This window comes from Lepidochelys olivacea, assembly GCF_965140295.1.
Source record: "Lepidochelys olivacea isolate rLepOli2 genome assembly, chromosome: 24".
Taxonomy (NCBI): Eukaryota; Metazoa; Chordata; order Testudines; family Cheloniidae; genus Lepidochelys; species Lepidochelys olivacea.
The window spans coordinates 9,725,593-9,858,723 of NC_140434.1; the positions used below are offsets into that span (position 1 = coordinate 9,725,593).

General features: G+C 47.9%; 2 protein-coding genes and 2 pseudogenes across 4 annotated transcripts in view; all 4 read left to right on the top strand.

Annotated features, from left to right (window-relative positions):
• The window catches only part of TSTD1 (thiosulfate sulfurtransferase like domain containing 1), a 9,115-nt gene extending 8,048 nt beyond the window's left edge, over positions 1–1,067 (top strand). Inside the window, exons 3-4 of the mRNA XM_084613167.1 lie at positions 1–108; positions 753–1,067. The exon at positions 1–108 is cut by the window's left edge and continues 55 nt beyond it. Coding sequence (XP_084469293.1) covers positions 1–108; positions 753–807 — 163 coding nt within the window. The 3' untranslated portion in view covers positions 808–1,067. The remainder of the gene's footprint in view (positions 109–752) is intronic.
• Positions 1,068–35,249: 34,182 nt separating this feature from the next.
• On the top strand, positions 35,250–83,954 carry F11R (F11 receptor). The gene is made up of 9 exons (XM_084613986.1): positions 35,250–35,409; positions 61,494–61,553; positions 70,449–70,562; positions 73,758–73,913; positions 76,551–76,753; positions 76,839–76,941; positions 78,251–78,362; positions 80,385–80,433; positions 82,734–83,954. The coding sequence occupies exons 1-9, from the start codon at positions 35,352–35,354 to the stop codon at positions 82,767–82,769; spliced, it is 891 nt and encodes a 296-aa protein (XP_084470112.1). The 5' UTR covers positions 35,250–35,351; the 3' UTR covers positions 82,770–83,954.
• Positions 83,955–88,289: 4,335 nt separating this feature from the next.
• LOC311512148 (interferon-inducible GTPase 5 pseudogene) lies at positions 88,290–90,024 on the top strand (annotated as a pseudogene). Its single transcript has one exon. The product of its transcript is annotated as an interferon-inducible GTPase 5 pseudogene (transcript).
• Positions 90,025–98,590: 8,566 nt separating this feature from the next.
• On the top strand, positions 98,591–117,274 carry LOC311512408 (intelectin-like protein; annotated as a pseudogene). Its single transcript, XR_014714634.1, has 8 exons — positions 98,591–98,728; positions 105,578–105,639; positions 106,405–106,563; positions 109,265–109,512; positions 109,914–110,072; positions 110,843–110,963; positions 114,927–115,030; positions 117,042–117,274. The product of XR_014714634.1 is annotated as an intelectin-like protein (transcript).
• The last annotated feature ends 15,857 nt before the right edge of the window (positions 117,275–133,131 follow it).

Below are 133,131 nucleotides of genomic sequence, written 5' to 3' on the forward strand. Positions count from 1 at the left end.
TGGTGTGGACAAGCCACGGATGGATGACGAGAACTTGATCTTCCACTGCCAGATGGGCAGGAGAGGGGCTCAGGCCACAGAGATTGCCATGACCCTCGGCTACGCCAAGTGAGCCTGCCCCTCCCCCCGGGCTCTTCTATCATGGGTCACCAGACCCTCCGGGACATTGTGAGCGTACCACGGACTCTGTGGGTTTGGAGGCAAGGGCTGTAGGGTGCTTAAAATGCCCTGGGTCCTATCGACTCCAGCCCTTCTGAGTGACCCCCTAAACTCTCACGTATAGCATTATTAATGGAGAAATCGTTGGGTCTGGTGGAGAAGGAGAGGGCTCAGATATCCCTCGGCACCGATCTTGCTTATACGGGTGTATTCCAGAGTAAACCCCCTGGAGGGGATGGTGATACTCCAGATTCTCACCGGGGCCAGAGAGACAAAGTTTTGGTTAGCTACCGAGAGAGAGGACAGAATAATTCCTAGCTAACCCCATAGGGGATGTTCCCACAGCTACCTTGGTTCCTCAGGGACCCTTCAAATTCATCCATATGACCCTGTGCTGGGGGCAGGTTATTTCTCAAAGTTCTGGGCACAGCTCCCGCTCTGATGTTCTGGTCCCACTTGGGTTTCTGGCCCCTGGGCAGTCACAGCTGGGCTGGGTCTGACTCTTCCACTCCAGAGGCAGTGGGTCCGTCTAGCTGTGGATAGTCCCTCCCATCTCCTATTCTGAAGCCACATGTCACCTCCTGTCTCTGCAGGGCTCGTAACTATGCAGGCGGCTACAAGGAATGGTCTGAGAAGGAAGGGAAGTGAAGTGGGAACGACTCCCCGAGGGCTGGTGTCTGTCCCTCCACGCCTAGCAGCTGCTTTGCCCTGAGGACTCTTCCTTCACTTCCTTGCTGCAACGTCGTCCCATTGCTGCTGACACCTGATGCTGGGATGGGAACACTCTGGGTCCTGGTGGGCTCTTGGCTAAGGCATCTGTCTGAGAAGCTGCCACTCTGCTTTCTGTCTCACTTTCCAGATCACTTGTTATGTTGGAGCATATTAAAGTTCTGTATTAAAATCACAAATGAGTTTGATTCCCCATAGTTTAAATTCCAGGGTATTACTAAGTAAGAGGTCTCTTGGGTTTTGGTCTTTTATTTTTACTGTTTCTCTCCCTCTCTGTGTGAAACTTGCAAGCTGCTAATTGTGTTAGTACATCCTAAGACAGTCTGTTCTCAAAGCAATACTTCGTAACAACAACTACTCACACAGAGAGACTCAAAGCGATAATTTGTAACAACTAACAACTAACAACAGAAACAGCACACAGAGACTCCCCGCCCTTTTGTTGTTTTCATTTAGCTTTTTTAACAATTGTGATTAAAATAGAGATAGAGGATGTATGTGGATGGATGCTTGGTGTGGATAATAAATGAATGATCAGGGAGGTGTCAGCCTAAGAATCCAGTTTCGATGGTCCGAAGAAGGTGTCAAGTGGAAATAACCAGAGGACCCCCGGAGGGCAGACTGGAATCCACCCAACAGCTTCAAGGATGGGAGAACTCAAGAACAAGATAACATCTGGCAGCATGGAGCTGTCAGGAATGTGCCATCTGCTGATTGACAAAGGCTTGACAAAGCCCTGGCTGGGATGATTTAATTGGGGATCGGTCCTGCTTTGAGCAGGGAGTTGGACTAGATGACCTCCTGAGGTCCCTTCCAACCTTGATATTCTATGATGAAGCAATACCCATAGGAATGAATAGGAATAAATAAATTCCTATAAAAATGGACTCTAGAAACTGAGAACTTTGGGATCTGATTCTGCAAACCAACTTCCAGGAGCATCAGATGAGCATCTGACAAAGCCCTGCTCTCCCCTTGTGTCCAGACCACCTGGCCAGTGGCTTGGCATGAGCAACTCTAAGGCTGGTAACTATGATAAGAACCTTGCAGAACCTCTGTCTGTGTGTGTGTGTGTGTGTGTGTGTGTGTGAATGAATGTGTGAATAAATACGAAATTGAATGGAATGTTATAGCTGTAACTAACGGCTTACTGTGATTCTTTCTGCATTCACAATAAATGTGGCTTTTTGCCTTATTCCCTTTAATAAGATCCTGCTGGTTTTTATTTTATTGGTATAACAGTGACTCACCTGCTCCAAATGTAGTCACTCCCCTGCCCTTGATAGCAGCTGGGGGGTTCAGGCACTTTATTGGGGGTGGGGAGATATCTGAACCCCCCTATTCACTCCATCTTCCCCACCTCTCCTGGGAATCTGGGACCCCATCCATATGCTTCCCATGGGGTAAGTCCTCAGCTCTCAAGGATGTGATGGTCATTTTGCTACCCCACTTCATTCTCCACCTGCATCTGCCGCTTCCATCTGTAGCCTGCTATTTCTATAGCATGCTGGGTGCCCCTCAGCCACCTCTGCACAGGGGATTTTCTCTGCAGCCGCACCTGGAAAAGAGAGCTCCCTGGCTTTTCCTCCGCTGTAGTACCTGGCTCTGATAAGGGGTTGGGACATATGTGATGGCAGCAAGACAACAAAGGAAATTGTTCAGGGTTAGCCAGGTCTGATATTATATTAAACATGTTTAAAGTCTTTGTACGGAGCTGTGTTTCTCAGCCTCTTCACATTAAAAAAATCGCACAACCTCCCCAATAACAATAAAAAATGTCTCATTTCTGACCATGCTTAGGGCTGGCCTGCATACAGAACATGCATTGGCAAAACTAGGTCTCTTTGGCAGGGTGGGAGGGTTTCTCTCCACGCTAGAGATAATCCATACCCCTGAGAGATGTAGCTATGCCAGCCTAACCCCCAGTGCAGACAGAGCTAGATGGATGGAAGAATTCTTCTGTTGACCGAGCTACCACCTCTCGGGGAGGTGGATTATCCAGCGTGGAGAGAACCCCTTCCAGTGCTGTCATGAGTATTTACACTGAAGTGATACTGCTGTAGGGTTTTAAGCATAGACCTACCCTTAGCATATAGAACTGATGTGTGGGAGGGTGGAGAATACTTGATCTTGAAGGGCCAGGATGTGTGGGGATCAGGGGAGCAAGACTTTTCTTTGGTTTAGACTGTAGTAACATTTTCAATGCCTCACTGCTGGCCTTTCCTGACCTCCCAGGACAGTCGTGACACATCCATTGAAAAACCCTCGTCTAGAGCATGATAAGCATCCCCTGGAGTTGTTCTGAATAATCCACATGTGTTGTCACATCCTGGCAATCATGGGAAGTGGAATGCAACCAACGGGTGGCACCTGGCAGCTGATCACAGCAACTCGGAGGCTCTGCTCCAGAGGGCCGTGGGGAACAGTCAACTCCAGAGCACAGAGAAGTTGGTTCTTTTTAAGCTACAGTTTAAGGTCTTGTCTACAGAAGAAAACTGCAGTGGTTTAACTTAAGGCTTTGTCTGAAACTGATTGAGTTAAATCACTGCAAACCTCTCTGTGGATGCTTTTATTTCAGTTTAAGAGCAACTTATTTTGATTTAGCTTAAGTCAGGTTTAAGTTAAGTGCAAAAAGGCACAGTCCTCCAGCAGCTGTCTCACAATGTCCAACAGTGGCTGCTCTGGTCACAGTTGTGAATTCCATGGCCCAGCCCACAGAAACTGGAAGCAACTCCCCCTGTGCCCCGTCCCTTTAAAACACCCCACATATTTTTGAAATGCCTTTTCCTGATTGCCCAGCTGGGCGAGCATACCTAGCAGCTCACCCTTGTGTGCAATTGCCCATCTGAGCATGCTGGCTACGTTCTCCAAATACACTCTGGTCTAGAGCAGACTGGAGCTATTGGATCTCCTGGGCCTGTGGGGTGCAAGCAGAGCTATGGAACTGTGGATATCTATGGGCAGATTGCATGGGGGATGCAGACAGAGGAGTACAACAGGGACCGGTAGCAGTGCCAGATGAAAGCAAAGGAACTGCAGAGGGCAGACCCCGTGGTCAGGGAGGCCAACAATCGACCTGGTGGTGAGCCGCAGACCTGCAGCTTTTACAATGAGCTGCGTGCTCTATTTGCAACCCGCAGGCCACCATAAATACCTTGGAGGAGCCTGAGACAGAGACACCTGCTGTGGGAGGAAGAGGGGGAGACCCAGTGGGAAGGCAGCTTTGCTGTGAGCCAGCACCACTGTGAGACGCTGCCACAGTCTAGCGCAGGGGTTCTCAAACTGGGGGTCGGGACCCCTCAGGGGGTCACGAGGTTATTACATGGGGGGTCGTTAGCTGTCAGCCTCCAGACCAGATCCTGCTTTGCTTCCAGCATTTATAACGGTGTTAAATATACTTAAAAGTGTTTTTAATTTATAAGGTGGGGGGGTCACGCTCAGAGGCTTGCTATGTGAAAAGAGTCACCAGTACAAAAGTTTGAGAACCACTGGTCTAGTCAGTCCCATCAGGCAAGCATGAATGAGCTTGCTGAAGGGGAAGAAACCTTGTGTAAGTGTGTGCACGCATTTTCCCTAGCAATGTTTCAATGTAAAGATGGTGCCCAGCCCAGCTCCAAGTCACCAAGATACAGGTATCAACTTTTCATCATTTTACTTGTATGAGAAGAGGAAGAGGTACAACAAAAGAGAGTTGGCATCAGCTTTTCCTTCTGCTGGGTTAGGGGAGGCAGGGGAGGGGTTGTTTATGTACACAGGGATGTCCCATGCAGCCTCCTGACAGATCTTGATGAAACTTTCACTGAAGTAATCTGTGATCCTCTCCCACAGGTTTCTAGGGGTAGCGGCCTTATTTCTTCCTCTGCAGTAGGACACTTTCCCATGCCACTCGGCCATGAATTCAGCTGGCACCATTGCAGTGAACAGGCTAGTGACACACAAACCCAGGCAGTTTGGGGACACCAGCAGCAGCTGTGTGCTGCGCCTTTGTTACCTCAGGAGCGAGCTATCAGCTGAAATCACCACTGCCTGTGGAAAACCATGCCAAGTTTCAGTGCAGAAATAGGGACCAAAATGTTATTGTTTCATACAACCAAAAATCATACTGCCCTCTTCCTTTTCCCTGCAGCCTGGCCCCTGGAAGGCTGTACTCGCCATGGCAGGGACTGGAGAGAGGCGCTCCAAAGCTGATCATCACAATCAGCATCATGTCTGAGTACAACATTTTATGGGAATAAGGGAGGGGAGTTTTGAAACTTGCACTTTCTGCTGTGATTGTAACTTAACGTAGTAGAAAGAGAGCCTGAAGCATGGGCCTGGTACAAGAGTAGTATAATGGCCCTACCATCAATCAAACCCTAACCCCGCCCCTTGACCCCTTAGCCCCGCCCCTTGACCCCCTTAACCCCACCCACCGGAAGTCCCACCCTCGTGGGTTATTACTTCCGGGGTCAAGGCCGCCACATGACCGGAAGCAAGGTGTGTCATGTGACACCCACCCCACCCCTTAACCCCCTTAACTCCATCCCTTGACCTCTGCCCCACCCCCACCGGAAGTCCCGCCCCATGGGGTATTACTTCCAGGGTCAAGGCTGCCACGTGACTGGAAGCAAGGTATGTCATGTGACCCCTCTAACAACTCCTCCCACTGCCCTCTACCAATCAGGATGGGTTTCGCCCCTGTAGGACCGCCCAGAGAGGAGCTTTGACCAATCAGGGCGAGTTCCAGGGTGGGGGTGTCCTCTCTGGAAGTGGGTCTTGTGACCCCTCTAACAACTCCTCCCACTGCCCTCTACCAATCAGGATGGGTTTCGCCCCTGTAGGACCGCCCAGAGAGGAGCTTTGACCAATCAGGGTGAGTTCCGGGGTGGGGGTGTCCTCTCTGGAAGTGGGTCTTGTGACCCCTCTAACAACTCCTTCCCCATCCGCGCTACCAATCAGGAGGGGTTTTGTTCCGATAGGACCAAGAGGAGATTTGACCAATTAGGATGAGTTCCGGGGGCGGGGTGACCCGTCCGGAAATGATTCGTGTGACCCCTCTAACAACTCCCCCCACCAACCTCTACCAATCAGGCCGGCCCGAGAGCAGATTTGACCAAAATAGGGCAGGTTCTGGGATGGGGTGAACCGCCCAGAAGAGGGGCGTATGACCTCTCTGCCAATCAGAGCGCAGCACCATCACCCCATAAGGCCCAGCGTCGGGCAGAAGAGGCTGTCTTTTACCGAGAGCGCGTGTTTTAGAAATCGTGGAAACATGGACTCCTTCACCACCCCCGTGAGAACTTCGGACTTTGTTTTAGCCCCGAGGGCCTTCAACAAACCACGGAGAAAGCGCTACATCAGCGAGAGTTCCGAGGAGGAGGGGGCGATTGAGGGGAGCCCTTTGGCCCAGCCATTGATGGATACCCCAGAACCTGAAACCCAACCGCTTGTGGGGCCCCGCGATGAGCGTGATGGCCTCTTGTTGTCCACCCCCCTGGAGGAGGAAGGTGATCGCAGCTCGGGGAAGTCACTAGTGGACAAGATGAACGCTCAGGTAAATGAATGCTTAAGAAGTGACGGTCGGGGTGGGGGGTGTAACGGGGGCTAGGAACCAGGGATTGTGTAAATCAAAAACCAAGCAGTGGTGTGCTTACGCTGTTTCTTTTTTGAAAAAAAAATCTCTCAACAGCTCGATGATGCCTTTCTAGAGGACCCGGAGACTCTGGACAGCGTTGCACCAAGCAGCGAAGATGAACCGGGCCCACCTTGTTTTTGCTCAACGCCAATACAAAATGTTGAAGAGGACTCCGAGGATGACGGCTATGAGGAGTTTAGGAGGAGGCTTGGCATGGAACTGACTGAGCCAGTGCCACGTCGTGAGCGTAAAAAAGTCATGCGGACTATTGTACGCGTTGCTGTTTATTCTGTTCTTAATCACTGTCTTAGGCAAAAGCTTTTTGAAGATTGTGAGGGTTGTGTCATAGGTGCACCAGGCCAGCGGCACCATGACTGTGTGACTTGGACTTCAGTGGATATAAACTGCAAGCTCCGGGGCCTGTGTGCTGAGCTGTGTTTGGAAAGCTTATTAAACACTGTGATTGCCATAGGTTATGCTATGCAATGTCTGTGCCTAACCCAAGAACATTTAGCACAAGGGGTGACCTTGATAAATGCTGTGCAATTCAGTGGAGACCCTGACCATGTTTTAAAGAAAATGACCAAACCGGAAGATGCCTGCTTAGAGCGTTATATTGACCGTCTGGTCCGCACAAAAAGTTACAGAACTTTTTGTGCGGACCAGACGGTCAATATAACGCTCTAAGCAGGCATCTTCCGGTTTGGTCATTTTCTTTAAAACATGGTCAGGGTCTCCACTGAATTGCACAGCATTTATCAAGGTCACCCCTTGTGCTAAATGTTCTTGGGTTAGGCACAGACATTGCATAGCATAACCTATGGCAATCACAGTGTTTAATAAGCTTTCCAAACACAGCTCAGCACACAGGCCCCGGAGCTTGCAGTTTATATCCACTGAAGTCCAAGTCACACAGTCATGGTGCCGCTGGCCTGGTGCACCTATGACACAACCCTCACAATCTTCAAAAAGCTTTTGCCTAAGACAGTGATTAAGAACAGAATAAACAGCAACGCGTACAATAGTCCGCATGACTTTTTTACGCTCACGACGTGGCACTGGCTCAGTCAGTTCCATGCCAAGCCTCCTCCTAAACTCCTCATAGCCGTCATCCTCGGAGTCCTCTTCAACATTTTGTATTGGCGTTGAGCAAAAACAAGGTGGGCCCGGTTCATCTTCGCTGCTTGGTGCAACGCTGTCCAGAGTCTCCGGGTCCTCTAGAAAGGCATCATCGAGCTGTTGAGAGATTTTTTTTTCAAAAAAGAAACAGCGTAAGCACACCACTGCTTGGTTTTTGATTTACACAATCCCTGGTTCCTAGCCCCCGTTACACCCCCCACCCCGACCGTCACTTCTTAAGCATTCATTTACCTGAGCGTTCATCTTGTCCACTAGTGACTTCCCCGAGCTGCGATCACCTTCCTCCTCCAGGGGGGTGGACAACAAGAGGCCAACACGCTCATCGCGGGGCCCCACAAGCGGTTGGGTTTCAGGTTCTGGGGTATCCATCAATGGCTGGGCCAAAGGGCTCCCCTCAATCGCCCCCTCCTCCTCGGAACTCTCGCTGATGTAGCGCTTTCTCCGTGGTTTGTTGAAGGCCCTCGGGGCTAAAACAAAGTCCGAAGTTCTCACGGGGGTGGTGAAGGAGTCCATGTTTCCACGATTTCTAAAACACGCGCTCTCGGTAAAAGACAGCCTCTTCTGCCCGACGCTGGGCCTTATGGGGTGATGGTGCTGCGCTCTGATTGGCAGAGGGGTCATACGCCCCTCTTCTGGGCGGTTCACCCCATCCCAGAACCTGCCCTATTTTGGTCAAATCTGCTCTCGGGCCGGCCTGATTGGTAGAGGTTGGTGGGGGGAGTTGTTAGAGGGGTCACACGAATCATTTCCGGACGGGTCACCCCGCCCCCGGAACTCATCCTAATTGGTCAAATCTCCTCTTGGTCCTATCGGAACAAAACCCCTCCTGATTGGTAGCGGGGATGGGGAAGGAGTTGTTAGAGGGGTCACAAGACCCACTTCCAGAGAGGACACCCCCACCCCGGAACTCGCCCTGATTGGTCAAAGCTCCTCTCTGGGCGGTCCTACAGGGGCGAAACCCATCCTGATTGGTAGAGGGCAGTGGGAGGAGTTGTTAGAGGGGTCACAAGACCCACTTCCAGAGAGGACACCCCCACCCTGGAACTCGCCCTGATTGGTCAAAGCTCCTCTCTGGGCGGTCCTACAGGGGCGAAACCCATCCTGATTGGTAGAGGGCAGTGGGAGGAGTTGTTAGAGGGGTCACATGACATACCTTGCTTCCGGTCACGTGGCAGCCTTGACCCTGGAAGTAATACCCCATGGGGCGGGACTTCCGGGGGGGGGCAGAGGTCAAGGGGTGGAGTTAAGGGGGTCAAGGGGCGGGGCTAAGGGGTCAAGGGCGGGGGCTAGGGTTTGATTGATGGTGGGCCCCCTTGAGCTGGGGGCGGGGCTAAGGGGTCAAGGGGCGGGGCCAAGGGGTCAAGGGGCGGTGTTAGGGTTTGATTGATGGTAGGGCCATTATACTACTTACAAGACCTGAGGCCTGAACCAAAATCAGCAAAAATCAGGCCCTGACAAAAGCAGGCGCTTGCCTGCAAATCAGTGTCCAGTTCATGAAGTCGGCACTGGTATTTCTAGCATTGCCAAACCACACCGAGTAGGTAACCAGCTTCCAGCAGGCCAGCATGAGAACACCCCCGCCTGGCACATGATAAGCTGGAGAAGGGATGAAGAGGGATATTTTGTCTGAAACCTCAGGAATAAAGTACAAAGACAGGTGGTGAGTAGGGACGTTTTATCTGAAACCAGAGAAAGGTAAAAAGGGAGGTTACAAACGCGTCATGAAACACGTAAATTGTTTATCCCAGATTGCTGGTCTCAGTCTATAAATGTTGAGATGCCTCGCCTTAACCGTTTATCTGGACTAGGGGGCAGTGGAAAGTCCTGCCACTGACTAATCCGGTCCTTTGTCATGGGCATACATGTATTAGTGTCCCTGTAGAAGCTCGCCGAGTGCCTTCGCCACTAAACTGAATCTTTGGTCTTTCTGGGCAGTTCGACTGAGTTCGGCTAGGTCGGCTACCTGGCCAGAGCCGCGACAGCACAGAGAGAGGACACATGTGTAGCCAACAACCGACAATAACTACAACGGTACCTGGGTCTGTTTTATCTGTAGTTGCTGCTGTTGCAGCCTTGAGGGGTGTCACCTCCACACCTGCAGCATGCCGGAGCCTGATGCGGAGGAGAAAAAAAGAGGACTAGGGAGAACATGCGGAGCGGGATCCCACCAGCTCGTGATGCATCCGACCATGAACAAAGGGCCTGGTGGGAGCGGGATAGAAAGGACAGGAGAAAATGGAGAAAGAGGCATGAATCCCAGCAGGAGAGGCAGATGCCTTGATTTAATCCTAAATGGAGCACAGGATCTGGTCCAAGAGGTGAATATAGCTGGACCGCTTGGTAATAGTGACCATAATATAATTAAATTTAATATCCCTGTGGCAAGGAAAAACACCCTAGCAGCCCAACACCGTAGCATTTAATTTCAGAAAGGGGAACTACACAAAAATGAAGAGGTTAGTTAAACAGAAATTAAAGGGTACAGTGCCAAAAGAGAAATCCCTGCAAGCTGCGTGGAAACTTTTTAAAGTCACCATAATAGAGGCTCAACTTAAATGTATACCCCAAATTAAAAAACATAGTAAGAGAACCAAAAAAGAGCCACCGTGGCTAAACAACAAAGTAAAAGAAGCAGTGAGAGGTAAAAAGGCATCCTTTAAAAAGTAGAAATTAAATCCTAGTGAGGAAAATAGAAAGGAGCATAAACACTGGCAAATGAAGTGTAAAAATACAATTAGGAAGGCCAAAAAAAAATTTGTAGAACAGTTAGCCAAAGACTGAAAAAGTAATAGCAAAAAAATTTTTAAGTACATCAGAAGCAGGAAGTCTGCTAAACAACCAGTGGGGCCACTGGACGATCGAGGTGCTAAAGGAGTACTCGAGGACAATAAGGCCATTGCGGAGAAACTGAATGAATTCTTTGCATCAGTTTTCACAGCTGAGGATGTGAGGGAGATTCCCAAACCTGAGCCATTCTTTTTAGGTGACAGATCTGAGGAATTGTCCCAGATTGAGGTATCATTAGAGGAGGTTTAGGAACAAATTGATAAATTAAACAGCAATAAGTCACCAGGACTGGATGGTATTCACCCAAGAGTTCTGAAGGAACTCAAACATGAAATTGCAGAACTACTAACTGTAGTCTGTAACCTATCATTTAAATCAGCTTCTGTACCAGATGACTGGAGGATAGCTAATGTGATGTCAATTTTTAAAAAGGGCTCCAGAGGTGATCCCAGCGATTACAGGCCTGTAAGCCTGACTTCAGTACTGGGCAAACTGGTTGAAAGTATAATAAAGAACATAGATGAACATTATTTGTTGAGGAAGAGTCAACATGGTTTTAGTAAAAGGAAATCATGCCCCACCAATTTACTACAATTCTTTGAGGGGGGTAAACAAGCATGTGGACCAAGCGGATCCAGTGGATATAGTGTACTTAGATTTTCAGAAAGCCTTTGACAAGGTCCCTTACCAAAGGCTCTTATGCAAAGTAAGCTGCCACGGGATAAGAGGGAATGTGCTCTTATGGATGGGTAACTGGTTAAAAGATAGGAAACAAAGGGTAGGTATGAATGGTCAGTTTTCAGAGTGGAGAGAGGTAAATAGTGGTGTCCCCCAGGGGTCTGTTCTGGGACCAGTACTATTCAACATATTCATAAATGATCTGGAAAAAGGAGTAAACAGTGAAGTGGCAAAATTTTCAGATGATACAAAATTACTTAAGATAGTTAAGACCCAGGCAGACTGTGAAGAGCTACAAAAGGATCTCTCAGAATTGGGTGACTGGGCAACAAAATCGCAGATGAAATTTAATGTTGATAAATGCAAAGTAATGCACATTGGAAAGCATAATCCCAACTACAGATATAAAATGACGGGGTCTAAATGAGCTGTTACTACTCAAGAAAGAGATCTTGGAGTCCTTGTGGATAGTTCTCTGAAAACATCCACTCAATATGCAGCGGCAGTCCAAAAAGCTAACAGAATGCTGGGAATAATTAAGAAAGGGATAGATAATAGGACAGAAAATATCATGTTGTCTCTATATAAATCCATGGTACGCCCACATCTTGAATACTATGTGCAGATGTGGTCACCCTATCTCAAAAAATATATATTGGAATTGGAAAAGGTTCAGAAGAGGGCAACAAAAATGATGAGGGGTATGGAACGGTTTCCGTATGAGGCGAGATTAATAAGACTGGGACTTTTCAGCTTGGAAAAGAGACGGCTAAGGGGAGATATGATTGAGGTCTATAAAATCATGACTGGTATAAAGTAGATAAGGAAGTGTTGTTTACTACTTCTCATAATACAAGAACTAGGGGTCACCAAATGAAATTAATAGGCAGCAGGTTTAAAACAAAAGGAAGTATTTCTTCACACAATGCACAGTCAACCTGTGGAACTCCTTGCCGGAGGATATTGTGAAGGCCAAGACCATACCAAGGTTCAAAAAAGAACTAGATAAATTCATGGAGAATAGGTCCATCAATGGCTATTAGATCCATCAATGGCGCACAGGAAGGACAACCACAGCTTCACATATGCCAGCCATGCCTCTCATAGTTCATGTATGTTTAGCCAAAATGGACTGCAGTTGTGCCCTGAAATGGATGGAATTGTTTGCTGCCTTTCTAAATTTCAAGTTCCATTTGGTTAATTTATGTTAGGAGTTTGTATTGTACAGTAGAACCTCAGAGTTACAAACACCTCGAGAAGGGAGGTTGTTCGTAACTCTGAAATATTCGTATCTGAACAAAACATTATGGCGTTATAACCTGCATTATGATGTGATCCCCCCAGTCAGTGCTTGTTTCTCAAGCCCAAAAGCAGTGTTCCACCATTGCAGCTGTGCCATAAATGCCACCAACAACCTTGAAATGTTTTTCGGGATGTCCGTCAACAAACTGTCTTTGAAGAAACTGTTCGGTTCTTCCTGCAGCTCTGATAGTACCAGAGGATTGTATGTCCTGTATTTGCAACGTTCATGAGAATAGTACATAGCTGTGCAGACTCCACACTTCCCCCCAGAGATGGTGGACACAAAACAGTGCGGGCTGGGTTTGTGGGATTTTAAAAGAAAAAGCACAACAATTATGGCATAAGGATGGCTGAAGGTGCATGCTGGGAACTTGAACCCTAGCTCCCAGAGATCCCTGGGTGAGTTATTTCTATCCTACAACATGTAGTGAAATCTTCCCAGAAGACATTGCGCCAGATAGTGGTGCGTGGCATACTGGGATACCTCCCGGTGGTGCATCACACCGTGCACTGACACAAGCACTACTGGTGACTACGCTGAGCACCGATGCAAGCAGGCAAGTGTTAGGATACAGATATTCAGGCCTGTCTGTAAAGGCCTATACTCTAAGAATTTAGGTGTATTCTTATCACTTGGCTAGTGATAGAGGTATAAAAGAAAGAATCAAAACCACTGTCTGCCGGTGTAAGGGCCTTCTCTTACTGGGACAGTTTGTGGCCCTGTGCTTAGGCTCAGGCCTTTGGCTAAGCAGCAGAGGCAGCCATAAGCTGGGAAGCGAACGGTCACATCCTCACATTCCAAACTAGTCACATTGAAATAAGGTGCTATTGGGCTGTTAGGCACTATCAGGACAGGATTGTATTCCTATCACCTCCAGAGAAAGGGAAGTGCCTAGAAAATGTAAAAGGAAACTTAGTTTGATAGCATCCTGTCTGGCAAGAACTCACTTATCAATAGCTGGGATGTGAAATCCTCACTTCTGTATTGTTTTGTCATTATAGTTCCCACTTTGCTGTTGTTTGTCTGTATAATCTCTGTCTGGTTCTGTGATTGTTCCTGTCTGCTGTATAATTAATTTTGCTGGGTGTAAACTAATTGAGGTGGTGGGATATAATTGGTTACATAATCATGTTACAATATGTTAGGATTGGTTAGTTAAATTTCAGGAAAATGATTGGTTAAGGTATAGCTAAGCAGAACTCAAGTTTTACTATATAATCTGTAGTCAATGAGGAAGTGACTGGGTGGGGGTGGGCATGTGGGTGTGTGAGATGGGAACAGGGAATGGGGGTAAGAAAATTGGAATCATGTTTTGCTAAAGGGGGAGATGGGAACAGGGAATGGGGGTAAGAAAATTGGAATCATGTTTTGCTAAAGGGGGAAATGGGAACAGGGAATGGGAGTAAGGAAGTTGGAATCATGTTTGGCTAAGGGCAGGAATGGGAACAGGGACACAGGTGTAAGGCTTTGTGGTGTCAGAGCTGGGAAGGAGGATACTAAGGAAGGAAACTGGAATCATGCTTGCTGGAAGTTCACCCCAATAAACATCGAATTGTTTGCACCTTTTGGACTTCGGGTATTGTTGCTCTCTGTTCATGCGAGAAGGACCAGGGAAGTAAGTGGGTGAAGGAATAAGCCCCCTAACATCTTGGTGCCAGTGACTCGGATGCATCGCATTGGATAGGTGAGTGGCAGCCTGTAAGTCCCCCTCCCCAACAGTCCGCGCAGCTGCTTGGAGGGGGTATCGCGAACTCTCGTGATGGTATTTGCTGGTTCTGGCAAGCCAGGGTAAAGGATTTTTTGGATAAATGGATAAGGGAGGACCAGGGCCCATACCAGGTACAGGGGTCAACCTGGGATAAGATTAAAAAGGAAATGGAGGAAGTGTTAGGGGATCCAGAGGTATTGGGGGTGGCTGAGGAGCCCACCCTCCTTGGTATATGGGTAGGGGAAGAAGGTCCCTGCCCATGGGGACTGAATGCCTCCCAGGGAAAAGAGGCACTTCAGTCTGCTTGAGAGGTTTGAAGTAAGGGCAGCATTATGGGAAGCTGCCAGTAATCTTTCAAGTTTGGTGCTGCTTCAGCAAGGGCTGCTGAAGGGTTGTAAATTAGTTAGGGATAGTGAAAGATGATTTGGCACAAAAGGGTTTAAGGTCAAAAGCAGAGTTAACAGACCACCTTTAGAGACTGGATCTGAGACTTGGTCCTGGGGGAGTGGAGGAAAAAAATAATAAAAGTTTCAAAGTGCAACCTGCCTTTCCACACTCTTTTGTTTTTCTGAAGTTTTAATGGAGGGTACTTTGGATACTTATGTGAGATGTCAAGAAGGAAGTTTTTGTTTAATGATAAAACCCAGTTATATAAATGTAACTGTATGTGCAACTCTGTGCAGTCACATTGGATGGAAGCTTGGTAATTAAATTATCCAAGGGGGTCAGGTAGAGTGGCTACTATCACCACTACGCTTCTGTCCCCAGAAGCCTTTATAGCTATTCTGAGGGGAAATGGGCCCTTTTCCCACAGAAATGGTCTATAAGGGACTGCTGCAGGCAGAGAGAATCTGAGCAAAATTATTTGACTATTGGGTAATGTAATCAAAATCACTAAAGGATGGAAGAGGTTTCTTTTGGAACTTAACTTGGCTGCCCCTAGTTGTGTCTAGTTGTACAAGATGGAAGTGTAATCGGGGTACAGTTGTGTAAAAAAGAGTAATCACAGTGCAAGGGATGTTAGGCAAAACAGAATTTTGTGTGTGTGTGCACAGGTAAAAGAAAAGGAAAAGGGGAGGAATGATGGGAACACTGAGCCTTGGGATGGCTCTGGGGGATTAGATTGTTGCTTTGGTGGGTTCTGCATGAAAACTCTTTAGGCATGGGGGAGGCAGTTATACCTTGTGTAAAATTAATTTGGCTAATATGATGTTATGGAGGTTAAACTATATGGAAGGAATTTGCATTTTCCCAGGACATGTGCAGTGTATATTGGAAAAGGAGTAAAAGAAATGCAAATAAAACATGGTACTTCATTAAAATCCTAATAGGGCTCCAAAAGGAGCCACAATAGGTTGTGCTTTCTTTTTCAGATCGCTGTGTTTTGGAGCAGGAGATGAAAGTGGAAGGTAATCAGAACTCTGGTGGAAGTAAAATGCTTCCCTTTTAAGACAGTGTCTGAGCTGCTAACAGCTTTGGATCCAAAAGCAAGCTAGTAAGCCTCTGTGTGTAAATGCAAATTACCTAGCTGATGGGCACAAAGGAGCTGCAAATAACTGAATACATCTGGTCAGCAAACAAGCTACTAGAAGACTCAGATTATGGCCCTTCAGGAAAGGGAGGTGAAAAAAACAAGTCAAGCCTGAAAATAAGGGGGACAGGTTAACCTTAAGGGATGTGTGTGTGTGTGTGTGTGTGTGTACAGTGCTAAAATCTGAAGCTGTGTCTCAGCTATTACCTGAGAATAAACTTAAAGCTTGGTACAGCAGAGAAACTATTGCAAACTTGGTCTGTTGTACAAGAGGGGAAACTGAGGTATACCATCTCATGAATTTCATAAATGACCAGTGAGTGAGGTAATTCACTAGCCTGACTATAGAACAAAATAAGGACAGTCTGGAGGTAATTCTTCTGTTTTTCCTGCAAGTAGCAAGGACATTTGTAAAAGAAAGTGGTATTATTATTAAGCAATAATCTGTCCCCACCATGGGGAAGGAAATTGTTTCTTTTGTTTTTCAGACACTCTACAAGCAAGCTGGCGCCAGCGGGAAAAATAACCCAGAATACCATGGATCTATGTTTTGTGTTGTTTGTCTGTGGTGTTTGTCTTGTTGCTAGCATTGTTGTGTTTTAATGAACAGAAAACCTCATGATGTGGGTGGGGGATGGCTTCCAAAGGCTGGCCTTGGGGGGAAGATGTGTATGGGAATGCAAATTCTCAACTAGGAGGCCAGCACCTGTGTAATAGCTACCGTGGTACCTGGAAATGGAATGGCAACTAAGGTGGCCCCCACAAGCCCTATGGAAATAATGAAAAGGGGAGGAGCTCACTGGGAATTAATGGAGGGGTGTGTAAAATAGTGTAAATCAATAGAAGATGTTTGGATGTGCCCCTCTCCTATGACTATAGAGGAGCAGGATCAATGGCCTATGCAAGGGGTGGACAATTGGATGTACTGTGTATAAGGTGTTTTGCTGGGAATGTACATATTACTGGGGGCACAATTACACCAGCCCATAACCAGACTACACCCATCTACATGCTGCTATATGGACTTTGGTGCACAAATGGATCTGTGAATCTTATTGCTGTGAATGAGCCAGGGCTTACTGCTTGATTCCATACCAAGTGGTCAAGCTGGTTTGGACAATATCCCATTTCTCTGTGAACATTCAATGGACTTGTGATATGGACAAAAGCATACAAAACTTGCAGGAGCAGCTTGTTGCAACTGCCAGCAACTGGACACAAGATCGTGACCCCATCGAAGGAGGAGAGGCAGTATTTTGGGGGTGTCTCGGATGTTGGACCATACTGCAGTGGTCAGGACTCGGTGTTGCTGTGGATTTTGTATTGTTAACTGTACTTGTGTTACGTTGCATAGGGAGATAACCTATTAGGAATGTAATAAGCCCACCAAACCCTGCACTGTACTAGACAACCCGGACCCAACCTTCTCAGGCCCACTCTAATGGGAAGTCTGGAACACTAATTGGAATAGGTGTGGTATGCCCGTATGAGAGAAGGTGCAGGGCACAGTACTACACAAGGGGCAGTGGGACAAATGGAATATCGACACCTTCCACCTTGATGCCTGGCCCTATCAGGAAATGTGTCGCCATATGTCCTATGCTTTTCCAGGGATACCTGGGCAGGAGGATCCCAAAAGAAAAAGAAAAAAAAAAGGGGGTGGAGTGTTAGGATATAGATATTCAGGCCTGTCTGTAAAGGCCTGTACTCTAAGAATTTAGGTATATTCTTATCACTTGGCTAGTGATAGAGGTATAAAAGAAAGAATCAAAACCACTGTCTGCCGGTGTAAGGACCTTCTCTTATTGTGACAGTTTGTGGCCCTGTTCTTAGGCTCAGGCCTTAGGCTAAGCAGCAGAGGCAGCCATAAGCTGGGAAGCGAACGGTCACATCCTCACATTCCAAACTAGTCACATTGAAATAAGGTGCTATTGGGCTGTTAGGCACTATCAGGACAGGATTGTATTCCTATCACCTCCAGAGAAAGGGAAGTGCCTAGAAAATGTAAAAGGAAACTTAGTTTGATAGCATCCTGTCTGGCAAGAACTCACTTATCAATAGCTGGGATGTGAAATCCTCACTTCTGTATTGTTTTGTCATTATAGTTCCCACTTTGCTGTTGTTTGTCTGTATAATCTCTGTCTGGTTCTGTGATTGTTCCTGTCTGCTGTATAATTAATTTTGCTGGGTGTAAACTAATTGAGGTGGTGGGATATAATTGGTTACATAATCATGTTACAATATGTTAGGATTGGTTAGTTAAATTTCAGGAAAATGATTGGTTAAGGTATAGCTAAGCAGAACTCAAGTTTTACTATATAATCTGTAGTCAATGAGGAAGTGACTGGGTGGGGGTGGGCATGTGGGTGTGTGAGATGGGAACAGGGAATGGGGGTAAGAAAATTGGAATCATGTTTTGCTAAAGGGGGAGATGGGAACAGGGAATGGGGGTAAGAAAATTGGAATCATGTTTTGCTAAAGGGGGAAATGGGAACAGGGAATGGGAGTAAGGAAGTTGGAATCATGTTTGGCTAAGGGCAGGAATGGGAACAGGGACACAGGTGTAAGGCTTTGTGGTGTCAGAGCTGGGAAGGAGGATACTAAGGAAGGAAACTGGAATCATGCTTGCTGGAAGTTCACCCCAATAAACATCGAATTGTTTGCACCTTTTGGACTTCGGGTATTGTTGCTCTCTGTTCATGCGAGAAGGACCAGGGAAGTAAGTGGGTGAAGGAATAAGCCCCCTAACAGCAAGTATGCATATGCTATACAACAATGTAACTTGCACTGACCAAGGTTTGTAATGTAGACATGACCCTACAGAAAAAGCCCAGTGTAGGCTGTGTCTACGCTAGCAGACAATGCCGGTATAACTATGCTGGTATAGCCTCCGTAGTGTAGACATACTCTAAGGCCTTGTCTACACTACACAGTTTTGTCAACAAGAGTCAGCTTTTGTCAACAAAACAGTGGAAGTGTAGATATTGAAATGCTCCTCCTGCCGATGTAACTCCCCTGCTATGCCAACATAATAAACCCACCTCAACGAGAGACGTAGAGCTTATATCGGTATAGTCAGGGTGATGCCTAAGGCCTGGTCTACACTTAAAAATTAAAATTGACCTAGCTATGTTGCTCAGGGCTTGGAAAAATGTCACCCCCTGACCACCCTAGGTAGATGTGTAGATGTGGCTAGGTCGGTGAAACAATACTTGCCTCTTGAAGAGATGGACTAACTACGTTGATGGAAAACCCCTTCTGTTGACGGGGGAAGTGTCCTCACTGCCGAAGCACAGCTGTGGCGCTGTAGTGTGGACACAGCCTGCTACAGACCCTATGCCAGCATAGCCCCCGAGTGTAGACACAGCATATGGGGACAGAAGGAGGAGTTCTGTCAGTGTAAGGACACCCCCTCCCCAAATGACATTGGCCGGGCCGACAGAAGCACTGCTGTGGTTACCCTGGGGGTTTTGTGGACAGAACTAGGTTGCTAAAGTGTATGGTTTTCATAGCCCTGACCAACATAGCTATGCTAGTATAAGTTTTAAGAGTAGACTAAACCAAAGCTTTGCACACCAGATCGTGGCTTTAACATCTTTCATTTGTGGGGCAGAGAGGAGGCTCTGGTTTTGTCTATGCTAGAAAATTACGTCGGTTAGGGGTGTGAAAAATCCACCCCCCTGAGCGGCATTGATAAGCCGACCTAAGTCCCTTTGTAGACAGCACTAGGTTGACAGAAGAATTCTTCCCTGCCTCTCGGGGAGGTGGATTACCTATGCAGGGGCGGCCCTAGACTAGCTGCCAGCAACTGGTGCCCTACGCAAATCATGCAATCGGCTCCACCAAATACCAAGGGCAGATCTAGGCTGAGGTTTTGGGTAAACTGGGAAACATTTTGCCCCTTATTTCCTTTTAATGTTTTTTAAGCTTTTTTTTTAAACAGAGGCTTAATTATTCGGTTTGTCCGTCCATGGGGCATTTGAATATTGTTACGTACTGTGCTCCCGACTGCAAGCATTATAGCATTAAGGATGGCTGACATACCACATGGTTGGTGATTTAAACCACGTTGCAGCCATCCCAACATGTCTTTTCACTGCTTAAAGGGTCACCGATTAGTAACATACACTCACTTACCTATTAAACCAGTTAGTTACAGCGTTTACACGGAAACAAAATGACTTTTTTCGACGTTATAACGTGACACCGGTTGTTTGGAAAGTAATCCCCTTCCTCATGGTTACCCGCTTAGAGTGTGATGTCATCACTTTCTTAGCCTATTAAGCATTAACACTGTTACTTTCTTTTATGGACCTTATTTATTACATGTGAACCAGTTATGACAAAGGAAAGTTCATAATTATACAGCCTGATAATAACGCTAAGGTTTAATAATGCTTAAAGATACTCACATTTTGGATTTATAATGCTGAAAGACGTTATTCTTTATTCTTTGGCACCAAGAAACACAATTTTCTACAGTATTCGCTCGATTCTTGATCATCTACCTGCAACGTGTGTTAAAATGACTGTTTGACACGTATCAACTCGCGAGATCTCCGCTCTACATGAATTTCCAGCTGAGTTATTGCTTATCAAAATTGCGGAGTGGGTCATCTTGATCCTACGTCACAAATTGAAAAAAAAATTCGCTAAAATATTATTTATTTTTGCATTAAATACAAGATTTGACATATTAATAAATTCTCAGAAATGTAGAGAAATGAATTATCATCCCTATTCCCTCCGTACGTGCACTGGGATTGAAATGACATCATTATTTTATTTGTATTTTTTTTCCTTTTTCTTTTTTTTAAATTTGATTTTTTCCCTTGAATTTGGCGCCCCATTTAACTTGGCACCTTAGGCGACCGCCTAGTTTGCCTATGTGGACAGGCCGCCTCTGTACCTACGCTGACAGGAGAACCCCTCACGGCCCTGATCTTGACTGGAAACTTCAGATGCTAATGATATGTGTGGTTTTGCCACATACTTTGAGTGATCTTGGGTAAATTAACTAATCTGTCTGTGCCGCCTATAAAATGGGGGTGATAGTAGTAATTATCTACCCTGCAGGAGAGTTGTGAAGATCAGAGATCCATGGATACAAGACTCTACCGAAGGAGAAAGTATTCAGAATTTTTTTAACTTGTCTGTCTAGCAGTGACCATCAGAGGTCAGCATGCCCTCAAGGATCAATTTGCTGTTCATCCATAAGCCCCTTCGTTTTCAGTTGAAACCGATTTTTACTGAAAATTTCCCAGGTTTTACAAAAAGTATTATTCATTTTTTTTCTGATTTTCACCCTACTTTTGTATCATTCAAATACATATATATAAAAACTTGTTTTATTAGGAAAATACAATACATTGCATGAGATACACGCATGACGATAGTATATTGGTCAGTATGTATACGCAAAGCTGCCTGTTGAAGTAAGGCTATGTATTAGTCTGGAAGAGGGGTTCTTAAAGTGGGGGTTGGAACCCCTCAGGGGGTCACAAGGTTATTACATTGGGGGTCATGAGCTGTCAGCCTCCACCCCAAACCTTGCTTTGCCTCCAGCATTTATAATGGTGTTAAATATATAAAAAAGTATTTTTTATTTATATGGGGGGTTGCACTCAGAGGCTTGCTACGTGAAAGGGGTCACCAGTACAAAAGTTTGAGAACCACTGGTCTCGAAGATAGACACAATAAACGAACAGGCACTCAAGCAAGCTCTGAAGTGCATGAACATCTGAATGTACTGATGAATCTCATGCCCACCATGTATACATTTCAAGCTGTTAGTAGATAATGGTTTAAAGATTTGATGCACTAAAATGGGAAGAAAATGAAAATCTGTACCAGAATACATTTCAGAACACAAGGAAGTATTCAAAAGTTTTAACAAAACAAAAACAGGAGAAAAGGATGAAGTTGAGCGTATGCACTGCAAATTGTGTGGCCCAATTATTAAATGTACAATAAAAACTGTGTTATCCGGCACTGTACCCACTGGAAAGCTCTATAAACCAGCATTTCTAATTTTAATAGAAAGTCTGGTTTATACTCTGGTTGGTGCAGGGCCAGCAGGCTCCCTATCTGGCTCCGCATGGCTCCCCGGAAGCGGCCGCCTGTCTCTGCTGCTCCTAGGCGGAGGCGTGGCTAGGCGGCTCTCCGCTCTGCCTCTGCCCACAGGAGCTGCCCCTGCAACTCCCACTGGCTGGGAACCGTGGCCAATGGGAGCTGTGGAGCCAGTGCTCAAGATGGGGCAGGGGCAGCGGGCAGACCCGCTTGCTGCACGTCTGCCTCAGAGCAGCAGGGACAGGTCGCTGCATGCAGGGAGCCACCCAAGCTGATTGCCCCCAGATCTGGCACCCCAAAACCCCTCCCGCGCCCCTAACCCCCTACCGCACCCAAACTCCCTCCCAGAGCCCGCATCCCTCACTCCCTCCTGCACCCCACCCCCTGCCCTGCACCCCCTCCCGCACCCAAACTCCCTCCCTGTTACTTAACTGGAATTTTTCACTTACCGGCTGTGACGGGTTGGATAACAGAAACCCCCTTGGGAACTGCCAATTGATGTGCTGAGACTACCTCTAAGCCCATTTTCCCTGGCAGCTTGGGACTTCAGAACCCTGCCTGGTTGTGCCAGACACACCAGCCTGCTGCAAACCCAGACCCAGGTCTGAACCTCGTCGCCCAAACGCTGCAGGCTTAACTGAAAACAGCTTAAGAAGTGTTCCTGTCTCCAACACTCAGATACCCAACTCCCAATGGGGTCCAAACCCTAAATAAATCTGTTTTACCCTGTATAAAGCTTACAGGGTAAACTCTTAAATTGTTCGCCCTCTATAACACAAAAGGATATGCACGGCTGTTTGCCCCTCCCCCCAGGTATTAATACATACTGTGTATTAATTAATAAGTAAAAAGTGATTTTATTAAGTACAAAAAGTAGGATTTAAGTGGTTCCAAGTCCTAATAGACGGAACAAAGTGAATTACCAAGCAAAATAAAATAAAACATGCAAGTCTAAGCCTAAAAAGTAAGAAAACTGAATACAGATAAAATCTCACCCTCAGAGATGTTTCAATAAGCTTCTATCACAGACTGGACGCCTTCCTAGTCTGGGCACAATTCTTTCCACTGGTACAGCCTTTGTTCCAGCTCAGGTGGTAGCTAGGGGATTTCTCATGACTGCAGCCCCCTTTGTTCTGTTCCACCCCCTTATATATCTTTTGCACAAGGTGGAAATCCTTTGTCCCTCTCTGGGTTCCCACCCCTCCTTGTAAATGGAAAAGCACTAGGTTAAAGATGGACTCCAGTTCAGGTGACATGATCACATGTCATTTTAAGACTTCATTACCCACTTGCCAGCACACAGGTATACAGGAAGACTTACAAGTAAACAGAGCCATCTACAGTCAATTGTCCTGGTTAATGGGAACCATCAAGATTCCAAACCACCACTAATGGCCCACACTTTGCATAATTACAATAGGACCTCAGAGTTATATTTCATATTTCTAGTTTCAGATACAAGAGTGATACATAAATATAAATAGGATGACCACACTCAGTGGATTATAAGCTTTGTAATGATACCTTACAAGTCACCTTTTGCATGAAGCATATTCCAGTTACATTATATACACACTCTTTAGCATATTTTTATAAAATCATATAGGGTATGTCTACACTACGGAATAAGGTCGAATTTATAGAAGTCGGTTTTTTAGAAATCGGTTTTATATATTCAAGTGTGTGTGTCCCCACAGAAAATGCTCTAAGTGCATTAAGTGCATTAACTCGGCGGAGTGCTTCCACAGTACCGAGGCTAGAGTCGACTTCCGGAGCGTTGCACTGTGGGTAGCTATCCCACAGTTCCCGCAGTCTCCGCTGTCCATTGGAATTCTGGGTTGAGATCCCAATGCCTGATGGGGCTAAAACATTGTCATGGGTGGTTCTGGGTACATACTGTCAGGCCCCCGTTCCCTCCCTCCCTCCGTGAAAGCAAAGGCAGACAATCGTTTCGCGCCTTTTTTCCTGAGTTGCCTGTGCAGATGCCATACCACAGCAAGCATGGAGCCCGCTCAGGTAATCGTCACCGTATGTCTCCTGGGTGCTGGCAGACGTGGCACAGCATTGCTACACAGTAGCAGCAACCCATTGCCTTCTGGCAGCAGACGGTGCAGTACGACTGGTAGCCGTCCTCGTCGTGTCCGAGGTGCTCCTGGCCACGTTGGCTGGGAGCGCCTGGGCAGACATGGGCGCAGGGACTAAATTTGGAGTGACTTGACCAGGACATTCTCTTTAGTCCTGCAGTCAGTCCTATTGAACCGTCTTATGGTGAGCAGGCAGGCGATACGGATTGCTAGCAGTCGTACTGTACCATCTTCTGCTGGGCAGGCAAGAGATGAGGATGGCTAGCAGTCGTACTGTACCATCTTCTGCCGAGCAGCCATGAGATGTGGATGGCGTGCAGTCCTTCTGCACCGTCTGCTGCCAGCCAAAGATGTAAAAGATAGATGGAGTGGATCAAAACAAGAAATAGACCAGATTTGTTTTGTACTCATTTGCCTCCTCCCCTGTCTAGGGGACTCATTCCTCTAGGTCACACTGTAGTCACTCACAGAGAAGGTGCAGCGAGGTAAATCTAGCCATGTATCAATCAGAGGCCAGGCTAACCTCCTTGTTCCAATAAGAACAATAACTTAGGTGCACCATTTCTTATTGGAACCCTCCGTGAAGTCCTGCCTGAAATCTCCTTGATGTAAAGACACCCCCTTTGTTGATTTTAGCTCCCTGAAGCCAACCTTGTAAGCCGTGTCGTCAGTCGCCCCTCCCTCCGTCAGAGCAACGGCAGACAATCATTCCGCGCCTTTTTTCTGTGCGGACGCCATATCAAGGCAAGCATGGAGGCCGCTCAGCTCACTTCGGCAATTAGGAGCACATTAAACACCACATGCATTATCCAGCAGTATATGCAGCACCAGAACCTGGCAAAGCGATACCGGGCGAGGAGGCGACGTCAGCGCGGTCACGTGAGTGATCAGGACATGGACACAGATTTCTCTGAAAGCATGGGCCCTGCCAATGCATGCATCATGGTGCTAATGGGGCAGGTTCATGCTGTGGAACGCCGCTTCTGGGCTCGGGAAACAAGCACAGACTGGTGGGACCGCATAGTGTTGCAGGTCTGGGACGATTCCCAGTGGCTGCAAAACTTTCACATGCGTAAGGGCACTTTCATGGAACTTTGTGACTTGCTTTCCCCTGTCCTGAGGCGCATGAATACCAAGATGAGAGCAGCCCTCACAGTTGAGAAGCAAGTGGTGATAGCCCTGTGGAAGCTTGCAACGCCAGACAGCTACCGGTCAGTTGGGAATCAATTTGGAGTGGGCAAATCTACTGTTGGGGCTGCTGTGATGCAAGTAGCCCACGCAATCAAAGATCTGCTGATATCAAGGGTAGTGACCCTGGGAAATGTGCAGGTCATAGTGGATGGCTTTGCTGCAATGGGATTCCCTAACTGTGGTGGGACCATAGACGGAACCCATACCCCAATCGTGGCACCAGAGCACCAAGCCGCCGAGTACATAAACCGCAAGGGGTACTTTTCAATAGTGCTGCAAGCTCTGGTGGATCACAAGGGACGTTTCACCAACATCAACGTGGGATGGCTGGGAAAGGTACATGACACTCGCATCTTCAGAAACTCTGGTCTGTTTCAAAAGCTGCAGGAAGGGACTTTATTCTCAGACCAGAAAATAACTGTTGGGGATATTGAAATGCCTATATGTATCCTTGGGGACCCACCCTACCCCTTAATGCCATGGCTCATGAAGCCGTACACAGGCAGCCTGGACAGTAGTCAGGAGCTGTTCAACTACAGGCTGAGCAAGTGCAGAATGGTGGTAGAATGTGCATTTGGACGTTTAAAGGCACGCTGGCGCAGTTTACTGACAAGCTTAGACCTCAGTGAAACCAATATTCCCACTGTTAATACTGCTTGCTGTGTGCTCCACAATATCTGTGAGAGTAAGGGGGAGACGTTTATGGCGGGGTGGGAGGTTGAGGCAAATCGCCTGGCTGCTGGTTACGCACAGCCAGACACCAGGGCGTTTAGAAGAGCACAGGAGGGCGCGGTATGCATCAGAGAAGCTTTGAAAAGCAGTTTTAGGAATGGCCAGGCTACGGTGTGAAAGTTCTGTTTGTTTCTCTTTGATGAAACCCCCTGCCCCTTGGTTCACTCTACTTCCCTGTAAGCTAACCACCCGCCCCTCCTCCCTTCAATCACCGCTTGCAGAGGCAATAAAGTCATTGTTGTTTCACATTCATGCATTCTTTATTCATTCATCACACAAATAGGGGGATGACTACCAAGGTAGCCCAGGAGGGGTGGTGGAGGAGGGAAGGAAAATGCCACACAGCACTTTAAAAGTTTACAACTTTAAAATTTATTGAATGACAGCCTTCTTTTTTTTGGGCAATCCTCTGTGGTGGAGTGCCTGGTTGGCCAGAGGCCCCCCCACCGCATTCTTGGGCATCTGGGTGTGGAGGCTATGGAACTTGGGGAGGAGGGCGGTTGGTTACACAGGGGCTGTAGTGGCAGTCTGTGCTCCAGCTGCTTTTGCTGTAGCTCAACCATACATAATTCCCTGTAAGCCAACCCTGTAAGCCATGTTGTCAGTTGCCCCTCCCTCCGTCAGAGCAAAGGCAGACAATCGTTTCGCGCCTTATTTCAGCGCAGACACCAACACTGGGAACATGGAGCCTGCTCAGATCACTGCGGCAATTATGAGCAGTATAAACACCGCACACTTTATCCAGCAGGATATGCAGAACCATAACATGCAAGAAAAGCGAAACCAGGCAAGGAGGAGGCGACTGCAGCGTGGTAACGAGAGTGATGTGGACATGGACATAGACTTCTCACAAAGTACAGGCCCCTGCAATGTGCACATCATGGTGTCAATTGGGTAGGTTCATGGTGTGGAACGCCAATTCTGGGCCCAGGAAACAAGCACAGAGTGGTGGAATCACACAGTGTTGCAGCTCTGGGACAATTCCCAATGGCTGTGAAACTTTCGCATGTGTAAGGACACTTTCACGGAACTTTGTGACTTGCTTTTCCCTGCCCTGAAGTGCAAGAATACCAAGATGAGAGCAGCCCTCACAGTTGAGAAGTGAGTGGCAATAGCCCTGTGGAAGCTTGCAACGCCAGACAGCTACCCGTCAGTCGGGAATCAATTTGGAGTGGGCAAATCTTCTGTGGGGGCTGCTGTGATGCAAGTATCACTGAGCTGCTGATATCAAGGGTTGTGACTCTGGGAAATGTGCAGGTCATAGTGGATGGCTTTGCTGCAATGGGATTCCCTAACTGTGGTGGGGCGACAGACAGAACCCATATCCCTATCTTGGCACCGGAGCACGAAGGCAGCGAGTACATAAACCACAAGGGGTACTTTTCAATGGTGCTGCAAGCACTGGTGGATCACAAGGGACATTTCACCAACATCAACGTGGGATGGCCGGGAAAGGTACATGACGCTCGCATCTTCAGAAACTCTGGTCTGTTTCAACAGCTGCAGCAAGCGACTTACTTTCCAGACCAGAAAATAACCGTTAGGGATGTTGAAATGCCTATAGTTATCCTTGGAGACCCAGCCTATCCCTTAGTGCCATGGTTCATGAAGCCATACACAGGCAGCCTGGACAGTAGTCAGGAGCTGTTCAACTATAGGCTGAGCAAGTGCAGAATGGTGGTAGAATGTGCATTTGGGCATTTAAAAGCGCGCTGGTGCAGTTTACTGACTCGGTTAGACCTCAGCGAAACCAATATTCCCACTGTTATTACTGCTTGCTGTTCACCCCACAATATCTGTGAGAGTAAGGGGGAGATGTTTATGGCGGGGTGGGAGGTTGAGGCAAATCGCCTGGCCGCTGATTACGCACAGCCAGACACCAGGGCAGTTAGAAGAGTACAGGAGGGTGCGGTGCGCATCAGAGAAGCTTTGAAAAACAGTTTTAGGAATGGCCAGGCTACGGTGTGAAAGTTCTGTTTGTTTCTCCTTGATGGAACCCCACCCGCGGGTTCTCTCTACTTTCCTGTAAGCTAAGCACCCTCCCCTCCCCGCTTCGATCACCGCTTGCAGAGGCAATAAAGTCATTGTTGCTTCACATTCATACATTCTTTATTTATTCATCACACAAATAGGGAGATAACTGCCAAGGTAGCCCAGGCGGGGTGGTGGAGGAGGGAAGCACCGGGAGGGGTGGTGGAGGAGGGAAGGACAAGGCCACACAGCACTTTAAAACTTTAAAACTTATTGAATGCCAGCCTTCTGTTGCTTGGGCAATCCTCTGGGGTGGAGTGGCTGGAGGCCCCCCCACCACGTTCTTGGGTGTCTTGGTGAGGAGGCTATGGAACTTGGGGAGGAGGGCAGTTGGTTACACAGGGGCTGTAGCAGTGGTCTGTGCTCCTTTTGCCTTTTCTGCAGCTCAACCATATAATGGAGCATACGAGTTTGATCCTCCAGCATCTTGAGCATTGACTCCTGCCTTCCTTCAGCAAGCTGACGCCACCTACCATCTTCAGCCCTCCACCTCTCCTCGCGGTCATACTGTGTTTTCCTGCACTCTGAGATTGTCTGCCTCCACGTATTTTGCTGTGCTCTGTCAGTGTGGGAGGACAGCATGAGGTCAGAGAACATTTCATCACGAGTGTGTTTTTTTTGCCTTCTAATCTTCACTAGCCTCTGGGAAGGAGAAACATATACAGCTGGTGGAAGGAAAAAAAAAAGGGAGAGTGGTAGTTAAAACAACACATTTTATAGAACAATGGGTACACTCTTTCACAATAAATCTTGCTGTTAACATTACATAGCACATGTGCTTTCATTACAAGGTTGCATTTTGCCTCTTACTGAGGGTCTACTGGTTTGGTGTGAGAGATCACTCATGCAGGGCCGGGCAGCAGAATTCGGCTTGCAGGCAGCCATGGTAAGCCACAGTCTTTTGGCTTTTTTAACCTTCATAACATGTGGGAATGGCTTCAAACAGCTGCGCCCTTGTTTCCCATACAAAGTAGCTGTTGCGTTGGCCACTAAAAATGGGTTGGCAATTTAAAAGGAGGGGCTGCGGTTTCCAGGTTCACGTGCAGCAGAAACCCAACTAGCCCCCGCCCGCTCTCAATTCTCTGGAATGATGGCTTCACCCCTCCCCTTACCACGTGGCTAACCGCGGGGAAGATTTCTGTTCAGCCACAGGCAAACAGCACAGCAGGAACGGGCCCCTCTGAATGTCCACTTACTAAAACTACCCTATTTCAACGAGGTGACCATGAATGATATCACTCTCCTGAGGGTAACACGGAGAGATAAAGAACGGATGTTGTTTGAATACCAGCAAACATCGGGACCATACGCTACAATGCTTTGCTCTGCAATGATTCCCGACTACGTACTACTGGCCTGGCGTGATAAAGTGTCCTACCATGGAGGACGGAATAAGGCTGCCCTCCCCAGAAACCTTTTGCAAAGGCTTTGGGAGTACATCCAGGAGAGCTTTATGGAGATGTCCCTGGAGGATTTCCGCTCCATCCCCGGACACGTTAACAGACTTTCCAGTAGCTGTACTGGCCGCAAATGCCAGGGCAAATTAATCATTAAACATGCTTGCTTTTAAATCATGTATAATATTTACAAAGGTACACCCACCAGAGGTCCCTTCTCCGCCTTCAGGGTCCGGGATCCCACCTTACGTGGGTTCGGGGGGTACTGGGTCCAGGTCCAGGGTGATAAACAGATCCTGGCTGTTGGGGAAACTGGTTTCTCCGCTTCCTTGCTGTGAGCTATCTACAACCTCCTCCTCCTCATCATTTTCCTCACCCCCGAAACCTGCTTCCGTGTTGCCTCCCACTCCTTGGACGGAGTCAAAGCACAGGGTTGGGGTAGTGGTGGCTGCACCCCCTAGAATGGCATGCAGCTCATCATAGAAGCGGCATGTCTAGGGCTCTGAACTGGAGCGGCCATTTGCCTCTCTGTTTTTTTTGGTAGGCTTGCCTGAGCTCCTTAATTTTCATGCGGCACTGCTGCACTAGCCTCTGTCCTTCATGCCATTGGAGATTTTTTCAAATATTTTGGCATTTCATCTTTTTGAATGGAGTTCCACCAGCATGGATTCATCTCCCCATACAGCAATCAGATCCCGTAGCTCACGTTCGGTCTATGCTGGAGCTCTTCGGCGATTCTGGGACTGCATGGTCTCCTGTGATGGTGACCTGTGCAGGTGAGCTCACCACGCTGGCCAAACAGAAAATGAGATTCAAAAGTTCGCGGGCCTTTTCCTGTCTACCTGGCCAGTGCATCTGAGTTGAGAGCACTGTCCAGAGCGGTCACAACTGAGTACTCTGGGATAGCTCCCGGAGGCCAATACCGTCAAATTGTGTCCACAGTACCCCAAATTTGACCCGGCAAGGCCGATTTCAGTGCTAATCCCCTTGTCGGGAGTGGAGTAAAGAAATCGATTTTAAGAGCCCTTTAAGTCGAAAAAAAGGGCTTCATCATGTAGACGGGTGCAGGGTTAAATCGAGATAACGCTGCTAAATTTGACCAAAACTCGTAGTGTAGACCAGGCCTTAGACTGCATAGCTCTGCTGGTACAACTCTACCGTCCAGCAGAGCTTTTGTAGTGTAGCCTCCAGATTGCCTAGTGTATGCACCGCTCACCTAAGTGGAGAAGCTATACCGGTATAAGCACTTGTATACTGGTATAACTGCATCTATTCTAGGGGGCATTTGCCACTTTAACTATGCTGACCTAGATAAAGTCGCAAAGCTTTTAAGTGTAGACAAGGCTGGTGGCACTTAGGAGCCTATATCTCATTGAAAGCTACTTTTGAAAATGGGACTTAGGACTTCTCCAGCCAGGGAGGTATTCCAGAATAGCTATTCCTCTTTAAATTTACACTCTACCTCAGTCCAGAATAACTTGAATGTGCAGACAAGCCCTAAGTCACTTAGGAGGTTTTAAAAATGTTAGCCTTGGCTACGTACCATGTTGTACCAGTTTAACTAAACCTTATTATTAATTATGTTTATTGTGGTAGTGGCTAAGGACAACCAAGAATGGGGCCCAATTGTGGTAGGTGCTGTGCAACCAGAGAGAAGTAGACAATCCCCACCCCCAAAGAGCTTACAATCTAACTCAGTGGTTCTCAAACTTTTGTACTGGTGACCCCTTTCACATAGCCTGCCTCTGAGTGCAATCCTCCTTATAAATTAAAAATACTTTTTTATATATTTAACACCATTATAAATGCTGGAGGCAAAGCAAGGTTTGCAGTGAAGGCTGACAGCTCAAAACCCCCCATGTAATAATCTCGTGACCCCCTGAGGGGTCCTGACCCCCAGTTGGAGAACCCCTGATCTAACTAGACCAAACACAGAATAGGGGAAGGGGTAGAACACATCAGCAGTGTGTTTGCACAGCACCTAGCACCATGTGAAGTGATAATTCCCCTGTATGATGTTATTAGAACATGTTCCAAACCCACAGCTCTGCCCAGGTAGAAGTTGGCAAACAGGTTTGTCCTAAACAAAGGTGTGTTTGCCTTAATTTGCATTTAAGCTGTAAAGAGTTATCAAGCAGAAAGGGGCAAGAGAGGAAACAAAAGGAAACCTGCATGTCAAACACAGGTGACAAAACCCAGCAGGGAATATCCTTCGACACAGACTCTTTGTCTCCTCTTTCTTAGTTGGAAATGTTTTTCAAGAGGGGGACTGAAACTATTAAAAGGAGAGACAAACACCCCAAGGGACCCCTGTCTCTCCCGTCCATCTCACTCTTTGTGCCTAACAAAACAAGAGAAGCAGCCGTTAGACTTCAGGGGAGGGGTCCCGACTTGAAGAGTTTGATCAGTAATGCTGTTGGAAGCATGTCGTGAGAAACTTTGCTTTAGATCTATTATAGTTTGTTAAGCTAAGCACTAGAAAGCATTTGATTATTGTTTTTCTTGGAACCATTTCTGACTCTTATGCCTTATTGCTTGCATTCAAAATCTCTCTCTTTGTAGCTAATAAACTTGTTTTTAATGTTTTATCTAATCCAGTGTGTTTAAGTGAAAGTGTCTGGGGAGCTCCATTTAAAGTGTATATTATTCCCTTAAAGCAAGGGTGGGCAAACTACAGCCCGTGGGCCGCATCCAGCCCGCCAGACGTTTTAATCTGGCCGTCGAGCTCCTGCTGGGGAGCAGAGTCTAGGGCTTGCCCCTCTCTGGTGCTTCAGCCAGAGTGTAGGGTTGGGGGCTGCTCCACACGGCTCCCGGAAGCAGCGGCATGTCCTCCCTCCGGCTCCTACACAGAGGTGGGGCCAGGTGACTCTGCTGCAAGCTGCTCCGTCCATGGGTGCCACCCCTGCAGCTCGCATTGGTCGTGGTCCCTCTGAGGTAGAGCAGTGCTGTCATCCCCATTGTACAGATGGGGAACTGAGGCTCAGAGCGGCTAAGTGACTGGGCCAAGGTCACACAGGAAGCCTTTGGGGCAGCGAATTGAAATTGTGTCTTCCAAGTCCCGGGCTCGGATCCTAACCATCATTTTGACTGTCTTGTTTTGTTCTGAGAATGTTGAAATGTTTCATTTTGATAGGGTAAAAACATTTTGTTTTCATTTCATTTTGACTTTCATATTATAATATTAATTTGAATATAATATTGATAGGGTATGTCAATTGAAGTTTATATAGAACAACATAATAATAATAAACTAAACACAAACACTATAGCAGAAGTTACCCTACAGAGGATAACATGATCAAACATAGTAATTATTACACACAAAACAAAGTACAAATGACATTAAAGGCAATATTCAGTGTTGTTGTAGCTGTGTTCAGTCCAGACCTGAAGAAGAGCTCTGTGTTAGCTCAAAAACTTGTCTCTCTCAGCCACAGAAATTGGTCCAACAAAAGATATTACGTTTCCCACCTTGTCTCTGTCACAGGCAACAAAAACTGGGGCCTCATCTATATTACAAGGTTTTGCCAGCCTATGTTGGCTGGGAGTGTGAAAAAAATCACAAACCCTACTTGACAGCTATGCTGGCAGAACCCCCAGTATAGATGCAACGATATCGACAGAAGAGCGCTTCCATTGGAATAGTGACTGCGGTTTGGTGAGGTGGTGCAGCTATGGCCCAAGAAGAATTCGTTCTGTTGGCAAATGCTGCGTCTAGACTAAAAACCAGCCAAGGAGCTGTAGTGTAGACATGGCCAGAAAGGAGAGAAACAGAGGGAAAGAAACAACAAAGAAAGCAGAAGGGAGGGGGCAGGGCACACTCAGGAAGGAGTTACAACCCAACCTGCCAATTTATTCCCCCACGCCTATAAAGTCTGCCCATAAATCCATGACCTGATTGCAGTGGTCTATATAGCATCTGTGCATATGAGGTACTGTATTTCATTTTATTAGAGCATAAGCTTTCGTGAGCTACAGCTCACTTCCTCAGATGCATATCGTGGAAACTGCAGCAGGCTTTATATATACACAGAGAATATGAAACAATACCTCCTCCCACCCCACTGTCCTGCTGGTAATAGCTTATCTAAAGTGATCATCAGGTGGGCCATTTCCAGCACAAATCCAGGTTTTCTCACCCTCCACCCCCCCACACAAATTCACTCTCCTGCTGGTGATAGCCCATCCAAAGTGACAACTCTTTACACAATGTGCATGACAATCAAGTTGGGCTATTTCCTGCACAAATCCAGGTTTTCTCACATCCCCCCCCCACCCCCATACACACACAAACTCACTCTCCTGCTGGTAATAGCTCATCCAAACTGACCACTCTTCAAGTTTAAATCCAAGTTAAACCAGAACATCTGGGGGGGGGGGGGGTTAGGAAAAAACAAGAGGAAACAGGCTACCTTGCATAATGACTTAGCCACTCCCAGTCTCTATTTAAGCCTAAATTAATAGTATCCAATTTGCAAATGAATTCCAATTCAGCAGTTTCTCGCTGGAGTCTGGATTTGAAGTTTTTTTGTTTTAAGATAGCGACCTTCATGTCTGTGATTGCGTGACCAGAGAGATTGAAGTGTTCTCCGACTGGTTTATGAATGTTATAATTCTTGACATCTGATTTGTGTCCATTTATTCTTTTACGTAGAGACTGTCCAGTTTGACCAATGTACATGGCAGAGGGGCATTGCTGGCACATGATGGCATATATCACATTGGTGGATGTGCAGGTGAACGAGCCTCTGATAGTGTGGCTGATGTTATTAGGCCCTGTGATGGTGTCCCCTGAATAGATATGTGGGCACAATTGGCAACGGGCTTTGTTGCAAGGATAAGTTCCTGGGTTAGTGGTTCTGTTGTGTGGTATGTGGTTGTTGGTGAACCACAATATTGTTTCATATTCTCTGTGTATATATAAAGCCTGCTGCAGTTTCCACGATATGCATCTGAGGAAGTGAGCTGTAGCTCACGAAAGCTTATGCTCTAATAAATTGGTTAGTCTCTAAGGTGCCACAAGTCCTCCTTTTCTTTTTGCGAATACAGACTAACACGGCTGTTACTCTGAAACCTGTATTTCATTTGTTACATTACATGATGATGGTTCAGCAGGATCAAAAAGTTTCGAGGTCCCCGAATGGAATGTGTTCGGACTTTCTGTTCCGCGGAGAACATTTCCCAAATGTCTGGATTCCCCTGTGGGAGGGAAATGCTGTTTCTCCGGCTGGCTCAGACCCGCCCGCGGGGCCCCGAATGGAGACAGGGCCAGAGCCTGAGGGGGAGGAGCGTCTCCCCAGCACCCAGCCTCAGGCCGCCCTGTCACACTAAGACCAGGCGGCAGGGCGGGGCGCTGGGCCACCAGGCGGCAGGGCGGGGCGCTGGGCCACCAGGGGCAGGGAGAGGGGCTGGGCTTGGGTCCAGGGAACCACGGGGTGGGGAGTGGGCTGGGCCGCAGGGGCTGGGGAGGAGGGCTGGCTTGGGCGGGGCAGGAGGGAGAGATGACCTGGCCAGAGGGGCTCCTGGCCACGGGGCAGTGGGGAGGTTAAGCCTGGGCGCAGGGACGGGGGAAGGGGGGGACCTTGGGCCACAGGGAGGTGCAGGAGGGGGGTGAGCTGGGCCGGGCGCTAGGCCAGTGGGAGGAAGCTGCGTGCAGGACACGGGTGGGGGGGTGAGCTGGGCTGGGGCAGCGCGGGGGGGGCAGCTTTCTCCCAGCGGCCTCTCTGATTTGGGGGGGGGGGGCCCAGTCCCTGGGTGCAGCCCCGCCCCCATCAGCGCCGAGCGGGGGTCGCGTTCTTTGGAACAGTCCGGGCCCGTGGAACCGAGGAAGGCCTCCGTCACCATGACAACCTGAGCGGCCTGGCGGGGGGAGGGGAGGGCCTTGGGGCGGTAACTAAGTTCACGGGGGCGAGGTGAAGGGCCCCCACTGGTAACCAATCAGGGCGGAGCTGTAGGTGTGATAGCCAGTCAGGACACAGGGCTGACGCCATCGACGACACCGTACAGGAATCCAATCAACACCTGGAGGCGGGGTGCACGGGGCGGTGAGCGTTGGCCGGGATCCAATGGGGGCACAGAGGGCGGGGCCTCACCTGGCGGAAGGGCGGGGCCTCACCTGCGGGCGGTGAGCCGGGCCGGGTGGGGCTCAGTCAGGCAGCGGCGGGCGTCGCCTCTCGGAGTTCCGTGGGTCGCGGGGCGATGGCTGGGCCCGGGGCGTGGGGCCGGCTCCACTTCGTGCTCCTCAGCGTCAGCTCCTGTGAGTGCCGCGCCGGGGGCAGGAGTGAGGGGGCGTTGGGCCGGGAGGCAGGCAGGCGGGCGGGGGGGAGGGTAGAGGAGGGGGCAGGGGCAATGGGGCGGGCGGGCAAAGGAGGGGGCCTGGGGCCTTGGGGGCGGGCGGGGGGGAAGGGTAGAGGAGGGGGCAGGGGCAATGGGGCGGGCGGCCAAAGGAGGGGGCCTGGGGGCGGGCGGGTAGAGGAGGGGGCGGGGGCAATGGGGCGGGGGGGGAGGGTAGAGGAGGGGGCCTTGGGCCCGGGGGAGGGGGCAGGAAGGCAGTTCAGGAGCTTCACTTTTTATCACGTTGGGTGGTGATGTTACATGGGGCTGTGTCTGTCTCTCTCTCTTTGAAATGTTGAGACCCCTGCACCTTGGGGCTGCCTTTGCTCCCGGGTCTTGCTCCTTGCTTCACAGGTTGCTCGTTTTGTTGCTGAGCCTCCTTTTCTCAGCTGAGTCCCCACCCTGCATTGGCCCGTATTGCCTTTGGGGTTTGAGGATTGTGCTAAACATTTGGTGCTTTGAGTTTGAACCTCTGTAGAGCCCTCGCCAGGCCCCTTCTGGGCAGATAAAAGGCCTGGGAGGGTGGAGGTGGATTTTAGCGATGCTTCATTCTGAATTTTTGCTTGGTCTGAAATGGGAGAAGTTGTTTCTTTCCTTGTGAGTTAAACACTGTTTGTAAAATGCTGTTGATTCATTATCAGCGGCATGTAGAGGGGCCTGTGCAGACATACTGATTGCAGGAGGCTCTGTTTTCACAATGCTCACAGTTGGAGACCTGTTAAGGCACAAATCCTAGATGCTGCTAAACAAATACCCTTTCCTGTATTGACAAGAACACCTCAAATTCTGGAAACTGGAATCACTCTAGAAATCCAGTTCGGTCTTCACCATTGAGGCTATTCACTTCTTGCACTTAAACAATGAAAATTAGTTGTATTTTTTTGGGTAGTCTTTCTGCCATTGTTCCAGTGTTTTCATGCACTTGGCATGTTTGGATTGCAAATACTGCTGGGAAAGCTTTGTTTGTTTAAAGCTGTTGTTCCCTTTATGCTGCTTTTATGATGTATAAGAGCAGCCTGAATGTCGTAAAGTTTCATTTTCTTTCTGTAACTTTACATTTAGGAATATCAAGTCTTGTCTTCCCTGTCCTTGCTGGAGGATGAGAGAGCTGGAGTCTTTTCAACCAAAAGGGTGTCTGAATCTTCTAGAAAGAGCTATTAACTCAAATCTATCAGGATTTGCTTTAAATAGGTGTTTAATTTTGAAAGTTCTCAAGCTATTACTATTATCCGAGCATCTAGGAGCCTTAGTCACAGACCAGGATCTCTATTGTGGTAAGCCGTGTACAAACACAGAACCAAAAGACGGCTTGAGCCTGATACTGGCTAGACATCCACAAGGCAATATCAGAGAGAGAGGCTGAGATTTGGACAGAAGGCGACTGATCTGAAATAGACCTAGGTCTGAGCTGTCAGTGTAGAGATGGTAGTTGCCAACTTGTGTTTGCAAATAATACCGGTTATAAGGTTTCAGAGTAGCAGCCATGTTAGTCTGTATTCTCAAAAAGAAAAGGAGTACTTGTGGCACCTTAGAGACCAACAAATTTATTTGAACATTTGATGCATCCAATGAAGTGAGCTGTAGCTCACGGAAGCTTATGCTCAAATAAATTTGTTAGTCTCTAAGATGCCACAAGTACTCCTTTTCTTTTTGCCAGTTATAAGGTATAGAAGAAGAGAAGGGGACTGAGGACAGAGCCCTGTAGAACTCCCCAAAAAGCTTGGGGGGGGGAACCTACTGAAGGAGTGATTAGAGAGGTAGGAGGAGAACCAGGAGAGGACAGTCAGGGAAGCCTAGGAGGGACAAGATTCAAGAAGCGGAGTGTGGTCAGCTATGTCAAAGGTGGCTGATAGGTCAAGGAGAGGATGAGGATGGAGTACTGATTCTGAGCTTTGGCTAAGAGGAGGTTATTAGAGACTTTGGCGGGAGCAGTTTCAGTTGAGTGCAAGGGGTGGAAGCTGGATTGGATAGGGTCTAGGACAGGTGGTGCCAGCCTCTTTCGAGGCCTCGCCCCTGCTCACTCCATTCCCCCCTCCCTCTGTCGCTCGCTCTCCACTACCACCTTCTCTCACTGGTTCATTTTCACTGGGCTGGTGCAGAGGGTTGGGGTTTTGGCTCTGGGGTGGGGCCGGGGATGAGGGGTTTGGAGTGCAGAAGGGTGCTCTGGGCTGGGGCCAAGGTGTTCGGCGTGTTGGAGGAGGCTCCGGGCTGGCTTCGGAGTGTGGGAGAGAGGAGCTCTGGGCTGAGGCAGGGGGTTGGAGTGTGGGAAGGGGTATGGACTCTGGGTTGGGGCCAGAAATGAGAGGTTCAGGGTGCGGGAGGCAGGTGAAGTTTGAGGGCTGGGCTCTGGGGTGGGGCCAGGGATTAGGGGTTTGGCGTGTAGGAGGAGGTTCCGATCTGGGGCAGGGGGTTGGGGCACAGGAGGGGCTTCGGGAGGGAGTTTGGGTGTGGGACGGGGCTCAGGGTTGGGGCGTGGTGAGGTGTGTGGGCTCCAGGCAGCACTCACCTTGGGCAGCTCTCTGGAAGTGGTGACATGTCCCTTGGCTCCTAGGTGGAGGCGCAGCCAGGAGCTGCAGAGTCGGTGCTCAGGGCGGGGGCTGCACATAGAACCCCCCTTGGCCATTCTTCTGCCTAGGAGCCAAGGGACATGTTGCTGCTTCCGGTGAGCCACATGGAGCCAGGTAGTGAGCCTGCCAGCCCCGCACCAACTGGACTTTTAATGGTGCTGACCGGAGCTGCCAGGGTCTCTCTTCAACCAGCCTTTCTGGTCGAAAACTGGACACCTGGCAACCCTAGCCTCTTCCTGGTGGGGGGGGGGGAGGGGCTGAGGTGGGCCCCCGCTCGCCATGAGGCCCTACCTCCAGCCAGGTCTGAAGCTGGGCAATGTGGGGCACTGGCTGCTTGCAGCTGGCAGGAGCTGCCTGGGTGTGGGGACCTGGCTCCAGGGCCAGCAGAGCCCTCGGGGAGCAGTGATTGTGGGGGGTCAGAGTCCAGGAGCCTGGGCCAGAGTGGGTCAGTCCAGGCCGCTGTGGAGAGCTCCAGCCTTTCACCTGCCTTGGGCATCATGTCCCAGCGAGCGGGGACACAGCCGGGGGCTACTGTCAGGCTTGCACCCCCCTTCCCCCCGCTTGGCCTTACTTCTCCAATGCTGCTGGAGCTGCATGCCCAGCCAGCAGCCTCTGCTCTGCCTTCAGAGCTGGGTGGCTGGAGAATGGCAGCTGCTGGGGAGGGCTAAGACAAATTTTAGGATGGCTATAGGCCCTGCAAGCCCTTCTCCCCTCCCTGCCAGTACTGGCCCTGGTCTAGGATGGAATTGGAGGAGAGGAATTCCAGCCAGGGATTGTAGATCATGTATTCAATGAGATTAGAGACAAAAGGGAGAGAGGAGATGGGATGGTAATGGGTGTGTGGGATGGAGTCAATGAGGCAAGTGGAGGTGTTGGAGAAGGAAAGAAGATGAGAAACTTCTGTCTGTGATCAGGGAGAAGGAGGAGAGAGTTGTGAGGTGGAGGGGTAGGTGAAGAAAAGGGAAGCAGATGGGAGAGGGAAGGTCATGTCAGATCTTTGTTTTTTGTTTTCCTGGGAAGAAATTGATAAGATCCTGTGTCAAGAGAGAAGCAGAGATGCGGGAGGAGGGGAAGGTTTGAGAAGTGAGTCAAAGGGTAGGCTACACTACTGGAAAAAAAAATGTATTAATTCAGGTTCACTAATTTGGGTTAAAATAATTATGAAGACACTTGTCTTTTAGATTGGATTAGCAGTGCATCTGAGTCTGCCCTATAGACTTTAACTCAAGATGCTAACACGATGCCTAGTAGTAGTGTTTTCACTGCTTTGTTATCGTAAATTAGCTAACCTGAGTTAAGAATACACCTCTAGTTTGTAGTGTAGACATACCCGAAAGTGGTGAAAAGGCAGCTGGAATTAGAGGCATGGGATTCATTTAAGATGGAGTAGTAGAGTGGTTCATGTAGGAAGATGGTAGAACAGGAGAGAATTAATTTGTAGTGTGTGCAATTAGCCTGATCGTAGCCAGAGCCGGTTTAAGACCTTTAGAGGCCCTAAACATTGAAAAGATTATGGTGCCCCCTCATAAGTAATTCAAAATAAAAACAATACTATTCCGTAAAATATTTTATTTTTTGAAATGACACAACGTACATGTATGCTGGAATTAAAATAGCTTCTTTCTAGATTTTCTGGTTGCAAAATTCTGGATAGGTTCACTGAAGCTGACTCAGTGAAGCATGTCAACTTCCATACACAATAGGGAAAGTGAACCAAGTCTGTCCTGACACATTGTTGTTCTCTGAGGGTTTTTTATTCTTTTCAGCTGAGAAAGTGTTCTGCAGAGCAGTTAGTAATCATCCATGTTAGAAAAATACGTAGTGTGATCTGTACATTTGGAAATACACATCGTATTCAGTCTTTCAATATTGTGTCATGAAGATCAATGTGATTGAATTTCATTTTTCCTGTTTCATTAAACTTTGCGCGCATATAACAGTGGAACTGCCATACTTCTCCACAGAGATTCATGTTCAAGTCAACAGGGTATGAGTCAACTAGCTTTTGGGAACTTCGTGAATATTGTTCGTCAGATAAGTCCATGTCGTTTAGAAAAGAAAATCTACTTGATACTTCTTTGTACACTTCACCTCTCCTCTTCATATGAGCTTCAAGTGTATCGATTATAGTGTAGTAAGTAGATGCATGAAATTTGTCTCTAGGATTCAATGCCGTTTCTGTTGCACTGCTATCATTTGCTTGTTTTTTCCTGATTCGTTTGTGGGACTGGGCTTCTTTGTAGTTAGTATCAGGCAAGATATCTTTTGATAGGTCTTCAGATCTTCCAAATCATTCCTCAAAGTGTGTAAGTGGTCTGCTAATGATTGACAGAGGTCTGCACATGTTTTCAAATCCAATTCTTTTTCTTGGAGAGCTTGACTTGTGTGGTAAAAGGGTTGTAAAATTTCATTCCACATGGTCAACATGAATACAAACTCTATTTCTTGCATCTTGTTCGCAATGTTTGTATAGTTTCTCCCTTTTGTGATTGGTCTTCAGCTATAATTTCTAATGCATCCACAGCCTTTGAGTAGGACTCCAGAATTGCACTTGTTGCCACTGCATGTGCCTCCTAGTGAATATTAGAAAGAGATTTCAACACACGATCATTGCCCAAATGTTTTAAGAACTGCTTTTTTTGAAATATCAAATCAAATTTAAAAAAAAAATATTTTTTTTGGTGCCCCCTGCTTTGCTGGTGCCCTAAGCATGTGCTTAGTCTGCCTATTTGGGTAATCCAGCTCTGGTCATGGTGGTTTTGCCAGGAACGCACCACAATGCAAGAACAGGAGTGGAGGAAGCAGATGTTGGGGATGAGCATGGGTGCGGTGTGTGGGGGGGGAGGGGAGCAGCAATAAATTGGCAGGGAGGACTTTCAGATGGAAGGGGGTGAAAAAAGTCAAGGTGGATAAGTGAAGAATGGAGGGAATCAACAACCATTCTAGAGGAGAGGGATGAAAAGTCATGGAAAACAATCAGTTTCCTTTAAATAGCTCTGGTTAATGTCAAAATCCGGTTAATTCTCTAGTGAGTCAGTGAGTGTGTTAAGCTCTAATCTCTCATGTAACAAAAGCTATTATTAAAACACATCAATTTAGGCCTTTTTTGTGCATTGTTTCTTCTTTACAATCAAACACATATTTGACCCTTTTGTAGGTCACTTAAAAAACATTAAACCCTGTTCGTTTCCACTGAATTTCTAAAAATCAATGGAAATTTGTGATTTTAGTTTTTAAAACGTACTTTTTAAAGAAAAACAATTTGTGCTTGTTTAATTTCCTGGGTCAAAGCTGACCTGCCAGCCTCCTTTTTAAGGTAGCCTCTATTTCCATTAAAAAAACCCCCCTCTTTTCAGTCTTACGTAATGCATGTTGCATGTGTGTAAATTTAACTTTGAATTAAAACTTCAAATAATTCCAGAATGCATGTGTAGCTCCTGCAATCAGGTTTGGCTTTTGCCCCCCTTTTTCAACTTCTGGATGGTATTCTTGATGAAGTAAGACAAATTGACCACTTCTCTGTTCCAAAACCTCCCAGTTGCTTGTAACCATCCATTTTGATTAAATCATGGGGGCTTGCAGTCTCCTTTGCACATGATGCTGTTTTAATGACATTCTTATGATGTGTGAGCACTGGCTCTTTCTCTCCATTAATGACATGCTAGTGATAATGGGTTAATAAACCTGCATGTCTGCTTTTCCCATCATGCTTTCTCCCATGTTTGCCCTTTACTTGTGAGAACAAAGCCTCATTAAAATTTGAAAAGTCACCACCTTATTTCTTTTAAATCCATCCTTAATCTATCTTTGTGAAACTACCATGTGATGCTGGCTAGAAATAGTGATCGCTTGTGAGTACTAAGATTGCTGTTACCACTAACCTAACATCCCTTCATTCTCCCTCCTGTCTTGTTTACAAGTCAGATCTTTTGTCTTAGACTAAGCGTTATGGGAAAGGGACTGTCTGATTTATAAAAAGAAAAGGAGCACTTGTGGCACCTTAAAGACTAACACATGTATTTGAGCATAAGCTTTCGTGAGCTACAGCTCACTTCATCGGATGTCCGATTTGTTTGTACCTTGCCTAGGACAATGAATGGGGCTCTAATTCCTGATAGAGGTGCTTATAACAAATGCTGATTGCAGAAGGCTGCAGTCTGTCCACACAAAGAATCAATACTTTTGTAAAGTTGGCTCCAAATTAAAATTAAGAACTGCCATACTGGGTCAGACCAAAGGTCCATCAAGATCAGTATCCTGTCCTCTGACAGTGGCCAATGGCAGGTGCCCCAAAGGGAATGAACAGACAGGTTATCCTCAAGTGATCCATGCCCTGTCACCCAATCCTTCTTGCTCATCCTGTCTAATAGCCGTTGATGGACCCATCTTCCTTGATAAAGATGTTTCTTAAGTGCGTTAAAAAGCACTTAAAGTAATTTTTCCTGTTTTCCTATAAAATGTATTTACAGATTTAATCTCTTTAAAACATTAGTAATAAGGGCAAAATGCTTGACTGTTAATGGTAGCGGTATCAGCAGGGTTGTCTCAATAGTGCAGACAGAGGGCAGGAGTTTCTAAAGGATGTAAGAACCTCTGGAGAAACTGGTGGTCTAGGCTGAACAAGTATTGATGGGGTCCTGTTAGGACAGAGATCTTGCCTTTCGCTCCCTGAGCCTTTAAAATCCCCAGAGGGCGCATGCCTCTCTTTTATAAACCTGAACTTTTCATCTGTTGGGGACATAGTCACACAGAGATTGCTGATCCAGATGTTGGAGGGGAAATCTCCTTTGGAAGTGCAAAGATCTCAGTAGTTAGTCTCATGCAGGGTGGAAGGATAGCTTATTGGATAAGGCTCTGGACTGGGAATCAGGAGACTTGGGGTCAGTTTCTTACTCTGCCACAGGCTTCTGGTGTGACCTTGGCAAATCACTTAATCTACCCTGTGCCTCAGTTCGCCATCTGTAAAATGAGGATAATACAGCAGTGTGAGGTTAAAATCCATTGGTGGTTGTGAGGAGCTCAGATATAACTACCTAGATCTGCTTTTGCTCTATGGATGTTGGTGTTCCTGGGTGTGGATTTTGGAAAAAATCTTTTTATAGCCAATCTGGGTTCATCATACATAAAAGCAAACTTCTGTAGCTCAGACTGGAGAAATGAGCACCACACTGCTGCTTCCAGTGCCTGGGTGGAAACGGTGTGCCCGAGAGCCAATCCTAAATCCCAGTTTGCCTTTGGAAACTGTAAACTCAGTTATATCTCACTTATATTAACCTGGCGCAACCGTGCAGGTAAAAATCTATTAATGGATTTTAACCTGCTGCTGAACGCAGCCAGAAGTGTGGCGTAGACACAGGTTGGTGTTGGAAAAGAGGTGATCAGTCCCAGGGACTATTCCTGTGGGATTTGCCTTTTCCAGTGTAAGGGGAGTGAGGTATACTGATATGAAAAAGCAAACTGAGTCCCTTGTTGCTCTCAATTCCATAAACTAGTCTTTCCATACCCCCTCATCATCTGTGGCTCTTCTCTGAGCACCCTGCAATTTGAAAAGTGTAAGTTACTATGGAGAGGCCTCCTGTGTGAAAGGCTTCTTGCCCCAGCAGAGCAAAGAACAGCCTGTCTTGTTTACGCAGGTTCCCAAATGACTCAGTCTCATCTGCCAAACAAATTCAGAAACCATTCATGCTGCTTTGCAACTCCTGAGCTATTCTGAGCTCTGCCTATTGCTGTCCAGAAGAGGTATCATCACCCCGTGCTACTTTCCAGCCAGGTCTGGGTATTGTAATGATCACTGGAATCTCATTAGAATCCAGCAGAGTCAGGCACTCCATGGCCCTGCTTGACTTGTGCTCTAGCCAGTCCCCTTCCCACCATGCTCTGGCCCTGTGCTGTGGCTGTGCCCCACCCTTGCTTAGGAGTTCTCCATGTGTGTGGCCCACGCTAGTGGCTTCCCCCAGAGCAGTGAGTGTGGGGCTTAATAGCTGCTGCTCCTGCTGAAGGCTGTCTGCAGCCTCAGGTAGAAGTTGCAGCGTTGCTTACACTTGGGTCATATTTTCTGGGTCTTCTAGAGGGCTAGCACCATTAAATAGAAGCTGAGGCCCATGGCATGTAGCTGGGGGTCTGTGCCTCAATTCCTTCACACGTTCTTCTATGAATAGAAACCACAGGAAGTGTCTTGCAAGTGGAGCGCATCATGGGCTGTGACAGATTCAGCAAACATGGCACTGCTCTGAAGGGAGAGGTGGGGCAGAGGCGACCCCGACAAATCAGCCAGCCATAGCCAGATAAGATGTCCTGCTGGCGCTTGCAGAGCGGGTGGATGGGTTTTGGGTGGGTGCGGAAGGAGGCTCTAAACTTCTTGGAAGTGCCTGACGGGTCAGTTTTAAAGAGTTTCAGAGTTACTGCTCTGTCGCTATGGGTGGGAGGGGATCTGAGCTCCTCTTATTCCAGGCTCTGTTAGCTGTAGCAGGAAGGCAGCACAGTATCAGGGCTCTTTTTGGAAAGTTTAGTTTGCAGCTCTGAGGGATAGAAACCTAATTTTCTTAAGAACTAAAGAGTAGCTTCTGCAAACGTGACTGGACTGGCCCCTCCCATAGTAGGGATGCTTCCTACTCGTTGTAGGTGAGAGCATTTTTCTAAAATGGACACGGCACATGGGGAAGGACCAGTTCTGTTAGCTCGGGGCACATAGGAGAGGCTATAATCTGCTCTGCTTTGGCCAGGTCTATGCATAAAAGGCTTTGCCAGCGTAGCTATGTCGGTGTACTCTGCTGGCAAGCGCACCTTGTGTTCATACAGCTTATACTGGCACAACTGTGCTTTTGCTGGCATAGCTGCTTCTAGCCTCCCTGAGTGAAATAAGCTGTACCAATAAAGGGCACTTTTACCAGTATAGCTGCTTTTGCTAACCGACCTGTGTTGGTCACAAACCACACCTATTCACGCCCCTGCCTGACGGCTTGTTGTGTAACTCTGGCCAGGGTCTGGTACGTGGCTCCAGGCAGTGGCCAGGATATGACGCTGAAAAGGGAGGAAAAAGCTTCTTAATGCATCTCACTAGTTGTGCAATGCTATTCATGTACATGGGAGGGGAGAACAGGAGAGTTTGCTTCCATAAGCTTCAGGGGAGCAACCTGAGTCTGCTTGAACAGTTGAAGACCTTGATGAGTCACCCAGCAAAAGACCTGGTAGCTCCTGGGACAACTCCAGTGTTTGAGTGGCTCTGAATCGCTCTCAGCTCTGTTCATGTTCTTCTTGTACGCTGCTTTTATGGGTTTATTTTCAGCAGCATGCTACTTACTGTTTATGGTGCAGCTAGAGGTGGATCTCTCTCCACTGGCTACTAGAAACATTTCAGTGAGCCAAACACTTCCATGTTGCTCCCAGCCTCTGTCATATTTATATACAACTGGCAGGTATTAATGATTTACAAAACACCTGCTGGTGTAGCAACTAGGTACTAATTTATACTTTTGTAAATAAGCCAACCTATCAAGTGTATTGGCAGCTTTCTTCCTAGGAATGAAAGAGTGGCCCAAATGCCAAACCAAATAAATGCATCTTCACTTGTGCCCTGAAGGATGCTGCGCTCTGGCTGGTTGCCAGGGGCCATGTGTTTGGAAAGAGATCTCCCTCCTTTTCTGGGAAGAGCAGTCCCAGAAACTGACAGCAAAAGAGCTGAGGGAGGAGCATGATCTGAGTCCCAACATGTTCCACAGTCAGGTCATGGAGTGTGACCATCATCTTGGACATGAATAAAAAGCTGATGCAGAGATTTGAACAGAGAAGTTACACACTCAGAGCCATGCGTTGGTGTTGATGACTAGCCTTTGATTGCACTTCTGGAAAGGTTTTGAGAAGCTGGTGGCTATTCAATCCCAAATGCACAGAAACATCCCTGCCATGCTGGGCAGGAGTTGGCTCAATTACTTATACCCTTCCACTTAACCCTGGTGGGACAACTTAACTCATCTAGTTGAACCAGTGCAAACCCCACGGTAAATACTCAAACTAAAATTAGAGCGGCTTATGTCAATTTAGCTAAAGTCGATTCCTTCCTAACTTCAGCTAAACTGAGTTAAAGCAATAAGAAAAGGAGTACTTGTGGCACCTTAGAGACTAACCAATTTATTTGCGCATAAGCTTTCGTGAGCTACAGCTCACTTCATCGGATTCATCGGAGTTAAAGCAATTCTTAAATCCGAATAAGTGTGTCTACATGGGGTTTTGCACTGTTTTAATTACATCTGTTTGTAAACCAGTGTGGCTATCTCATACAGGCAAGCCCTTGGTCTGGAGCTGAGCTGAAACCCATAGCTGAAGCAACAGTGATACAGGATTTAAAATGCCTTTTTGCTAATACATGCCAGACATCTATTTCACTTGGGCAGGGTAAGCATGGATTAAGGGCTGTTTAGGGTACCTTAATGGGTAATTTCTGTGTTTAAAAACAAGTTCCTGGCTTTCAAATCTGTATCAGCAGTATCTTGCCCAGTTTTTCTTTCCTAGAGTTACTGCTGTTTTTATAGACTGAGGGCTCTGCACTTCACCATTCAACACAGTCCTTATGCAGAACACCTAAAAGGCAAAAAGACCGTCTACTTCAGGGATTCTCAAATTGGGGGTCGGGACCCCTCAAGGGGTTGCTAGGTTATTATGGGGTGGGGGTTGTGAGCTGGCAGCCTCCATCCCAAATCCCACTTTGCCTCCAGCATTTATAATGGTGTTTAATGCATAAAAGTGTTTTTAATTCATGGGGGGTGGGGGTTGCATTCAGAGACTTGCTATGTGAAAGGGGTCACCAGTACGAAAGTTTGAGAACCACTGGTCTTGTTGTGCCTTTCCCTCCCTCCACACACACTGTCCTTAGTGGGACTATCCTAGAGCTGCAGGGAGCAGTGACATTTAGTAAGCTGCTTATCTCAGCATCTCTGGTTAATATGTAGCTGCCCCTTACCTCACTAGGCCAAAGTTAAATTGTTCCTCTGAGGGCTTTAAACACTGCTTTATCATCAGGCTCCAGAGAATGAACTAGAGCAGCTGTTGTCAAACTGTGGGTCACAACCCAGTTTTAATGGGGTCACCAGGGCCCACGTTAGATGCCAAAACCCTGCCACCCAGGCCGAAGCCAAAACCCAAGGGTTTCAGCCCTGGGCGGTGGGGTTCAGACCACAGCCCTGCTGCCCAGGAATGAAGCCCTTGGGCTTTGGCTTCATCTCCCACACCCAGGGCAGCGGTGCTCAGGCCACTACTTCAGCCTTGTATGGGGGGGCCGTGTTTTTGTTGTTAGGAAGGGGTTGTGCTGCAGTGAAGTTGAGAACCACTGAGCTAAAGCAAAGGATGGATGGGCCCTGTCTACACTAATTAAAAACATTTTGAAACATTTTCCACTACTGGTAGTAGCACTGGGAGTTTTAGTGTAGACAGGTTGCTGAGGCTTTTAATACCATATCGGCTGGACTTGCTCTGAGTGGATTTGCAAAAACAAGATGTGCTGTACCAGTGTTAGCAATGAGAAGCAATCTGGTAAAACAAATCCCTAATGTAGAAAGGGCAAGCAGGGCAGCAGCTGCTGCTGAGCAGAGTGAAACTGAGGACTCTAGTGGGCAGAGGCAGCTTGGCTGTGTCTTGAAATCCTGGCTGTTGGCAGCAGGTAAGAGTGGGAATGGATAGTTACTTGATCAGTGACCCTTCCCCCAATACAGTGACACTACCCATAAATGTCCGGGGAGGGAATTTCCTGCTGAAGGGGAGGAGGGTTTATAAATTTGCTCGGGGTACTGATCAAGGGAGCCTAGGTTAAGTATTTTCGGGCTACTAAATTCCCTTAAACTCATGAAAGTCCCAGGCTATGGTTGAAAACTGAAGGCTGCCTTTGAAAGGGTTAATCATTCCAGGTGGGCCCCTCTCACTCTGGCCCCTTTCACTCACCTTCAGTAACAAAGGGATCTTCTGCTGAGTTTCACTTGTTTTATTGTGTTAGACAAAACCCGGCCAATGTTAGCTGGGGTAAGTAAAATCCACCTGGAGAAGCAATAAAGAGCAACCCGCGAAAACTCCCAGTGCTACTACCAGCACTGCCCCTCCCAGGCTGGCCAGCTGAACTGGATAGACGATGACGGCCTGGCTGAGTACACCAGATGCCCCAGGGTATTTTCCATCAGGCCCGTGGCATATTGGCACTGTCACCTTCTTCCCCTGCCCTCTGAGGCCTCCCTTTGAGCCTCACTGCAATCCACACCCAAGAGGGGTATGAGTTCCCTTTTCTGTCCCCCCTCTCCGCTGGCATATACTTCTGGGCCACACCAAAATGTTTCCCGGGGGGCCCCTCCCTTGTTTTGTTTCCCTCTCTTTGACAATCTGGCCACCCAGAGGAAGGCCTGCTAAAAGCATTGCCCATCTACTGTTCAGCAGGCATGTTTTAGGATTGTCTGCAGGCAGGGCAGCATGAGAGGCAGTTGCTAGAGTTCAGGTCTGTTGAAAATGGCTTGGTTTAAATGATTACCTCTCACACTGTGGACAAGGCTTAAACCTGTTCTGGAAACTGAGTGATGTTGCATATAGACCATTGCAAGGAGATCAGCTGGGAGGGAGTTGCTCACTGGTAGTAAAATATAGTCCTTGTGACTAACTCACCCCACCCTTGCATGTTAAACAATAATGTGCATCAGTTATGAAAAATCACGTTCTTCCTCCTTGTTGCTGCTCTGGAGGAGGTGGCTGGGAAATGAAAATGGCTTAGTATTTTGTGTGTGTGTGTGAGCGTGCAGAAGAAATGCATTGGTGTCTTCCAGGATGCAAAAATAATCCCAGAACGTGCTGCTTCTGTCTGCAAAGACACAACACAACCATGGTGCAACATGCTGTGGCCACAGTCACATTTAATCAGGGTTAGTGGTGAAAACTGAGCTTGAAGCGAATGCAGAGAGGCAGAGAATCCTGAGCCCAGGCACTGTGATAGGAAACCTCTTCCTGAGGGCTGTGACTATGTTGGCAAAAATGAGGGTCACCTCTGGTGCAACTCCAGTGGTGATAGCAGTAGCAGGAATTGTAGTGTAGGTATATTATCTACAATGCAGCTGCCATCACTTCTCCAATGTGTGAACTAGGAAGTCCCAGGGCTTGATTGTGCCTCTGACAATTTATTTTGTACACTCCTTTGCTAACATAGCATTTAACTGGGCCATCTGGCCATTCAGTTGAACACCTTACTGGGGGAGGGAAAGGTGGGTTCACACTTTGGTTGCTATTTGGCTGGAGGCAGGGCAGGGCTAGATATCAGTGTGCATTGTGCTGCTTTTCTGTTGCAAAGATGCAGCCTTTATGCTCCCTTTTGAATGTGAATGAAGTTAATTGCAGAGAAACCCTAAAATCACAGGATCTTGTTCCACTGGTGGGATGTTCTGGCCTTGCTTAGCTAAGGGTATATCTGGAAACTTCCTCCTCCTCCTCCCAAAATTCTTCGGTGGAGAGCGTGAGAGAGAATTCTCTTCTTGGTAGAAACGGCTCACCTCTTCTTCCTGCTGAGATCTTTCTCAAAGGAAAACCCACTGGTTTCCTTTTAGAAAACAGGAGGTAGGAAGAGGGGCTGGACAAAACTGCCTCCCTGAAGAAGAGCTCTGTGTAAGCTCTGAAGCCTGTCTCTCTCACCAACAGAAGTTGGTCCAGTAAAAGATACTGCCTCCCCCGCCTGTGTCTGGCTTCTAAAAGGAAGCATTTCTCCTGACAAACCCACTGTCGGGAGCAATTTGTTGCCCTTTGTCATGTGATTTGAACTGAGTTGCTAAGTTCCTTGGGGTTTTTCTCCTCACTGTTGTGATTTGACCAAGGCAAATCGAGTAGTGAGTCATTCACCCTCTGCTGGCTCCATGGCTTCAAGCTAGGAGTTATCAGCCAGTTGAATCTGTGCCATGCCCCATCCATCTCACCTGACTGGTAAATTCAATCAAACACTGAGTAAAGCATGTCAGGGCAGGATGAGTCATTACCAGAGACGAGCAAAACAGCCATGTGCCAGGCCGCTCTGTGACTAGGGTCACCAGATTAAACTGAGAAAGTATCGGGACACATGGGGGAAGCGCAAAAAAAAAAAAAATATCGGGACAAACGGCGTCCTGACCATGCATTGGTTGGGATGCGCGACACAGACCTAAAAATCGGGACAGTCCCGATTTTTATCGGTACCTCTGGTCACCCTATCTGTGACATATAAGCAGAAATACCTCCTCTCTGAATTAACCAGATGCGTATTCCTTCAGACTCTGCACGTTTGAATAGAGCCCCATCATCATGGGACAGATGAGGGGGTCCCTTGTCGGTGGATCCGCAAAGGGGAGCATGAAGAGCTGTAGCTCTTCAGCTGCTATTAGGGCACTGGACAAAGCTGTCTCCCTTATCTTCTCGACTGGAAGTCAACATTCCTGGGTTCTAATCCTGACTCTGCTACTGGTCCGCTGTGTAATCTTGGGCAAATCTTTTCCTGTGTCGGTAAATGGGGAAGATAATGACCTCCCCACCCCATCTTTATAAAGTGTCTTAATGTCTACAGATAAAGTGGTTTTAAGTGCTAAATTGCTGGTCCCCAGAGAAGGTAAGGAGTCCCTAATTCAGATCTGAATTGTACACCAATCCGCCAACACTCTTCAGAATCCTTTGGTTAGTGTCCTGAATGAAATATGGCTCTTGAATGACACATGTTGATGCTCTGATGTGTCAAATCCACACGCTCAAGCCCTGGGAATGTGCAGCCTGACAATTTTGGTGGGGAGGGTTTCCAGTTTGACTCTGTACTGGGAACAGAATGAGTGACAACTGCAGGAGGGTGTGGGAGTCTTTCCATGGTGTGCTGTTAATCCAGCCCAAGATGAGTGGAGACTATGCAGTCATGATGTCTTGTGGTCATGCAATATTGGACTATTCTAGCTGAGCTGTTCAGAGGCACCCACTGGAGCAATCATGATCCTCTAAACACTTTCAAGCAACGGTAACTAAGACCGTCCTCTGGCACTTGAGTTCTCAGCATTGCCAGCCCCAACCATTCAAAAGCCATGGACCAGGTCCCCCCAGACCACAAGATTGTTTTAAAATTAGTGAAATTTTAAATAATTTGAGTGATCTTTATTGGCCTTCTGGTTTTTTAGCCTTGAGCTCTTCTCAGTGACCATTGTTAAGAACTGAAAGTGGAGGTTCTCTTGTAACCACCTGGTTGCAGGAGTTGGGGCTTTAAGAAAAATACCAAATATCATGAGACTAGTAAAATTGCAAGAGTTAGAAGTACAGACCCCTTAATCCAAGGGCAGCTCCCACAGTTCAGTCCATGGGGAGTCTATTCTGTTTCAGACTGTTGCCCTTTGTGCAGGGAAACAAACTGAGCTGTGATATCACTGGCTGGTTCAGAGCATCCACAGGAACTTCTTGTGCCATGCAATCCGGGTATGGGTTTGGCAAGAGCCCCCTTTTCAAATCTCTAGAGGTTGTCCTACAGCCTTTAAGGCCCCATGTACAGTTTGCTCTTTCCTTCCAGGCAGGGGTATCTCTAGGATGTTGCGAGAGCAGCAGTGGTTGGCTGGAGTGTAAACATGTTGGATGCTGGCGTTTGTTATGCAGCAGTGATTGATGGGAAGGCTGGCACACTCAGTGGGGAGTTATCTACTATCCCTGGTACGCTAAATAGCACGTCAGTGCATAGGAGTGGTGGTGTGATGACATGCAGGTAACACAACGGCTGTTTAGGTAGCACTCTCCTTGCTGTCCTGAGTGCTGGCTGTACCTCTGCAGTGGTATACTCTCCCTCCTACCAGCCTAATAAATACTTTGAGGTGCTGTTATATTGAGCGAGATTAGGAGCTTAAATATATTTGGGTAGAATAAACATGCCATCTTTTGAATCAAATTTTATGTAAAGAGCTTTGGAGTCCTTGGATGGAAGGTACCTAAGGTACAGGTACGAAGTGCTGTATTGGTGGTTATCCAGCACCTCATCTGAAGGGAAATTTCACTCAATTTCTTTGTGCTCAGAGTCCTTCACAGTTTTTCTCCAGCATTTCATAAAGCAGAATGGCAATGGATCTGGTTCCCTGGATACCCACCTCTGCCTGCCTAGTAATGAATTGGACATGGGTCTGAAAAGGTCCCAGGAATGTCATTGACCTGCCCTTGCTGGGCAAGTGAAGCTGCATTATGCAGGTCTTTATCCTTGCTTCCGCTTAGCAACCGTTCGGGGTGAAAAATTAAAAGACTGGGTGACCTGAAACCATGGCTACTTTAATTTTTTCGGCATGCCTGTTCCATCATGTGCTGTTTGTAGTTTTAGAGCAGAATGACTCATTTGACCCTTCTTGGGTCAATTATGTGTGTCTGTCTGTCCCCACCCTGGTTCTACATCAGCTATTGGCACTGCCTGTGAACTAGTAAGTACTCTCCAACTCCCAGGAACCAGTTTGTAAGGATTGTCATTTACTATGTGTTCATACAGTCCCTATCACAGTGGGGCCTGTCCTGGTGGTGTCATTTAAATGTTACCATAATATAAATAGGTGGCTATGTGGGAAGGGGCAGCTGGCATCTTAATTTTTAAGTGTACTGTGGTAACACCCACAGATTCTAAGCTGGATTGGAGCCTCAATGTGCTGGGTGCTGCACAAACAGCATAAGAATGGCATCCCTACTAGTGAAAGAGCTTAGAAGTGTCTCTAGTGAGTTGAGATGGCACTGTGGTGCCAGATTTAAATGTACTGGATCAGGCTTAGGCAAGTGTGGGAGCAGCCAGGCATTTATCATACAGAGATTAAATGATGTCCTAATCACCGATTCAGAGTTGTAGCCATTGTGCTGTATTACAAACATGCCCAGCAGGCTTCAGAGGTTATTTCCCGGCAGCTATGTGTAAACCCTGGGGAATAGGCTCAATATTTGCCTTTCAGAAACCCTAAACCATCTTATCCTGTTGGGCTGAATGAAATTCAGGGCTGGCACATAACCTACTCTTACAGACTAGACTGTGACTGCCTGGTATTTAAAGGTCAATCGGCTCAAGGGAACTTCTGCTTTTCAGGAGCAGCTCTGACTTTCTAGTCCCGAGAAGTGGGACTGGGAACAGGGCAGTGGTTTATGATGCAGTACGAATGGATGGGTCTCTGGGAGCTGGCCACTAGGAGCCCTTTCAAGTTCAGTTGTATTGATTCTCTTGCCTGTAGAGTTGAACTCTTTATGGATCTAACATTGGAATGTGGTGAGGAAACTGCATGGAAAAACAAAAGGAGTACTTGTGGCACCTTAGAGACTAACCAATTTATTTGAGCATAAGCTTTCGTGAGCTACAGCTCACTTCATCTGATGCATAGCTCACGAAAGCTTGTGCTCAAATAAATTGGTTAGTCTCTAAGATGCCACAAGTACTCCTTTTCTTTTTGCAAATACAGACTAACACGGCTGTTACTCTGAAACATGGAAAAACAGTAACTTCTTTTTTTTTTGGTACTGCTGAAATGCCTAGAGGTCCCAACCAAAACTGGGCTCTTGTTGTGCTAGGCAGTGTATGTACACACAGTCTCTGCCCTGAAAAACTTAAAATCTAATAGGACAGAGGGGTGGGAAGGGAAGTAGAGGCACTGAAGAAAGGTGATTCTCTCGAGGTTAGAGCAGGTCAGCAACACAGCCTGGTATAACCCAGGAGTCCTGATTTCCAGTTTAGACCAATCTGCTAGTCCGCACTACCTCTCAGAACTAGTGCATCAACATATGCTGTTGTGTAGACATGCTGAAACCAAAACAGACTGGGTATCTTGAACCCCCTCCTTTCCAAACCTATTTATGTCACTGCTGATGATCTGTAAAAGCCATAGGGTTAGTTTGGCATTTCCTGGTTCAGCTAGCCTGTTTGTTTCAAAGAAAAAAAACAAAATCTCCCAGTTTGCTGAGCAGACAAACAATAAGACTTCCAGGCCTCCTTCCTTTACACTTCCAAACAGTGGCCTCTTGAATTGTGCTGTCTCAGCGGGAGGCCTCTTATAAACTGGGTTACCCTTGATTGCTGAGAGATGCCTATCATTTGTGTGATGGAGAGGTTTGGGTCTTCCTGGGAAGTGCCTGAGGGGAGACAGATTAATTACAAAACAGGGCTTTGCTCTCTACCTTTGTTATCAGCTGGAATCTGGATGCAGGAACTCTGAAAAATACCAAGTAAAATCTCAACTCCTTTGTCCTCCCTCTCCTCAGCTTGCAGCAGGATTCTCACTCTACTGATTAGTCAGTTCATGGTAACATCTTGCTTTTAATTAACAGCCTCTTGTTTTACATCCACAATCGATTCCTGGCACAGCTGAGATGGCAGCTGCCTGGGTGGAAATGTGTGCCTGCATATTGAGAGTGTTAATGGTCTCAATCCTGTTTCTTACGGGGCAGATTGGTTGAGGCCCCTTTGAAAGTTTGCCCCGCAAGATCTTCATACTTGAAGGGTTATAAAGCACAGGGGCAGACTTTCATTTTCTTCCTTGAGTGACTTTTTAGGTGCCTCTTAGTTCTCTTGTGCTGGAGGGGCTCCCTTAGTGGGCTAAGCCCTGGGGTTTAAAATACCTACTCCTTGGAACTCCAGGTTCAAATCCTCATGGGGGTCAATGCAGCCACTTGTCCTTCCAAGAATCTTAGATTTTCACTTGGACCTGGTATTTCTTCCCTCTTAGTGCAAGAGAAGGGACAGATGCTGCCTAGGCTATGGTCTGGTGTGCCATCACTATTCAGGTCTAGCAAAGCCCTTTAGCAGATCAAGGCTCAGGGAGACCTGAGGTCTTTGGTATTTCAATAATAAAAAAACCCCAACCCGCTATTCTGAAAAGCTGTAACCTCTTCTTGCAAGGAGCAAAAGCAAATTGCTTGTTCTGTTTCACAGCTCACTTTTAAAGATGAATTGTAGGTATACTGTGGTTGGGGGTAAAGCAGAAGCTGCAGGGAGCTGATGGAAGTAATTTGTCATGGTACCTTACTCAGTGAGGTCATTTCCTGTCCCCGAGAGAGAGAGTTGCTGCATCTCCTAGTTCACTAGGAGTTGCTCCACCAGCTGAGTCCACCAGCCTGTGCTACCAGGATATTCCCCCCCCCCCCCCCCCAGGAATGCTCAAATCGATGCTTGAATGCATCCAGCACTGTTGCGTTTGCTTTGATCAAGGCTAGCTGCCGTACACAGGGCTGTCCCTAGACATTTTGGTGTCCTACGCAGCCCCTCTGCAGGAGGCATCCCCAGGCCTCTGGGGGGGGTGAGGGGGCAGGAGCAGGCTTGGGGGGTAACTGCCCCCCAGCACGAGCCGGCCGAGTGGGTTGGGGCCGGGTCGCTCCACTTCCTGTCGCCTGGTGAGTGCGGGGCAGGTCCGTCACTGTACAGGAAGGTGCTCCCCCATCTGCCCAACTCCAGTGCATCTGGACCTCCCAGAACCCCCCAAGCCCTCCATACCCAAACCCCACTCCACTGAACCTCGATCCCTGCATCTGGAGCTCACCTGCTCCCAGACCACCCCCCACTGAGCTCCCTGCACTCAACCCCTCACCCTGACAAGCCCTCCCCCTCTGCACCACCTTGAGCCCCCACATCCAGACCCCTATGCCACTGATCCCCCCACTAGCTGCACCCAGACCCCCACATCCTCAGCACCCAGACCTTCCTGCTGAGACCATCGCACCCAGATCCCCAACCACTTTCACCTAGAAGCCCCTGCAGAGTCCCATTGCCCCTGTACCTGGGATCCCCCCGACTGAGCAGCCTGACCCCAGATTGTCCCACACAGAATCCTCTCATCGGACTACAGGATCACCCCACATTGAGCCCCTCCACACTTGGTTGAGCCTGCCTGCCCCACACCTGGCGCAGAGGGGCAGGGTCCTAGGGTGTTTCTGGGGTAGGCCCAGACCTTGTGCTGTGTCAGGGTCGGGTGCAGCCTCACCACTGAGTCTGTGCCCTGTGGGTGTGAGGTGGAGAGGCTGTACGATGATCTCCCACCTTCGTACAACCAGTGGCCTCTGCTCCCCAGTGCCATGCTGAAGCCTCTGCATTTATTTATTGATAGATAAAGCTTGCAGAATTTTAAAATATTGTGTGCAGAATTTTTAATTTTTTGGCACAGATTGCCCTCAGGAATAACAGGCAGATGCTCTTTAATGTAGCAGGCAAAGGCAGAATGCCAGATTTGAGGACTAGAAAGTGAAACTTGAAAAATTCAAACTGGAAACAAGGGGCACATTTTTAACAGTGAGAGGGCATATCGCCCACTGGGACAGTGAACCAAGAAGTTTGGTGGGTTCTCCGTCACTTGAAATCTTTAAATCATGATGATGGAGTGTCTTAAAATATATGCTAAAAGAAAAGGAGGACTTGTGGCACCTTAGACACTAACACATTTATTTGAGCATAAGCTTTCGTGAGCTACAGCTCACTTCATCAGATGCATATTGTGGAAACTCCTTTTCTTTTTGCGAATACAGACTAACACGGCTGTTACTCTGAAAATATATGCTGTAGCTCAGTTACAAGGTCTTGGACTTGAGACAGGAATTGCTGGGTGAAATTCTAAGGCCTGTGCTCTGCAGGAGGTCAGACTAGATGGCCACACTGGCCCTTCCAGCACTTAAAAATCTATGGTCCTGTGTCTTGTCTTCCAAAGAATAAAGAGTCCCTTATGCCACACAGGTTGCTATTAATGTAGTAAGATGTCTCCTTTTGTGTACACTGAAAAATGCCACTTCTGTGGTTCACATTCTGAAACATTGGTGCAGGACCAACCAGTGATGGATTTACTCCCACAAATGTTTCTCTTAGGGAACTGTGGGGCAAGGCCACTGGTACAGCAGTCCTTGGAGGGTGTGCTATGTGCTATAATTTGGACCTAGGCACCGTGGCATGTCTTTATGGGTTATATCTGTTTAATTGTGAAATGGTGTCTTCATGTTGTTGTGTAGACTCCAGACTACTGCTCAGGCTGAAACTCGCTGACTCAAAGAACCCCTACTTTGTGTGTGAATTCCGTTGATTGTCATCTAGCTGATTCAGTTTTCCATGTGATTAGTACTGCATATTACTGGTTTTCACTCTCTAGTTACTTAACTGACTTTAATCAATGACTAATTTGATTTGCCCCATTTCCAGCCTTTTGCTGCCACTTAGCCATTTTTTCAGACTGCCGCTTAGGTTTTTTTTTCTGCCTGGTTCAGTTTACAGCCATAATGTCCATTAACACTTCATTTTACACCTCTGTCATTTCTCTCCTGACTTGCTGCCCCCCCCTGCCCCCGCTCTTTGTCCCTGGTGGGCCGGCAATACTGGTACAGTTAAAATCATTTAACTTAAGGTATACCAAAGAGCCAAAATGTAGTGAAACCTGATCATGGGACTTTAAAACTGTCTTCTGCTTACCCTAATCGTCATTGTGTCACAGGCCTGAACACTGCAAGAACCATATTTAGAGGCAGCTGTGAAATGTATAGCTTAACTTTGTGGTCAGGAAAAATAACAGGATACAGCTGTTAGGGAACTGTTTCTATCCTGGTAGATACTAGGCTAAGTCATAGTTTCCTAGCATTGCGACATAGAAGGAAATGTCATAAACCCGGGTTTCAGAGTAACAGCCGTGTAAGTCTGTATTCGCAAAAAGAAAAGGAGTACTTGTGGCACCTTAGAGACTAACCAATTTATTTGAGCATAAGCTTTCCGATGCATTCGATGAAGTGAGCTGTAGCTCACGAACGCTTACGCTCAAATAGATTGGTTAGTCTCTAAGGTGCCAAAGTATTCCTTTTCTATAATCATGGGTGGCTCATGGGCAGGTTTTGTGACCATTTAAATTGGTTATAAGGCCCCATCTACAGAGCAGCCCTGTCACTGTTCCCGGTTACAACATAGCTTTTCCTCAGAATAATCAAAGCATGGTTTACATTTGGTGGCGTTGACTGGATCTTGGCTGTTCCCAATGGACTGTGTAAGAGCCTTCGCAGACAGGGCTGAATCCTCCCAAGACCTGTCTCTACTACAAAGCGGAGCCATGATTTAGCTGTCACCCTGGTATGGTTGTGGAATCAGTTGGGCTTTAGATTGCGAACTTCCTAGGGAGGAACCCTGTCTTGTAAACCACCCCCACACTTACGACACTGTAGAAAGCCACCCCTTGTGAGAAGGGATTTAAGTATAAGAATACTTACAGATGGGGAAACTGAGGAACTTGTGTGAGTTGCCCAAGGCAGAGCCAAGACTAGCACTTAGCAATCAGGCATCCAAGACGACTGCCACTGTAGAAGCAGCCCGTCCACTTGAGGCACACACTAAATGTGTCAAGCTTCAGAAGCACACGAGATCACTAGCAAGTCTTGAATACTCATGCTGGTGGGGGGTGGTAACTTGTCTGCAAGTTGTAGGCATCTGGAGGAAACAGCCCCACAAGGAAACGTAAAACAAGTGAGGAAGCAGGTACCATAAAAATCATTAAAAACCTGCCACACTGCTGGGGAGTGAGGACACCCATGCCAAAGCAGCATGAGTTCCCAGATATGGGGCCCTGTATAAAGTCCTGTCCTGTGTAATCTGTTCCGAACAGAGCTGGAAATGCAGAGCCTGATGACTAAAGACTGGGGATTGGTGGGGGGAGGTGTTTGAAAAATGCCAAGCTAAGTTTCATTTGACAGATATGGGCTAGGTTCCCTGTGAAACTCCTGAACAAAGTGGGGGCTGCGTGGGAGGAGAGGATACAGAACAGGAAATTCCACCAGGCAGCCTTTCTCTCCCTTGTTCCACTCCACCCCCTCCCTGTTTAATGTACAGCTATCTCTTGGCTGGTTTTGGTTCTGATACACTGTTATTGCCCTTTAGTTGGGGACACAGTATCTTTCACATCACTTTACTGGCCTACTCCTTTCCTCCATTTTGGTAACAGCTTTGCTTGATTATTTTCTTCTGACAGAGCAACTGTTGGGGAAATTTAAGATGTCAAACTTCGTTAGCCTGTCTCAATCTTCTACTGCAATTAATTCAGATTATCTTGTCTATGCCGCCTGTGCTATGGATTGAAAATTAGCAGGGTAATAAATGACAATGTGGTGGGATTGACTCCTGGGTAATAGTGACACAGCCAGATACCTAGATAACTGTCTAGTTGGGTGCCACAGGGTTGGGTCTTATCTCTAGAGAATTGCACAGGACTGGTGGCCTACGATTTGGGTTGTGTCCCTGGCTTTACACAACAAGATTGTGACAAGCCTAGGTAAGTCATGTATTGGTCTGGGGTATTGGGGATTTGTGTTTTGGTAGCATCTAGGAGCCCCAACGTGCTAAGCACTGTACAGACATGGAACAAAGACTATTCCTGCCCCAAACACCTGACAGTTCAAGTACCTCTGTGTGCTTCCATTGCTGCTTTATAAAACAGGGCCACTTGCTTACCCCATCCCATGGGGTTTGGAGAGACTTGGAGGCAGAGACTTGCCAAGCCATGTCGAGGGGATTTTGGATGCCCAGTACCCATTCCAGTTAGTCCCTTAGGCAGCTTTGAGCATCTTAGTCTAAACTCTCATGTTTGTAAAGCAGAAAATGCTGTAGATCTTACAAATTAAAGCTCTGCAATTGTCTTCTGTATGAGAGAAAAAGTATGTTAATGACATTCATATGATGCTAAATCAGGAGAAGTAGCAAACAGTAGCGAGGGCAGAGAAATAGCATAGGGGGACCCAAAGAGATTTAAAAACAAAAGGAGAATAATCTTATAAAACTGCAATCTAATCTGAGGTTAAACATATTCACTAGGAGCTAGAAACCTAGAGAGCAGTAATGCTGAGAGATCCAAAGTTCCTAGCAAACAGTGAAATAGGCATGCAGCTAAAAAGGCTAATGTTGTTTTAAGCTGTATGTGTGGAAGCATCTAGTCTCAGGCTATGTCTACACTACAAGCACTTCAGCGGCACAGCTGCAATGCTGAAGTTATGCTGTTGTAGCATAGACATTTACAACAGTGACAGTTTGCTGTAGTAAATCCATGCTTTCATGAGGCAGTAGCTGAGTCTACAGTGTCTATACCAGGGTTTAAGTTGGCTTAACTATGTCTTTCTGCAACATAACTTGGTCGAATTGAGGTTTTAGGTGTAGACCAGGCCTTAGAAGCTCTCACTTTTCTGCTCTCTCTAACTTGGTGGTGTTACGGTATCTGCAATACTGTTTTCACTTTGGAAGGTGTAACACTTCCTGTATCTCACTTCCTGGAAGGTGTAACACCTAGAGTTCTCGGAGATGAGTGAGAAATTATCAGTGGTCCAAAGGGATGAGCAGAGGAAAGATTAAGAGCTACTAGTTGACGCATTGCCAACTCTACATGGCTTTTGGCCTTTCTCACTTTATCCCTACATGTTCTGACCTCAATAAGGTAGCTTTCCTTGCTGATCCCTCCCATCTTCCACTCCTTGTAGGCTTTCTGCTTTTTCTTCATCACCTGTCTGAGATGCTTGGTCTACAACTCCTGCCTATGAATTTTTTCCCCTTTCTTGGGATGCAGGCTTCTGATAGTTTCTGCAACTTTGACTTGAAGTAATTCCAGGCCTTCTCCGCCTTTAGATCCACAAGTTCTTCAGTCCATACGACATATGAAGGAGGCCTGGAAAGACCTTTTTCCCACCCAAAAAACCCTGCTTTGTGCTTTTACCTTAACATCAGGGATGTCAAGTCAGGACTCCCCTGGTTTTGCTGCAGGCCTTCTAGGAGGTCTCAGGTGTTTGCTGTGAGCTTTGCATTAACTGCAGGAGTGAGTGTGGAACTTTTTAACAGAGGCTTCCTTTGTCCAAAATATTAGTCATAGATGCCTTGGGCTGTGTGGTTCGCCTGCCCCACCCTTTGGGAACTTGCCTCTCCCTCCCTGGGGAAGAGGAACCAGCCTGTGCACACTTCAGTCAGTTTTGGCTCTTTCTTGGTGGATCAGAGATAAGCTGAGTGGTTTTGTGTGGGGAGGAGGAGTGCTGCTGAGACTGGGGAGGCAATCGGCAGGGGGTGGGTGGGGTACGCGCAATTGTTTAAAGAGGAAGTGGGGAAGAAATTTGTATCTGTCTTGTCTTCAGATTGTAAGCGCTTTGGGGCAGGGACTGTCTTCTGTACACATGCAGTGTCTAGCCTAGTGGGGCCCTGATCCTTGTTCAGGGCTGTAAGGCTTTACCGAATACAAACATTTAACTTTGTCTTAACAAACACCAACCAGAAGCAAAGCTTGAAGCAGTCTGACTAAAAACCCCTTGGCAACTACTATAAGACTAAGAGTTCTCCAAGAAAATGAGGTAGAAAAGAATGTTCTTAAGGTGTTGATCCTTCATAAGAGAGCTGAATCTCTGTGGGGTTGAGCTTGGCAGCTGTTCTGCTGGCTCTGGGATCACTTGGGTTCTGTGGTTTGTAAACAAACATTTATCCTAATCGTATTTTTTCTCCTTCCCATAGGGTCCTTGATATCTGCCCAGGTGATGGACAAAAAAACCATTCAAGTGCCTGAGAACGACCGTAAGTGTGGAGTGCTAAATTAATAGATTCAAAGGCCGGAAGGGCCACTGTGATCTAGTCAGACTCCCTTGGTAACACAGGCCATAGGTCTTCCCTGAATTAATTGCTGTTTGAACTAGAGCAGATCTTCTGAAAAAACAATTGATTTAAAAATTGCCAGTGATGGAGAAGTTATATTGATTGCTGCCCTGTGCAGTCAAGGTGTAGTTCCACCCACTGGCCTTTCCCAGCTGGGGAATGATCTCTCAGGGCTGGTCTACACTGAAAACTTACATTGGCAGAGCAACATCTCTGAGAGGTATGAAAAATCCACCCCCCTGAGAGATAGCTATGCCAGCCTAAGCCCCGGTGTAGACAGCACTAGGTGAATGAAGAATTATTCTGTTGACCTAGCTACTGCCTTTTGGGAAGTTGGGTTAACTACAGTGACACGAGAATCCCTCCTGTCGCTGTCGTGTCTATGCTCAAGCTCTCAAACTGCTACTGTGGCCTTGCTTCCTTCGAGCAAAAGTCAGTGCAGTGATCTTTAGGAGCACTGATAGCTCTTAGCTCACAAACTGCAAAGATTATCCCTGGATTGGTTCCTGCCAGCTGGTTTAGTTCAGTTGTTTTCAGCTTTGTGAAACGGGCCCTTGTAAAGCACCAGCTAATATATATAAAAACTGGTTTAGATGTGATTCTGTTTGCACGTATTGAACGTGATCTAGTCATGACCACTTGTTCCTGAGATGCTGTAAGGTCAGTTCTTCAGCTTGGTGTCCATGTGGATTCCACTGCAGCTGCATGTGCATCTCGTTGGCATGAGTTCGGTTTCTTTTGAATAGCTGTGCTTGTTGGAACCGCTTATCTTCTCCCCGCTCTTTCCTGGCCCCTTCGTGCTCCTGTTTGAGGGCATAAAAGGCAGAGCAGACGCAATCCTCCCTCACTTCCCTTTGATGCCCATGGCAGCAAGATAGGACTGAGCGAGTGTCTGATCTAACTGTGAACACGGTTACTTTTTAATCAAATTTGTAAAAAAAATCTTCATCTTCACGCTCCTTTCATGTGGATATTTAAAAAAAAGTTACTGAGGAACCCCTCCCCCTGCCACATCTCATGGCAGACTTCAAAATCTGCCTATCAAGGATGGACACAGTCAAGGCAGCTTCTGCCTGTGGGAGAGCCACCTCCTGGATGGGTGCTCTGTGGTCAAGTCCTTTTCATCCAGGGTCATTCTGCTCAGGCTGCATATGCTGGAGCAGTTCACATGTGTCACTTAAGACACAAGTGATGGCCACTACCACTGTGAGGCTAGTTAAGCAGTTATCGGCCAGCGCTCTCTTGAGCATAGGGCATGCTCCAGGATCGAGCGCTGAGAAGAAAGCAAAGAGAATATTGGCAGAGCTGGCACAAGTGACTACGATGCCAATCACTTCCATATTGGCAAAGGCCTCTGCATTGAAAGCCGCGGTACTGACACTCTTGGCAAGGACAGCCCTGGTGTCCGCATCGGTCACTCTGGCGCTGGCCTTCCAGGCAGTAAAGCTGGCATGCGTGCCCGTACATAAAGATGAGACGCACTCGTGGGACTGGACAGAGCCCATATATAGCACCAAACTTGAAGGAAGGTCCCAGAAGGAGGAAACAAAACCTCTATTCAAAGGCCAGAGCATCTGAATCCTTGACACAGGCTATGAGGGACCCAGCACCAATCTTGGCACAGTTCTCTGCTCTGGGGTAATCTGGATCCCCTCCAGACATGTTCCCTGTGCGGCCCCAATGGCACATTGCCTGATGACACTGCTGTTGGAAGAGATACTCCTCCTCACCTAAACCATGTACTCCTCTTTGCTCAAATTGAGTAAAGAGCCCCCTCTTCCTTAGGAGAGAGAACCTGTAACCGGAGTCGCAGGGGGGCCACCTGAGGTCACTCAGTTAGGGTGAACCCCAGAGAATGGGGCAGGCAGCCCCAAAGCTGGTGGATATTACAATACCTACATTTACCAAACTAGCACAAAACAGCTTCTATAACACCTCACTGGTTACCCAGAAGCCAACAACACAGTTCCCGTAAAGCAACCCAGCCTTAGGCCTCCACCCAGACACGCAAGTCAAATATAATGAGGATTACTGAAAATCTTATTCATCATATAAATTTCTACTGAAAGCTTATGCTCAAAAAAATTTGTTAGTCTCTAAGGTGCCACAAGTCCTCCTTTTCTTTTTGCAGATACAGACTAACACGGCTGCTACTCTGACACCTACCTCCCAAGAGTTTTCAGAATTTGTGCACAGGTTATAGTCCAATGTTTACATTCAGGGTGGTCCAGTCAGGACTAGGATCTCAATCTTGGGTTTAAGCTTCCCCTGCATGAAGCATCAATCAGATCTGAGATAAAAAGGATTAGGACCCAAGGCATCTTTTTGCAGTTAGGAGTCCTTAGGTGAACAATAGGCAATCACGGATACTTTGAAGTGGACCTATTTCCTAAGCATTACTGGTAACGCTTTGATTTAGTTGGTGTTGGTCCTGCTTTGAGCAGGGGGTTGGACTAGATGACCTCCTGAGGTCCCTTCCAACCCTGATATTCTATGATTCTAATTAACTACACAGTTTTACATAAGGCAGTTATCCGTTAGGCAGTCTATCACAAACTTTAAAGTGACATATAGCCAGTGACATTATTTCACCCAAGACCCATCTAAATGTTAATATTCCCTTTTGATCTCTGAATCAACAGCTGTAGTGACAGACAGGAACTGACTGTTTACATGACTAACATTAAACAAGATACAAGTAAACATACAATTTGTATTGCCTTTAATTTCTAACAACATAGGCTAGAACTTTGAAATGCAAACCTATCTACCATGGAATGGCCCTAATTACCATTCAAATCTTCTAACATGTCCCTAAAGGTTGGCTTTGGGTTATATAGCCTGCAAGCTGCTTAACCCTTTCTGGCCATATGTCATACTTTGTATAAGATTTGCTGCAATTATATAACAGTGGTAACAACAATGGTTTGCATGGTCCTATTTTAATCAGACAATGTCAGATCCCAAGGAGGTTGCTGGGGAGCCTAGTACCCATATGAAGTCACTTTATCTTTACTGGGGACCATCAGCTCTTATGTCTGGGAGCAAGATCCCTCTTCCATGTTTCCAGAAAGGAAGCAATCCTGTTCCCCAGTGGCATCATTAACCAAGCCACCCACATCAGAACCAAACATGGGCCCACAAGAGCAGGAAGCAAGGGAGGGATCACAACGACACCTGTCTCCACTCAAGGACAAGGCAGTGACACCAGCCCCAGTCCCAGCAATTGAGTTTAAAGCTTTTCAAGACCTCCTTTCCTGCATTGCAGAGACCTTGGATACCGAGACTACATTTATACAAGAGAAGTCTTTATTTTGAACACCATGATGCTGGTCAGAATCACCCTTCCTATTAACAAGGGGCTTCTGGAACCGGCTAAAGGACTGTGGCAAATGCTGGGCACTTTTCCTCCCTCTTTGACAAGGGTGGAGAACAGATACCAGTGCCCCCAAAGGGCTTTGAACACACACATGTCCATCCAAATGCAGAGTTCCTGGCTGTTGCGTCAGGAACAGGAGAAATCACAGTCCACAAAAGGCATGCCTAATGACAAAGACCCCAAAAGTTGGATCTCCATGGACACAAGGCATACTCATCAGCCTCCCTCCAGCTGGCAAATTACCAGGCCCTGTTCACCAAATACACCTTTCTCATTTGGGAGAGGGTCACTCCGTTCCTATCCAAGATCCCTCAAGATAACAAGGACAAGTTGAAAGAAGAAATCAAGGAAGGCCAGATGGTAATGAAAGCATCCCTACAGGCAACCAAGAATGCATCTCAGATGGCCACTGTCATCACTACGAGATGGGCCTCGTGGGTACAGGCCATGATAAAGGGCCTGCCCTTTAATGGGATGGAGCTCTTCAACCAGAAAACAAAGTATTCCAGTCCCTCAAGGAAAGCTCTGTGGTTCTTAGGGATTTACACACCTAAAGGAACCCTTACAAGTAGCAGCCCAAGTGGAGAGACAGGTCACCATCCTACTAGTGGGCTCGACAGCCAGAGTACACACAAAGAAAGAATCCCAGATACTCCTGGGGGCCCCCATCTTCCATCACCTCAGTGCACCAGACTCCCTATGAGGCAGCAGATTTGACAGGAGCATTGGGAGTTGCATTGGAGTCAGCGTGGAGCCTGCATCCACCTTCAGGAACCGCCTTGCCCCTTTCCACTGGGCCTGGGCAGCCATGAGAGCCAACAAATGGGTGCTAGAAATTGCCCATGGCTCTCCAATCCATTTCCACACATTACCGCCTGCCCCATCCTCCTTCAGAGATCCTTGTCATGAGAACCTATTACAGACAGAAGTGTACTAGTTGCTTCAAGCCATAGAAGAGATGTACTGGGGAAGAGGATTATACTACAGTTTATATACCTTATTCTGAAGAAGAAAGGAGTTTTTGTCCTATCCAAGCTTCATCCTAGACCTGAGAAGATTGGACACATATAAGCCCAATTCAGGATGGTAACGCTTGCCTTCATCATCCCATCTCTTCAGTCTCAAGGCTGGTTTGTGGCACTCTGCTGACAAGACACGTACTTCGACATAGCCATCCATCCGGCTCACAGGAAGCACCTAGGACTCACAGTGGGGCCCCATTGTTATCAGTGCAACATTCTGCCTTTTGGACTCTCCATGGCACTGAGTCTTCACAAAGTGCCTCGCGGTAGCAACAGCCCATTCACGTTTACCCTCACCTCGACAGCTGGATGATTGGTGGGCAAATCCCAAGAGGAAATGGCGGAAAGCCTGGACTACACACTATCCCTATTTTAGCTCACCAGGGGGCCCAGCTGAGCGAGGGAAAAAATCTCTTATCCCACCACAGGCAATAGAGTTCCCAGGAGCCTTGACTGACTCTGGATCGGTCAGAGCGAGCCTTCCTGGAGACAGGTATAGTCCTGGGACCAAATCAAACCAGGCTGACAGTGCAGATGTGTCTGGGGCTGTGGGGCCATAGGCTGATGTACACATACATAACACCGCTTGCCAGGTTTCACCTGCGGCTACTCCAGCTCCTGCTCAAGTTGGTCTTTTTCCCCAATAAAACAAGAAGGTTGTGGTTCCGCCACAAGACATAACAGAACTGAGAAATGGTAGGAACCCCAGTGCTCTGCTCTGCCCCCGCCCTGGTAAGGACTTTAATCACAGATGTATCAGAAACATGTTTGGAAGCCTACCTATATCATCTACAGATGCAAGGAACTTGTTACCCAGGAAACTCGGGGCTCCACATCAGTGCCCTGGAGCTCAGGGCCATCAGGCTACCCTGCACGCCACCTTCCTACCTGCTCTCTCGAACTCCACAGTGCACATCCTGACTGACAACACTTGCGACACACTACCTCAACAAGCAAAGAGGTGCACATGTGTCTCCCCTATTGGGATGCCTTCAAGCTCTGGACGTGGTGCTGCTGACACCGGATAACCCCAATAGCTCTCCATCTCCCAGGAGTTGGCAACGACCTGGTGGACTTGCTGAGCAGAAAATCCATGGCTAGTCGGGAGTGGTCCCTGGAGAGATGCATGATAGAGCCAAGATCCCACTACTGGGGAGCTCCTGTGGTAGGCCTGTTTGCCACCCAGGAAAACACAGAGTCAGCATTTCTGTTCCAAAGGGGGCAGGAGTGTGGCATTATTTCCCAACACTGTCCTTCTGCAATGGAGTCCAGGTATCCTGTTTGCCTTTCCTCCAATTCCCCTGGTCCCAGCATGATTTCCAAAATCAAGAGACCAAGCCCCAGTTGTTCCTGGAGCTCCCAGCTGGCCCAGGCAGTTTTGGCCAATGGATCTTCTGCCAGTGTCCATTCAGCCACCAATCCTGTCCAGACCTGATCTCCCAGCATCCTGGCCAGATACTCTATCCAGACCTGAAGTCTCTGTACCTGACTGCCCAGATGTTGTTTGGGTGAATGACACAGATGGACTGCTGAGACAAGTCCAGGAGATCCTTATACAGACCATTAGCTTTTACGCACTGGACTTAGCTGCCAGGGCAGATGTAAAGTTTGGGAGAGCAGTATTACAATCCCTATTCAACTGATGCAGTTGGCTCTCTTCGTTCCCGCTGTCCAGAGGGGACACTGATGGCCAGCCACCTACAGTGGAATCGACACTGATACTTTCAGAAAACAGACTGGTTCCTACCCTGCAGTAACTGTGGTTCTTCAAGATGTTGCAGTCAGGATGGATCCCACAAGCCACCTTCCACCACCAGTTTCGGAGTCATCCGCTAATGCGGGCTTTGAGTTGTGAGGGAGCCGAAGGACGTGCGTGGCCCTTGTTAAATGATGTTGGAGGCTGAAATGTCGTTCCCTTCGGAACATTCAGGCTGCAGCTCAGTGCTTCTGTCCTTGGAGCTTCAGTGTTATCAGTACTAACAGCAACTAAGGCAGCCTGCTCATTCAGCAAACCTCTGTTACTCGTAAAGAACGGCCATCGGTAGGGCGACAAAGGCACTCGGCCAGGTTTATTGTCCTCCGGGCAGTCCTAGCGCCCTGGCTCTGTGGTTGCAGGCACACTGACACGAGTGCCCAGTCAGTAGCCGGAGTCTCTGCTGTCCCCGAGGTCACACAAAGGGTTAAGGCGAGTTGCCCCGAGTTACCCCGACACTTGTAGGCTGAGATAAATAATTTGCGTACCACCTTACGTGTTCCATGACATCTGCTTTTTACCTCCCGTTGTTCCTGATATCTTGGAAAAAAACATCCCTATTCAGTATTCTGTCACCCCCCAATCTAGTACAAGATCAGATGGTTTATCTGTAGTAGCTGGAATATATTTACGTAAATATCTAGTGCCTAGTACACTGGCAACAACTTTGACAAGTTCATGCACTGAATAGTGAACTTGTAAGTATCTGCTTTAATACACGGCCTGATTTTGGCTCACAGCCTCTGGTTCAGGACACAGATCTTGCACCAGGCTGAGTGCTCCAGGCTCTCTGTCTGCTAGAGCCCTGAACAGATACTGCTGTTCAAAATATCTGAACTCATGCATATGAGACACGTGCACCTTCTGTGGGACCCACACTGACGACATCTCAAACACGCACGACTGCTGTAGGGTAAGAAACTGTTCTCTCCAGCGGTAAAGACACGTGGAGTCTCTCTGCACTCAAAGCAATACTACAGTAGTTTTGGTGAGTACTGAATCTTTGAAATTCAAGTACTCCTTGCTCTAGAGATTCCAGTGTCCATGTCTCAGACGAAATGTAGATGAACGTTTGGGGCTCAATAGCTGTTGTATCGGAGCATATTGGTGAGTTTCAGGGTGGAGATGATGCCTGAGCGCAAACAAGATGACTGAATTAGTACAAAAAGAAAAGGAGGACGTGTGGCACCTTAGAGACTAACAAATTTATTTGAGCATAAGCTTTTGTGAGCTACAGCTCACTTCATCGGATGCATTAGTACAGAATCTGGAATGGCCTCTGGCAAGTTGAACTGCTAAATCTAGGGTAAAACTTTCAAACGAAGTGCCTAAGCGGCCAGATTCTCAAATATATTTAGGTGCTTATTGATGTAGATAGGTGCCTAGTGGGTGTTCAAAAGCACCTAGGTGGGCTAGAAATGTAACTCCCATTGGTTTCACTTTTACAAATCCCAAAAGGTGCATCCCTGCATCTTTAGGTACCTAAATACCTTTGGAAAAACTGGCCCTGAGTGACTTAAAAGTGACTCCTAAATCATTCAGGCATGTTTTGAAAATGTTAACCCTAGGTTTTTTTTGTTAATGTCAGTTGCCAGTGACAACTCCATCTCTAATTTCCCAGGCATTCAAGAAGGAGCGGAACTTAGCTCCACTCTGCTTCGGGCTGCCAATATGATGTCCGTTTTCTAATTTATTAATATTGGATTCACACTTACAAGAACACTGATTTGTAATCTAGTAAATCTCAATGAGTTCCCAGTAGTTTCAGATACAATACTTGTCCCTATTAGTTTCTGCAGCTTCACAATCAATTTCCTGTTTTAAGTTTTCCTAACTGAATTTCTGCCCTTTCGCTGATGGAAAGACCCACATAAACTGACCACACAAAGCAGCATTGAAACGGACTATACCCAAAGTGCTGCCAAATGCACGAAGTGAACGAAAAAGCTTGTTAATGTTTTTGTTCCAGTGATTTTAGTATTGCATGTCAGCAGTAGGCTGCATTTTCAGACCCATGTGACGTTAACATGGTGGCCCTCAGGAAATGGTAGATTTTTTTTTTAAGGCCAGAAGGGACCATTAGATCATCTATTCTGACCTCCTGCATCTGACAGGCCAGAGAATTTCACCCACTTACCCCTATATTGAGCCCAGTCACTTGTTTGGTTAAAGCATCTCTTCCAGCAAGGCAGCCGGGACGGATTTGAAGGCATCAAGAGTTGAGGAATCCATCACTTCCCTGGATGGTTCCAATGGTTAATCACTCTTTTAAAAACAATACAATATTGTGAACAGATCTGACTTTTTCCAGCCATTGGTTCTTCTTCTGCCTTTCTGTGCCCAAGAGCCCTTTAATACCTGGTATTTTTTTCCCTGAGAGCATACATATATGCCATAATCATGTGATCTTGCAATCTTCTTTTCAATGAACTAAACAGGTCTTTAAGCTTCTCACTGTTAGGCATTTTTTCCAACTCTTGGGATTCAGGAAGGATGATCCCTTCACGCTACGTGGTAATTGGTCCTGGGTATAAATGAAAATCTGGCTCCCAGTCCCTTTTAAAACAAATGTTGTTGGCTTAGCTCTGCCAGGTGTTTACAGATAGGATCTTACTACGTTTGGGATGCAGTGCCAATGCTGACTTATTGCTGTGTCTTTCCAGCAATTGAAATACCCTGTGCTGCGTACATGTCGAAAAGCGGAACACCCAGGGTCGAGTGGAAGTTTGAAAAGGGCTCTTCAATAGTGCTCTTCTATTATGATTCCAAATTCACAGGTACGTGAGTCCATTGTACGGAGTGTCTGAGGGCCCCTTTACGGTTTCTGGTCCAGGTGTTGGATAAGCACAGGTTATACCAGCTGGTTGCAGTATCTGAGGCAGGGTGGATTATTTTAAATCAGAGCGCTTTAAATGATCGATTTTTATCCTGTTTTGCATTTGTACTTTTTAGTTATTTTCAATGGTGGCTTTAGCAGGGTGGATGGCTTCACTTGCACCCACAGATGTCATGAAACAAAGGGTGCAAAACCAGAAACACATTGTTTCCCAGCCGTATGTGAATGGCAGGCCCCAGTGGGTGGAGCCTGCCCTGCACCCATCCTGGAACATCAGCGACTCCATGCATCGGGTCACAATGTCTGGTGTAGGAAGCCAGGCCCAGCCTTGCGAGACAAGAGCCACCGCTGTAGTTAGGGTTTCCAAGTGTCTGGTTTTCGACGAGAACACCCAATGGAAAAGGGACCCTGGCGGTCCTGACCGGGCCATTAAAAATCCAGTTGTCAATGCATTGGGGCTAGCAGGCTCCATGGCATGGCTCCTGGGAAGCGGCTGGTATGTCCCTCTGGCTCGGGGCTGGCCAAGGGGGCTCCATGCACTGTCCCCACCACAAGTGCTGGCTCCGGCAGGGGCGGTGTCTGCTGGCGGGGGCAGCTCACAGAGCCACCTGGCCACCCCCAAGCTCGAGGGACATGTTGCCACTTCCCGGGAGCTGCCTGAGGTAAGCGCCGCCCAGAGCCTGCACACTCTTCCTCATCCCCCTGCCCCCCAAGCCCCAGTCTGAGCCCCCTCTCGCAACCTGTGGACCCCTCATCCCTGGCCCCATCCCAGAGCCTGCACCCCCCAGCCAGAGCCCTCACCCCACCCCTTGGCCCCATCCCAGAGCCCCCTCAAGTACCCCAAATCCCCCCTCCCCATTCGCACCCCCTCCTGCACTCCAACCCCCTGCCCCAGCCCAGTGAAAATGAGGGAGGGAGGGGGATGGAGTGAGCAGGGGTGGGGCAAGGATGTTCGGTTTTCTGCGAAAGTTGACAACCCTAGCTGTAGGGATGAGTGTGGGGCAGACTCACTCTCCAGCCTGCTTCACCACACCAGGGCCGGGATTAAGGTTTCAGTGCTGGGTCAAGGAGTGCTGCTGCAGGTGGTCGGTGCCCCCGCAGTAGCTTAGTATAGTTCACCTATTGAATCAGGAGGCTGCCTCCACCCCATGGTTATTTTCCTAAAGAAGCATTGATTTTTAGTAATTGGTATTCATTAAAATATGTTCATTTGCAACTAAATATAGCTTTACCCTAAGTTTGCTGGTGCTCTTTGCTAAGCAGGTGGCTCCACATTTTGTTAAGCAATTATATAGCTTAACATACATTTTTTTTGTTTGAAAATGGGAAATTAGGCATTTCTTATTTACTTGATTACCTTTTTTTTGTGTGTGGGGGGTTTGTGTCAAGCTCTGTTTGGATGGAGATCGGAATTCAAATAAGGCACAATCAGCATTTAAACATTTTTTAAGCAGTTCATAGAATCATAGACTATCAGGGTTGGAAGGGATGTCAGGAGGTCATCTAGTCCAACCCCCTGCTCAAAGCAGGACCGATCCCCAACTAAATCATCCCAGCCAGGGCTTTGTCAAGCCTGACTGTAAAAACTTCTAAGGAAGGAGATTTTACCACCTCCCTAGGTAACGCATTCCAGTGCTTCACCACCCTCCTAGTGAAATAGTGTTTCCTAATATCCAACCTAAACCTCCCCCACTAAATGAAACTATCTTACATGCACTGAATAAATGAGAAAAGTTTAACATTTGTTTAACAAATCAGTTTTAAATGCTAAAGTATTATCTCTAGTTTAGTGAATTGAACTGATTTGTTTCTGGTGACCACGGCAAGATTTTTAGAGCTAGTAATCTCATTCCCTCACACCTGCTTTTTATTCATAGACTGGAAGAAGAAGAAAAGTTTTTCTGCTTTTTCAGCTCCCAGTCAGTTTAATGAATGAACTAATCATTCAGATGAATCGGTTAATAAATGGAAATAGGAAAAAAATATTCTCTCTGCACGTGCAGAAGAGGCTACTGCTGGTTCTGCAAGTCAGTGAACTCTGGTTTCAAGACTTTAGCCCGTGACTTCCACCAGTTGAGTGATCTGATTTTCTATAAAACTTCATCAGTGAACATACTGTTCATTTTTTAAAAAAAAAATTAATTTAAATGATAGACAATAGTAAGTTTTTGGCCTTAATACTGGTTGTAGTAATTTCAAATTTAATTTTTAAATAGGTTTATCCAATTTAAAATACAATTTAAATTACACTTCTTTTAATCATTGATTTTTATCCGCCCTGATCCAAAGTGAGGTCTTTAGCTTGGGTCCTTCTGAACCAGTTCAGTCTGTAACTTCCCAATATGGGCAGGAAGCCACAGGGATTGGCAGCAGTTACCCCGATTCAGCTACTCTTTCCCGCAGTGCAGTGCTTCACATCTGGAAATTAGCCAGAAGCTCCTTTTCCTAGTAACAAAGCTGGACCCAATGGGGTAGGTGTTTCAGGAATCCCAGCATGCACTGATGGTACCATGGCTGAGCTATGCTGTACACATGTGCTAAGGTGTTACGAAGACAGGTGAGAACCATCCTCTGTCCTAGTGATGGCTTCATCACCTTCTGTAGACCCCTTTGTTGCTCAGCCATGTCAGCTGAACAGTTTGAGAACAGTCTTTTAATGTGACTGGTGTAACCTCACACCGCGTTCTAGATTGCTCTGCCTGGAATCGGCTTTACCACTGCTAACTAATTTCTTAAAAGCACTGAGCACTCGTGGGAAGAACTATGAGGAAAGAAATGGGGTGGAATAACCTCCTCACTAACTAACTAGTTCATATCTGCCAGCAGCATAGCATAACAGAACCCATCCCTTAAACCCTGCAACAAACCCCTCTATCCCCTGGCCAGCTGTGATTGGGCTGGCTTAGCTATTGGACATAGGGGCTTGTAGCTTCCTCCTGCAATGGGGAGACCTCTTGTTGTATTTGAACTGAACCGAACCCCATTTAATCAGCTCTTCTCCTTACCCTTCTCTCTGCTCTGAGGCTGGTTTTTGGGGCTCTCCGCTTCTCCACACCAGCAGCCTGTTCTGGCTCTCATCTGTATTCCTCTACTTCCAAGCGCTCTCAGGCTCTTGCTGTTTCCCCTTTCTCTGCAGACCCCTACAAAGGCCGTGCTCAGTACACACCCACAGGCATTCGTTTCACTTCGGTGACTCGGAAGGACACAGGGAAGTATATCTGCGAGGTCCTCTCGACCGGGAGCGGTGGCGGCGGTGAACTGAGCAAGTCAGAAGTTGACCTCATTGTCCAAGGTACTAATGCCTTCCTGTAATTACCACTTGGGACCGGTTGCCATGGCTTCTAGTCTCGGTGAGGGGGGGCCCTTGGGGCCTGTGGGCAACGAGTGTGTTTTCATGGAGTTTAAGATCAGAAGGGAGCATTATGAACTTCTAACCTGCGTGGTACAGACTGGGGAACCTTGCCAGTGACTTCTGCCTTAAGGAGGTTATTTTTCCCTGCTAAGAGATGCCATTGAGCCCAATGGCTCATTTGAACAGAGTTGCTCTCTGCACAACGTGGCATCGTCAGTGGATAGCAAACTAGCCTGAGGTCACTGAAACAAGACACTTTCCACATTGGACTTAGACTCTAGGGAAGCCTCAATTGTCTGAACCTGACTATCTGAAATTCTCACCCATGTCCGTTGACCATGGACCTGCAGGGCCACAGCGGCATGCCATTGGAGCTCTAGGGCCTTCCTGAGAGCAGCGTCAGTCCTGCTGGAATACAGCCATGAAATAAGGCTGCTTTGGGCAGTGGCAAGTATCCTGTAATCAAATCAGGCTAGCCAGGTTTGAAGAGGTGCCCTGGGGCAAGCCTAATGCCCGGATTATCCAATGGTTTCAAAAGACTCCGGTTCTGTTGGCTCTGCATCTTCAGAACTGTTAAACACAACTGGTTGTCGAGGAATGTCTCCCACGGGTCAATGCATAGTCCATTAGGTGGCCATGAAGAAACAATCCTAGCTACACGGGGGCACCATTATTTCTGTAACACGCACTCAGGAAGTCTGACACTGTAACTGTTCCCCCTGCTGACATGGGCGGGTCCGTGCTTATGTTGCATTCCATACTAATGGCTTTTAAGCAGAGATCCCCTTCATACATATGTGCTGTCAGTGCACTTCTTCACACCTTGAAGACTCCCTGTCAGCACCAGTCTGAACCTTGGGTGTATTGTCTGCAGAGACCAATGGAGACTGACCAGTCCTCACCCCGGAAATGGTCCCTTCATGACTGGGCTGAGGCGCCTGGCAAAAGATTAGGCGGGGGAGATTGCACTACATTTACCATGCCTGCTCTGTGGCCGTACCCAGCGCCTCACTCACAAATGCTGTCAGTCTAGCACCTTTCACCAGCGCTGCAAAATCATCACCGAATGGGAGCCCAGTTTTGGACCAAACTCTGTTTCCTTCCTTCAGGATCGCAGCAGTTTTGGTCAAACATTTTGTTTTGACAAGTTGCTCCATCAAAGTGGGATGGACACTGGCTTCGCCCACACAGCCAGCATCGCACCTTTCACCTGTCAGCGGGGGGGCTCCTGCCAGCAGTGGGGCTCCTCGGCAAAGCATTAATTTCTGGTCAGTGACCCTTCTCGCCACATGCATTTGCCACTTACGTTGAACGCTGTGCACCCGATTCTCCATCTCCCTGCTCCTCGTACGGTCGTTTGCACCAGAACACAGTGAGCTGCTCTGATTTAGTTGCATTCCACACCCATTCTGCAGTGCCGTAAATGACTGCCCAGGGAGCTGGGCAATGGAAGCTCCAGCTCAGCGAGTGCCATTAATCCTCTATTGAATTAAAGTGCAGCTAGTTCAGAATCCACGCAAGGAAATGCTGCTCTCTGTGGAATGTGTCCAGGAGATGAAGACAATAGTGTGGCTGGTTTTTAAAGCAAAGTCCGCTACTATCTGTAGCTATGCTGACATGAGTATTACAATTACCATGAGTATTACAATTCTACAATTACCGAACTAAATGTAGAAGTCAATCAAATGGGGATGTTCAGATTGCTCCTGTAGATCTATCACTACAAGATAAAAACTTCCTCAAAAGTTCAATACAACCATTATTATCAGTTCTCAAAGAAAGTAAATCACTGCTGATACAGTCAGCAGATGACACAGAAGTGAATGGGTGAAGTGATAAAATTGAAGACGGGGCACAGATCCTGAGTAATCTCTGGTAAACTGGACACAAACAAACATGCATTTTAGTATGGCCAAATGGCGGGGGGGGCGGGTTAGTTCAGGGGTTTGAGCATTGGCCTGCTAAACCCAGGGTTGTGAGTTCAATCCTTGAGGGGGCCATTTAGGGATCTAGGGCAAAAATTGGGGATTGGTCCTGCTTTGAGCAGGGGGTTGGACTAGATGACCTCCTGAGGTCCCTTCCAGCCCTGATATTCTATGAAAGTCTATGAAAGTATAATCAAGCTTCAGGGCAGCACAGAATCTCTGCATGGGTCAGGAAGGAACCACTTTTCACTCCTTCCCCATCTCAATTAAAGGTGCATTATCGGGGAATGACAGTTACACTGGCCTGAGCTCTGGAACTTCACTGATCAACCCTGGAGCAGTGCCAAGAAAGCCCTGCCAATGGAAGAGGGCCCAGCCACTGACTTAGTCCGTTGGCTCATGAGCCAATCAAGCTAGACATGGATTCTGCTTTCTGTTTACTTCACTTAAAATGATCTGGCCATTTGTTTGCCTTCGTGTCACTGAGCAGGTCCTCTAGTCTAATCCAGTCGGTCATGGGTTAATAAGCGCAATTTAACAAATGCGAGTGACCGCGTCTTGGGTGTGTTTAGGACGGGGGGGTCATAGTGGTGGGTTCAAAGCTCTGTAAGGTCATCTGTAACATGTGCCTTTTTGCCTTCTCCGCTGGCAGTGCCTCCCTCCAAGCCCGTTGCCAAGGGGCCCACCTCGGTGACAATCGGAAACAAAGCTGTGCTGAAATGTGTGGAAACAGATGGGTCTCCACCTCCTACCTTCCAATGGTACAGGGACAACATCCTGATGCCCTCCAACCCCAAGATCAATGAGAAATTCAGGAACTCCTCCTACACGATTGACACCAAGACTGGAGTGCTGGTACGCATGGGGGAGGGGGCTGCCTGACTCATGGGGAGTTTATGCCTCTGTCCATGTCTCCCTCACGCCTTCTTTCCCACTCCAGACGATTGAGCCCGTAACCAGCTTCGACACGGGGGATTATTTTTGCGAGGCTCAGAACAACGTCGGGACCGCTCAGAAATCTGAAGCCATCCACTTGGAAGCCAGTAAGGAAATGGGGGCTTGCAGAGCCGGTGGGTGGGTGTGTGCGGACGTCCACACTGGGCTCTTTGGAAGTCACTTGCAAGCTTACAATAGCCAGTACTGTCACTGCCCCTTCCCGGCCTCCTGCAGCTACTTCCTGTACTGGCTGCGGTAGATTAAAGGTTGGACAGTGCCCAAGTGTCTTGATGGGAAAAGAGGCATGTGCTCCGCTGGAGGGGGTGGGGGAGAGCCTGGAACCAGAAGCCCATTGGGCTGCCCTGCTAAAAGAGCACCCTTCGCAGAGAACGGAGTCTCCTGAGAGCTGACAAGTGGTTCTTGGCGTGTCCCACCTCCTACATGACCTCTGGAGCTGGGCCGCCATAGAGACAGACCCAGAGGAGGCTCCCGCCCTAGCCTAGTGCACCCTGGGATTGGGAGTGACTGAGGTTGGGGATGGGTGTTTGCTGGGCCCAGCTCTGGTGACAAGCATTCCAACTGTCCCCTCCTCTGAAAAGCTACCGTGCCATCAGCCCCTGTTCCCTGGAGCTGCCCAAACCATCCTGTTTTCCACCTTTTGGTCTGGTTTTAGCCCTTTGTAACATTAGGCTCATACAGTGGCGCTCAGAAGACTGCAGATCTTCGGGTGCCAGGTCCATGCTGGTGCTGCCTTCCCAGGCCACAGCCAGTTCCCCTCTGAATGCCTGAAGACTTTGTATCAGGGCAGGGCTGAGCTCACTGGAACCACATAGCAAAGCAGCAGACGTGCTCGCAGGCTCGTCCCAGGCTAGGCTGGCCAGGGAATATTGCCGTTCTCAAACTCTGCTCTTCCTGCTGCCACTTGCAGATAGGTGGAAGCAGCTAGCTCTGAACCCAGCTGTGTGGCAAGGGGCTGGTGACAGCTAGGCAAGAAGAAATGGAGGTGGAGCAGGCTGGGAGCTGTCGTAGTGTGAAGGGGGCCTGGCTCAGACCTGTGAGTGGGACAGCAGCAGGGTTATAATTACAGAACCCCCACTTGAGATAACTAGCCCAGAGCTTCTCAATCTGTGCCCCGCACAGTGCTGGCTGGGAAGCTGGCGGGTTCCCCAGGGCAGGCTTCTCACCTCTAGCTGCTTAAACCATTAAAGGTACCTGAGACAGGGTGATTCCACCTTGAAGGAAGGTGGGGCCCAGTCCCCCCTGGGGACTGCAACTAGACAGGTTAAATCCTTTGCTGGTGTCACTCTCCCACGGGGGCAGTTCCACATGCAAAAGCATTTGGGATCCTGTGGCATGCAGGGGGATCTGTCCACATAAGGTCTCTGCATGCCGCACTGACGTCTTTCTCTCACCCAGCTGAAGTCAACGTGGGCGGTATTGTGGCAGCTGTGGTCGTGCTGCTAATCGTGCTGGCTCTGGTTGCCTTCGGCATCTGGTTCGCCTACAGACGTGGCTTTTTCAGCAGTAAGTATTAAGCTACCCGCGTGGGCTGCGAACGTACCTCTCCCTGCCCCCTTCCACTTGCACTCAGCCACTCCCATGACATAGGTAGTTCCTCTGAGCCCCCATCAATTCCCCTGCAGAAGCTAAGGCACACGCCGCCGGGCAGGGTGCCAGGCAGACTGCTGCAGGCTAATGAGCGCTGGCTGCTACTGCTGCTGAAGAAACTATTGGGAGGAGCCATTGCATGGCAAGGTGTCTCTGCGAAGGGGCATCTACGCAGTGGGCAGAGTCTCCTGCTTGCCAGGAGCTTGAAGGCTACCTGTGATGCAGCAAACCTCGGCTGCCTTTCAATGAGGAGGGGCTGCCTGCGGAGTTCTTGACCCTATTGGGCAGCCCTCCATCAAGCCCCCTTTGACTCAAGATGGAGCACTGCATGCTGGGAACTGTAGTTCCTGGGGTCCCCCAGGCTGTGGTGCAGAGCTTGCTTGGCTGTGTCATGGTCAGGCCTGTGGTCCCCCCTTCTGTGAATCTGTCTCTCATCCCCATGCACGTGTGGCCTGTCTGCTCTTGGCCCAGCCAATTGAGTGCACTCTAAAAGCAGCGTGGCCCCCCGGAAGCCTGTGTTGCTGCCCGCTGTAGCAGTGCCAGGGTGCCACCCCTTGGAGATGGGACGTGTCGCTCAGCTGCCAACATTTAACCGTCTTGTTTTTTCTTTTTTCCTTCCAGAGAGAAGAGGGTAAGTGGAACCTCGCACTCTGTTCAAGTGTGCGCCTTGTTCTTTGTCCGTCCTCCAAGCCTCTTCCATCCCTCTTGTGCTCCTGGCCTGCGGAGATCCTTCTAGCGCTGTGGAGTGGGTAGAGTATTCCCCTAGGGAGCCAGGACTAGCCAGACTCTGCCACCTCCTCCGTGGCAGTTTAAATGCAGCCTGGAATCTCTTCCGTGCAGCAGTTAGAGTGCAAGGTGCCAGAGTGTACCCCAAGCTCCTCCTCCTACCCCGCTGTGCCCCAGAGTAGCTGCTGTGTGACACGTTGCTGGCCCCCCCCCCGCCAGGTGGGATCTCTGAGTCTGGAACAGTGGGGAGACTTTGACCTTTCCTCTTGGACGAGGGCACATGTTTCTGCTGTCCCCACCATGGGTCGCTCCTACCCTCTCAGGTCCACACTCCCCTGTCCTAGCTCTATTCCATCCGCATCTTCCAGCTGAAGACAGGAACCAAGCCTCCATCAATGCAGTTTTCCCCACCCGAATGGGTCAGCAGGTGGCATCTGGGTGGAGCACTGTCTTCCCCTGTTCTCCAGATGGCAGTGTTGTCTTGTGTCCCCACCTCTTGCTGGCCTGGTGAGCAAAAGGCTGCAGAAGGGTCAGAGCAGGGCAGTGTGTTGCCTCCAGACCATGCCAGGCATAGTCTCCTTCCCTTTACCCAAAAGAAGTCAACATCTCAGGAGCAAATAGCATTGTCATGAGCTTGAAAATTCCCCCCTGCACAGCTCTGCTCATGTACCCGATCCACAGCCCCCCACTTATTTGGCCCTGGACTCCCCTTCCAGTTCTGCCAATACCCCTCAGTCCTGACCCTCCTCAGCCCTCACTTCTGTGCCATTCTGCTCCTGGCCTGATTATACCAAGTTACAAGCTGGTTCTAACATGGGGACTGAGTAGATCCCAAAATCTACTTGGCACCCAAAGCAGGCTGGGTATCAGGATGAGGCCTCTTAGTTGTGTGCTGGATATCGGATGGGGAAATAAGGATGGAAGGAAGAGACCAGTCTGTAAAGCATCTCTCCTACCAGAGCTGGGGGGAGGCTGTGTCTTGCCTGGTGGGGGTTGGGAGAGAAGGGGCGAATCAGGCACCTCCCATGTATCTTTTGTGAGAAGTTTGACATAGCCTGGTAATTAACAGCAGCTGCCTGCTAACTTGCTTCCCCATCGTTGCTGGCTGTCTGGTCCAATACTGGCGGGGCACAGTGGCACAGCTGGTGGTTGGGGTGGGGTCCGAGGAGTGATCAACCCTTGTGAAGTGTCTTAGTTTAATTCTTTCTCTTTTTAGCAGCACTAATAAGCAAGTTATCTACAGCCAACCCTCCAATCGGAGTGACGTAAGTAGAACTGCCAGCCAGGCGGCTTTGCTCTGGCAGCCCAGAAAGTGTCTTGTCCCCAAAGAAATAACTTTGTTCCTGGCTTCTTGAGTGTGAGGTGTGCGATCAAATGGCCTGCAGGCTGGGACTGGTGTTTTGGCCACACCTTAGAGAGGCAGGGTGTAACCCAGCCGCAGAGCTGGGTTACAGCAGTGACCTACCCATGACTTGTGGGCTTTATGGAGTGTCCGAGACGCACCTCGCCCAAAACCGCCCTATCACGCTCACCTGTATGACCTTGAGCATGTCACTGAGGCTGTGTCTACACTTAAACAGCTAGCTGCTGTTCTTCCATCGACCTAGCACTGTCTACACTGGGGGTTAGGTCAGCTTAGCTACATGGTTCCGGGTGTGGATTTTTCACACCCCCAAGCAACATAGCTGGGTCAACTTAACGTTTGGAGTGGACCTGGCCTTAGTCTCTATGGCCCAGACCCACCAAGGTATTGAGGCTCCTAACTTCCACTGAAATAGAGCCTAAATACTTCTGTGGATCTGTGCCTCAAGTACCCAGTTCCTTGTGCAATGGGGATAGTGAACCCTGAGTCAAGCCCATTCCTTCTGGCTGAGCGAAAGCATCAGGCCAGGGGCATCCTTGATGCCACTAGCTGAGGGAGAATTAGTTTTCTTCCCCCCCAGTTAGAGAACCGGTCGGTCTGGCAGCTGTGGTGCAGCTTATCAATGTTGTGTGGAATTAAAGAGCAACAGCCCCCGATTTTTAGAATGAAAACCATTCCCACAGACACGTAAGTTGGGGTAAGGTAGCTCCAGTGCATTGCTTGGCCATGCAAGCCATTAAATCAAGGACCTTTCAGTAATGCTATGCCAAGCTCCCGACTAACCTTACTCATGTGGTAAATAGGCAAAGGCCATCAAAGTGAAACTCCAACGCAAGAGTGAAATTGAATGACTAATCATTGCAGTGAGAAATAAACAACTAATTTTAGTGTCTGGAATTTAATTAAACAATCAGCCGGAGGCCATTCTGAGAGTCAGATGGAGACTGGGACGCGGGAAGTGGTGTCTGCACGCTGAGTCCTTTGTCTGTCATCAGACTGGGGGTAACACTTTCAAAAGCACCAAAGTTCTATTTTCAAAAGTGACGTAGGTACTTAAATGCCCCACGCGCCAGATCCCTAAGGGATGTAGGTGCCGAAAGATGCAGATAGGTGCTTGGGTGCTTTCGGAAATCTCCCTCGGTGCCTATCTGCATGTTCAGGCACCTAAATGCCATTAAAAACCTGACCCCAAGCACCTCATCACTCTTGAAAATGGGACTTAGGAGCCTCTTAAACAGGAGTTTTTGCACAAAAATGAAAGGAAAATCATGTCTTTGCTGAGAGCCCAGCACCATTTGCTGGTCTGGGGTAGGGAAAACAGGAGTTATTGCTAGTGGTAAAAGTCAGAGTCAGGATCTGGGAGTTAAAGGGTTCTGTGCCCAACTTGGTCCCTTACACCTACTGTGCCTCCACTCGGGCATTTGTTAAATGGGTGTAATACGTCATCATGGTGATTCAGTTGTTTAACAGCCTGAGATCCTTGGCTCAGGTATGACATACGTGCAGTTGGTGCGTTCTGCTCTGTAAAGCAGTGCAGCCACTCGGGCCGCTTCCCCAGAGTACAGGTAGATCTCCCATGGGCTCCACACAAGGCACAGAGGGACGTGTGCGTGACAAGACCCAAACCCTGTGTGCTGGTGACACGGACTGATGCTGGAGATGGGCTGCGGGAGGAGTTGCAAAGTTGATTCTCACACAGGACTGGAATAACAGGGGGTGTTGCCAGGCCAGCTTTCTCCTAAGTGAACAGCCAGCTCTTCCCTGACACATGGCAGCTTTGCAATGAGAGAGGTTGAGCCCATAAACATAACTTCACCTGCAACCTAGTCTGTGCTTCTACCCAGGAAACCCAGTGCTCTCCTGCTGAGCCACTTGGTGGTAACTGCAGCTTTAGACCTGCCCCCAAGAGCTCAGTCTAGGTAGACAGGCTCGACAAATAGGGTGGGAGAGGAAACAGGCACTGAAAGCAGAGGTGACTTGCTCAAGGTGGGAGGCAGAGCAGGGACTGGGATCCAGGTCTCCTGATTCCCAGCCCAGTGTCCTCGTTGCTGGAACTCACTGTTTCTCCTTGGCTACCCAGTGCCATGAGCTTTTCTCTCCAAGGGGCTCAGGGACGGGGGCAAAGGGAGCAGGTTTGTTTTGAAGGATTCACTGTAATTCATGTACATGGGAATTCACTGTGTCTTTCTTTCACTCCCCCAGGGAGAATTCAAACAGACCTCGTCCTTCCTGGTGTGACATTGGCCCAGGCTTGGATCCCCCTCTCCTGCCGACGTCCTGCCCCTTGCCCCATGAACTGCTGTAAATGTTCTGTGTGAACGACTGTAACACTGAGATTTTAAGTTTTTTTTTTTAAGTTACACCTAGTGCCTTTTTAGTCCTCTTCTAGACTCTCCCTGTCCTGTAGATCTGTGGGGCTGGAGTCTTGCCCTCTGTGCTGCAGGCAACTTCGCATAAACCAGCGTTATTTTCCTAAACGACAGATGACAAACCCAGCTGCTGAGCACACCCAGCAGAGGGGCTCCCCTGCCGCTTGCTGGCGTTGCAGATTGCTCACCCTGCTTTGGGGATGTCTGCTAGCACCAGGCTTTCCCAAGGAGGGTGAAATTCAGCCCATGCAGCAGGCCAGCGTGAGGCCTTTGCAGCACCGTAGTGCCACTTAAGCCTATCGGAGGGTTTTATGCTGCCAGAGGTGGCAGGCTGGGGAGCCCTGGTTATGCTAAAGCACTGAATGTAGGGAATGCAAGTATATTTTTGTGACTGTAGAAGATTGTTGTGTGGTCCCCACCGTCACTGCTATACTAGTGTCAGGATGTCATCTTTGTGGTGTCTGAACTGGCTGAATTCTACAACTCAACTATATCCCCCCTGCTGTCTGTGTCCCCCCCCCCGTCCCCCACCGAAAAAGTGTCCCCATTTTTCCACTATCTGGTCACCCCAACCTCAGTATGAATGGCAGGAGTCTTGAACCACCACGCATCTGGATCCACTGAGAAATACTTGTAGGGAACGAGCCTGTTGCAGGAAGCGGGAAAGGGGCTGCTGCAAGGCTGCGGTAGATGGTGCCTCATCCGTGGAATCTGTATTTTTCTCTTGCGGGGCTCCAAAGCAGACTGGATCGGTTACCAGGAATAACGGAGGTTGGAATCAAATCCTTCACTTTGTTGGGTCACAGTGTGTAACTACCCTGGCAAGAGCTCTTCAGGAGGCTGTCCTGCAAGCAGAGGCTGTAGGGCCAGACTCCTCTCCCAGCAGCTGGACAGATTTAACTGTGCGGCTGCTTTTTATTACAGTTCAGCAAGAGAAACCTTCCCAGACCTTAACTTGAAAGCCTGAGACACTGTAATAGTCACTTTTAAAACCACTTTAAAATACTTGTGTAATTTTATCTATTTGTAACTGGAAATAAACCCTTTGGTTTGAGTTCAGTCTCACCGAACATTTGGAAGGAGGAAGGTGGGGCTGGCTTGCTAGGATGTGGAGTGGACTGCAGCTCTCCTGCCCCCTGCTGGTCCGTGGTGGAAGTGGGGGGACTGCACAGTAGTTCTCTGCATCTAACACAGTGGTGACACTCAGACCTCAGTGGTTCAGGAACCAAATTAGCAATCGACAATAGTACTCTTCATGTTTAAACGGTATGACGGGAAATGTTGAGTTTTCATATATTCTTCTCACAGCAAGATGACGGACCAAGTATTTTATCAACTACAATTGGTGGTTAACCTAGTAAAAGCATCCTGATTGGTTGGTGGTTCATCACACGGAGTTTTAACGTCCTGTGCTGCACAGAGCTGCAGGAGACCCAGTAACGAGCCTCTCGTGAACCTGTCTGAGGATCATTGAGATCTAGCAGTTGTGTTGGCACCTGAACTGGGGGCACTGGGACTCTTGACGGATTCAGGTTGAATTCAGCATAGTTTTGGCTGAAAAGAGGGTTGGGGTTTTTTAAAGTCAATGTTTCAGTTTTTTATTTAGGAAGTGTTTATTTTGGCTGAATTAGAAACCAAAATACTTCCTATGTAAAAAACACCAGAACGTGGCTGAATTGAAAAGGAAAACTCAAATTTCACTTGAGCCAACCAAAATGTTTGTTAATCCAGAGCAAGAATTTTTCACTTGGACAACATTTTTTTTAAAAAAATTGGATTTGGTTTGACTCCAACCTGATTCTTCCCCAGAATATTTGGTTCAGTCCCCAAATAAAAACATCCATTATTTGCTGAACTCTAGTTAGCAGCACTCTCCCCACCCCTCTGTTCACACAGGTGCTAATGGAAGCCTGGCGGGGAGAACTGGAGGTCTCTGGCTGGGACTGTTCTGGCAGATGTCAGGCCATGTCTACACTAGCACTTATGTCAGCAAAACTTTTGTCACTCGGGGGTGTGAAAAAACACCCCTGAGTGACACAAGTTTTGCTGGCATAAGCACTCATGTGCCCAGCACTCTGTCAGTGGGACATGCTCTCCTGCTGACAGAGCTACCGCCGCTCGTTGGCCTGATTTCCACAGGAGAGCTCTCTCCTGTTGGCATAATGCGGCTACACCATCAATCTTACAGCAGCACAGCTGTGAGCTTGTAAGGGTAGACATGGCTTTAGTAGTAGGTGAGCTTCAGCATGTTCCCTGAAATTTACATCCATGTGTGGAATGAATTTGTGTGTACCAATATGGAGGTGATGTGGGGCTGAGGGGCTCGGAGTGTGGGAGGGGGCTCCAGGCTGGGGCAGAGGGTTAGGGTGTGTGTGTGGGGGGAGGGCTTCGGAGTGCGGGAGGGGATGTGGGCTCCAGCTGGGGGAAGGGGGGGCGGCGCTGGGGATGAGGGGTTTAGGATGTGGGAGGAGGCTCAGGGCTAGAGCAGAGGGTTGGGGCGGGGGGGATGAGGACTCTGGGTGGGGCTGAGGATGAGGTGTTTGGGGTGCACAACAGGGCCCTGTTCTCTACTGGCCCTTAGACACGACCCTCACACACAGCTCTGTGCTGGAGTCCTTGGCTTGACCTGGGGCTGCATGTCGCCTTTCCTGCTGCCATAGGTGCTTGAATCAGAGCAAGTCGGCTCTACTTTGATCCAAACAAGGTTGCAGTGAAGCTGGGGGTTTGGGGGATCCCTATGCAGGAGGTGAGAGGGTAAGGATTGTGTCCCTGTTGTGCCATTCTGGTCAGGACTCCCAGAACCACAAGCCATGGTGTTACCCTTCTGCCTTAGCAAGAGTGAGCTTTGCTGGAGATTATACGGTGTCTCAGCTCCCTGCTCTGCCAGGCTGTCTGTCTCACCAGCAAACGCCTCGAGAATGCCAGCCTTCTCCTTGCCTTGCAGGTAACATTCAGTGAACTGCAGGTCCCCAGAGACGTCTCTGCATCCAGTCCCTCTCCCGGGATGCTCACAGAAATTAAGTTCGCTGTTTCCAAAGAGACTAGGCCCACACCAGCCTGCTCGGCCGTCTGAGGGCTCACTTTATGCTTTGATTTAGTTGGTGTTGGCCCTGCTTTGAGTAGGGGGTTGGACTAGATGACCTCCTGAGGCCCCTTCCAACCCTGATATTCTATGATTCAATAGACCGGCTCAGAGATGGTTGATAGGAAAACTCAGAAGTTTCACAAAGAACAAGATTTGAGGAAAAGAGGTGACTGGTTACAAACAAAGCTCACTGTCTGCTGCCTAAAACTTAATTTTAGCAAGTTATGATCTTTGCCTAAGCAGTTTTCTCTTAGCTCCTGCCTTTCAGGCCAAGAGGATCTGCCATTCACAGGCGCCATCCTATGTCCTCTGAGTGGTGAATAACCAAAAGGGCTTTTTGCCTCCTTGTCTTTGTCTCGAGCCAGGAAGCCTTTGGGGGAGGGGGAACAAACTCAGACCTGGAGCAAGCTCAGCAAGTAGTTTTCTCTGCTGCTTGATGGCTTTGTTTATCTTATATGTAAATGCCCTTTCATTGGGCTCTGCCTGTCATCAAGCCGCTCAGAGGGGAACCCACATTCCCTGGTCTGGGGCAGCCTTGCTATAGGCACTGCCTCCCAAACACTGTAAGAACATATTGCCAGCACTCATACATCATTCTTTATATCCACACTCTGCATGCATCACGTGATTTTCAGGACCAGCCTGTCACCTGTTTTTGGATGATACTTTCCATGACACCTTTGATACATATTAGGACAATAGTGTATTGGGGGTAGTGAGTGTGTTAGGCCTAGGGTGAATTACAGGCGAGTGGGCCCTTTGCCAGTGGGCACTGAGGGTCAGACTGGTGGAGAGCTTGGGGATTGCAATCGGGATCTTCTCTTATGGATTCTTATTTTCCCTTTGGAAAGTCTCTAATAAAGGGCCTCATTCCTGGTCCTCTCTGAGGAACAGTCCCAGACCTGGAGAGCCAGTGGGGCTGGGCACCCCAGCCCACAGCAACTGCTTAGCCCCACCCTGCATGGGCTGTTTTTCTACAGCTGTCACTGAGCCCCTTGATGCAAATGAGCAATGAACACAGTGGCTCACCACGCAGCCTTTGACATCACACATGAAGGCTCAGCCAGCCAATCAGCATGGGCTATAAGATGTGAGCATGTTTCCATGGCAGTCATGGATGGTGCTGCAGACACCCCTGGGGATAAGATGCTGGGGCAGAGCCAGGCACAGAGGCCAGCCCGCTGTGAATGGAGTAACCCGCTCTGAGGTGCAGGCAGAAGCCTGTTCCCTGCTGGTGTATTAAACAACCCTAGTCAGAACCATCTCTGCACCCAGAGCTCCCTTGGGAGGGCAGGTGGGTGAGGGAACTGAGGGACTGGGAGTGAGGACACCTGGGTTCGATGTACAGCTCTGGGAGCAGAGTGGGGTCTAGTGGTTAGAGCACAGGGATCTGGGATGCTGGACTCCTGGGTCTATACTAAGCTCTGGGAGGTGAGTGGGAGTCTAGTGGTTAGAGGGGCTGGACTCTTGCCTTCAGCACTGTAACTGTCAAGAGTAAGGAATCATCCCTCAGTCTGACCCTTGGCTTTCATCTTCTCTCAGCCCCACTGGGAGTCACCCACTTTCCCTGATGACCCTTCCCGGTTCCGTGGAGCTGGTCTTGGTGAAAGGTTCCTAGTTGCTCATTACCTCACATGTAAGAGGCCCTGCCAAATTCATGGTCATAGGATTTTAAAAATCATAAATCTCACCATTTCAGATATTTACATCTGAAATTTCATGGTGGTGTAACCAAGGGGGTCCTGACCCCAACAGGAGGTGGGGGGGGGGGGGGTTGCAAGGCTTTTGTAAGAGTGGGCTCATGGTATTGCCACCCTTACTTCTGTGCTGCTGCTGGCAACGGCATTGCCTTCAGAGCTGGGCAGCCGGAGGGCCACGGCTGCTAGCCGGGCACCCATCTCTGAAGTCAGCGCTGCCGCCAGCAGCAGCACAGAAGTAAGGGTGGCTTGGTAGCGTATTGCTGCTGGTGGGGCAATGTCTTCAGCGTTGGGCGCCTTGTCAGCAGCCACTGCTCCCCGGCCACCCAGCTCTGAAGGCAGTGTAGATGTAAGGGTGGCAATACTGCGCCCTCCCACAATAGCCTTGCAACACCCCCCTTTCCCCAAGTTGGTCCTTTTGGGTTGGAACCTCCAGTTTGAGAAACACTGGTCTCCCCTGTGAAATCTGTATAGTATAGGGTAAAAGGACACAAAAGACCAGATTTCAGGGGGAGGGAGAGCAGATGTCACGGTCAATGACATTTTTCATGGCTGTGAATTTGATAGGGCCCTACCCATACAATCTCCTACCCTTTGGCTCCACTTCTGCTCCTGCTTCGAGCCCACGCTCCCCCTCCCAGCCAGCCCATGCTGGTGTCTGATGCTCTGGGAAGCCAGAGGGGCAGGAGTTGCCATAGGCCAGGCCAGAGGAGATGGAGGCTGGGAGCGGGGATCCCAGCAGAGTGGAGGTCTGGGAGCTGGGGAGAGGCAGGAGCTGTGATAGCCTAGGCCGGAGGAGATGGAGGCCAGGGTGAGAATCTCAGCTGAGGGGAAGCTGGAGGTCAGAGGGGAAGGAGCTGCCATTGGCTGGGCCAGAGAAGATGGAGGCTAGGATGGGGCTGGGTCTCTGGGAGGAGCTACCCAGAGACAAAGACCTAGATGAGGGTTTCAGCGGTTCAGCATTCCCAGGAACTCACACAAGAACTGGCCTTTCCCTCTTTAAGGCAGGGGCTGCAGCAGCTTGCTGGAGCTGACATGGCCTCACAGAGCAGTGAGGGCATCATCAAGCTGTCGAGGGAGGAGCTGGAGGCCCTGAAAGCTGCCTTTGAGGAGGGGAACCTCACTGGCGTGGCCTCCAGGCTGCAGGAGATGCTGGAGTCGCTGGAGAGCATCCAGCTGGACATGGGCATCACGGGCGAGACTGGCGCTGGGAAGTCATCCTTTGTCAATGCCCTGCGGGGCCTGGGCGATGAGGATGTAGGTGCTGCCCGCACCGGTGTGGTGGAGACCACCAGGGAGCCGACTCCATACCAGCATCCCCGGTACCCCAACGTGACTATCTGGGACCTGCCAGGGATCGGCACACCCGATTTCCACCCTGACAGCTACCTGGAGCAGGTCGGCTTCTCGCACTACGACATCTTCTTTATCATCGCCTCGCACTGCTTCACCGCCAACCATGCTGCTCTGGCCCGCCACATCCAAGCCATGGACAAGAGCTTCTACTTTGTCCGCTCTAAGGTGGACGTGGACCTGGATTCCTCCCTCAGGCGCCGGCCATCCAGCTACAGCGAGGTTGGGGTGCTGCAGGAGATCCGGCAGAACTGCCTGGAGGGTCTGCAGGCCCAAGGCATCCGCTCACCCCAGGTCTTCCTCCTCTCGGCCTTTGATCTCAGCAAATACGACTTCCATCTCCTGGGGGAGACGCTGGAGAGGGAGCTGAGCTACCACAAGCGGCATGCCTTCCTGATGGCCCTGCCCAACATCTCCTTGCACATCCTGGAGAAGAAAAAGGCAGCAATGTTGGAACACATGTGGCTGGTCTCCACCGTGGCCTGCGGTATCCATGCCACGCCCATCCCAGGGCTCCTGATCTCCTGCGATGTGGATGTCCTGGCCAGGACCTTGCAAGGTTACTGCAAGGGCTTTGGCCTGGACGATGACTCTCTGGAGAAGCTGGCAGCACAAATGGGGCAGCCAGTAGAGCAGATGAAGGCCGTGATCAAGTCTCCATTGGCCAAGGAGATCTCCAACATCCTGGTGGTGCAGTTGTTGCTACAGGCAGGCAGTGAGGCACCTAAGCTAGCCAAAGAGGTGCTGAGCTCTGTCCCGCTGCTGGGCTCGCTTGCATCCGGAGCACTGTCTTTTGCCACCACATACAAGATGCTGAGGAGCTTTGTGAATGCGGTGGCTGCTGATGCCCAGAGGGTGCTTATTAAAGCCTTCAACTTGGATGCTAAGAAGTGAGCCAGAAAGGAGGAGGAGAGATTGAAACACCTTCTATGATCAAAATCTCATGCCAGGTGCAGACAGGATCCTGGCATCTCCTGGAAATCCCCTGAGCTTCCTACCTGATGTCAGAATTTCATTCCTGAGCTGGATATAAAATCCATGATTGAATTTCTAAAGTTTCTGCTGCATTTGTTACTTTGCTATTTAAATGTCAAATATCAGAGCTGATTCTGCTGTCACTGACACTGGTGCAAATCAAGGTGTGTGTGTGTGTGTGTGTGTGTGGTATACCAGGAGTAACTCTGTTGTAAATACTTCACTGTAAACCAAAAGTAAGTCAGTCTTAAATGTGTCATCATAAACTGTGGGTAATTCCATTATAAATAGATACTTCATTGTAAACTAGTCATAACTCTGTTGTAAATACACGACTGTAAACCAAGAGTAACACAGATGTCAATACTCTGTTGCAAACCAAGGGTAAATCTACTGTATACCAGGAGTAATGCTGGTATGAACCAGGAGTAACTCTTGTACATACAGTATATTGTTATAACCTGGGGTAACCCCATTATAACTAAATGGTTTATTGTAAACTGGATGTGATTTTACTGTAACTACTCCATTGTAAACAGGATGTAACTCTGTTGTAAACCAGAAGCTGTAAATATTCTGGGCCAAAACCTCAGCTGGGGCAAATTGGGGGAAAGCTCTACTGAAGTCACTGGGCTGTGTGGCCTAGTGGACTGAAAACTAGAGTTTTATTCCCAGCTCTGCTGCGGCGTGACCATGGGCAAGTCACTTCCCCTCCCAGTGTCTGTTTCCCAACCTGTAGAATGGGAATAATGATGCTGACCTCCTTTGTAAGGAACTTTTTGAGATCTACTGATGTAAGAGCTAGTGATTACTAGCATAGAAAATAACAAGAAGTGAGGATCTGGTCAGGCATTGTAAACCAGGAGTAACTCCTGTGTAAATGAGGAGTAACCACTCTGAAATGGCAGTAAAGCCAGAGTACAGTATGTCAGAATCAAGGCAGTCCTTTCTTTTGGGGACAGGAGAGTGGGTGAAAATGAAGTAAAGTTCTGTGACCCCACAATTAATTAGCAAAACTTAAATATGTCCTTAGCTTTCATATTGCTGTAATGAACAGTATCGAAGCAAAGTCCAGTCTACAGTGTAGAGGTAGGAGTGTGGTCTAAGGGTTAGGGTAGATAGATTGATTATCAGGACTCTGGGGTTCTACTCTCAGCCCTGGGAGGTAGTGAGGGTTAGTGATTAGTGCAAGAAAGTGGGATTCAGGACTCCTGGGTTTGCTTCCTTCCCCACTCTACCACTTCCTCATGTAGGAGAGTCACTCTATCTCTTTGTGCCCTGTTTAACTCTTTAGGAGAAATGGGGATAATTTTCATATTTACCCAGCTCTCTAATGTGTTTTAAGATCGTCAGAGGAACGTCCGTGTTGTTAATATATACCATGCAATGAAAGTCCCCTTAGTTAGTTCCTGCCTAGGGCTTTGGCCCAGCCACCCTGGGAGGATCTGTATGAGTTTAACCCCAGACATTCACTTGGGATCAGAGTTGGTCGAGAAATGGACTTTCCCCTCCTGTGGGGAAATTCTGAGATTTTGAAACAACCTACCTAGGCAATTTATTCCAGTGCTTAATCACCCTGACAGTTAAGAATTTTTTCCTAATGTCCAACCTAAACCTCCCTTGCTGCAATTTAAGCCCATTGCCTCTTGTCCCAGCCTCAGAGATTAAGAAAAACAACCTTTTCCCCTCCTCCTTGTAACAACCTTTTACGTGCTTGAAAACTTATGTCCCCTCTCAATCTTCTATTTTCCAGACTAAACAAACCCAATTTTTTCAATCTTCCCTCATAAGTCATCTGTTTGCCATGGAAGGTGCTCAGGTGCTACGGGGCAGGGACTAGTATTTGTTCTTTGTTTGTACAGCCCCTAGCACAGTGGGGTCCTGCTCTATGACTGAAGCTCCTAGGTGGTAGCATAATACAAATCATTAATAATGGTGATGGGAGGCAGTACGAATGCCTTACGTTGTGTAAGCCTACCAGAGGCTGGGCCAGGTCAATCAGGGTTGTACTGTCTACGCACATTCCCAAAGCATGTACTCAGCAAAACTGCTAGCTATGAATTTTCTCCTGTGTAATCGCTTTGCAGACTCAGTTGACAACTCCTCTTCATTTGCTTTCTCAACAATTACAGAGAAGGTTATTGTCACATTTCAGGGCAACTGCACCTGGATTCTCCCTCGATGGTCCCTCGAGGGCAACTGCTCTAGCATTCTGCATCCTCAGCCACCACCTCTCTTGGTCAGAGACCTGCATCTCTCTCTGTCCTGACCAGGGTATTTCCAGGCTGCTCCATTTCCTGCTTACACTGTGATATCCCCAGCATGCCAGACTGCCTAACCAGGCCAGCGTCTTTGCTTTGTTTTCTCTTCGAGGGCTATGAACTACTGTAATTGCCAGCAGTCACATGTTATCAGATTGCTCTTTACAAGCAAGTACATTTATTGGTAAGATGAAAGCATTGCAGAGAAAGACGTATCAAACCAACACAAGTTCCTATATGTATGTGTCAGTTGTTGTGTGTACACCCCATTTCTGTGGCCCAATTTTCATTAAACCAGCTTTCCTCTATTCAACTTCAGTGGGCTCAGTCCATCACTTTAACATGAAATGAACCAATCAGCCCTTAAGCTCCAGGGCCTGCAGTCTTCTTGTGTCCCCCTATCAGTTCCCTGGAGTCAGCTAGGCCTGCGGCTGTTTCCTCTTCATCACTGCAGACCTTTCTGTTCTTTCATAGCTGGGCTTGTTTTCCTTACGGGGCCCAGCTGTGGGTTTGTCTCCATGAGTGGCAGTTCTGGCAGCGGTACTGGGGTGTGGTCAGCCTGGTTGCCTGGGAACAGGGAAGGCTCTCTTCTGCCTGTGTCCTGTCTGGGGTTTGTAAACTTCAGGACAGCGTGCAGAAAAATTTCCAGCCACCTGTCAGGCTTATGGGACATCAGTAGGCCAAAGTCCTTTCAACCCTTTGCAGGAAGGATTGGGGCCCCTCTTGGACAGAAGGTCTTGTCTGTTTGCTGGATCAGAAAGAAGGTCCTGAGCCAGTTGAAACTCAGATTATTTATCCACCAGTCCTTTCTTTGTCTGTTGGTCTCTGGAGAATCCAGTTTGAACTAGTATCTGGAGCCTCCCCAGGTGATGGTACCTCTCTAGAGGCGTTAATCTGAATGAATTTGCCTAATCACGCCCTGTAACGGGGTTCACTCACCACTCTGGAGCTTCCTGCTGGTTGTCTTGGGAATTAGCTCTGCATGTTAGTGCGCAATCTTTGGGTGGTGCCTTGCTGCCATCACTCCTGCTCTAGGACCCAGGTCTCTCCAAGGACCACAGTGTCCTCTTCAGTGACACAGCCCTCCGGCTGTGCCACGCACTGTGCTCCCTCTTCCGGGAGTCCGCTGGTCAGCCACTTCCCCTAGTGGCTACTGCAGCGAATTGTCTGGCCACTTCCTCGTGGCCCCAGTATCCTCCTTGCCCTTGCCTCAGGACTGCAGCCTGCAAACCCCAGCAGCCAGCCAGGAGCTATCTGTCGCTCCCCCAGTCCCTGCTAGCGGCACTGCTCTGTCCAGGGTGCTGGCAGTTCTCTCAGCCTTCCAGAGACACAGTTCTTCCTTCCTGGGGACCCAGCAGAGAACTGCCTTCCTCTACCCTGCAGCTCCCTTTTTATATGGGCCTGCTTGGCTCCTCCCTTCAGCCCTTCTCTGATTGGCTGCCTCCTGCACAGTGTCCCTAGGGCTCTATTAACCCCTTAGAGCCCAGTGTGGGGTAGGCACCCCATCACCTCCCCCCTACTTTTCTTAGTTCCTGGAGGAGCTGTGGTCACCCTCCCCCACAGAACTACACACAGTCTGTGGCCTGCAATGATACACAAAATAAGATCTCCCAAAGACAGTGCAGAAAATTGCCACATCACAGTTAGAGCTAGAGCTTCGTGAAAATCAGAATTTCACATCCCATGGGAAATTCCGATCTTTCAACCTTTTGTCCTGAAAAATCAAAATATTGACATTTTCCAGGAAAAATAAATGTTTCAACATTCCCAGATCAAAATGATTCATCTCTGTTTGTTGAACTGAATCGCGGGGATTCATTTGGAGTCAGTTCAATATTGAACATCAGCTGCCAATGGTGCCAGGGTGCACAGTGGAAGTTGTAGTTTAGGGATCTTATTTTGACCCCATTCAGCTGGATGGGCAATAGATTAGGAACAGAGAAGTCCCTTAGTTGATTTTTGATGCCATTTGGTATGTGTACGGGGGGGTGGAGGGGAGAGGTAATGAAAAAATTAAAAATAAAACAAAACCATTTTTGTTTCAATGTTTTTTCCATCAAAAATAGAAAATTCCTGTGACAAATTTCAGATAAAATTGTCTCATTCGAATTCCCATAGAAATAACATTAGATTTTTCATCTCTAGGCTGCTTTATCCCCGGTGAGCACTAGGCCTGTAGACAGCCGAGATGTAATGCATGGCAGATTATTGCTGCAGATCCTAAGGGCCAAGTCAATGTTTCCCAAATTCAGTGTTGCCAGCTCTAACGATTTTAGCATGGGCCTCATGGCATTTTTGTCATTCTTCATAAAGCTCTAGCTCCCCGAGTCAGCTCATTAGGTGTGAATCTCAGCTCTCATTAAAAATAGATAGGGATTCCAGTTTCCAGTCAGCTCTATCCTGCAGGAAATTCTGAAAATTCACACCACAAAAATTAATCCCAAAACGTAACCAAAACAATTGAAACTAAAATTTCCTGTGGAACAGGAATTCCGAAATTTTGTTCAGAAAAAGTCAAAATGACATTTTGTTCTGATTCTTTCATATTGTTTCCGAAGCTCCCAAGGCGTCCTGGCATCAGGAATGTGGGCCTGCGGCTGAGTCTGCCTCTGGGCAATCTAACAAGTGCAGCTGGCCTGTAGTAGGCTGCCTGATTGATTGCTGGGAAGAGTCCGCAGACTGGCTCTTAAACCCAGCAGCAGCTGTTCAGTGCATTCACCCACAGCTGTGATAGCTCCTACCCCTGCTTGTTCCTAGCCTTAATCCTGCCTTCCTTTGCTCCAGGTAACCTGGCCCTGACCCTTGCTCTGGTGTTTGGCCTCTGCCTATGACCCTGGGCTCCTGTTTCTAATGCCTCTGTCCTCTCTAACCACTGGGCCTGGTCACAGCCACCATGTGCCCCAGCAGCCTGCAAGGCAAGAGCCTGGGAGCTGGAATTCCTAGGGCTTCCAGGCTACTGAGGATCTGGGAATGTGGAAGGCCTGGGGTCTCCTGTAATGGAGCAGCCAGCCAGGTGGGCTGCCCCAGAGGTGGGGAGCCAGGCAGGCTGCTGAGAAGCAGGGAGTCCGAAGCAGGGAACAATTTTCTGATGAAAATTTCTCATGGAAGAAGTTGGTTTTGCGGAAAGTGACTGTTTGGTCTGAATGTCATCCCAGTGGGAAATCCCCACCAGCTCCAGTCTCCAGCCTTCACAGTTGCAGAGAAAACCTTCTACTGCGGCCTGTGCGTGCCCTAAAGGCTCAGAAACCAGCAGGCCTAGAGAGAGATTCCCATGTCGCCTGTTCAAACAAATCTCATGGTTTTTCAGCCAGTCTCATGATTTTTCTTTTCAAAGGTCTGATGCGAGAGTCTTGAGTGACTGGGGTTCGTGAAGCTGCAAATATTTGGCAGCTGAGCTTCCATTTCGGAAAACGAGAACACTCCTGCCCCTCTCCCATCCCCTGCGCCATATACTGTGCATTCATACATTACCCTTACCCCTTCTGCCCTAGCCCTTTGGACATGCTCCTCGCTTTAGTAAATGATCCTGTAATTCTTCATGCCCTGACCCCCTCTCCTGCTTCCTCACACACTTTGATGAAATAGTCACAAAGATTGGTATGCTCGGAATTAGCACCCATTGAAATGCATGGGGCAGTTCCTCCCTTAGTTACTGTTTCAGGCTCTCTGCAGACCCAAGCAGATGTCCCCGCACTGGGTAAACTTGGGTCACATTGTCTAGGTTTTCGGCACAGTTGGAACAGCAGGAAGCTGTTTATTTAAATACAAACTGAGACTCTGCAGAACAATTATGAGGGTTCTCTGCACCTCCAGCCTCCAAGATCCCTAGGTGGGTGTGATATACCAGGGTACAATCTAGACTAATGAGTAGCTGTGTCACCCCTGCCCTGAAACTCTCGGTGCCTCTTCTAATGCCTTGCTGAAGTAGCTCCCACCTGGGCTGCTCACAAACAGCCTTCCAGCATGCAAGCCATGCCCTGAGTGTCAACTTTTTCTGTCTTTCAATAAGAACCGGTTCGCTCTTGCACAGCATGTCTTATCCGCAGATCTCCCCGCACTTCCCAAAAGGGATCAGTGTTGTCATCCCAATTTACAGGAAAAAAAAAAACAACGCATCAAGAAGGGAAGAAAGTTCTGCAACTGCAGCCTACCAGCCACACTCGGGTTACACTCTGGCTCTCACCAGCCTTAGTTATACTGCAGAGTGACCCCAACACACTCCCCGATTTCTTCCCAGAAATGAATCATAGAATCATAGAATATCAGAGTTGGAAGGGACCTCTGGACGTCATCTAGTCCAACCCCCTGCCCAGAGCAGGACCAATCCCCAACTAAATCATCCCAGCCAGGGCTTTGTCAAGCCTGACCTTAAAAACTTCTAATGAAGGGGATTCTACCACTCCCTAGGTAACGCATTCCAGTGTTTCACCACCCTCCTAGTGAAAAAGTTTTTCCTAATATCCAACCTAAATCTCCCCCACTGCAACTTGAGACCATTACTCCTTGTCCTGTCATCTGCTATCACTAAGAATAGTGTAGATCCATCCTCTTTGGATCCACCTTTCAGGTAGTTAAAAGCAGCTATCAAATCCCCCCTCATTCTTCTCTTCCGTAGACTAAACAATCCCAGTTCCCCCAGCCTCTCCTCATAAGTCATGTGTTACAGACCCCTAATCATTTTTGTTGCCCTTCGTTGGACTCCCTCCAATTTCTCCACATCCTTCTTGTAGTGTGGGGCCCAAAACTGGACACAGTACTCCAGATGAGGCCTCACCAATGTTGAATAGAGGGGAACAATCACGTCCCTCGATCTGCTGGCAATGCCCCTACTTATACAGCCCAAAATGCCATTGGCCTTCTTGGCAACAGCAAGCCAATGGATGTCCTGTACTACCCAGCCCTCTCCTGGAAAGTGCAAAATATTTTAAGTCTATTATTCCTTAAAGGGAATAATATGCTGGTTTATCATTTGAAATAGGTATTCAGACACTTCAATTTAAACATAATTCAATCAGATAAAACAGTAAAACAAGTTTATTAACTACAAAGAGGTGGATTTTAAGTGAGTACAAGTAATGAGCTAGCATCCAGAGTAGTAGGGAGTCTGACCATACCTCTATTACTCTAGGGCAACCTGGCCAAAGTGGAGGGGGTACTGCAGCTATAAGGCACAAGGGCTGGCACCCCGAATGCACTGCTGCAAAACTCTCCTGCCAAATAAGCCACACAAAGCAGAATAAACCAGGAAACTGAGCACAGACTCATGCATCGGTCTCACCAACGCTCACAACCCAGGGTAGCACAGGATGAAAAACGGAAAATGAGTAAAAGAACAGTCCAACTATTTGTTGCAAGTCACAACACAAGAACACTATCATCTGATCTGTACATTGATACTTACATTGAATTCACAAAATCAATAAAAACTGATGTCATCAGGATATGCCAAATAAGAAGAACAAAAGATCTCGTTGCACAATAGAAAAGCAGAGAGCAAGTATTCCTAGGAATATCATTCAACAACAGAGTAAGGACTGGAGGTGTTGATTCATTTGTCAGGAAAGAAACAGTTCAAGGATAGTCAGCTGCAACATCATATCATCCTGAACAGCAGTTCTTATGCTTCAGATAAAACAAAGGAGAATGATTAAAATTATTCAGGTGTATGCTCCCATGCAACAAGCAGAAGACGAAGAAATAGAACATTTCTATGAAGAGCTGGAGGAGGCAATGCAGAGCCAACTACACAATCATCCAAGGGGACTTTACTGCAATAGTAGGTGAAAAGGAGAGTGAGAATGAAAAGTACGTGGGAAAATTTGGTAAAGGTATAAGAAATGATCACAGAGCACGTCTGGTTGCATTTGCAGAGGAAGACCATCTCCACATAATGAACACGATATTTTAGAAAGAACAACGTCAGCAGTGGACATAGGAAAGTCCGGATGGAGTCACACTGAATCAGGTTGATTATGTATTGATGGATGCCAGAAGAATCTTCAATGATGTAGCGACAATAGGAAAATGAATCATTTGCACAGCCTCAGACCATCATATGTTGCGCTCAAAACTATGTGTTGACGATGCCTACAAAGACTGAGCCAAGAGAAGCCAGAAACTGAAGCAAAAGTGGCACTTTTTGCACAGGAACTGAGTGAAATGCACCTCGAATATAAAGTCAACAAGGACGTTGATGAGGATTATGAAGAGTTTATCTTGCAGATAATCTCAGCAGCTAAGAAGGCAAAGGCATTGAAAATGCTGGGACGCAAGCAGAGGATCAGCAAGGAAACTGAATCTAATGGCAAGGAGGGCATGCATGAAATTAGAAGGAAAAAAGGGTGAAGACTACAGAACACTGTGCAAAGAAATTTGTGTGAAGATCAAAGAAGACTACGAAGACTTTAGAAAGAAGAAATTGAGAGAGGTGGCCAAAAAGAACGAGAGTCTGAAGAAGGTAGAAAGAGATGTTAGGCTGAAACAGATTATTGCGAAAATGGTGAAAGGACATTGGAAAGGAGCAAGATGAACGAAATATGTACAAAATTCTACGATCTCTACTCCTTGCATGTCAATGTCCAGTGTACACCATCGAGGCAGCAGGTTATAGAAGAAGTTCCAGACATTATGTGGGAAGAAATCGAATATGCAGCTCATAACATAAAGAGAGGGAAGAGCCCGAGAGTAGACGATATTTGGCTAGAATATCTCAAAACAGGGAAAGATACTCTCTCCAAAGCATTGGCGCAACAGTTCACCATCTACATCAATAGCAAGTGTGTTCCAGATGCACGGAAGAAATCGAAAACAATACTATTAATGAAGAAAGGGGATCTTAAAGAATTGAGCAACTACCGTCTAATTACACTCCTCTCACAAGTGTATACGGTTTTCACCCGCGTCATATTCAATCGGATTAAGAAGGATCTTGAAATGCAAGAAAGCAGAGAACAAGCTGGTTTCCACTCAGGGTATTAGACAATTGATCACATCCACTCAATTCAGCAGCAATCAAAAAATGCAAGGAATACAAAGTATCGTTGTGTATTGCATTCGTCGACTACAAAAAGGCATTAGACTAGGTGGAGATTAATGCTGTACTCAATGTGCTCAACAAAACTGGGATTGACCCAAGGTACGTCAACATGCTGGAAGAAATTAACCGCAAACTGCTCACAGAGATAACATTATTCTATGCCCCCTGCATTATTACTATACGTAGAGGACTCAGACAAGGCAACACAATTTCTCCGAAGCTGTTTGCAGCAGTCCTGGAGTTGCTGTTCAAGAAATTGAACTGGGAAGAAGGAATCCAAATTGATGGAGAACAGTTAACACATCTTTTTCTTCACTGACTGTGTAATATTGGCAAAGGACACAGTAGAACTGGAGAACAAATTGCAGCAACTGCAAACACTTTCGCATGATATCGGGTTGGAAGTGAACACGTCAAAGACTAAGTGGATGTGGAAGGAGCATTGTGCAGAAGGAATCATCACTGTAAATGGGAAAATAATCAAGGAGGTCGACAAATATATTTACCTGGGTCAGCAGCTGAACAGCGACAATCTATTTGAAAGGGAATGCAGTAGGAGGAAAAAGGCAGGGTGGGCAAGTTTCAGTAAAATAAAGACTTCTCTAACGGATGATGAACTGCCCATGAAGAAAGGAAAGAACTGTTTAACTCCACTGTTCTGCCAGCAATGTTATATGGAGCGGAAAGCTGGTCAACAACGAAAGCTGAGGAAGAAAAATTCGCTGTCACCCAGAGACCAATGGAAAGGAGAATGTGATGTTTCACTCCATATTCTTTATGAAAATATGCTTATGATATGAATATGACATAACTGAGATGTACTTTATGCAAGATAGGTCTTGTAAGAGATCATTGGAAAGGTTCTAATTTACTGAATGTGATTTATCCAATTTGTATGCCTGTATCATTTCTGTATCTGAAGTTAGGAATATTGACTATGTATCTGTATTTCAGCTATGCTACTTTGGGTGACACCCACTGCTAACACTTCAGGTACAACAATGGAAAAGCCAGACAGACCGGATGGCCCATCAACAAGGACAATGGACTGTGAAAAAGCTTGGCCTTCCTGGGCATGCTCCATACTGCCACTGACTCATGGATGCCGTGATACTACAGAGTCAGGTGGTCTTGCCACCTGATACTAAACATTACCTGGGACTTCTTGTAACTTTCCACCGTAAGGGAAAGTGGGAGTCAAGTTTGGGAAACAAAGGATTCCCACCTTACGTAAATCCTATTTAAGGGTGGGGAGTAAGGCAAACGGGACTTCTCCTCTCCATGGACTGTCTGCCCAAGAACAAAGACTGCAGGGAGGGCAAGGGGGGAGTCCAGACTGAAACAGGGGTCCAGTCTGAAAAGGAATATAACTGGAACTCTGAACCACAGAAACTTTGCAACTTGCCTAAAATAACATTTAGGGTGAGAATTTACATTTTGTAACCTGTTTCTTAAGTATATTGAGTTTAGCTGGTGTATTTTGCTTTATTTGGTCAGTAATCTGCTTTGCACTGTTATCTCTTATATTCACTTAAAATTCACCTTTTGTAGTTCATAAATGTATTGCTTGTTTGTCATATAACCCAGTTTATGTAATTTCTAACTGGGGGGGGGGGGGAGAAGTTGTGCATATCTCCCTCCACATTGAGGGAGGGGGCGAATTTCATAAAACCTTTGGGGTTTTTGTATCCCTTAAAGGGAGTGGGCACCAGGGTGTTGAGGCAAGCCCCTAAGGCTGAATCCTTCCAGAGCGGATCTCTGTCTCTCTGTGCAGCTGGGTGTGGCCCTGCCTGTGTGCTTGGCTGGAAGAGGTTTGTGAGCCTAACCCAGCAAGGCCAAGTAAAGGGGATCCAGGCTGACTGAATAGGCTGACTCAGTGGCACCCCAGCACATCAGGTGACACCCCAAAAAGCCCAAACCCATGACAGCGAATGTGTAATGCTCAGTGATCACATACCGAACGAGGAGATCAGAAGGCATACAGAGGTGACCGATGTAGTGCAGGCGACATACAATGCAAAGTGGAGACGGGTGGGTCATGTAGTCCGCAGGCAAGGCAATAGGTGGACAACCCGCATCAGTGACTGGATCCCCAGAGACCACATGCGACCGCTGGGAAGACTAAAAATGTGTGGGGCCGATCCCATGACAAAACTCTTTGGCCAGAAATGTGAAGAACGTGCTCGCAACAAAACAGAATGGTGTAGTGTTGACTTTCATTCGTGGAGGGATGGAAGAGGACAAGCCGGACAAAGGTGAGGTGACTAGTAATGAGGTATAAAAGTCAGAAATGGTTACACGAAAAATAAAGAAATTGCTGACTAATGCCTAACTTAACAAACTATTTCAGAGTGAGCAAAGCGTCTCACCACATGTTTTCAGCAGTGTTATCAAACTCTCAGGTCAGGAATCCTCCACCAGAGTCCAACACTTGTTTCCTTTTTCTCTTCAGGTACAGTGAATGTATTAGCCAGAGAAAGGGGGAGACAGGGTTCCTTGGCGGTGTTTGTCCATCCTTGTTATAGTTTCAGTCCCCCTCCTGTTCCAGCTGAGCACTAGGAGACAGTCTAAGCAGAAGGATGGTCCTGGCTGCCTTTTTCACTTGTTTGATCTTACTTTGTTTTCCCTTCCTGTTTGATTACTCTGTTTACTGCTTAAATGCAATTAAGCAGAACACACAGTCCTTTGTTTTGCCTACTTCTGCTTGAGCAGGGCTGTGGGGTTTTGAAAACAGGTTAATAATATCATACGGGTGTGACGTTCCCCTCTGGTGTTATCTGGACTGGTGATCTGCTAGGTCACTCCAATCCTTCACTCTGGAGCCAGCCTTACTCCGTTCTACTGTGAGAACCCCCACTCCTGGGCTGTTCATGCACAGCCTCTGGCATGTAAGCTGCTCCTTGGATTGTGCAACTGAATGACACTAGCCAATATCTCCGGTCCAGACACAACCCTTGGAACCTTCATCCTGTAGTGTCCAGTTATGCTCGCTGGATGCTGCAAGCTTACATGAGTTCGTCAATTTAACAAAGAAATTGATATGTACCAGGCTTGTTATCCCAAGGGGAGTCTCTGACACACCTCAAACCAAACTCACTGCTTTAGGTAGAATAAACAAACAGATTTATTAACTAGAAAGAGAGATTTTAAGTGATTGTAAGTCAAAGCACAACGAGTCAGATTTGGTTAGATGAAATAAAAGCAAAACACATTCTAAGCTGATCTTAACACTTTCAGTGCCCTTACAAACTTACATGCTTCTCAGCCATGCTCTTCATCCAGGCTCTCCCCTTTGATCAGCACTTCAGTCGCTTGGTGTGTTGTCTGTAGATGTAAGTGGAAGAAAGAGAGAGAGCATGGCAAATGTCTCTCCCTTTTATCATGTTCTTTCTTCCCTTTTGGCTTTGCCCCCCCCCCCCACTTCAGAGTCAGGTGAGCATTACCTCATCGCAGTTCCAAACTGCCCAAAGGAAGGGGGTGACTTCCTCGAGAGTCTAATAGATTCTTTTGTTGCTGCCTAGGCCAGTGTCCTTTGTTCCTGTGAGGATGGGCTGAGTTTATCCCATACTGCCTCTCAGCTCTTGGAGAGTTTTTGCCTGGGCTTATTTTAAGCCATGAGGATAAATTTTCAGCCTCATAACTATATACATCAAATTATAACCTATAACCTTACTATAACATTACTGTAACAACAATGCTCAGTGCATCATGAGCCCTCTGAAGACACCCGACATGACAAACTTTGCATTGGATACCACACAATCATTTTACGAGGATGAACATGGGGGCGCTGGGTGTTCCCCCAAGGTACAGAGTGTCACAACAGGGGAATCTTATAACTTCATATACAGTGTTGCCACACATATTTTATCAGGACGATGCTGACTAGCAAATTATGAGTTTTCAAATTGTTCAAGACATGCCATGTACAAAATTGTTACAGTACCATGTAGAGTGTGAACACAAGGGTATATTCTGTCACAGTGGGGCACTGATGCACCCCACGCATTGAGAAACACTGAACTAAGGGATGTTGGTGAGTAGCTGGAGGACTAAAGCAGAAAGGGTATTGTGCTGCAAAGAGGAGGCTGTGCGATCCAGTGGGGAGTGGGAAACAGGAGAGCTGGGTTATTCCCAGCTCTGCTGGAGACACAGGAAAGTTTCTTCCCTTCTTCGTGCATCTTTTTTTTTCTAGTAAATTGAGATAACAATGTTGATCCCTTTTGGAAAGCACAAGGAGATCTGTGGATAAAAAATGCTCTGCAAGAGTGAACCATTCTTGAGAGACAGGAAAAAAATTAAATGAATTGTTCTGACCCCTTGATTGTTTTTAGTGGCTGGAGTTATTTCTGAATTCCAAGGGCTGAGGTGCTGTTTCAATGAAATAACAAAGTTCCTGATTTAATCTGCTTCTTTATTATATGGGGGGAGGGATAGCTCAGTGGTTTGAGCATTGGCCTGCTAAACCCAAGGTTGTGAGTTCAATCCTTGAGGGGGCCATTTGGGATCTGGGGCAAAAATTGGGGATTGGTCCTGCTTTGAGCAGGGGGTTGGACTAGATGACCTCCTGAGGTCCCTTCCAACCCTGATATTCTATGATTCTATAGCGGTGAAAGATCTAGAGAGCTCCGACGTCCTTTGTGGCTTCATTGGGACAATTCATCTCTACCGCCTGAACCAATATTCAGCAGCAGCATGCAAATAGTCAGTTGATAAGTTGATAAGGCCAGGCCTGCCACGTGCTCGTGTGTAAACATGGAGTTCCCTGGCTGGACTGGGGCGTGAAGATGAAAGACGAACTAGATTTGACTTGGTCTAGGTGTTCACTTGAAACCTTCTCCCCAACCCCCACGTGTACAGATAATGCTTGTGTTTGCTTTTAAAAGGTCACTTTCACTATTGGTGCTTTATTTAAGGCAGAGGGGTTGGTGCCTCAGAGGAATAGCTCTGTCTCTCCGTCTGAAGAAGTTTCTGATACTGAAATCTGCATCTGAAAACCTCAGACATTGGAACCACGGACCAGGTGAGTCCTGACCCTCTCTTCAGTGTGTTACATTGTGAGTTAATGTGGAAATTGTATATATATGTTAACTTGGCAAATAGTAGCTTTAGAAAGCCCAAGACCTTGTTGGTTTCTCTATATCTGTAAAATGAGGCTAATGCTATTGAGCTGCTTTGTAAAGTGCCTTGAGATGTACTCATGAACAGAACTAGGCATTATTATTACACAGCATCAGCCCGTCTGGCTGCCCAGCACCAGAGTACACATGAGCCTCAATGGACTTATCCTCAGAGCACCCAGTGAAGTAGGAACAGTTATCACCCCTATTTTACAGGTGGGGAGTTGAGCCCAGAGAGAGCACATCACCTGCCCGAGGAGTCAGTGACTGGGAGGGAATTGAACCCAGCTCTCCTGAATCAGAGCCTTAACCACAAGCCCCACTCCGCCTGCCTTTAGTACTGGGTAGCTGTGCTGCAGGGCCCCTCGGCTGGGCTCGTGATGGTGTGGCCATGCAGTGTTCAGGCAGATCCCATGGCATGAGTCAGTTCTGCAAAGCAAGGAGAGAGACTCCTAGAAAAAAGTGTGAGCTGGGACTTGGGTTCTGATCCTCTCGCTTCCCTTCTCTGGACCTGATCCCAGCGCTGACTGAAGCCATTCCATCGTGAGGCATTCCATTGACTTCAAGTCAGGCCCTCTCTGCCTCAGTTTCCCCACCTGCAAAATGGGTATAATGAGACCTGTCTACCCTACAGGGGTGATGCGAGGCTCAGTTAGGGTGACAAGATAGCAAGTGTGAAAAATCAGGACGGGGGTGGGGGTAATAGGTGCCTATATAAGAAAAAGTCCCGATTTTATAGGGACAGTCCTGATTTTTGGGGCATCTGGTCACCCTAGTTAGCAGAGGGAGTGCAGGGGGAGGGCTTACTCTGTGCACATGACGCTACTTGGATTCCTCCCAGTGCCCCGTACAGCACCATGGTCCCCGGTGCTCCCCTCCCAGCCCGGATCACCCCATAAGCCTGTCACTGAGCCATCTCTGAAGAAGGAAACTGCTCTAAGGATGTCACAGCAAGGCATCCCCACTCCAGCAAACTCCCATTGAACTCAAGGGCTGCAGGGTCTCAAACTTTCCTCTGGGGTGTTAGTGTTATAGGCAGGTTATGCAGAGAGTCAGCGCAGCCCTGGGATCAGGAAGATTTGGGGTAGAGCCCTCCCACCCTCCAGCCTGGCTATTAACCAGCTGATCTACTGTTTTCCCTGCTGCAAAGTCAACAATGAAACAACGCTCTCCTGCTGCTCCTCATCCAAGTGACCAGGGTCCACCCTTGCAGTAAGTGGCTTTTTTTCCTTTCCCTTCCTGGAAATAATTCTCCCAAACCCTAAGGCAGCCTCCTGCCAACCAGAACTCACCCTGAATTAGCTGCAACCATTTTCTTCTGTCCATGTTCCAGGGCCAAGGTTTTCAAAGATGGGTGCCAAGGGTGTTGTTATTAATTACTGTGATAGCGCCTAGGTGCCCCAGTTCTGGACCAGGACCCCATGGTGTTAGGCATTGTATATTATCTATTAGGTGTATTACGGTAGTGCCTAGGTGCTCCCACTCAAGCCAGTTCTACAACCTAGCCCCTATTCGTAATTTTCAAACTTATAAAGATCTTCCGCTACTGATTCAGGGATGTGAAATAGTTCTTAGATGTACCTCTTACTAAAAGCATCAGTTCTACTTTATATATAGACAGGTGTGTGTCTGTGTCTTTGTGCGATTGTGTGTAGGGGGAGGTTTTGCATGTTTGTGTATGACTGAGTTTGTGTTTCTCTCTGGCTGCATGTGATTCTGTGGCTGGTTGTCTATGGTTGTATGTGTGGCTGTGTGTGTTTCTGTGTTGTGTATGATGGGGGGGCTGTATGTGTTCAGTTGTGTGTGACTGATTGTGTGTCTGTGTGCTTGTGTGTGTGTGTGGTGGTGCTTGTACGTAATGTCACTCCCCCAGTGGCTTTCCCAGGACTGGGGATCTCCGCACTGAGGGGACTGAGGGCTCTGCCATCCTGGCCACATAAATGGTAACAGATGGAAACTCCTCACCCTGCTATGCAGATGGGAGCGGGGGTGCTGCTGCGCTAAAGCTCGCCATCCATGACCTGCTGGAAACGTGGGAGGACACGCATGTCAGCCAGAGCCCCCAGAGTAACCAGACCTACCAGAGCCTGCCCCGCAGCTGCAAGCAAATTAAAGCCACCCAGATTGGGGCTAGAGGTGAGTGCAGAGGGGGCGTCCCTGGATCTTCAGAAGCTGCTTTGCTTCCGCTGGGTGCCTGCTCCAGACCAATGTAAAGACTAGAGCTGGGTAAAGTCGGTTCAGATGCACCCGGGCATCTCTGGGCTGGCAGCGGGGACACCTGCCCATCCGTGGCCACTGTGGGCAATCGCATTACCAGGGCTGGCTCATTCTGAATACATCCAGGGGCTGATTCCAGCAGGGCTGGGACTGACGATGAGCAGGGGCCCTTTGACTGGTGCAAACTAGGGGGAGCGCTGTGTGCTAAGCATAAGCATAAGCTTTCGTGAGCTACAGCATCCGATGAAGTGAGCTGTAGCTCACGAAAGCTTATGCTCACATAAATTTGGTTAGTCTCTAAGGTGCCACAAGAACTCCTTTTCTTTTTGAGAATACAGACTAACACGGCTGTTACTCTGAAACAAAATTCTCTGTCACTTCACCACTCTAGGACATCCCACCTCTACCTAGTTCCTAGGGCTCAAGGCGTAACCCAGTTAATTTAGGCACCCCCTACCCTTTTCCAGTTCTTAGGGCTCCAGGCAAAGAGCACCTAACTTTACCCCTCTGTGGGCTCTGGGATCTACTCCTCCGGGTAAACACACTTTCCTTGTGAACTCCAAGCAAACACCCATACCCCGTGGACTCAAGAATTAATCTTTTGTGGGTTTACTGGGTCCTTTACCAGTGAAAGAGCCTTACACAGTAATGTCCTACTTAACCTCTATTCACTAACAATCACCAAAACAGACTGCACATGGTACACATACTGTGCTCACCACTCCCAATGAGACAGATGAACTTTTCCCTGCTGGCCAGTCAGGATCAGGTCATCTGGGGGCCTACAGTTTCTTCAGGGTGTCATTGGCAGAGTGTTGAGGTCTGGCCGCTCTGATCTTGGGGCTGTGTCCTGGAGTTGGTTCCCAAAGAACTTCCTTTTGGACCCCAGTTTATATAGTGAAACCTGAATCTGACTTAGCTGTACCTTAACCAATCATTTTACTAAAATTTGATTAATCAATCCTAACATATTGTAACAATTCTCTAACCTAATCATCCCACCACCTTACTTAATTTACACCTAGCAAAATTAATTATGTAACAGACAGAAACAATCAAAGAACCTGACAGAGATCATACAGAAAAACAATAGAGAAGTGTATAAAGATAAAACAATAAAGAAATGAGGATTTCACAACCACAACACTTGATAAGTGATTCCTTGCCAGACAGGATGCTATCAAACTAAGTTTTCTTTAACCATCATAAGATCTATTTCTTTACCTGGTGATAGTCGGTGCCATTAACAGCCCGATATTAAGTTGTTTTAATATAATTTAGATGGAATGTGAGGATGTGACTTCCTGCTTCTTAGCTCATGGCTGCTGCTCTCTTAATATGTCTGCAAACAAAGGCCTTACAATGTGATTACTAGAAAAGGCTTTATCCTTACATTCCCTGCTGCTGGAGCGACATGAGACCTCAGCTCTCTGCCAGTGCCCTGCTGCTTAGGCCTCCGCCATGCACAGGAGCTGCCGGCGGAGAAAACCTTGTCGGGGATCCTGCTGCCTCGTGTCTGGCTGGTCTCCCCCAGCAGAGAATTTCAGAGACACAAGTGGCACAGAGGCGCCCAACTCCCATTGCCCAGCATATGCCTCTGAAAATCTCCACCCTCCTCCACGGACCCTGGCGTAAGTCTCAGCTGAAGGAACGGCGTGCAGGACTCCGACAGGGAGGTCAGAGGGTGCAAGCCCTGCTCTTGGGGCTGAACTAGGGTTGCCAATTTTGGTTGGATGTATTCCTGGAAGTTTTATCATGTGACTTAGTCTTTAATTCCTGGAGACTCCAGGTCAATCCCGCAGGGTTGGCAACCCAAGGCTGAGCCCCTCCAGCGCCAGGTGACGTCCAGTCCAGGGCGGGTGCTCAGCCCCTTTGACAGTCTGAGGGTAGCCAGTGCGCGGTAGATTCTTTGCCTGGCTCAGTTCCACCCATCGTGCAGCCCCCAGATCGAGTCACCGCAGGCTTAGGCCCAAAAGAGGGACACAGTGTGGGGAGACACACAGCACGGGGCTCAAAACAAGGTCTGGGGCTTTTCCTTAGCACAAATTGTCCCTGGCCTGTTTCTCAGTTACACTTAGGCCTGGTCTGCGCATGGCGCCTGTCCTGGTGTCACTGTGTTGGGTCGGGGGATGGGTTTTTCTTGACATATTGATACTAGTCCAGCCTCAGTGTGAACACAATTATGCTGGGGGAAAGCGTAATTCCTTAGACAGGGACAGCGTATTCCACTTTCCATATGGGAATGGCTATCCCAGTATAAAGCCCCTTTAAATCAGTATAAATGGTGTCCACACTAAGGAGTTGTAGCGCTGTAACTACACCGGTATCATGAAAGTGCTACAGCTTGTGCGTGGAAAGGCTCAGGCCTTGTCACGCTCTGGGAGTCCCTGTAATTTGTACTCACTCTCCGCTGCCAAGGGGACTATAGTGCCCCTGGGAATCGGGCCCGTCTGCTCCCAGATGCAGGGGCGTGTCCTGCTCCAGTGACTACGGGTTTGCGTCCTGCTGCAGTGCACTAGAAGCTCCTCACCTGGGCGTGTTTCCCATTTAATGTCTGGCTCCGAGAGGGCCTTTCCCTGGCTCTGGCTGACCAGGTGCTCCCCGCTTCCCACCCCTGCAGACGGGATTTACGCCCTGCGCACCGAGAATGGCGAGACCTACCAGACCTTCTGCGACATGACCACCAAGGGGGGTGGCTGGACCCTGGTGGCCAGCGTGCATGAGAACAATGTCTATGGCAAGTGCACAGCAGGAGATCGCTGGTCCAGCCAGCAGGGGAGCAGCATTAACTACCCAGAGGGAGAGGGCAACTGGGCCAATTACTACACCTTTGGCTCCGCAGCGGGCTCCACCAGTGACGACTACAAGGTGGGGTTCCCTTCTCCATGGCCAATAGCTACCTGCTGGGGAGAGACGGTGTGTTAGAATGTGGTTGAATGCACATGGGGAGGTGGGGGACACCGGCATGGGGGTTAGATGGGAGGGATGGTCCAGTGGTCAAGGTGCTAGCGAAGGGCTTGGCAGCCCTGGGCTCCATTCCCTGCCCTGCCACAGGCCCCCTGTGTGACCTAGCGCAAGTCACCTAGTCTCTGTGCCTCAGTTCTCCCCCGTACAATGGTGATCGTGCTTCTCTGCCTTGCGGGGTGAGTGTCAGGATACATATACCACAGGTGGTGAGGTGCCCAGATGCCCCAGTGATGGGGGGCAGAGGGAGTGGGTAAGTACCAGGGATGTGGCTGAGAGGTTTCAGCTGGGTCCTTGCTTTTCAGAACCCTGGTTATTACGATCTGCAATCCCAGGACCTGTCCGTGTGGCATGTAACCAACAAGACGCCCCTGAAAGAATGGAAGAACAGGTCCATCCTGAGGTACCACACCGAGACTGGCTTCCTGTCCTGAGAGGGGGGGAACCTCCTCAGACTCTACCAGGTGATGGCGCTGAGCTGGGGGCTTTGGAGGGGCATGTGCAGGAGGGGCTAGGTGGCTCTGCTGGCCCCAGTGTAGATGGAGGAGCTTGGTTGGGCAAATTCTCAACATGCTAAAAGCGCTCCATGCTGGGGGGTCAGGGGCTGATAATGGGACAAGGACCTCTCAACATTGCTGGTATTTACATCCCAAACCAACCACCGCCTTGGCACCGATGTGCTGACAGACTCAGCAGAGAGGCTGAATGGCCCATGAAGACCAACCCCACCTCACACCCTGGAGATGGGGGGCCAGTGGACACAGGTGCTTTGGTGCTAGGCCAAGCCCTTGACTCACCCTTGAGCCCCGGCTTTGGGGTTCAGGCATCTTAGCAGGGGCATCTCCGCAGGGCTGGGGGTGCAGGGGCAACAATGCTGGACACATGCTGATTCTCACCTATTATCATTTACTGCCCGCATTGTGCCAGCTCCTAGCGGACCCCCCGCAGACCAGGGCCCCACAGTGCTAGGTGTAGCACGGACCCAGAGCAGAACAACAGTCCCTGCCCAAAACAGTCTGTGATAAATCCACCCCAAGGGGCACCTTGACATGTCATATTCTTGGCCCACTGGTGGAGTCACTGCTGTGCCCTAGGGCTGGCCTGTGTGAGCAGAGGCACTGACTGAACAAATCACCCAGTAAGTTTTAATCAATGCTTCCTTGTCTGTGCTGGAGCTGCCCTGCCACAGGGACAGAAACTAACACTGGATGCTCGCTGCGTTTGTGTCTCCCAGAAATACCCAGTGAAATATGGCGCTGGTGTCTGAAAGACCAACAATGGCCACGCCGTGCCCGTCATCTACGACTATGGCGATGCCCAGCAAACTGCCAGCTATTACTCTCCAAATGGCCGAAGTAAGTCTGGTAGTGGGTGTGCGGGTTCTGCCTCTCCACCTGCACAGACCAGCCCTGTCCTTCCAGTCCGAATTACCTTTGTTTTAGAGAAAGGGCAAACGATTAAATGAGAGAGAGGATATGGAAAATCTCCAGGAGAGCGCGCAGTGTGTTTTCTCCATTTAACATGCTACATGGCAACTGAACACAAAAGGGTCTGTGATACCTGGTGAGGGTGTGGCCAGAAGAGGAGACTGAGGAGAGAGGTGATCTGGAGTTTCCAATCTCTGGGAAAGGAGCCAAGGAGAAAAGGCAGGAGGGGCCTTATGCCCTAAAGCTGGCCCTGAAAGGAGGCAGCAGCAAGGGTTGAGGAGATGCTGCGAGAAGGACCTTCCCTTCCCCCATGACAGACAGACCAGGGATAAAGACGCAGCCTGGGGAGACCCAGACCAGGGCAAGCCCTGAGTGTCAGCAGGGTGACAGAAAGAGCTGCTCCACAGTCCAGACTGCAGAAATCTCCAGCTGGAGAATGAGGCAGTGGCTGCACTGGCAGCTCATGCCAGGAGGGGTGTTTTGAGATCGTAGCACTACCCAGAGCTCCTGGGAACTGAAAGGTGCAGTGCACTAAAGACACACGCAGAACAGTGACAGAGCTATGGTCAGCCCAGCTGTGACGGGACAACTGCCCAGCTCCTGTGTGGGACTGGAATTAGAACATAACAATGGCTATACTGGGTCAGACCAATGTTCCATCTAGCCCAGAATCCTGTCTTCAGACAGAGGCCAATGCCATGTGCCTCAGAAGGAATGAACAGAACAGGTTATCACCAGTGATCCATTCCCTGTCACCCATTCCCAGCTTCTGGCAAACAGAGGCTAGGGATACCATCCCATAGAGTCATAGACGATTAGGGTTGGAAGAGACCTCAGGAGGTCATCTAGTCCAACCCCCTGCTCAAAACAGGACCAACACCAACTAAATTATCCCAGCCAGGGCTTTGTCAAGGGAGGCCTTAAAAACCTCTAAGGATGGAGATTCTACCACCTCCCTAGGTAACCCATTCCAGTGCTTCATCACCCTCCTAGTGAAATAGTTTTTCCTAATATCCAATCTAGACCTTCCCCACTGCAACTTGAGACCATTACTTCTTGTTCTATCATCTGCCACCATTGAGAACAGCCAAGCTCCATCCTCTTTGGAACCCACTTTAGGTAGTTGAAGGCTGCTATCAAATCCCCCCTCACTCTTCTCTTCTGCAGACTAAATAAGCCCAGTTCCCTCAGCCTCTCCTCATAAGTCATGTTCCCCAGCCCACAAATTGTTTTCGTTGCCCTCCGCAGGACTCTCTATTTGTCCACATCCTTTCTGTAGTGGGGGCCCCAAAACTAGACGCAATTCTCCAGATGTGGCTTCACCAGTGCTGAATAGAGGGGAATAATCACTTCCCTTGATCTGCTGGCAATGCTCCTACTAAGGGAGCCCAATATGCCGTTAGCCTTCTTGGCAACAAGGGCACACTGTTGACTTGTATCCAGCTTCTCGTCCACTCTAATCCCCGGGTCCTTTTCTGCAGAACTGTTGCTTAGGCAGTCGGTCCCCAACCTGTGGTCGTGCATGGAATTCTTCCTTGTCCTTGTCCTTGTTGAACCGCCTCAGATTTCTTTTGGCTCAATCCTCCGATTTGTCTAGGTCACTCTGGACCCTATCCCTACTCTCCAGCATATCTACCTCTCCCCTCATCTTAGTGTCATCTGCAAACTTGCTGAGGGTGCAATCCATCTCATCATCCAGATCATTAATGGAGATGTTGAACAAAACCAGCCCCACGACCGACCCCTAGGGCACTCCGCTTGATACTAGCTGCCAACTAGGACATTGAGCCATTGATCACTACCCGTTGATCCCGATGATCTAGCCAGCTTTCTATCCTCCTTACAGTCCATTCATCCAATCCATACTTTTTTAACTTGTTGGCAAGAATATTGTGGGAGACCATAACAAAAGCTTTGCTAAAGTCAAGGTATATCACGTCCACTGCTTTCCTCATATGCACAGAGCCAGTTATCTCATCACAGAAGGCAATCAGGTTGGTCAGGCATGATTTGCCCTTGGTGAATCCATGTTGACTGTTGCTGATCACCTTCCTCTCCTCCAAGTGCTTCAAAATGGATTCCTTGAGGACCTTCTCCATGATATTTCCATGTCCATCCTGGCGAATAGCCATTGATGGATCTATCCTCCATGAACTTATCTAGCTCTTTTTTTAACCCTGTTATGATCTTGGCCTTCACATCCTCTGGCAAAGGGTTCCAAAGGTTGACTCTGCACTGTGTGAAGAAATACTTCCTTTTGTTTGTTTTAAACCTGTTGCCTATTAATTTCATTTGGTGACCTCTAGCTCTTGTGTTATGAGGAGTAAATAATACTTCCTTATTTCCTTTCTCCACACCAGTCATGATTTTATAGACCTCTATCATATCCCCCCTGAGTCGTCTCTTTTCCAAGCTGAAAAGTCCCAGTCTTATTAATCTCTCACACGGAAGTTGTTCCATACCCCTAATCATTTTTGTTGCCCTTTTCTGAACCTTTTCCAATTCCAGAATATATTTTTTGAGATGGGGCAATCACATCTGCACACAGTATTCAAGATGTGGGCATACTATGGATTTATATAGAGGCAATATATTTTCTGTCTTATTATTTATCCCCTTCCCAATGATTCCCAACATTCTGTTCACTTTTTTGACTGCCGCTGCACATTGTGTGTGGATGTTTTCAGAGAACTATCCACAATGACTCCAAGATCTCTTTCTTGAGTCGTAACAGCTAATTTAAACTCCATCGTTTTATATGTATAATTGAGATTGTTTTCCAATGTGCATTACTTTGCATTTATGAACACTGAATTTCATCTGCCATTTTGTTGCCCAGTCACCCAGTTTTGTGAGGTCCCTTTGTAACTCTTCACAGTCTGCTTTGGACTTAAGTATCTTGAATAGTTTTGTATCATCTGTAAATTTTGCCACCTCACTGTTTTACCCCTTTGTCGAGATCATTTATGAATATGTTGAACAACACTGGTCCTAGTACAGACTCCTGGGGGATGCCACTAGTTACCTCTGTTTACAATTTACCAGTCTGAAAACTGACCATTTATTCCTACCCTTTGTTTCCTATCTTTTAACTAATTACTGAGCCATGAGAGGACCTTCCCTCTTATCCCAAGACTTTGCTTAAGAGCCTTTGGTGAGAGAACTTGTCAAAGGCTTTCTGGAAATCTAAGTACACTATATCCACTGGATTCCCCTTGTCCACATGCTTGTTAACCCCTTCAAAGAATTCTAGTAGATCAGAGAGGCATGATTTCCTTTTACAAAAACCATGTTGACTCTTCCCAACAAATTGTGTTCATCTATGATAATTCCATTCTTTACTATAGTTGTAACCAATTTGCCTGGTACTGAAATTAGGCTTACCAGCCTGTAACTTCCAGGATCACCTATGGAGTCTTTTTTAAAAAAAATATGGCGTCATATCAGCTATCCTCCAGTCATCTCATACAGAGGCTGATTTAAGTGATAGGTTACATACCACAGTTAGTAGTTCTGCAATTTCACATGTGAGTTCCTTCAGAACTCTTGGGTGATACCATCTGGTCCTAGTGACTTCTTACTGTTTAATTTATCAATTTGTTCCAAAACCTCCCTAATGACACACAAATCTGGGACAGTTCCTCAGATTTGTCACCTAAAAAGAGTGGTTCAGATTTGAGAATCTCCCTCATATCCTCAGCTGTGAAGACCGATGCAAAGAAATCATTTAGTTTCTCTGCAGTGGCCTAGTCAGGAGTTCCAGATTCTTAATCATTCCCAGTTTACACACAGGGACTTAACGAAGGGGCTTGGCTAAGATTAGAGCTAAGTCATTTCTCTCCACCTGTCCATGGCAAACAATGGTTCTGACCTCCCCTTTTCTGTCACCAGCTGAATTCGTTCCCCGCTACATCCAGTTCTGCGTATTTAATTCTGAGAAGGCGGCCATGGCTCTGTGTGCTGGGGTGAAAGTCACCGGCTGTAACACTGAGCATGTGAGTATCTGACCAGAGTGGGGTTAGGGTTGGAGCAGAGACAAGCTGGAGTGGAGCGAATACAGCGGAGTTGCATCTTACGCGGGGGTTACATTCTAAAGTCAGTGTGTAAGGCGAAAATCACGTATAGTCACGAGAGACAGAAGAATGAAAGAATAAAAAAGGAGAAAGACGACTTCAGCGTCATTATGTGCAAACCGGAGTGCCTCAGGATGGCCAGGAGCATTGTCTACGATCAGCAACAATTTAAAGTTAAGTCCTTTCTCTTCGAGGTACCGCTTGACCTCCGGAATGAAACGCTTGTGGAACCAATCCAGAAATAATGCTGCCGTCACACAAGCCTTTTTATTTGATTGCCAGAACACAGGCAGGAGATTTTTGTTCTTGCCTTTTAGGGCAAGGGGATTTGCAGCCCTGTAGAGCAAGCCCTGCTTTATTAAATGTCCAGCCGCATTGCCACAAAACAACACAGTCATATGGTCTTTAGCTGCTTTTAAGTCAGGGGCTTGTCTTTCTGATTTCGAAGTGTAAGTGCGGTTGGGCATTTTTTTCCAGAAGAGCCCAGTCTCGTCAGCATTAAAAACTTGTTCCGGAAGATAGCCCTTTTCTTCTATGATTTTCTTTAATTGTTCAGGGTAGGCTTTTGCTCCCTCTTCATTGCAGATGCAGCTTCACCAGTAGTCTGCACGTTTTTGAGGTTGAAGCGGTTCCTAAAATTGTTAAGTCAACCTTGGCTGGCTTTGGATTCCTTCTCATCAGAAGGCTGTCCCTCTTCAAGGGGGGGTTTGAACAGCGCGTAGAGGCTAAGAGCCTTTTCTCGCAACATGTTGCCTTTGATAAGCACACATTTATGGTTCATGTCTTCCAGCCATAAGTTTAATGCCTTTTCAGTCTTCACTAACGTCTTATCACGCACCTGGCTCGTCACCTTAGCAGTTATTGGAGCACTTGATGCCACGGCTTGATGAATTTCTCTCTCGAATCTTGATGGCATGGATGCTAGATTCATTGAGTTCATATTTACACGCCATGTTGGAAACCAACATACTGTCTCTCAATAACTCTAACACAGCCAGTTTTTCCTCCAGCGTTGGAATAGATCGCTGTTTCTTCGGCTGAGCACCAGAAGAAGTAGTTAGCTTGTGTTTAGGGGCCATGTTGTACGAAAAATACGTATCTTTAAACACTAGAATCACACTCAGCGCGGCGAGATGCTCACTGGATTGGTGGGCAGCAATCAATCCAGTGGGGGTCGATTTATCGCATCTAGTCTAGATGCGATAAATCGACCCCCGAGCGCTCTCCCGTCGACTCCTGTACAGTACTCCACCACTGCAAGTTATTTTTCTTTTTCTTTCATGTATAGTTGAATTCGTGTAAATTAAATGCGCGTATGATGCGACTCCACTGTAATCTGAAAAAAACAACCACAGTTTTTTTGTGTCAACCCAAAATGGATAAAAACCCAAAATAGTTGTGGTGGGTCAAACAAAATGTTTTGTTTGACTCAAAACAACCTGGTATTTTTTATTTTTGTTTCTTTTTGTGTGTATTTCCCCCCATTTTTAAAATGAATAAAATAGCTAAATATTCAAACCAAATATCCTCTCTCTCTCACACACACACTCACACTCACTCACTTGGAAGTATTTGCTAAATTGAACCTTACTTCAGAAATAGTTTTTGGGGGGAGGGATAGCTCAGTGGTTTGAGCACTGGCCTGCTAAACCCAGGGTTGTGAGTTCAATCCTTGAGGGGGCCTTTTAGGGATCTGGGGCAAAAATTGGGGATTGGTCCTGCTTTGAGCAGGGGGTTGGACTAGATGACCTCCTTAGAACATCAGGTTTGGAAGGGACCTATGATTCTATGTGGACAGACTATTCGCCGACTGGCCATTGCAGGGTTTCTTGCGGTTTCCTCTGAAGCAGCTGGCACTGGCCTGGAGACAGGAGAGTGGCTAGATGGGCCCCAGCTCTGCTCCGGTCTGGCAATTCCTCTGTTCTCTCCCCAGCACTGCGTAGGTGGAGGAGGGTTCTTCCCAGAAGGAAACCCGGTTCAGTGCGGTGATTTCGCTTCCTTTGATTGGAATAGCTATGGAACCCATCAGCACTGGAGCATATCCAAGGAGATGATTGAATCCGCAGTGCTGCTGTTCTACCGCTGAGTCCGGAAAGGCTGACGTGCCCCAGTGAACGACACTGCTTTGCTCCAGCCAGAGCTATTCCCTGGCTTTGAACGCGGACATCTGCCATGCAAATAAAGAATCTGAAGTGGGCTGGGGTGTCGGTGTGATTTGCTCCCCTTGCGACCCAGAGAGAGTTGCAGGGCTCTCAGCACCAGTCAGAATGAGGCACTTCTGTCATTATTTGTAATTATTTACTGTTAGCAATAATCGGAGCACTGGGTTATTATTATGCCTCCCGCCTGTGTGGCAGAGTCCTCGTAACCCCACCAAGGCTGGACCCAGGATTCCTGGGGGGTTCGACCCCCAGCCTTGTCGTGATCACTTAGGGCAGGGGTGAGGGTGTCCCCACCCTAGGGTGCTCTCTCCGCACCGGCCGCTTCCCTGCTGCTTATAGTTCAAAGCAAATACAATTCATTAAACAGCTACCAACACAAAAAGAAGGACCGGAAAGGTGAAAGGCAAACCGGCAACCCTGCCCCGGGGGAAGGGGAGGGAAGTGCACAGTCACCGCCTCCCACGGCCCAGGCCCTGGCTGTGCTGCGGGCCGGGCACCTGCTCTGGCGGTGGCCACGCGCCCGCGGGTGGCAGGGCCCTTCCCCGCAGCGTCGCCCCCACCCCTCGGGGTTATGATCCCCTCCCAGTCCGGCCTGCAGGGCCCCTTGGCTGGGGGCGTCTCCCCAGGCTGGGCCTGCTGCCCAGGGTCCCCCTCGCTCGCCCCAGCTGCTCACCGCACCCGGCTCTGGACGGCCCCGGCGCCCTGGGCTGGTCCCCTGGCCCCTCTGGCTCTGTTCTCCCAGCCCCCCTCAGGCCGCTGTTCTCCCCTGAGCTCGGCCCGCTTTGCCTCGGGCAGCTCCAGCTCACACGGAGGACGGGACTTCAGGCTCCTGACTCCTTCATTGGCCTGCCTGCCCTGTCAATCAGGCTCCCCAGAGCATTGTCCTCTCCCCGTTGGCCTGCCTCCCCTGTCAATCAGCCGCCCCTAGAGCGTTGTCCTCTCCCCATTGGCCCTGGGGACTGTCAGTCGCAGGGTCTTGATTTCCTCATTCCCATATCTTTTGGGACTGGTAGAGGGCCAAACGAAAAACCCCACTGAGTTTCAGTGAGGGGTCCAGAGGTCCTTACACTTAGGCCCCAGCCAGGGAGGGGCTCCTCCTGTCTCATCAGGGTCTGGCTGGTCCCCCTGGCGGCTCTTGCCCTTAGGTGCCTAACTCTCCCCAGGCCTCACAGAAATAAATTGACGCTGCCCCCAATTTTCCTTTTCTGCTTCTATGGCTTTAAGGCTGGAATGTGAAACCAAAGAGTTGGGGGCGAATCCTGCTTCAGAGGCCTCCCCTGCCAGTGGGACTGGGGGGGCGGTTCTGCTGAGCAAGGGTGGCAGGGGCTGCGGGGGCTGGTGCGGGGGGGCTGGGTGTCCGGGAGTGGGGAGGGAGGGCATGGAGGTGGGGCAGTGACAGGTGGATCTGTGACTTCAGGGATCCCTCCTGGGTGGCTGCCCTTCAGGCTGGTGGCAGGTTCCCATCCCCTCTTACCTCTGCAGGTCCCCATTCCATGGCCCCAGTTACTCAGCGGGGGCCCCTTGCAATCAGCTGAAAAGAAATTCTGTGCTATGGCAACTCTGAATCAGTGGGATACGAATCCCCCTCTGATCTCTGCATCGGTGCCCATCACCATGGTATCTGAGCCACCAATTGCTCTATTGACTGTGTTAGTTAACAGACAATTTGCAAAATCTCCATGTAAAGTAGTAGAAAAAAAGGAGACATTAGCAATGTCCTGTGTGTGATCCCAGCACAGCCAGACGGAGGGAGCAAGGAGTGTTAAAGCTATAGGGACTGTATAAAGAGTGTTTCACTGTGAAAAATAAAACTAGTCTTTTAAAATGATCATATTGTTGCCGGCACTCAGTGCCGAGAGGCAAAACAACAGCGGGGGTTTGTTACCTGGTGTGCGTCACCCAATAATCACAACGGGGTGGAGAAGCAGAAAAGTTTATTTGCAGCTGCAAAAAGGTACAGGGAGAATAGAATCTCAAATCCTGCACCCAGAGCAGGATATTACACAGGATTTTATACATCCTTTCTTCAGCATACTTACCCAATAGCAAGCTGCCCTAAGTATCCATATAGCCAGCCAATCCAGTTACCAGCTAGTTCCCTTGTTTTTTTTGTATCATTTGTTAAACTAACATAAAGCTGCTTTATTCAGCATTATTCTTCCATATCTGCCCTGTTTGGCCTTGTTTAGTTTCAGGCAGTCTGACTCTGCAACATATTGTTGCAGATCCTCAGCATAACTGCTGCGAGTGCCTCCAGGCGGGGAGTGGGGGAGCCAAGGACACCTGGGCCTAGTGCGAGGGGGCTTCATCGACACTCGTGGTCTTCCATCCTCTCGAGTTACCTAGTGGCCATGCCCCAGTGTCCCCAACAATATCAACTAAAAAAAATACACATAAATAAAATTCCAACTGGGTTTTAAGTCCCACTTTGGGTTTGATATATATGTATACAAACATCATAAACACAGTGTATTTTAATATTATGCTGCGTACAGTGCAGCTTTGGGGTCAGATCCTGCAGTCTCTCCTTGGACAAAACACTTCAAAAGGACAGCTGTGACACTGTGGATTGTGCTCATGTGTCGGCCCTGGCCAATATGTGATTACCTGGGATAGTTAAAGTGGTACAAACATCCTATGTAGATGCACTTGAACTGGCTTAACCTTTACTTAAATTGGGTTAGCTTGTGTTAATTCAAAATTGACAAAAGGAAATGTGAGTGATAAGCCTGTGGAACTCACTGACACAGGAAGTTGTTGAGGCCAAGAATTCAGCATGGATTAAAAGAGGGATTGACTATATCTACGGACAGCTAGAATATCTAGAGTGATCCTAGTTCATGCAAACAAATATTCTGGAAGGAATAGAACCTTCTTGGTTCATGAGACTTAATGTAGGGGGCAGATTATCTCCCAGCTGCCTCTGGCCCGTTTCTGACACCTTCCTTTGCAGCATCTGGTGCTGGCCACTGTTAGAGATGGGGCTGGATTGGAAAAGCCTCAGCTCTTATTTAGTCTGATAACTTCTCTGTTAGTAAATTACTGAATTAGTTCTGTCCTTGATTCCCTCTGTGACTCTAGGCAAGTCCTTCCCACTATCTCAGCCTGCCTTAGTTTCCCCATGTGTTAAATAAGGATGACAATCTGGATGAAATTCTGGCCCCATTGAAGTCAGTGAGAGTTTTGCCATTGACTTCAGTGGGGCCAGGATTTCACCCACTGAATCTACCCTCAGCCCTGAGACAGGTCCGAAGCAGGGTTGCCTGAGCGAGGCCTGCAAAACCAGCCCTTTATTACACAGAGCATCTTTCCCTCATGCAAACTGGGCCCCAGACTGCTTCAGATTAGGGTGAGATAATTACGCAGAAACTGATGACAGCAGCTGATGATGGCTGCAAGCTTTTGTGCGTCATTAAAATTGAATTAAATAATAAAGAATGTGGTTTAAATGACAGAAAACAATAGTATAAGGGCACTGAAGGCTGATCCGAATAAACAGCCAGGTTCAGCTATACAGGAAAGATTATCCAGGTATTAGGCCAAAGATTACACCACATCAGAGTTGGGATTAGAACCCAGGAGTCCTGGCTCCCAGTTCTCTCATCCCGAGACAATACTGCTCAGGTAATCTCTACAGCCTTTCTCTTGCCTCGCTGTGCTGAGGCAATTCTCCTCTGCATCCCACCCATTGCACCAGTGGCTTTTTCATATCCTGAGCTACACCTCTAACTGGGTTCACAGCCCATATCTTTGTTGCTGGGTGGTGATTTCTAGCAGGGGCGTGTGGGAGAGGCAGCTGCTTCCCTTAGCTACCAACAACATTCTCCAAGTTGGGTTGGATAAGTAGCATTGTTTCCTCCCTCATCACCTCCCTGGATGACCCAAGAGAGATGTGAGCTGACATCCAGGAGGATCTGTGGCATGAGCAGATGCCATCTTGAATCATCCCAGGACCAGAATAGTTCCCTTGGGCGCCGTTCCCTGCCTAGGAGGGAGCACATGGCTGGTGGTGACTCTGCCCAGTGGCCCTAAATACATCCTTGTAACCCAGAGATCCCCAAACTGTGTGGTGTGGCCCCCTAGCAGAACACGGAGGAAAATTCAGGGGGGCGCAGCTGGGGCCCGGGCCAGCCCCCATGGTAGGAAGGCAGCACCACCCAGCTCCACTCCTGGCCCCGGCCCGGGATGTGACACACAAGAGTGCTGAAAAGTGTGTAAATTTTATTCTCCATCCCCAGGCACCTGATCTACTTTAGGGTTATATGGGTCAGAAGGCGGGGGTCCACTAACTTCATTGGTTACAGTTGTCCAATGAGTAGAGCTGGGCAAAATTTTTGGCTAAAAAAAATCCTTTGTGGGGATTTGAACCTAGGTTCCACACCTTTTAGGGGAGAGCCCTAACCATGGGACTATTGGGTATAAAGGCTAGCCCCCTCCTCCTGAAATTTTTTGCGGGTTGCGAGCCTGAGTCATTGGACCTAGATTCTGAGATTTGGCACCATAGATTTTTCTTTGCAATGTAGACATACCCTAAGTTACTGATTCTGGTCAGAGTCTCATTCATAATCAGATCCCTTTAGCAGTGAAAAGAGACTTTAAAGGGGGCCTGACTTGGAGAAGCAGTGTGGTCTAGTGGATAGAGCCCTGGGTTGGCCATCAAGAGACCTGGAGACTATTCCTGGCTCTGCTGCTCTCATGGGTGGAATTTCCAAAAATGCCCAGGTCATTTAGGAACCTCAGTCCCATCTTCCAAAGCGACCTAGGAGCCAGGTCTGCTCTGCAACGTGTTGTTGGAATAGCTATGTCTGTCAGGGCTGGGAAAAACCCAGAGCCCCTAACGGCTGCACTTTGCTTGCAAAACCCCCAGTGTAGATGTAGAAAAGGATGTCTGTCAAGATAGGTGTTGGTCTGTCAGGTGTTGGTCCTGCTTTGAGCAGGGGGTTGGGCTAGGTGACCTCCTGAGGTCCCTTCCCACCCTGATAGTCTATGTTTCGATGCTAGTCTATGATTCGATGCTAAATGAATTGGCGGCTACGATTACAGAGCCATTGGCCATTATCTTTGAAAACTCGTGGCGAACGGGGGAAGTCCTGGATGACTGGAAAAAGGCTAATGTACTGCCAATCTTTAAACAAGGGAAGAAGGAGGATCCTGGGAACTACAGGCCAGTCAGCCTCACCTCAGTCCCTGGAAAAATCATGAAGCAGGTCCTCAAGGAATCAATTCTGAAGCACTTAGAGGAGAGGAAAGTGATCAGGAACAGTCAGCGTGGATTCACCAAGGGAAGGTCATGCCTGACTAATCTAATTGCCTTCTATGATGAGATTACTGGTTCTGTGGATGAAGGGAAAGCAGTGGATGTATTGTTTCTTGACTTTAGCAAAGCTTTTGACACGGTCTCCCACAGTATTCTTGTCAGCAAGTTAAAGAAGTATGGGCTGGATGAACGCACTATAAGGTGGGTAGAAAGTTGGCTAGATTGTCGGGCTCAACGGGTAGTGATCAATGGCTCCATGTCTAGTTGGCAGCCGGTATCAAGTGGAGTGCCCCAAGGGTCGGTCCTGGGGCCGGTTTTGTTCAATATCTTCATAAATGATCTGGAGGATGGTGTGGATTGCACTCTCAGCAAATTTGCGGATGATACTAAACTAGGAGGAGTGGTAGATACGCTGGAGGGCAGGGATAGCATACAGAGGGACCTAGACAAATTGGAGGATTGGGCCAAAAGAAATCTGATGAGGTTCAACAAGGATAAGTGCAGGGTCCTGCACTTAGGACGGAAGAACCCAATGCACCGCTACAGACTAGGGACCGAATGGCTAGGCAGCAGTTCTGCGGAAAAGGACCTGGGGTGACAGTGGATGAGAAGCTGGATATTAGTCAACAGTGTGCCCTTGTTGCCAAGAAGGCCAATGGCATTTTGGGATGTATAAGTAGGGGCATAGCCAGCAGATCGAGGGACTTGATTGTTCCCCTCTATTCGACATTGGTGAGGCCTCATCTGGAGTACTGTGTCCAATTTTGGGCCCCGCACTACAAGAAGGATGTGGATAAATTGGAGAGAGTCCAGCGAAGGGCAACAAAAATGATTAGGGGTCTGGAACACATGACTTATGAGGAGAGGCTGAGGGAACTGGGATTGTTTAGTCTGCAGAAGAGAAGAATGAGGGGGGATTTGATAGCTGCTTTCAACTACCTGAGAGGTGGTTCCAAAGAGGATGGTTCTAGACTATTCTCAGTGGTAGAAGAGGACAGGACAAGGAGTAATGGTCTCAAGTTGCAGTGGGGGAGATTTAGGTTGGATATTAGGAAAAACTTTTTCACTAGGAGGGTGGTGAAACACTGGAATGCGTTACCTAGGGAGGTGGTAGAATCTCCTTCCTTAGAAGTTTTTAAGGTCAGGCTTGACAAAGCCCTGGCTGGGATGATTTAGTTGGGGATTGGTCCTGCTTCGAGCAGGGGGTTGGACTAGATGACCTCCTGAGGTCCCTTCCAACCCTGATATTCTATGATTCTATGACAGCCATTTGGGGTGGGGAGGTGTTACTAGAGTGGCAACACTCCTGTCCGCACATGCTGTGTCTGCACTAGGCCGTTCTGCCAGCGTAGCAAAACCCATATAGCTGCATGAGGTGGTTACATCACTCAGGCGCTTGTGGAAATGTTATCCTTTCTGTCCTTCCACCCTTCCTCTGTCTTGTCTATTTAGATCATGAGTTCTTTGAGGCTGGGACTGTCTCTAGCTGACTGTGTGTCTATGTTCTCCATCAGGAGCACTAGCGCAGCCGTGCTACAAACAATGAACTGCCAGAGAAGTTCAGGGGCCTGAGTGTCAATAAGAATCTGGCTCAATATATTTGCCTTTCATTCACCAGGGCAAATGAATGAGACATGTTCAAAAGCGATGCTAAAATCTGAATATTTTTATTTAGTAACTTTCTTTCCCAAACAGAGAAAAAAATAGAAGAATATTCTCCCCCCCACAATAAAATCAGACTTTTCATATGAAGTCTTTCCAGTGGATAAAAACACGTCTTCCCTAATTATATATATATTATATTTTTTTCAGTACAGTACGTAATTAACAGGCAAAAATGAACATAGATTTTTTTCTTTTTAAACCAAATATGTTAATACCCAGATGAACTAAATGAACAGTAGCAGGTTTACTTTAACACTAAGCCGGTGTACGTACATGCCTGTATGTCGGCAGGTCCATATACAAAGTACAGATATCAGTTTGTCATGCCACTAAATCAGCTTTGTTGCTGCTGCTGGTAATCTTGGATTAAACTCCTTGTTAAAACATCACAGCTCACCCTGACTCCGAGGGGCTACTGACAGCTGAGAATAGTGATAGAAAAAAATTAGCAGTGTCTCAAGGTTTTATGTTTGATTATCATATCGAACTTAAGTGGGCAAGTCCCCTCTTTCTTTTACCTCCTCAAAGGAACGTGCTCTGTGCCGTTCATAAAGCAGTTTCCATCAGTGGCTGTGCAGATGGGTTTATCAAGGGACGAGGGACACTTCACCCAGAATTCAAGCCAGCTCAGAAGTGGGGGAAATGTTGGTAAATCGAGATAAATCCATGCTCATATCTGTATATCAGGCCCCAGATTGCATGTCCATTATACATTCTCATTGTAAAATTCTCAACTAGGTGCAGATTTCTTACACCCCATCATTTTGCTCAGATCTGGGGTTACTGTTCTCTGTTAGTAACAGTAGTAGTTTTTCCCTCTCACATTTTGTTATGAGCTGCCTCCGAGCTCTCGAGCTGGTCTGAGAACAGGTGAAAACTCTTGTGAAAATGTTGCATTTTTCCCTGTTTTATTTGGTCAACATTTCAACTTCCGATGACAATTTTTGTCAACATTTCATATTTCAGTGAAATTTTCCATCAAAATTTCAATGACATTTTAATAAAAATTTCAACAATTATTTTCATCAAAATTCCAGATTTCAATTAAAATCTCCATTGAAATGTCAGCATTTTAATCAAAATTTTGACATTTTAATTAATTTTTTGTCAAAATTTCAGATATCAATGAAAATTTCCATCTAAATTGCAACAATTTTTTAAAATCAAGATTTCATATTTCAATAAAATGTTGTCAGCATTTCAATGAATGTTTTTGCCAACATTTCAACAGGTTTTTGTGCATGTTTCAAATTTGGATAACATTTCTCATTGAAATTTTCGCCTTGGCTCCCCTGAATTTGTCCCGTGACCTTGATGGAGTCTTGTGCCCACTTCTCAACCCTCCGACAACAAAGTGCTCAGTAGTTCTGTTAGATCTCCCTAATAAAATAAAGATTTATATTTCATTTATAGAGATTTATATATTTCAATAGATATTTTATACAGAGAGCAGAGACATTCTCCATCTTTCTATCTTTACATTACATCACTTTGGACACCTTTTCTGCAAGAAACCAGCCCATTTCTACAACAATGTGGCTCCGAGAGGGAGCCGAAAACTACTCCCCAACCCCTGTTCTGCCTTAGCAGTCACCAGCATCATTGGCCACTTAGCACATGGGCTCCCTCATGCTGGAGCCCATCTATCTCCAAGTGGGCTTGGCTTCCAAGGCATCACAAAGGTAGAAACCATTGGCCTTTAGCCCTTCAGAATCTCAGTAGGGGTGGAAAGGTTCTGATTCCAGGTGGAAGGGTTACCTAGCTAGGCTTGGGCTAAATAGATAACATGGCAACAGCGTCTGATTGTGTCACTCAACTCCGCCACCTCGTCACCTCCAATATACAGACAGCATGAGTCTGTGTGTCTACGGTGGCTCAAGAAATATGTGCAGCGGAGCTATGGGAAGCGCCAAAATGTGGGGTCTCCCGGGGCTTCTCAAAAACATCTTCTCCACATGCTTCACCTGGCCTTCTGGAGTCATGTGATTGGAAAACCCCAAACTCAACACTAATGTGGCTTCCACCACAAACCCCAGGCTGGCTTGAAATTTGGCCCCGGTTTGTGAACCAGGGCTGAGTCCTGGGATATCTGAACTAAACCCAAAGCCTCACTGCAATACTTTTACACGTCTCTAAAGCTGTACGAGTGAGGCAGAAGCATTATCTATGGATCTAACTACATACAATCTCTCTCCCTCTTATATATAATATAGCTATTAATAAAGAACACAATATTTATACAGAGATATGTAACATTATAAAATCTGCCTAGATACACCTTAGTATATATACAAAGAGAGGTGCTATATCTCTGTAGAAGTATGCAGGAATGGTGCTGTATATATTATTATTAACAGCACGTATGCTAGATTAATACGTGCTGTTAATAATAATATATACAGCACCATTCCTGTATATTTGATGGTGCTTTACCGTAAGACAGAAACACTATAAAGAATGTGTGTGTGTGTGTGTGTGTGGAGTTTCTGTGTCATTATAAAGCATGTTATTACCTCTCTCTTTTTCACTCCTTACATGGCCTCCTCAATCCCTGTTCTTGTAAGAAACCAGTGGAGTTTCTGTGTGTCTGGATATGCATGCATATATATATATATATATATATATATATATATATAAGCATGCATGTATATGGGTGTGTACATGCGTGTATATGTGTCGATGCGTGTATGAGTGTGTATGCATGTGCCAATGCTCTCCATTTTGCGTAGGAGCAGATGGGATTATTTAATTCCCTTTTGTTTATTGATAGCAGTTTAAAAGAAGATAAGACACCCCCTGTCTTTGGAAGCATCTGAACATCCGTGAATGCATGTATGCATGCGCCCACCCACGTGAATCACTGAGAGATGGCGTGCTATCGGTCAGAGTGCCAGGCTTGTTTCCATGCATGCCCATATGTTACGTCCCTACCCACGGATTTTTTCCCTGCACTGTCACGAGGCTGTTAGGATTAGCAGGATGATGGCAGACACACAGTACATGTGGCAAGACATCCATGATTGCAGACACAGCAGAAAGCTCTCCCAGCCCCCTGTCCTGTGGACTGGACCCCTGCCTGGCAGAACAGCAGTGGCCCCAGTCTGCTCCGATTCCAAGTGATGGAGACACCGTTCTGCTCCATCCCCCTCCTTCTGCAGATCCAGGTCAGCATGGGGTCCTGAGGGCATGGGGCGGGGGGCGGCTCTGAGACACTTCCATAGTCTGTGGAAATGAGAGTAGTGTCCCCAGGAGTCACATGGATCAGGAGAATATCCGATACTCCTGCTTCCCTCTTTCCAAAGGACATAACCACGGGAGTGCCTGATCGATGGATGGGAGCTGCAGACACAAGCACAGCAAAGCAGGTTAAAGGACACTATCCACCTCTGTTGCAAATGTTATTGTAGGGATGCTCATGAGCGCTGGGTTGCACACGGTGGCTTATTTTCATAGGGTTGCTTGTGAATGCTGGGCTGTTCGCTGTGGTTTGCTTGTCAGTGCCGGGGTGCATGCAATGGGCTGTTATTGTAGGGTTTCTCTTAACTGCTGGGTGGGTAACATTGCTTTTCTTTTAGAAGCAAACAGCTCTGAAGCATTTGTCTTGGGGAGCGACACATGCAGAATGGGGGTGGACTTTTGCAAACAGTCCTAAGAAACAGGAAGGTCAGTCCCATTCAAGGCTTAGCAAGCTGCCTCTCTTAGCACGGGGTTCCAGACAGTGAGAAGCCCTCGGTTTGAGCATGATGTGGGTTTGATTGTTTCCTTTCCTTTTGTTTCATGTGACAAGCGTTTGAAAAGAAGAAAAGAAGCCCTCGAGCAACTCAACCTCTGTGACAAAGCCAGGCAGGAGCTCAGCTCAGGAGGCAGCAAGGCTCTGCCTATGAGCATCACAGACACGGGGCCTGGATTCTCTCTCACTCTGCCCTGGCAGTGTAAAGTGCAACTTGCAGCTACAGCCACGTTAAGACTCTTTTCGGCAGCCAGAGTGGTGCAAAGGGGCCTTAGTGTAAATGAGACTCAGGCCCCAAATGCATCTAAGCCAGTGCTGACCATTCAGAACCAGGAGGGATACAGCATTGCCAGCCCTGAGCATTCAGGAATCATGAGGCAGGTCCCTAAAATCATGAAGTTGGCTTACAACTCATGACATTGACTTTAAAAAAATAAATAAAAGTTGGGTCCTTTCTATTTGCCTTCTGGCCACTGAGCTTCTAGGGACGCATTGGGGCGACTTTGACCTTCTAGCCCCTCCACCCACAAGGGCTAGAAAATGTCCTCTAAAACAAAACAAAAGCTGAGATGCCTATATTATCCCAGGACTCCAGGAGCTGGGGCATTAAGAAAAGCACCAGCTATCACGAGAATCACGATAAAATCACATGCATTGGCAACAGTGGCAGAGTTGGGAACTCTTGCTGTCTTATCGACCTCTCCACAGTGGGTCCTTCATCTCAGTCTCTAGTACACCTTTAAAATATCAGTGCTGCAAAAATCCAGATGTGACGCCTAAACCCAATGGCTCCACCTTTAAAGAACCTGTTGGCTTCACTTGTTGGCACAAGACCTAGAATGCCAAGGCCATGCCAGGGGCAGGGCAATTGGGTGTCTCAAAGAGAGCAATGGGAGATAGGACATTCAGTAGGATGTGACCATGTGAGACCCAGGTTCTTCTGACAACGCTAGTCTGGAGTTTTTGTAATTGGATTCTTCAAACATTTACACCAGAATGACACTCTGGGGAGTTATGGGCCGGGGGAGGGGGTTGTAATTGTATCTTCATATGGCACCTGTGGGCCAGATTTCCAGTGTGACATCCTTTACACCAGGGCCAAAGTGGGCATAAAATACTCTTATTTCTGTAGTGCAACACCCACTTTGCCCAGGGGTAAGTGATGGCATGAGAGGCTGTGCCATGGGGAATCAGGTCCTGCCTGTTTGTTGTAACCTCGTGTAATTTATCTGGGCTGGATTCGCTCCGTTATGCTGTCTGGCACCTTTGCACAGCTCTGGCAGCACAGAGGGGCTGCAAATTATGCTACACCGACTTTCAGCCCCCCCACCTGGTCCCCCCCGCTCCCCCGCCTGCCCCGCCAGTGTAAAGAGGACTTAACATGACTGAAAATCAGGCCCAGGACTACAGCTGGTGTGGCCTGGATCTAGCCCTCTGGCTAAGTGTGTCATGTTCCCCTCTCATGACTGGTCCATATAAATATATACTGAGACCGCTCATACTAGCAGTTAAGGCAGTGACTCCTTTAACTGACTAGGATGCGGCTGTGCCTTTGGTGCTGAAGATGCCAGGTTGATCCTACATTCTACTTAGGGGGGAGATCTGTAGATAGCTCACTGGAGTGGCATTTGCAGTTACGTGGCACGTGCTTTTCCCTTTGGATAGGAATGGAATGAAGGCCCCAGCGTGGGGCTAGAGGTACTGTGTGGCTGGAGGTGTGGGAGTATTTATTGTGTGCTCCAGCCTGTACAGGTGAAATCGATGTCCTCCTGACCTCGTCTTGTCATGAAAAATCTCATGGTGCTCTTCCTAAGAGTAACTCTGGTATCCTGATCAAACCTGAACTCTGGTCATACCACTGTATCATGGCCATAATTTACTCTATTCTTCTTCACTTTATATGCGAAGCTGTTACACAGTGTTGTTATGCATTGTTGACTAGCTGCTGCGTTCCACTCCAGAGGTGGCTGCATTTCAGTGGTTGGTGAAGCTTTCCCTTGCCTGCCTCACAAGACAGTTGTCAGACTTCGTTATAGAATGTTTGAGATCCTTGGAAGAAAGATGGTAGAGAAGGGCAAGCCATTGTTTTAATGACCACGTGAAGTCAAGGCCTCGATTTTATGCCGCACGATGTGACCTGGTTTGTGAAGTAGAAAAGGCCTATTCTGACTCTCTCAGGTAGAAGGCAGGGGCACACATACACAGCAGCCAGGACTCAGAGATAGGAGAGAGACATGTCTGGGGCAATGGGAAAAGTCCACCCCGTGACATCTGCCTCCCTACCCCGGGGGCTATTTCTCCACAAGAATTTTTTATAGTTGCTAAATTTAACTGTCAACCTGTTAAAAAATCCCATGGAAATTCTTTAAGCATCAAAGAGCTTTAAAAAAAAATCTCTTTTTCTTTCTCCTAAATGGAACGTAGCCCTTAAAATTCTGCAAGACTTGGAATGGTAGAACCCAGGAAGTGCTACAAGGCTCCAGATTCTAGAATCCAGGAGCTCTAACATTCTAAATGAAATGATCCAGGGATTCTCCTCCCAGCCAGTAACCAAAGTTTCAGCACCACAAAGTAAAGAGCTTTCAGATTCTAACTCAGGAAAAAGTTGGAGGTGGGGAGAGGAGGTTGGATCTTAATCACAGCCTAACTCCAGGCAAAATGATGAATTTGTGATGCTCTCTGTTTCTTTTCCAAACAATTCTATTTTCATCCCCTGACACACAGTGGGCCAGGCACTCAGCTGGTGCAGACTGGCTTGGCTCCCCCTGGATGGTGCTACATCTGCTTTACAGCACCTGGGAGCCTGACCCAGTGGTTGATTTGGCAGACGAGAGATAACAGTGAGGTCCCAATCACGTGCAGTCATTTGCTTAGACTGTCAGCTCCTTGGGGCAGAGACCATCTCTTTGTTCCATGTTTGTACAGTGCTTAGCTCCATGGGGTCCTGTTCATAATTACCACAATACAGAATAAGAATTTAAAATCCCATGGCAGGTGTTGCACTAATTGCCAGATCCCACCTTGGGTAAAACATTTGGCCAAGCTAAATTCTCCTGTCACAAGTGGATAAAAAATCCTTCTTCACTTCCTGCCTTAAACTTCTGTGCAGCGTGGACATGCAGCTGTTAAACAGCTGCCGAGTGCTGGCCCAGAGGTGGCCGCATTTCAGTGGTGAGTGAAACAATCTCGGTTTGTAATCGTTCTGTAAAACTGGCGGAGCTCTTGGGGACGTTGGATGAAAACAAGCACTCAGATGCCAGCTGGGCTGATGGCAGTGTCCTGTTCCCTATTGCGGGGGAGAGACAAGCCATTAATGACCTTTGTCATCAGTCCTGAGGGAAAATGAAGGGAAGCAGCTGGGTTTACATCAAGGCTACAATGCTGGGAAAGAACCCAGGTGAAGGAGGAAGCTGATTGCCAATCACAATGAAGGCCGTATTACTGATTACAACAGAAACCGATGACCTGAGCTGTAGCTCACGAAAGCTTATGCTCAAATAAATTGATTAGTATCTAAGGTGCCACAAGTACTCCTTTTTTTAATAGAAACTTTTGCTCCCAAGTGGGGTGCTGGCTCCATCTCATAGGAGCCCATGGCACTGTCTTCAGAGCAGTTAATTGTGTGTGGAATGTGCCTGAATTCTGGGCTGCCCGCTGCGGCATATGGCAAAGCTCCTACCTCCTGAAGCAGGGGCAGGCTCAGGGCTGCTGGAAGGCAGCACCACGGGGATATTTAAAGTGAGAAAGGCACCAGCCTGGGCTGCAGGAGACCTGGCGTCTATCCCTGGCTCTGCTAGTGGCATGATGTATGACCTTGACCCTGTCATTTTTCCTCTCTGTTTCCCCTTTGTCTATGTAGATTGCTGGCTCTTGGGGCAGGGACTGTCTCTCACTATGGGTATGTACAGCACCTAGCAGATGGGGCCTATAGGTGCTAACATAACACTAATAATAAAAGCTCTTTGTGCAGGCCTGAAGCTGGACATTAAGCTATATCGTTCAGCAGCATCTGTAATCACAGCTCTGCTCTGATGCTACAGGGTGAGCCAGTATTGCAGCAGGAGGATGCATGCTGGATGCATGCCTACATATAACCCAGGCCAGAATTCAGAGAGACCCTGACATAGACTGACAGCTGAAGAGCCAAAGAGAACCATAGGGTGTGTCTATGTCCTGCATCCTCCAAAAATAATCTCCCTTTATACGCATCACAGTGTTCATGGTAGGCGTGAATTTTAATAAGGTCCATGACCCTGGTAAAGGCAGCTCCTGTGGGCCTGCCCCCCCCGCACTGGGCATTGCGACGTGGACCACACGGTCGCTCCACCACTCAAATATGGTGTGTCCGCCTCCGTGGAGAGGTGGATGCACCAAACCTGAGTAGTGCTGCGATGGCCCGGAACGGGGAGTCAGCCCCTGCCCCAAGGGACAGGAGCCGCTGTTCCGGAGTGAGTGCGGGCCAGGCTCGTTCTCAATGCCCCCACAACTAAGCCATGACCTTTCCATGACTATGGGTTTTTTTCCCACACCTCCACCATGGAATTAACTAAAAATTGGCATGGCAAAGTCGTAGCCTTAATCTCAATCCAGGGCCCTCCCTTCTCCATCAGGATATGCTCTCTTCAGTCCCCTGGCCTGGCAATATCTCAGGCGTGTTGTGATTATCCTCACTGTCTAAAGGGATAGGAGTGGATGTGAAACTGACATTTGTAAGTTACATGGTTATAAACAAACAATTTTTTTCTGCATTCAGGGAATATCAGCGCTGAAACTGACCGGCAGCTAGTTCAGGGCATAGTAATTCTACTTTAATATCCCTGATGGGAAAAATTCTGTATGGTTTTGTAGGGATGAAACCAACAATGAGCTCTAGAAACAGAACAGGGGGAGATAGAAATTATAGGGTTCTTTAGAATTTAATAGAGAATCTGAGCCTACCTTTGGGTTTTTTGAACCAACCCAGAGATAATCTATCAGACTGTGGTGTTTTCTGTGGGACATTTCCATCATGTGATCCAATCTTTGCTGGCATTTTGCAAAGGGAAATAGCAGAACAACTCTGATATTCAGCTTTGGAAAATGCCTCTGCAGCAGTTATCCACTAGGGATTTTGTAACGCACAATGTGTGCCATTTTAAAAGCAATGTCAAAATAGCTCTGACCTGTTACTGGCTGCTGTGTAAATATTAATCTTTTGTTTTTCTGGGCT

Coding starts and splice junctions, on each gene's coding strand:
- F11R (XM_084613986.1), top strand. CDS start 35,352: ATGGCTGGGCCCGGGGCGTGGGGCCGGCTCCACTTCGTGCTCCTCAGC. Junction 35,410..61,493: donor GCTCCTCAGCGTCAGCTCCT/GTGAGTGCCGCG, acceptor TCCTTCCCATAG/GGTCCTTGATATCTGCCCAG. Junction 70,563..73,757: donor TTATGATTCCAAATTCACAG/GTACGTGAGTCC, acceptor CTTTCTCTGCAG/ACCCCTACAAAGGCCGTGCT.